The sequence below is a fragment of the Desmodus rotundus genome, chromosome 2 (assembly GCF_022682495.2).
Source record: "Desmodus rotundus isolate HL8 chromosome 2, HLdesRot8A.1, whole genome shotgun sequence".
Classification (NCBI taxonomy): domain Eukaryota; kingdom Metazoa; phylum Chordata; class Mammalia; order Chiroptera; family Phyllostomidae; genus Desmodus; species Desmodus rotundus.
Window position 1 is genome coordinate 44,868,662 of NC_071388.1, and position 135,704 is coordinate 45,004,365.

A 135,704-nucleotide genomic window follows, 5' to 3' on the forward strand; every position below is an offset into this window, starting at 1 on the left:
GAGGTGGAATCTAGCAAAAGATCTTCGTTAGGACAGCTTTTCTGTCTCCTGTCTTCTCTATGTGGCATTTGGAGACGGTACCATTCTGAGTGTCTGGGAATATCATGGCTATTAAAAATGGATGAAGGAGTAGCTCTTGCAAAATATAAGTACCAGCTTTTCATGTAAGTAATATTTCCAAATTGGATGATTTACTACTGAGTCATTGGCTAAACAGGAATTGTTCTCAAAATGTCCCTTCCCTATGCGGTTCTAGGTTAAAGTTGTGCACAGGAGACGTTTGGATGATCAAGAAAATGGAATGAAGCAGAGCCACCACTCTCTGAAGACACAGGTTAGGATGCATGAGTGAGGATGCAGAGGTGCTAAAGGGCTCCAGCCTGGCCTCATCATCCTCTGTTCTTTTTGCTGTAGCTCTCTCCCACGCTTGGCCATGTGGACCTACTGCCACACAAGGCACACTAGGACAACAGCCTTCTCCAGGTTTCCTCACTAACTCCCCTTCCCAGTCCCTCTGGCAGTCGAATGTGTTTGTCCAGTTTTCCCTAAAATCTTCAACTTGTCCTACAGCACCAATGACTGAGGAAGGCCGATTAGTAACTTTTCTTTGATCCTCTGACTTCTTTAGCCTGCATCTTTCTTCCCTAGCTCCTACCACCCATGTAAGATAAATTCTAACTCTGAAGATAAATCCCTTGTACTCTAAGACTCTTAGTGTGTGTGGTTCTGCTTCCCTGATGAAACTCTGATTGACACACCAGACTTTTTTTCTGCTATCAATTTACATCAGGGAAACACATTCCATTGTTTTCCAGCAAACACAGGGTGGGCTGGATAGAAAGTACAGATGGGTGAAATCCAGGAAGAACCCCCCCACAAAACATACATAGTTTAATAACTCACAGAGGCATGTGACTAGTGCTTTTTAATTTACAAAGTACTTTCACAAATATTGCTTGAGCTACTGAAAATATTACCTGGAAAGCATAGGATTGAATGTTCTCAATCCACTTCAATTCAATGCATTTATAATATGCAAACAGCATTGCTGCAAGTGAATGATGGGGTGAGAAACAATCCCTCCTCTAGGGAGCTTACATCGTGCTAGAGGATTAGACAAGATACCATTGATTGCTGCTTGGTCTGGAATTTTTCTACATGATAGCTCAAAGGTGCATGAATGTTCAATGTCTGTTATGGTTAGTAATCAATTATGGGACTGGAATTAGGACCAGATCAGCCTCCACAGTCACGTGCTGTCCTGTTTATTTTGCTGCCTGTATGACTGCCATTTTCTGTTTCTGAGTCTCCACTTGAAACACCCACCGTGACCAGCCTTGTACCCCTTCCCAGCTCCTCCTGGACCGAGAGCATCAGTCATCTGCTCACTCTCTCATTCTCAGCTTCTCCCTCCTCGCGGGGCCCTCTTTCTTCCCAGACTAAGGATGTAACCAAATCTCTTTCACCCTTAGTTTCATTTCCTACATCCCTCCATCTCCCCCAAACACACACTAAAATCTACTTTCTGCCATCACCACACACCTGAATCTGCTTCAGTAACTCAGAAATCTTTAACTATCCCACCCTAATATTAGACATTACTTATAAGAACTAATGACGAGGCCCTGCATATATATTATCTCATTTACTCCTCAAACTAACCTCGTTAAGGTATTTAAATTTTTCATTTTTCCCAAATGAGGAAACTGAGGCTCAGAAAGGCTATATGACCATGACCTGCTCAGAATAACACGGTCATCAACTAGCAGAGCTGCATTGGAATCAAGGTTGGACTTACTGCCAAGTTCAAGTATCTGCCACTCAGCCACAAGGCCATCATTCAGCCCCATTGACCCCTCTTTGCAGGGGCTCTCAGGAGACAAAACTGCAGACCCTATCAACAACAACAAAGCAGTCAAACCTGTTCTGTAGGGGAGGAGGGTGAGCCCTGAGGGCACACATCTACTGGGGCCAGTCCTAGAACTCCTCTCCCTGCTTAGTCTAACTTTGTCAGAAAGGTTGCTGAGCCTTGGTGACTGAAAGACTCCCCGAAGTCCACCAAACCAGAAATGAGGAAGGCCGGGGCAAGCAGGCTTCACTCAATCCACCTCTCCTTATCCTCCCCCCCTGTCTCCTCTCCTCTGGAGAACAGTTTCCGTTCTGCAACTAATACAACTGAGTGGAGAGGGACTGGCTTGGCCAGAGGCAGACAGGATACCCGTTTCTAATTTTGGCTGTGCCAGTGTCCTGGGGTGGGACTTCCAGCACTCACTATGTCCCTGTGTGTGGCTCCCCAGGTGTGCAAAGACATTTTATTGAGAGGCATCTGCACATGGTGACATTGTTGTCACACGTAGTGACCTTCATAAATGGCTTTGGGAGAGTCATTTGGAAAAGGGAATAACTTGGAGTTGGTGTTGTTTTCTCCTCCTTTATTAGTTTCTGCTCTGAATTCCTATCAAAGTTGTGCAATTGCGTGGAAATTTGCTCTGTGCTCCCACGTGATTCCCAAATGCAAACAAGCATTTGTTGTCACTGACCCCAGTGTTGTAATGTACCAGCCTGAGATCTGCTTGTGTAACCCAGCAGAGCTGTTTGTCCTTTGCCAATAGGGCAAATAGTGGGTGGCAGCAGGGATCCAAGCAGGCCCCTGAGGTGCTACAGCAGAGAAAGCACAGACACGGGAAACAGAGAATTAACATCAGCATCCAAAGCAGCTCCCAACTGTTGGTGAAACTACCAGAGGGAGACTGTTAAATCATGAAGTTCATTGCCATCCTTCTCCTTTGCTCCAGACTGCTACCAAGCTTAACCCAGGATTACCACTTGGAGGAAATAGACTGCAATGATGAGGATGTATTTAAGTCTGTGGACTCAGCTCTGAAGAAATATAACAGTGAAAGCAAAAGTGGCAACCAGTTTGTGTTGTACCGCATAACCGAAGTCAACAAGACGGTGAGTGAGCTGTGTTCAACCTTGAGGTCGTTTGGGATTTGTGCTGTCATTTGGAAGCTGAGACAGACACACATATATATGTGCACACACACCAATCATTGAAGAATTGGTAATCAAAGGTGGGAGGTTACAGAATTTACAAAAGGCCAATCCCACCTCTGGGCTAGGGTGGAGGGCAGGGTACCACTGGTCCTCGGCCCCCGAGGCTGGCTTCCTAGGTGATCAGAGGAAAGGTATCCTAGGGTGAAATGAAGGAAAGGTAGATGGAGTCCTTTGAAAGGGACTACACAGAGTGGGAGAGTCCTTGAACTCAGACCTAGCAAGATTTCCTGGGTGACCAGCCTCAGACTAAAATACAAAGACCTCCAGACCTCTAATGAGGAAGTGGTGACTAAGGGGGTGCATCTAACAAATACTATATAAATTTCCTCACACATAAAAAATTTAAAATGCCAAAATCCCCAAAGCAGAAAACAGAATGGCGGTTGGCAGGGGCGATGGGGCGCGAAGTAGGGAGGTGCTGGTCACGGGGACAGACTTTCAGTCACAGGATGAATGACTGCCCCTGGGGGTCTGCCATGCAGCGTGCTGGTTAGAGCTGATGATACTGTGTTGTGTTCCTGAGATTTGCCAAAAGGCTGGACCTTAAGCGTTCTCACCACACACACAAAACAAGTAATTATGCGAGGTGATGATGTGTTAATTAACTTATTTGTGTTAATCATTTCACAATGTATACGTGTATCAAATCATCTCATTTTACATCTTAAATATGTACGATTCATTTGTCAATGATGGCACAATAAAGCTCGGGTAATGAGGGGCGGTGAAGTACATCATAGAGGAGTCACAGGTGAGATTCACATGGTTCTGCTGCATTTGACAAAATATCTGCCAAAGAGTCCCTATTGCTGAGCACATAAAAGGTAATAGTACTGTTCTAGTTGGTTTGGAATATTGTTTTTTATCACTGGTCCATACACTCAGGTTGAAGATAAATCCCGACAGGATGTGTGATTCCAAGAAGTACAAACTTTCGGACTCCGAGGGGTGGGGTCTCTGGGTGGAGTGGAGAGCTACACAGCTGGTTGGGGGAATCTACGCAGCTGTCCCTTGAGCCTTCTCCCAGGAACCCCACTAACCAGTATATCCCTGTGTGGCTCTGGTCTGTTCTGGGACACCTTCCCTCCGATGGAGCCCAGCTCTGTACAGCCCAGTCCTGTGAGCTCCACTCCAGCTCCAGTTCCAGTTTCAGCTCCAGCTCCAATTCTAGCACCAGCTTCCCACAGTCCCAGATGAAGCAGCAAGGTCCTTTAGGTCTATCATGGAAATGTGCATTCTGATGAAATGAGGAGGAATCAGATGAGGCAGAGGATAAGGACAATGATTCCAAAATGGAGAGACCTGTACATAGAGGAGACAGCCCAATTCCAAGTGTTAGCTAAAGCGATGGCAGCAACAGTGAAAGGTGTTCTGCTTCTTCCCTCTGTGTCATGGATCGCTGCCACCCTCATTAAAAACCAACAAGAACCAGATTCTCAAATTGAAAAGTCCAGCAAAGCCTAGCAAATCAGATAAGCAAGTAAAGAATGGTGAACGTGACAAAGCAGACCTAGGTGCACTGGTAGAGCTTCAGAAGGTTAATGACGCTGGAGAAAGAAACATTGGACAGCAGGTCGTGAACCCCATGGAGAAAACTGTACACTTTTATATCACAAATGCATTTGATTGTGACCTTTGTTGCTGGACAAATCAACAGTCCATAACTACAGAGTTCCCTGGAAACATCTGGAGCATCCTGAGGATACGTCACCTGGATGTATCAAAAGCTATTGTGGTTTTATGCTGCTATTTGTGATTTTTTTCTTTATATGAAAACACTCAGAATGGTGTAACTAAAGGGGAAAAATAAAAATGAAGCAACCTTAAGCTTGATTTTTTTTTAAGGCTAATCATTGTCTCATGATAAAGGAAAAATTAAACAAACCAGTCAGAGGACCACTCTTCTCTTCAAGGAAATCCCTGGGAAGAGTTAGTCTGCATAGCCGTGAGGACAAATCCATCCCATACAAGAAAACTTAAGAATGTGCCTGGCATCGTGTATCTCTCTCTGTGGTGGTTCATTCCATAAGATGGATGCATTTCAATACTCTATGTTACTACATAACTCATCTATTTATTATCACATAGAGATATTCCAAAGTTGTTGAGGGAGTGATGCCACAAGAATTAAAAGTACTCAGTCCTGTGGGTGCTCTCTTTTGCAGTGCCCCAGCCATCCCAAGCCTAGTGTTCTTACTCATATACTGTGCCACTCTCCACGAACGTTTTCCAACTCCTTAACTTGTGGCAGTCTGCATTTTCCACCTTCTGTTCTCCATTCCAGAACACAGATGATGCGGAGACCAAATAAACACCCTGATTTTTCTCTGTGGTCTTTTTCCTGAAAGTTGGGGCCTAGGCCTTGGCTATATCCATATAACGATCCTGGACCATGAAAAAGCACCAAAGGATCATATGATGTGCTGTCTAGACTTTGCCAATCAACCTGTTGAACTTTTAGACAAAAGTGGACGTGGAAACGTCCTGCGTCCAGCATTGCTGGGCTGTCATCAACATTCTGGCATCTGTTTTACTGTTATTATATTAGGTAAATAAAGTAAAGGCATTCCACGGGATCCTCATTTTTAGAAAGGAATTTTGGTTCTGTTTTCTGAAGAAATGTAGAAATTCTCAGTTTGGATCTATTTACTAGTTAAGAATTTCAGCTTTCCTCCGATGTCAGTGAGTTATCCATCTTTACCATCAAGCCTGGAATAAAAGATGTTTGCTTGTTTATATATGATCCTCTGAGAATCTTTTATATTTGGAAAATTAAAATCTTTCTTTGGGTCACATTGTTGTTTATTCTGCCATAACAGGTTACGAATTAACTTGTAGATTCAGCGGTTCAATACATGTTTAGTCACTTGCTTATATTCCAGAAGGATTTCTTGTATTGGTGAATATGAAGATGGTATGGAAGGGGGATATTTCTGTTCCTGATGTATCCTATTTTGAAACTAGAAATCTGTTTTGTGGCATGCAAAAGAAAGCAAATTATTTTGGAAAAAAGAAACAATGCCAAAGTTAAAAAAACAAAACACACACTTTTAGTAGTTTGTTTAAATGGATTTCACTGTGTCTCTGTGATAGTTCACTTCAGTGGAAGAAAAAATTCAACCATTTGACGTGATGAGATGAAAGAAAAACGCTCAGTGGGCATTTTTTCTTTTTCTGAAAATAAAACCAGGCCATTCTATTTATAAACCAGTGTAATCATGTGAGGCCTAGTGCCCTCAGCAACATTTAATGGTGTCGTTTTCATTGGCAAATGTGTTCTTTTCCTGTAAAATGTCTGTAGAGTCACTCTTTACCTTGCTATGTATACCAGTACCACCTGTTGCTTCATTGAAATCTGAGACCTGGAAGGAACCTCAGAGATGACCTTGCTTGACTCCATCATCTCCCAGATGCAAATACTCTGAGGCAGGCAGACTGAGAGAGAGCTCTGCCCTGGGACTCAGGAGACCTGGGACCTGGGCTGGCTGGGCCTTTCCAAGGTGGGAGGCTGCCTAAACTATTGTGGCCCATCAACTGGGGCCTCTTTCCTCTCACCTGCAAAGTGAGGGACTGGACAACATCACCTCTCAGGTCCCTTGCTGCTGCAACATACCAGGACCTTGCATGTGAAAGCTCATCTAACTCAGAACCTTTGAACTTTAAAAGTTTAACTTATTCTTTCGTGATATGCTAGAAAAAATAGAAAACAAAACAAAGCAAATAAAAATATTAAAATTACCAATACCTAATCACACCATCCAGTGACAACTTAACATTTTTTTCAAAAATGAAAAAAGTCCTCGTTTTTGTGTGTGTTTGTTTTGTAATTGTAAAAGTAATATATGTTTGTTTTCCAAAAATTCAGACAATACAAGAATGTTAGTTTAAAGAACAGAGTGAGAGACAAACATTTTAATAGCTTTGCTGCATACCTTTCCAGACTTTTAAAATCATATACATACTTTGTTCTGACTCAAATTGTTGGACATCATCCCACAAAGGAAAAGTCACCAGTTTGACTTCAGGTCAGGGCACAAGGCTGGATTGCATGCTAGTCCCTGGTTGGGGTGATTGCCAGAGGCAACCAATGTTGCCTCCTCTCTTTCTCACTCCCCTCCCCTCTTTCTAAATATAAATAAATAAAATATTATAGTAATTAATAAAAAATAAATAAAATCATATATAAATAAATTGGTTTCTACAAAAATAGGCTAATACTAAGGATACTACTTTGTGACTTAAGAACATCTATTTATAAATATATTATGAACATTCTTCTGAGTATTTATAACTTTAAGTATTTTTAATAAATGTTTAGATCTTATTGATTTAAATCAGTATCAACTATTACAACTGCACCAATCCTACTCAAGTCGTTTGCTGTTGGATCACTTGGATGACACCTACATGTCTTTGGTTACTTTTTTTCAGGGTGAAGAGGAGCCATTCTATTCCATCAAGTACCAAATCAAGGAAGGAGACTGTCCTGTTCAAAGTGGCAAATCCTGGCAGGATTGTGACTACAAGGAAGCCGAGCAGGCTGTAAGTGGGATGCTCCAGAGCCTCCAGGTTTCTCTGTCGGCACTGCCAGATTATTTCAGCAGTGCTGGGGATGATAAGTATTGTGAGCCTGTTTGTGTGGGGTGCACATAAACCCTCAAATGTTTAGAAAAGATAAATGCTCGATGTCCGTGTTCTTGCCTAGACAGAAAGGGCATGACAGGCCAGCCATTAAAAGTGAAGAAAGACCTCCATGAGAAGGGGACTTTAACGACCAATTGGGACCCACGGGCCAGGTCCCAGAGAGTGAACTAATTGATATTTGGGCTGAGATCAAAGGCTTGTAGGGGATAGCATGGGTGCTTAGTTTGCACAGACCTGAGTTTGCATCCTGCTCTGCCTCCAACTGGCTGACCACTCTGAACCCATGGGCTCCCTTGTAAAGTGGAGGTAAAATTGACCTCACCTGTTTGTTGGAGGTTGCAAGGAGATCCACTATGAAATGGCCTTATTTTAATAACAATGGCATCTTTTCCAAGTAACATATGTGTGTCACACCACAGCTGGGTGTTTGGCCTTAAGTGAGGGAGGCTGCACACAGTTTCTGCCAGGAAGCAAGCCACTCTTTCCATGGTGCATGGACTCACCTCTTTAATGGCAAAAGACCTGCACCCTTTGTGCACTTGAATGTTGAACCTGAAAAGTAAGTTAAGAGGAGAGTAGAGCTGGCTGGTTCTAGGGCATTGTATTCATCTTGGTGGAAGAGAAGTATCTCCAGACCTCCAAATATAAAGCTACCTAAAACCTCCACGTTGATACTGCCTTTCCTCCTGATGCCTTCTGAATATCAGTGGCTTGTAAATAATAATGATCAGGATGCAAACACATTCATTCTTGTGTCTCCAAAGTCTGTTAGAAAAAAATCTTGACAACTGGCAGATAAAGGAAAGCCATACTGAGCAACAGTACTAGGTGAATTTCTCCATTGAAAGATTAACAGAAATGGTCTCTTTTTAGTTTTTCCTTTTTTTTTTTTTTCAGGCCACAGGAGAATGCACTGCAATTGTGGGGAAACGAGGAGATACGAAATTCGTTGTGGCTACCCAGACCTGCCAGATTACTCCAGGTAGCTGACATATCAGGTGGCCTTGCCCTGGGGGATGAACCATTTCCCTGTGAGGCCACAAGCATAACCTAGACAAAGCCCCTTTCCAAGGGAGCAGAGTGGCTGCAGCAATGCCATTTGCAGCCTTGGTGGGGGTGTAGGAGCTGGAGGTGGGAGAGTCCTGAGTTCAGGGCCAGGCTCCTGCCAATCATCTCCTCAGCACTAACCCAACCCTCTTTCTGGACAGCAGCACTGTATTAGGCCTGTGCAAGAGCCCTGGGAAGGGGCTAGAAAATATACCACTTGGATCCATTGTAGGCAGCATGCTACCGTGAGAAGAGCCAGGCTTTGAGGTCCAATCTGGCCTGAAATATTTCAAAAGCTCTTAACCTTTCCAGTTTCCCTTCTCCTTATCTATGAAAGGGGATTGCTACAGGAGATGCTTGTACACTGAACTAGAGGATAGGCCTGCAGGTACAATCGTAATAATGCAGTAAGGATGATCAGAATAAGAGTAACAATACCTGATGTTTATTGAGCACTTACTGCCAGTCACAGTTCTTATTGCTTCATATGCTGACTTATTTAATTCTCACCAAAGTTTTATGAGGCAAGTGTAAATATTCTCATTTTACAGATGAGGAAACTCAGGCCCAAAATGGTAAAGTATCTCGCCCAAGATCCCACAGCTAGCACTTAGCAGAGTTGGTACATAGACCCTGTAGGGTGGTGGCGCAGAACCTAGGTGCAGAAGAATGGGCACATCTAGGTAATGCCAATCACAAAGCAAACTGAGAACTAGCTTCCTGCAAGAGAGGGTTTCAGCATATGAGGCTCCCGAACAGCGTCATCAGCGTCGCTCTTGACTGTCGGTGGAGGGGCAGTTATTCTGTCCTGGCTTCGTCATCCATGTGCAACCCACAAAACTATATCCCCTGAGCTTCAGTTCTTGCAAGAAGCGGCATTCAGAGAAATACAGTCCAAATAGAAAAGACATCACAAGCAAATGAACAATTTTGGGAGTAGCTTTTTGTTACTCAGTAGAAGACCTCTAGTTCATAAGCAAATTTTCACATTATCCAGAGCACAGCCCTTCTGTACTATGGTGGAAAAAGCTCTTTGCCAAACTTCTAGGTCCACAATTACTCCTAGATCCACCATTGCTTATCTGTAAAGTTGGGTCAAATATGTTTCAGATTTCAAAAAAGGGAGAAAGGACTCTTGGATATGGACAATAGTGTGGGTACTGTGGGTGAGATGGAACTAAACAGAAAAAAATACAATAAAAAATGAAAGTTAAAAATTTCTTTATTTTAATTTTTAAAAATTCCCCTGGAAATGTTGTGTCATTCCGTCACCCAGAAAAACTGTGTCTGCATCAGTCCCTACTGTATTCACCCTCAAAAGGTGGCTCCATCACTTCTCTGACCCCAGTCAGAGCTGCCCTTGAGGTCAACAACCAGCCTCTCTTCTCTTCTCCATCTTCCTTTCACCTCCTGTGATCATCAGTCTTTTGTTCTTCCATCAGCAATTCTCTCACCTTGCCCATGCAATTCCCTTCCAGTTATTTAACTTTGCCTACTAACCTGATGCAGCATAGCTCCTGCAAGGGGGGCAGTGAGGAAAGCTGACTTGTGGAGTGAAAGCCAGGACGCAGTGGCAGGGGCGCTGTGTGGACCTGCTCACAACTGAGGGGCACTGCTGTAGAACGCTGCTGGCCTCCTGATTCTCTTTGGCTGGAACACACTCAGGCCGCCATAGTTGCCAGGTGAAGGAGCTCAGGATGCCCTCACGATTTTCGCCTCTCTATAGCTTGTGCCTCTACTGACCAGTGGGTTAGAGCTATCTGTTATAAACATGACTTGGTAACTTAATACAAAGTCCTGTTTTAATGTTTATTATTTTATTTAAAAACCCTTCAGTGGCACCCCACTCTTACTGCAGACCATTCATTCTTCATTCACATCAGTGGTTCTATGTATACCCTGAGATTATGTGGAGAACATTGTGAGTACCCACATTTCCCTGGAGAGGGCGCCATGGCTTTCATCAGGTCCCCCAAGGAGCCCATGACCCTTGGAACAGGGTGTAACCCCTGGCCTCCAGAGTGAGGCCCAGGCTCAGCAGCAGAGGACTCTCTCTACCAACTGTTCACCCCTCAGTCACCACTCCCTGCTTTCTGCTTTAAGCTCTGGTAAAATGCGTAGACACCCCGTCCCACACGGCTGCCCCTGACCCGTGCTGCTTTCTTGGCAGCCATTTGTACCTTGTTCTCAGGCATCACCCCTCATGTTGCCCAGCTGGCCTTGTCTGCTTTTCACCCTTCTTGGCTCAGGCCCTTTTCTCCTGAGGAAAGTCTGTCCTGAATTCACTGTGGGCCCCTGTCTTCCCAAGCTCTTGCCGAATTATAATGAAATATCCATCTACAGTTCTGTCTTTCCCACGCGACTTTGCCCAACTCCTTCACCACAGTGACAATTACTAACCCATTTACGTGTCCGTGTAGTCTAGCTCAGCACCTGACACATGACAGCAGGTGCAAAACATGGACATGGACATGGTTGTTGAATTGACACAAAACATGTCACACCCTGGATCAGGCTTCAAGGAGCCTTTAACACTGAAAAGTAAATAATAATACATGGGTAAAGGTTTACATTTTTATAAGTTGATAAATTCATGTATTACTTCTATGACTATTACAATGACTTCTAAATACATTTAAAAGAATTATGTACAATAGTATGCATGTAAAATATTCCTAAGTCAATAATAGGTTTTTTTTTCTTCTGGCTGACTGAGGAGCAGGAATATGTTCTCTTTTTCTAATATATACTAGAATTTATTAGGAAGTTTGTTTACTAGGGCCATTGAAGTTCTCTTACTTATTTAGGTCAATGTGTCTGAATACGGGTTTTGCTCATTAATGCTGCCCTTTTGCCTGCCCTTCTTTGTCAAGTCGGGGGCCCTGTGGTGACATCCCAGTATGACTGCTTTGGCTGTGTGCACCCCATCTCACCTGCCAGCCCTGACTTGGAGCCCTTTCTGAGATACGCCATTCAACATTTTAACAACCACACTGAGCGTTCCCACCTCTTTGCCCTGAAAGAAGTAAAACGGGCAGAGAAACAGGTTTGTTCTTTCAGTTTTTCTTTTACACAGAATTGTTAAAATTTGTTAGATCTTTATGTTTAAGTCAAATGATTCGGATACTGCAACACGTAAAGGGGAAAAGTAGTGCTAAAGAGACCCCTTGCTCTGAGATTGCTTTTAATAAATGGGTAGTTAGCATTACATGGTGTTCATAGAAATGGTGAAGTGAAAAGGTCTTTCTGGCTCTAAGGGATTTTTTTCTTTTAAGTATTTATTTATGTATGTATATATTTATTTATTTATTCACCTGAAGACTATCTTATGGATTTCAGAGCAAGGGGGCAAGTGGGGGAAACGGAGAGGGACAGAAACATCAATGTGAGAGAAAAACTTCAGTTGGCTGCCTCTCCCACGTACCCCGACTGAGAACTGAACCCACAACCTATGTGTTTGCCCTGACCGGGAATGGAACTCTTAATCTGCAGTTTATGGGATGACGATCCAAACAACTGAGCCACACCAGCCAAGGCTGGCCTTAAGGTTTTAAGAAATACAGTATCACCTAGCTATGTCAGTCAAATATGGCTCCAAAATATTAAATGGTACCCAAAAAGGCTGCACAGGTTTCTGTGTACCTTCTAAAGTATAGTTTTCATATCATCAGAAAAAAAAATCCAAATACTTGTAAATCTGATCTTTTCATTGACTCTGTTCCCTAAGGTTTTCTGGATCTTTTACATTTTAGTGTGTAATTACAAGGGACTCACTTCGGTCAGTAACATTTCCAGCTTTTAATAGAACTTCCAACCTGCCTTCATGCAAAACACGTGTTCTGCTCAATTATGTTTATATCCAGCTATCTGGGTAGGACTAGGCCAGGATAAAGCGGAAGAGAACTTATTGCCTGACAATCTGGGAACATGAGAACCTACCAGCAAAGACCACTGAAGCTCCAAAGTTTTCTTTAACCATCTAAAAGAGCATTATAAATATTTCACATAATTCAATAGGACATCACTTTTCTGGTGCCTGGCAGAGGAAATATTGTTAGGAATTATTTAAGGAAGTACAGTAATTCCACCTATATATTGCTTTTCATTTTCACACAGCAGAAGTGTGTGTGTGTGCGTGTGTGTGTTGAGGGCTGTGAGAGTCATAAAGGGCTCCATATTTATTCAGTCAGACTTTTGCCTAGTAATAATAGTTTATAGCCCTAACTGGTGGGGCTCAGCAGGTTGAGCATCATCCCACAAACCGAAAGGTCAACAGTGTGATTCTGGTCAGGGCGCATGCCTGGGTTGCCAGCCACGTCCCCAGTTGGGAGTGTACGAAAGGCAACCAATCAGCGTTTCTCTCAAGCCTCAGTGTTTCTCTCCTTCTCTTTCTCCTTCCCTTCCCCTCTCTAAAAATAAGTAAATAAATAAATCATCTTAATAAAAAATAATAGTTTATATTTTTGTGTACTTGTGATATGCCTGGCAGTATTCTAAGCTCCTCATAACACTGAATAATGTTTAAACTCTTCAATAATATTAATATTTATATTCATATTTATATTATAATAGTCAATAATATTTAACTATTCAATTCAAAATTGTTTCAGATGGTGATTGGATGGAACTATAAAGTTACTTACTCAATTGAGCAAACTAATTGTTCCAAGGAGAATTTTCTATTCTTAACTCCAGAATGCAAGGTCCTTCTCAATGGTGTAAGTAGGCCAAAATCTAATCATAAAGTTATTAGCATTTGGTGTTCAGTATTTTTACAGGACTGGGAATACTCAGCCATATAGGAAGGCTTGGTCACTAAAATTTCACGTGACACTCATGAGTTCACAGTCACATTCACCTCGTCATTGGTAAAAAATCCGTACTTCCTGCAAAAAGCACACACAGATACAACCAGGGCCTGAGACAAAATGACGCCACGCCAAGTTTGTCTGTTCATGTGCTCACACTTTCCTGTCGCCCTCTCTTCCCCCTGTGCCCAACATCCTTCAGGTCCTCCTGAGCTCTACGCAGGATAATCCCTCACTTCAGAATTTGTTTTCTTCCCTTCCCTTCTCCCCTCCTTCACCTTTAGTGAACACATCCTGAACCTCTATCACTTTTCAGAATTATATCTTGTTATCAGATCTGAAATTACATTAAAAGAGTAGTTAGTGCCTGTCCAGATGACTAAGGCATGATGACCTTCCCAGGGATATTTGCATTTTAGCAGAAGGCTGTGCTTCAAGCAAGGGATCGCTGCAAGCCCTGCAGTCTATTATTCTACTTCTAAAGTTTGATTATATGGGAAGAAAATGAGAAATCCAGACAGTAAGATATTCATCTCAGCATTATTACTAATAGAAAAATATTGGAAATAATTTTTTTCAACATTCGGGTCTGTTTAAATAAATTACAGTGTATAGATACAGTAGAACATGTGCAGCCATTAAAATTATGTTTACAGATTTTTAGTGACTTAGTAAAATGGTTATAGTATGTTAAGTAAAACACACAAAAAATAGAATTCAACACTATACATACAGATTCATTCAAATATATGACATAAATGTAAATACTAAAAGTGATGCAAGAGGCATTTGAGATCTTGCTCCCCAACAACCATTTTTAGTTTGGCTCAAATAAACTCATAAAAAAAATTTTTAAGTGATGGAAAAAACATGCCAAAATATGAAACATAGTTAACTTTCAGTTGCAAGTATGGGTGCCTTTTTTTGACCCTTTGTACTTTTTGGAACCCATCATTTAATACTTTCCAATGTTTCTAATCAAGCATGTGTGTGTTTCATAACTGGGGAAAAAACTTAAAAGGATACTATTGAGAGAGTGAAAAGACAACCTAGAGAGCGGGAGAAATTATTTACATCATATATATGATAAGGATTTAATATACAGAATATATGAAGAACCCCTACAATGCAACAACGAAAACACAATCAACCTAAATTTCAGATGGGCAAAGGACTTAAAAATAAACATTTCTCTAAAGGAGATACACAACCCTGGCTGGGTGGCTCAGGTGGTTGGAGCGTAGTCCCATAAACCAAAACGTTGCCAGTTTGATCCTGAGTTAGGGCACATACCTAGGTTGCAGGTTTGATCTCTGGTTGGGGCGTCTATGGGAGGAAAACACCAGTGTTTCTCTCCCTGTCCCTCTCTCTCTCTCACTCTCTCTCTCTGTGCCTTCTTCTCTCTCTAAAATCAATAAACAGATCCTTGTGTGAGCATTAAAAAAATAATAAAAATTTCAATAAATATAAATGACCAATAAGCACATGAAAGAATGCTATGAGGGGAGTGCACAGTTTATGTTACATATATTTGACCATAATAAAAATATAGTAAAAAGGAGAGAAAGAGAGAAACCCTCAAAAAAATGTATGCTTTAGCTACTATTTAACTTTGTTTGTTTGAGTCAAGTCTTCTACCAACATCTAAGTTTTTTAGTTAATCATGAGATTATGTAGGCTCAAATATTATGTAATTTGAATCTTTCTGCATGTATTTTGTAAGGCCTCAACTTACTGGTTTTCTCTTTGCAACACAGAGAGATGCAAGGGCTGGTTGCAGTCACAAAGCCAATCAGGTTTTGGGTATCACTTCTCTGAGCTTCCACTTCCTCATTTGGGAACCAGGGAGGAATAACAGCACCTATCTCACAGCTGTGGTTACAATAATGAAAGGACATAAAATGGGAGCGAACTGTTGTGCCTACAGTTGGTACGACTGAAGGCCTTGCTCTTCAGTGCTTGGTCCCTGAACCAGTAGCATTAGCATCACCAGGGAGCTTGTTAGAACAGCAGAGTCTTGAATTCCACCCCAGGCCTACTGGAACTACATATTAACAAGATTCTCAGGGGATTCATTTGCACTTTAAGGTTGAAGAAGCACGGATTCAAGAGGTCTCATAAGCAGTTCTCAGGCCAGGCTGCATATTAGAATCACTTTGCCAGCTTTAAAATAACTATTCCTAGGCCCTTCCCCAGGCAGTGTGACTTAATTGGTCAGGGGTGGGTTTCTGGAGTCAGAATAAAAGCTTCTGTGACTCAACTATGCTGACAGAATTGAGAACATCAGGGCTACTTCTAGCATCCTTCTCCCCATCCAAAATTAAGATATTATAAGTGTGGCATTTCTTGTATCTTTAACAGCTATGACACTTATTATATATATATAATATATATATTCCCTTATTGGAGATAAAAATTAATAGAAAACATCAAGGCAATGCAGAAACTTGGAAAAAAATGATATGGAACCACATACTCAAATACCCAAAGATATCTTAGTGTATTTCCCTCTTATCTTTTTGTTTGGGTGTGGAGGCAGTTGGTGGGATGGGGGAGAAATGATTTTTGGTGATTTTTTTCCTGTTAATAGTTGTAATTATTTCACATGCTATATTTTTTCACCTAAGAATTTTTCTGTCATTAAATCTCTTCATAAACTTTCGTTTTAAATTTATTTTATTTTTTAATATTTTTTAATGTTATTACAGTTGTTCCAATCATGCCCTTTTGTCCCCCTCCTCCTAGCCTCCCCCTACTCTCTCAGGCAATCCCCACACCACTGTCCATGTCCACAGGTCATGCATATATGTTCTTTGGCTAAGCCCTTTGCCTTCTTTCAACCCATCGCTACCATTCTCTTTTCTCTTAAAGCTATCAGTCTGTTCCATGTTTCTATGACTCTGATTCTATTTTGCTTGTTAGTTTATTTTGTCCATTAGATTCCACTTATAAGTGAGATGATATAGTATTTGTCTTTCACTGACTGTCTTATTTCACTTAGCATAATAGTCTTCAGGTCCATCTATACTATCACAAAAGGTAAGAATTTTTTCTTTTTTACTGCTGCATAGTATGCCATTGTGTAAATGTTCCACAGCTTTTTGATCCACTCATCTACTCATGGGCACTTACGCTGTTAGAAGATTTTGGTGATTGTAAAAAACACTACTATGAACATAGGCATGCATATATTCTTTTGAATTGGTGTTTCAGGATTCTTAGGATAGATTCCCAGAAGTGGAATCACTGGGTCAAAAGGCACTTCCATTTTTAATTTTTTTGAGGAACCTCTATACTGTTTTCCACAGTGGCTGCACCAATCTGCATTCCACCAACAGTGCACTAGGTTTCCTTTTTCTCCACATCCTCCCCCAGCACTTGTTGTTTGATGATTTATTGATGATGGCCATTTTGGCAGGTGTGAGGTGATATCTCATTGTGGTTTTTTATTTGCATCTCTCTGATAGCTAATGATGTTGGATATTTTTTCATATGTCTATTGGCTATCTATATGTCCTCCTTAGAGAAGTGTTTATTCAAGTCCTTTGTCTATTTTTTAATTGGGTCATTTGTCATCCTGGTGTTGAGTCATATAAGTCCTTTATAAATTTTGGAAATTAAACCCTTACAGCTGTCTGGTTAAAGGTTCATCATTTTGTTTCTTTTCAAAGAACCAGCTCTTGGATTTATTGATCTTTCTCATTGATCTTTAGTCTCCACATTATTTATTTCCACTCTGATTTTGATTATTCCTTCCTTCTATTCACTATGGGCTTTGTTTGTTGTTGTTTTCCTAGCTCTTTCAGGCATAGGGTTAAATTGTTTATTTTAGATTTTTCTTGCTTCTTGAGGTAGGCCTGTCATGCTATGAACTTCCCTCTCAAGGAATGCAGCTTTCTCTGTGTCCCATAGGTTTTGGGTTATTCTGTGTCTTTTCCATTTATTTCCAGGTAATTTTGTATTTCTTCCTTGATCTCATTGATAACCCATTCATTATTTAATAACATGCTATTTAGCCTCCATGTGTTTGAGTGTTTTGAGTTTTTTTTAATTGAGGTTGATTTCTAGTATCATGCCATTATGATCTGAGAAAGTGCTTGATATGATTTCAGTTTTCTTGAATTTGTTAAGGCTTATTTTCTGTCCTAACATGCGGTCTATCTTTGGGAATGATTCATGTGCAATTTAGAATGTATATTCTGTTGTTTTGGGATGAAATCTTCTGTAATTATCAATGAAATCGATTCGATCTAGGGTGTCATTTAAGGTTGCTGTTTCCTTGCTGATTTTTTGTCTGGAAGATCTTTCTCTTGCTGACAGTGAGGTATTAAAATCCCCTACTATGACTGTATTGCTGTCAATTTCTTTCTCAAAGTCCACCTAGATTTTCTGCTTATATTCAGGTGCTCCTATGTCTGGTATATACGTGTACAAGGGTTATATCCTCTAGTTGGATTGTATTGGTATTATGTAGTGACCTTCTTTGTCTCTTGCTATGGCCTTTGTTTTAAAGTCTATTTTGTCAGATATAAGTACTGCTACACCATTTTTTTTGTCTCTATTTGCATGGCATATTTTTTTCATTCCTTCATTTTAAGTCTGTGTTTATCTTTTGTTCTGAGGTGGGTCTCTTGTAGACAGCATTTATGTGGGTCATGTTTTCTTATCCATTCATCTACCCTATGTCTTTTGATTGGAGCATTTAATCCATTTACATTTAAGGTTATTATTGATAGGTACTCATTTGTTGCCATTTTTTTTCTTGATACCTATGTTCTTTCCTCTCAGTTTCTCCATATTCTTATAGCAATCCCTTTAACATCTCTTGTAATGCTAGTTTGGTAACAATGAACTCCTTTAGTCTTTTTTGTGTGTGTCTAGGAAGCTCTTTCTTTCACCCTCAATTTTAAATGATAGTGTTGCTGGATAGAGTAGTCTTGGTTGCAGGTCCTTGCTGACAGCCTTATGGGGGCTCCCTTGTAGGTAACTAACTGTTTTAACTGTTTTTCTCTTCTTGCCTTTAATATTCTCTCTTTGTCTTTAAGCTTTGCCATTTAAATTATGATGTGTCTTGGTGTGGGTCTTTTTGAGTCTATCTTGATTGGGACTCTTTGTGCTTCCTAAACTTGTATGACTTTTCTTTCACCAGGTAAGGGAAGTTTTCTGTCATTATTTCTTCAAATAGGTATTCTATCCCTTGCTCTCTTTCTTCTCCTTCTGTTTCCCCTATGATATGGATATTGTTATGTTTCATGTTGTCCCAAATTTCCCTTAAACTATCCTCATTCTTTTTAAGTCTTTTCTCTTTTTGTTGCTCTGATTGGGTGTTTTTTATTCCTTGTCTTCCAAATTGCTGATTCGATCCTCTGCTTCTTCTAGCCTGCTTTTAGTTCCTTCTAGTGTATTTTTCATTTTAGATATTGTATTCTTTACTTCCAACTAGTTCTTATTCATAGTTTCTATGTCCTTTTCCATACTGATATAGTTACCACTAAGTTCCTTGTAGTTCTCACTAAGTTCTTTGAGCATTGTTATAACTACTACTTTGAACTCTATGTTTGGTAAATTGCTTGCCTCAATTTCTTTAAGCTCTTTTTCTGGGGATTCCTCCTTTTTTTTCATTTTCATGTTTTTTCTTTGTCTCTCCATTTTAGCTGTCTCTTTATGTTTGTTTCTTGCATCAGATAAATCTGTTTTGACTCCTAGTCTTTGTGAGGTGTACTTATGTGGTATGAATCCTGTGGGACCTAGTGGTATAGCCTCCTTGATCTCAAGAGTTAGATTCTCTAGAAATGGACCTTGTGTGGGTTATGTGGAATCTACTGTTGTAATTGGGTCTTGATAGTTGTTGGCTGGTTTGTTGGTGGGATCTCCCCTCTGCCTGGTTGACTGAGAGGCTCAGCCTTAGCCACATCTTACAAGCTGTTGTACAGGTGCTGATAGAAAAAAACAAAAAACAAAACAACTCTAAAAACAAGCAAAAAAAATCCCCCAGCAACAGAAAAATCAAGAACAAAAGAGCAAAGAGTAAGAAAAGAACAAAGAGATATATAATAGTAAAAGAAAAAAAAAATTCAAGAAGACCAAAGGAAAGAAAAATGATTATGAGTGAAGGAAGAGAAACAATAAGATTAAAGAAAAGAAAGAGCAAAAGAACAAGAAAAAAAATTAAAAAGAAAGATTAAAAACTAAATAAAAGTATAAGAAAAAGATAGAGTAATAAAAGGAATCAATAAGAGATATGAAAGAAAAAAGAAAAAGAAAAAATAGGAGAAAATAAAAAATAATTAAAAAGCTATGAAAAAGAAAAAGTAATGAAAATAGTGAAAAATAACAAAGTGGAATTCGTCTCAGCAGAGTTGAGTACCTGCCTACTGGGATCTGTCTTTGAATACAGCTCCAGTGTTTTCTGAAGCTGGTGTAATGCAGTGTCTGAAGCTGTCCACATTGGGCCCTTGACAACCTGATGGAAGCTACAAAGGATCCACAATTTGTGGCTGCCTCCACCCAGCTTGGCTATGCATGGGAGGGGACAACTTGCCCTGCAAAGCCGGCTATTAACAGCACAGGTCTCCGAGTGGGTCAACAAACAACCCAAGGCATCACAGGATCTGCCTCTTCCTGCTGGCCTGCTGTCAGTCTTAGTAACTGAACCAACTATTTCTGAAAGGGCTTCTGGTGGACTCAGGCAGATGGGACCCCCTGGATCTCCGCTGGGCAGGAGCTGCCATTCAGACTTCAGGAAAGATGTTCCCCTGCCCCAGAACCACACATCTGAGTCTGTCCCAGGTTATTTTCCTTAACTCAGCAGGGTGGAGCTCCTAGTAGGCAAGCAGGTGGGGCCTTTGAAGTCCAGGGTTTAGGTTCATCGGAAACCCTGAGGGTGTTTCTATTGCTGTGAGCGGGAAGCGCAAGTCCAGTTCCTAAGAAAGTGTAAGGAATGGCCACACCCCAAAGCCAGTCTGACATCCCCTGGGTCTGCCTAGGTTGATTTCTACTCAGCAAGACTTAAAATACAGGTTGGGGGAAAAAACAGATGCAGGGTGGGGCAAGCAATATCCCACAGGGCGGAGTAACTGTTCCCCGCCCCCAGGCTGATTCCCAGGGGGAAGAACTTGCTGTTCTCAAGAAAAATGGCTGCTGAAATATCTGGGGATGGCCTGGCACAGGGATCCCAGCAGCGCTCCCCCATGACTCTCCCTAATACCTCCCACTCCAGACTCTCCTCAGGTGACTCCAGTCCACATCACCCTCCCTTCAATGAACCCCAAGGTGAGTGGCTATGAATGAAAAACCTGTGCTTTGGTCCCTTAATAAAACAAAAACAAAAATGTGGCTTTGTCTCCAGCGGGCCCCATCTCTCCCTGGTGGACGGAAACCTGAACACCTTTTACCACTGGATCCTATGTAGGTGGCTGATCCCAGCTCTTGCATGCTGTGCTTCAGAGCCCAGTTTAGGGTCCAGACTTCACTCCTCTCAGGGGGAAGCTGCAATAGCCACACTATCCCTCTGTGACCTGGGCCTGCTGCCTGTGGGAGCAGACAGTCCACTATTGTGACCACACCCTTCTTACGCGTCTCGAGGTGGTTTCTGTCCATCCTTCTTGGTAAACTTTCTTTTAAATAATCGTATAATTATTTAAAAGATACTGTAGATTGTTTTTTGAGTTACTTTCCTAAGACATTTGCGTTCTTTCCATTTTTTATTATAATTAATAACTCATCTAACATTCTTGAAAAAACTATTTCTATATTTGTTATGTTTTCCTGTTTTCATGCATTTCTTCTAGGTATAAAATAATAAGATATTATTTTACCTCCTCTTTTCTGGTGCTTTTTTTTTGTTCCATGTCTCAATGAATCAACCCAAATGTCCAGAGATATCTCATACAAATTTATGTTTTATTCTTGATTTTATTGAGACAGGCTCTCGAGTTTTGTTATTATTAATATTTATCATGGGTTCCAGGTAGACATTTGTATCATTTTAAAGAAGCATCCTCACATTCCTACTTTTAAAGAGGCTTGTTTTGTTCTTAAATAAGAAACGTGTGTTAGCAGACTCATGGACACAGAGAACAGACTGATTGCTGTCAGAGGGGAGGGGGGTTGGGGGGCTGGGTGAAAGAGATGAAGGGATTAAGCAAAACAAACGAACAAACAAAGACTCGTAGACACAGACAGCAGTTACCAGAGGAAAAGGGGGTTGGTGGAAGACAGAAGGTGGTAAAGGGGCATAAGCGGTGACAGAAGGAGACTTGCCTTCAGGTGGTGAACACACAATACAATATACAGATGATGTGTTGTAGAATTGTACACTTGGAAATCACATAATTTCATTAACCAATGCCACCCAACTACATTCAAAAATATTTTTTAAGAAAAAAACTTTGTGTTAGAATTTAGCAAATGCTTTTGATATGTATCATTATATCATGTTTTGTATTTCTAATTTAATCTGTTATGATGTTTTGGCAACTTTGCTAATAGTAATCTCTACATTCTTAAACTCTATTTGTTTAGTGTTAATTATTCCTTAAATATGCATTTGAATTTTATTTCTAGTGTATTTAAGAATTCTACGTCTATGTTTGTAAGTGAAAATGGTTTGATAGTTTTCTGGGTATTTGTATGTGTGTACATTTTGTTTTTTCAAGTTTTGCTATCCAGATTATAGTTTTATAGAATGGATTGGGTGGGAGTTACATGCAGCTGAGTCAGCTCTGACTCCCTGTGACCCTACAGATGAGTGGTGGCCACACTGTCGTGATCTCGACAGCTCTGCCACGTACCTGTAGTCCATTCCTATGACTTCTTTCATGGAGTCATTGAATGTCACGTTTGGTCTTGGTCTTTCCTGCTGCCTTCTATTTTTGAGTTCAGTTGTTTGCCACTGTTTTTTGAGTTGGGTAGTTTGCCACTATTTTCTACATTCAGACACACTTTATGTAGTATGGAACTATATGTTTCTTTAATTTAAAAAATCTATAAAACGTCTGTGTTGTTCGGGGGTGAGAAGTGGAAGAGAAGTTGAGAATAATGACAGCATTCTTCAGTTTTTCAATAATTGGTCCATTTAAGGATTTTATTTTATTTTATATAATTTTATTTTTTCCATGAACACTTATTCCCCTATACCCTCTTCCACCTCCACCCACCCGACCTCTGCTATCACCACACTGTTGTCTTTTTCCACGAGTTTTTTCTCTCTTTTTGTTTTTTTTGCTCAATCTCTCTACCCACTCAACCCCCGCCCCAGAGCTTGTTAGTTCAGTTTGTTCACTGGATTCCACATATGAGAGAAATCATTTGTGGAATCCAAAGAATTATATGAACCATATGGAATCCAATGAATCATATGTATATCTCTGATTGGCTTATTTCTCCTAGCATAATGCTGTCCAGGTCCATTCATGCTGTTGCAAAGGGTAAAATTCTTCTTTTTAAGGCTGAGTAGCATTCCGTTATGTAAAAGTACCATAGCTGTTTTATCCACTCATCTACTGAAGGACACTTGGGCTGCTTCCAAATCTTGGCTATTGTAAATAACACTGCAATGAACATAGGAGTACATATATTTTTTTAAATTAGTGTTTTGGATTTCTTTAGATAAATTCCCAGAAGTGGAATCACTGGGTCGTAAGGCAATTCCATTTTTAATTTTTTTCAGGTAACTCCATACTGCTTTTCATAGTGGCTGCACCAATTTGCATTCCCGCCAACAGTGCATGAGGGTTCCTTTTTCTGCACATTCTTGCCAAACTTGATGTTTGTTGATTTATTGATGATAGCTACTCTGACAGGTGTGAGATGGTATCTCCTTGTTGTTTTAATTTGCATTTCTCTGATGATTAGTGACATTGAACATCTTTTCATATGACTATTGGCCATCTGCATGTCCTCTTTGGAGAAGTGTCTATTCATGTCCTTTACCCATTTTTAATTGGATGTTTGTGGTTTTGATGTTGAGTTTTATAAAATCAGTGTTAGTTATTTATAGTTTTCCAGAAAGCTATCCATTTGGGGGGATTTAAATTAGCATACACTTGTTTATAATTATTCTCTTATATTGTTATACTTCTCTGTAACCTTTGGTTTGTTGACTTTTTTTTCCTTTTGATTTTTTCCTTACCCCAAGAATAATCATGTGGAGTATTTATTAATGCTAGTGCTTTTGGTTTTCCAGTTCATCATTATTGCTTTGTTTCCTCCTTTTTGTTTTGCTTAAAGCTTTTTACCATTCTTTTCCTTTTTCTTACTTCTTGAGATAAACACCTAGATTTGAGATTATTTTATTTGTTTCTTGCTTCTCTCTTTTTATTTTAATTTTCTTTTTGCCTGTCCCTTTTTAAATTATGACAACATATAAAAATGTGATTTAAAGTCTAAGTGCTGCTCGGACAACATTTTCAAAAATTATTTTTTCTATGGTTGTTTTTTTAAAAATATTTTTCCTCATTTAAGGAATACCCTGTTTAGCCAAGTGTGCTTAGGTTTCCAAATAGTTTTTTATTTATTTGTTTAAACTTATTAACTTTTGAAGATTTTATTTCTTTTTGGTTCTGAAGTCTAAGTTACATAGCCAGTATTATTTTTGACTTAAAAATCTATTGAGTTTTCTTGTGACCTGATGGAAAAGCAATCGAAAATATCTGTATCATCCTTATAAAAATATCATTTAAATCATATGTATCTTATGAAAATACCATTTAAATAAATTATTATGTCATTGCAGTCTTCTATGACTTTATTTATTTTTTATCAGTCTGTCTTAGATTTATAGTTACATATTAAATTTCCCCACCACCATTATTTTAATCTATTTTATTCAGATATCTAGTTTCTGCTTTATGTATTTTGACTTCAGGCTTCTAGACTATAACTTTTATAAATATAAAATTGTCTTTTTTACTAACATCATGATTTTGTTATCTTGAATTTTACTTTGTCCAATATTAATAATACTGTAGATGTTTTGTTTATATTTGCCTCATATAGCTTTGCTCATCCATTATGTTTAATCTTCCTTTATCTTTTATATTATAAAATATTATTCTTGAATATATAATACATTAATTTAGTTTTAACTTATCTGAAAGTCTGCCTTTTTTTAAAGTATATTTTATTGATTTTGCTATTAGTTTACCCAATTTTTCCCCCATTATCCCCTATCAGCCCTGCTCCCCACAAGCCTCCAGCATTCCCCCACCCTTAGTTCATGTCCATGGGTTGTACAAATAAGTTCTTTGAGTCTCTGTTTCCTATACCATTCTTAACCTCTCCCCATCTATTTTATGCCTACCAATTATGCTTCTTATTCCCTGTACCTTTCCCCCATTCCTCCCCTCCCCCTCCCCACTGAAAACCCTCCATGTGATGTCCATTTCTCTGATTCTGTTCCTGTTGCTTAGTTTTTGTTTTCATTCTTTTTCTTTTTCTTTTTTTTTTTTAGGTTCAGTTGTTGATAGTTGTAAGTATGTTGTCATTTTACTGTTCAGAGTTTTTAATCTTCTTCTATTTCTTAGATAAATCCCTTTAACATTTCATATAACAAGGGCTTGGTGATGATGAACTCCTTTAACTTGACCTTATCTGCGAAACACTTTATCTGCCCTTCCATTGTAAATGAGACCTTCGCTGAGTAGAGTAATCTTGGATATAGGTCCTTGCCTTTCACGACTTTGAATACTTCTTTCCAGCCCCTTCTTGCCTGCAAGGTTTCTTTTGAGAAATCAGCTGACAGTCTTATGGGAACTCCTTTGTAGGCAACTGTCTCCTTTCCTTGTGCTGCTTTTAAGATTCTCTCTTTATCTTTAATCTTGGGTAACTTAATGATGATGTGCCTTGGTGTGTTTCTCTTTGGATCCAATTTCTTTGGGACTCTCTGGGCTTCCTGGACTTCCTGGAAGTCTATTTCCTTCACCAGATTGGGGAAGTTTTCCTTCATTATTTGTTCAAATAAGTTTTCAGCTTTCTTCTGTTGTTCTTCTCCTTCTGGCACCCCTATAATTCAGATGTTGGAACATTTAAAGTTGTCCCAAAGGTTCTTAAGCCTCTCTTAATTTTTTGAATTCTTGTTTCTTCATTCTGTTCCAGTTGAATGTTTATTTCTTCCTTTTGTTCCAAATCATTGATTTGAGTCCTGGTTTCCTTCCTGTCACTGTTGGTTCCCTGTATATTTTGCTTTATATCACTTTGGGTAGCCTTCATTTGTTCTTTCATTTTGTGATCAAGCGTAATCAGTTCTGTGAGCATTTTGATTACCAGGATTTTGAATTCTCCATCAGATAGATTGACTATCTCCTCATCACTTAGCTCTCCTTCTGAAGTTTCGCTCTGTTCTTTCATTTGGGCCATATTACTTTATCTCGGCGCACCTGTTAAGTTGTAAGGGGGTGAGGCCTTAGGTATTCTCCAGAGCAGGGCAACCCTCCTTGCTGCACTCTGGCGCTGTCTGTGGGGGAGGGGTCAGAGAGGGAACAATGCAGCTAGCTTGCTTGGCTCTAGTCCCACTTTCCAACTATTGTGTGAGACTGGGAGTTTCTCCCGCTGTGGCAACCCCCTGCTGTAGTCCACAGTCAGCTCTGAGTCTCTGTTTCTTGTTCAGTCAGCGGCGCCCGCATGGTCCACTGCCTCAGATGGCTCCTTTCAGCCAGCCCCTCCCATGTGGTCCGAGGCCTTGCCACGGGTTCTCTCTGTAGCCAGTCTTACCTGTCTGGTTGGTCTGATTGACCGTTTTTTTAATTCCTTGGTTGTCGGAGTTCCATGTAGTTTGATTTTCTGGCACTTCTGGTTGTTAATTGATTTTATATTGGTTGTTATCCTCCTTTTGGTTGTGCGAGGAAGCGAAGGGTTTCTACCTACACCTCCGTCCTGGCCAGAATTCCTTTCTAAAAGAAATTTATCTACTCAATGACATGATTATTATTTCTATACTAGGTATTCATCTTATTTCATGTTTCTATGTGTTTCTGCATATGCATTTATTGTTGATGCTAATACCTAATTGTTTCTTATTCTTTGTTTTGCAATTGGACTATGTTTTGTTTTATTTTCTATATTTAGTTGACATCATATGTTTAATTTTATTAGTTGTCTACTTTAAAGTTTCTTAAAAACATTTTAAATTTTGCACTTGTATTCTTTTTAAACATTAGGATATCGGTGAATGTATAGACCGTGCGTACATGGATCCTAAGCGAAGAATTACTTCCTTCTCACAGAACTGTAACCTTTATCGAGGTATGGGATAATGTGTGTTTGTGCTCTACTGGTATCTGTGGATCCCAGACAACTAACTAAATCTTTTCATAGAAATTGTGCTTTGGGTCCCATGATGTGCCCCAAACTCTATATGATCAACAGAGCTTTCTGAGAGCCCTGTACCCCATCTCTGCACAGCTGTGCTATAGCAGATGCAGTTGAGACTGCCCTGAAACTGCCAGAAGGGAATATGGTGAGAGAAGAAAAGGCTTATATTCTGTGGACGAAGCTGGGCTCCCGATACAATGTCATCTGGTCTTCCTTGTGTATAAGATGTCCCTGAGTCAGGTGCTATAAATTGGGGAAACAGTATCTCATGTTTAATCACTCAAAATGAAATCCTTTCAATTAAAGACTATTTTCCCCTGCATGTTATCATGGGGGAAAAGGGAGATAGTGAGAGTTTATGGTCAAGCTGTATTTCTTAGAACAAGTGTTAGCTTTTCTCATGCTTGGAAAATATTTGTATACATTCCACAATGAGGAACATCATTGAAACTGCCTGATCACCAGAATATAAGACTTAAAAATTTTCCACTAGACGGTCATTCATTTTATGTTAAGTATTGCCTTTTACACTTTCTATCAAAAATGCAGACTTAGAAAAAATGCAGCATATTGATTGAATCACAAATTAACACCTACCAATTGAAGGTTTCCCTAAATACACTTGACTCTGAGGAGAGGACAAGAGGAGAGGCAGTGAGGGGAAGGTGAGAAAGACAACCTCCACCCACTCGCTACTGGGCTTTGGGTTGCTGCATGGCCCTCTGCAAATGCATGCTGGGCCATGAGCAGGAGAGGTACTGAGCTAGACTGCACCTTCAGTCACATGCTGACTTAAAACTTGATTCTTTCAGGGGAGGATTTTGTACCACTACCTACCCTAATTTGCCGTGGCTGCCCTAAAGAGATACCTGTTGACAGCCCAGAGCTGGTGGAGCCTCTGAATCATTCCATTGCAAAGCTTAATGCAGAGAATAATGGAACTTTCTATTTCAAGATTGACACTGTGAAGAGAGCAACAACACAGGTCTGTAAATTTTCCTGCAAAAACAGTGATATCATAGTCTGTGTGCAAATTGCATACTGATCTAGGCTCTGGGGTGGGAGACAATATACCTGGTGAAAGGAATTTGAATTTCAAGTCCCAACCTCTCTGCATGCTTGATGTGTGATCTTGGACAAGTCTTGAGAACATTCTTTTCATTTTCTGTCTGTAAAGGACAGGGGTGAGGATCAAGTAAGATAATCTATGTCAATACATTATCTTTCCAAATTCTAAAGAGTTATATAAATTCTAGCAACTATTATATAATTAATAAAATGTAGGGCTATAAAAAGCAGGACTTATTCTCTGCCTTTCCAGTCTCATCTCTTACTATAGCATCATTCAGGGCCTTGGGCTCAGCCACGTCAGTCAATCTGTCATCACCGAGACCCTTCACACTCACACCTCTGTGTCATTTGCCCCCTGGCTGGGTGGCCTTCTGGCCCACAAATGTATTCTCTAAAGAGCTGTCTCTCCTTCCATGCCCTGTTAATGGAGGATAAGAAGAGTCCCAGTCTGGGGGTCCAGAGACCCAGTTCTACCATAGTACCTACCCCTCATGTCCTAGGTAACCCCGGGAAGTCATTCAGACTCACTCAGTCTCTGTGGCACCACGTGTGAATTGAGTGGCTGGATGAGAAAAGTCCAAACTGCTTCCAACTCCAACAGCATATGGCTCATCTATTCATGGACAGATTCCTATTATAAACCTCAAAACTGGCCTCCCTAATGATAAGCTAAAGAAAACTAATCAAAATAGAACCACACTCTTAGAGGTAACCAACATGCTTTATGATCTGAAGAATAAAAAAGCCTCCTCTTAAAATAGTTCATACTTTTGGCTCAGTAATCGAATTTCTAGAAATCTAAAATAGAGTCTTTATAGACAATGACATTTGTTGCAGCACTAACTATAAAGGAAAAACTTATAAACCATCAATTGATTAATAATATAGAAAGAATATCAAGCAGCAGTTATAAAGCATCTTTGTGAGGAGTTCTTGATGTGGTAAATTGCTTGTGTAAAATATGCAATGAAAACAAAAAGGCCATCAATTGAATGTACATTCTGTTGTCAATTGTGTTATAAAAAACTACAGAAAACACTGCTGAAAAGACACAAATGCCTCCAGCTGGCCACAGTGATGGCTTTAAGTAAGGGCACAATGGGCTGTTTAATTTCATCTTCTAATGTCCTGTATTAGTTTTACTACTGGGAAAAAACCCTAAGCAAATCTTATTAAAATAAATCAAGACTGACACTTTGATCTCTCTCCTGCTCAGGCACTTACTCCTGTCCTGGACAACACAACCTTTTCTCCCTCATTTCATGGGCACATGACCCACAGTAGGCTTACTCACAGGGTACACCAGTGATGCTACTCTTGGGTTTGTTGGCTTGTCTTCTCACTTCCTCTTCCTGCTTTCTTGTGAAATTCCCTTATTCTTCATGATGCAGAAATAGTCTAGTACTCTGTCATACATTGTATGTCAGAGGTTTGCTGTCAGGAGAGAAGCACCCACTGTCAAACATGCCTATCTAGTCCTCTTAGTACTTAGAGTTCTCTGTCAATTAGCTAATCAACATTCTAGCATATATGTCTCTTTGTGTGTATGTGTGTTCATGCTGAGGATGCCAGGGGAAAACAACAGGTAATGCTGTGAATTAATTGAAGGGAACTGACATTCCTTCATTTGCCAAATCTGGGATACAGTGAGAATCTCAGACTTTCTTATGAGACAAATCCTTACTGATTTTTGCATTTAAAGAGAGCAATTTGGCCGTTCTGACATGGTCATCCAAGGAAGACCTGGTAGAGCAGCCAAGCTACTGGAAAGCCATTTACTGTGTGATGAGTTTGCCAAAAGCCAATCTCCAAATCATCAATTTGCCAAATTGCTAAAGGTTTATTTTACAGATTTAGTCTTGCCTTGGCTTTCCGTATTTAGTCCTACATGAATGCATGTCCATTTCAAGTTGGTTTCATATTTCATATACCAAATATCTCTTAAATCTTCTGTTTGCACATGTGAAGAATGCAATTTCTGTCCTAGGCCATCTATTTTGCCCTGCCTCTACCGCCACTGTCCCCGCTGTTGCCCATATTGCTTCCTGTCTTTGGTCAGATGAATATAGCTCGAGTGTGTGCACATTCAGAAATTTTTTCTTTTACAAAGTACTGTTAATATCAAAGCTTATGTACATATGATACTTCTGATGCACATCGCCAAACTATTTACAATTATGCCAATTTACATTCACACCACCTGAGAATAAGTCATTGGTCATATGATTGGAGTCCTATTCCTACCAACAGTGATTGAGGCTCAGTGCTTTCCACACACGAACAATTCCAACCATCATTGCTGTTTTTCCCCATTGCCAAAATACTAAAGATTAAAAATCCTATTGCATTGGTTTGCTTAATGTGCATATATTTGATTATTCATGAAGGTAAACATTTTTTCACACTTAATGACGATTTTAATGTCTTTTTTGAAATACCTGTTCATTTCTTCTGTTTATTTTTTAGTGTTCAGCTTTATATACATAAGAATATTAATCCTATACCATATTTTTCCCTGTTGGCTTTTCATTTGTTTTGCTGTGATTTTTGAGAATCAGCTTCATTTTTGTCTGGACAAATTTAGACATTTTTTCTGCCTTTAGATTTCCTTCTTCTGATTATCACCTAAGAAATCCTTCCTCATTCTCGGATCTGATGAATATATATTTATATCTTTTGAGTTTATTTCTTTAACTTAAATTTTTAATGCATTTAGAATTTATTTTTCTATATGGTATTTTCTACTTGAAGAAGGACACTTAAGCAGGAGGATTTAAGCAGGAAGACTTCTGATAAGAATGGTGCCTGATAATAATGGCAGTATGGATGCGATCTTAAGGCCCTAGAACAGAAGACTTATGTTGACTTAATTCCTTCTACTGGACATTGAATAGAGTTGAGGTTGAGGCCATCAGTTGTGCTTTGTGTCACATGCTGTTAAGTTTCTCAGGCAACATTATCTAAATCAACATTATTGTTTTAAAAATTGGATTAAGGTATATTCTGAAATGAGCAAGAAAACTTATGATCACAAACATATAGACTCTAAAACTCTCCTAGAACTTTCTCCCCATTTACACACACACACCTGGAGTTTGGAAAGTTAATTATGAAATTTTAATTAAAAATTTAACCATGATTACCCAGCAAGACAATTCCAGACGGGAGTTTAGGTCTCCTATGACTCTGTTCTCATGCTCCTCTGTTCTTCCCACCAAACTTTCTCCATGCTTTTAAAAAACACAAATAGACAAGGAAGACTCCTGTGGTTCGACATTTCAAATGAGATTACACTGTGACCCTGTAACTTCATTTTTTAAAAATAATGGCCATCTCTCCGGGTCCACAGATATATTGATGCATTCTGTTTAACAGGTCCCCACTTGGGGGCTTGTGAAAGGCAACCGATTGATGTATCTCTCACACATCAATGTTTCTCTCCCTCTCTTTCTCCCTTCCTTCCCCTCTCTAAAAATAAATAAATAAAATCTTTAAAAAAAACAAAATAATCATTTTTATTAAATATATTTTTCAAGTGTAAGATATAAAATATGGCATTTTAAAATGACTTTTTAAAACCTATACTTGTCATTTCCTTGTAGTCAAAGGACTTTAAAAAGCATGAGTTTAATTTTTTAGTAATAAATTGTGCCTCTTCTAGATAAAAAGAAATAAATAAATTCAGCCATAAAATGTTAATTGTGGAGACAGCCCTGTATAATGATTAAAACTATTGTTACAGATCAAAATGGTTTCTAAATATAAAGAAAATTAGGTGAAGCAAACTAGAAAATCAAAATATTGAGTTGGCCAAAACTTTGTACGTTTTTTCCTATTAAATAAAAAACACATTCTTCATTTTCACCAATAACTTTATTGATTTGGATGTTTTGAGTATGTTGTCTATGTCCTGTGTGGTATAACATTGATTGCTCTTAATTAATGTTTTGATTTGATCGCCATCAATTTCAACTGGTCTACTGACTATGGAGCATCATCCAATGAGAAATCTCAAGCACAAAATGTTGTAAACCACTTTTGACATGTTTGATCAATCACAGCACTTTCTCCATACACTGCACAAATCCGTTTTTGCCTTTCAGTTGTATTTTTCCCTTCCAAAATAAAAAAGCATAATATGCCAAAAGTGTTGCTTATTTTCTTCCATCATTAATATTAAAATTGCTACACAAAAATTCACCAGTTTTGATGTCTTTTTTAAATGCATGCTGATGTGACAACTGTCACAATACAATCTAACAAGATTCTTTTGAATGAAGTTAAAGACAACTAATCACTACTAGGGCCATCCTCGGGGGAAAAAAATGAACTAGAGGCCAACTCAATAATTTTCCTAATCACATAATTTCATCCTCATAATTTCTATAGTGGCAATAACTCAGTATTTCTCTGATTGAAGATTTGGCAGGTCAATAAGGCAGACTTAAAGAAAGTGTTTAAGTTTTTTTTCTACTCAGATTTGATTAGAACACTTGAATGACTAATGAATTTTTCAGCTATTGAACAATAAAACTCAGAAAAGTATAAAAACAAAAATTATAGCTTGCTTTTTCTTTTCCCAAGTAGAAACAGAAATGAGACCAACCAACAGCCAAATATTTCACACACTCATACAAACTAAAAGTTTAGTTCTGAGACATTTGTGCTTTTCTGTATAATTCTCAAATGGTCAGTGTGTAATTAAAATTTTAATATTCTCCCCTAAGATCCTTTAGGTTAAAAACAAAATATTAATCATGCAATATTAATTAAGTGACTACTTTGTCCTAACTTATTTTCCAGGTGATAGCTGGAATAAGATATTCTATTGAGTTCATGGCCAGGGAATCCACGTGTTCCAAGGAGAGTGATAAAGAGTTGACCGAAGATTGTGAGATCAATTTACTTGGAGTGCGTAGTAGTGCAACTCTCTACTTATTCCCTGCATATCTACTTGATGTTTTAAATGTGTTTAAGTGATTCATGAATAGCACTGTTCTCTCTTTTGGCTTTTGTTTCCATGGATAGGAAATTCTAAGCTGCACTGCTGACGTTATTGTGGTACGTTGGGAGGATAAAATTTACCCTACTGTCAACTGTCAATCACTAGGAAAGGTATGATTCTAATTACAGTCAGCTTGGGTAAATTTTGATATTCTGAAAAGTGCTATTTTGGGGTTAAAAATTAAGCCATTATTTAAATGAATTGGGAGACTATTTTTTTTTAAGGGGAAGAACACATTTCTGTGCTGAGCTCTCTTTTTTATGGCCAGAAAGGAAAACAGCAGTCTTCTTAATCACTCCCTGCACACTGTCAGTGCCCCATGCTTCAGCAGGCTCTCTCTTAGTGAAGTGCAGCCCCTGCGGAGGAGAGCCGACACTAGCTATGCAGCTTCAAGGTGTGCCTGAGATGCTCTTTTGGCATCTGCCTGCACCCAAGGAACTTGGGAGAAGTGCACATCTCTGACCCTGCTCCACATCTACTGAATCCACATCTGCATTTTAACATGATCCCCAGGGGATGCACACCCACCTTCAAGTGTGAGAAGCATTAGTTTCCAACATCTTTTGTAGTTCTCAAGAGAAGGTTGGGAGGTAAGTAATTCTTTTCCCATTGTGAAGAATGAGACATTAGAAATTACCAAGCTGCTGAGATCCTAGAGTGAATAATACCATTGTCAAGTGCGTCCGCTGACCCAGGCACTGCACTGAGGACATCACACATAGTTTTCTCCTCACCACTCTGTGAGGCCGTTGCTGTTGGTATTCCTTTCTTAGGGATGAGAAAAGTGAAGCTAGTGGCCCTCAGATGCAAGTCTAGGTCAAATCAGAGCCTCCACGTTCACAGGACGCCAATAACTAGGGTCTAGCTTGTTTGACTCTAAAGAACATGGTCTTTGCACCACTGAACACTGCCTCCAGCCATCGAGTTCCCGCTAGCAGTGAAAGTGCAGGAAGAAGTAATCCATATCTCCCATGCAAGTTGCCTCTTCTCCCTTTTTTCTGATTTAGGTTTTTGCCAAGCATAGATATGTATATAGTCTAACACAAACATGATACAAAGCCTGCATTTCAAGCTCATGAACACGTCCTAATGTGTTTCAGACAACAAGGTGATTGTGGATATGTGCTTCATGTATGTTTAATTCTTAAAGCCACTTTGAGTCTTTGTAAATAACAGCAGTAATTGTGCTAATAGAAATAGTATCGATTAATAAATAATGTGCCATGGCTTTACATAGACATAGACCTAGAAGGGATCCTAGAGATTATGTGGTTCAAACCCCCAATTATTCCAAAAGAAGAAAAAACTCTCCATTAGTAGATTATTATTATTAAGAATAATAATCAATATCTACAAAATATAAAATCAATGAAAAGAAAAATATACATTCTTATCTTTTCTGCACTATTAAAATAGCACTTAAGGACTTGCTGCATTGTAAACCAAGATAGCATTGCCAGGTCGGAGTCCCCTCTTACTTCATTGACAGTGTGGCTTCACAATAATGCATTCATCTTAATATTTCCTGTTTAGACTTCAATGCTGAAAAGACCTCCAGGTTTTTCACCTTTCCGATCAGTACAAGTGGAGGAAACAAAGGAAGTAACAACTGTAAGTCCACCCTACACTTCCATGGCACCTGTACAAGATGAAGAGCAGGATTCAGAAAAAGAACAAGGACCCATGCAGGAACGTGGCTGGGGCCATGAAAAGAAAATAAAACATGGCCTTGACCTTCGCTATAAATATAAGCATGACCAAGGCCATGGTCACCAAAGGGAACATGGTCTTGGCCATGGACATCAACAACAACATGGCCATGGTCATGGACAACAAAGGAAACGTGACTATAATCCTGAATACCAAGGGAGGCATGGCCTTGGCCATGGACATAAACATGAGCATGGTCATGGCTATGGTAAACATAAAAATAAAGAAAAAAAAGAATGGGAAGCACAATGATTGGAGAACAATGCATTGGGAAAGTTCTTCTGAAGACAGCACTACATCAGCACAGACACATGAAAAGACAAGAAGGCCAACGCCCTTCCCTCTCCCAGCCCAGCCAGGTGTAGCAGTTACCTTTTCTGGCTTTCAGGACTTAGATCTCATTGCAGCTGCGATGACTACTACACCACCAATTCCCACATCCACTGATGATGCTTGGATCCCTGAAATCCAGATAGAGCCAAATAACCTTTCATTTAACCTGATACCTGATTTTCTAGAAACAAGCTCCCGCAAATGTCCTGGACACCCCTGGAAGCCACTTAATGGAATGAATCCAACTATGGAAACAAGATTTTCGTGATTTCAATCTCTCTGATGCTCTTTATTAATGTATGCAGCCATGGGGGTTTCTTTAACACTTCACCACCCCCCTTCCCCATTGTCCAAATACCCCATTATAACACACCCAAAACCATGAAGCTTCAGAACAGCCTAGAGAGAAGTGGTGAGACACCCGATGGGGACACCATCAGTTCCTATGGACAACATAAAACTGCGTGCAGAATTCTAAACCCTTTCTGAGTCTTCCTCTCAAGTGTTCTTAACTAACACAGAAAACGGGCAACCAAATGTGCCTTGTGGCTTACTGCAGTTTACTTTTCTAATAACAAATGTGTACATTAGAATGATATTGCTCTTCATACAAAGATTCTTCCCATTTTGAATAAACTGTGGTGTCTGATTCCTGAACACCTGTGAAGTAAAGGAAAGTCAAGAGACGGAATGCTGACCTTCTGAATAGGGGCAAAATAATAATAAAAACCAGTAGAAGTCAAGGGGGAACAAGCAAGAAAGGGAGACATAAACTAATTGACTTCCTGTTTCTGAAATGGGCTAGTTATATCAAGTAGGCACTCCCAACTTGACAAAGTTATTTTGATAATTCTCTTTCTGATTGAGAGTGTTTCTCACAAGCCAATAATCTGTTACCTCATTAACTACTCTTTGCAACATGGCTGTCAAATAGAAATTTTCTGTGTGTTTATTTGTTGCTGAGGCTAGTTTGAGTACTCCTTAGTTTTTAGCAGCTGTGCACTGAATGAAAAGAAAGGAAAGCAGAGGAAGTAAGATCGAGGCATGCTTGTGAAGGAAATCTTTTCTAATAATTGCCAAGGGAACACCATGAGATGTGATGCAACGTCTGTTCAGAAATTTTGGCAGGAATTGCCTCTCCACCCACACTCTACCATCACATCTTTTTTTTACAACACTGGAAAGCACTGATTTTTTCAGAAAAGCACAGTGTGTTTAATATCTGTAATGTGAGGGAGGCACGTATTTAATAACCCTTGCTGTTTTGCCTGGGGAAACAAGATTGGGCTTTAATCAACTACAGTTGCCTGTGGATGCATGTGTCACTGCTACTTCAATTTATGGGATGATGATTTCAGCCTCTGAGTTTTTATTTCATTTCAAATGTTATCTGTACTTTTCAATAAAGAACCAGTGATGCCAGGAAAAAGTCTTATTTTGTCAACTCGTGCTTCACTCTTCTCTTAGTGAATGATAACATCAGATTAACAGAATTTTACTATATTTACAGAAGCAACTAAGACATTGCGAGTACAAGGGCCGACCTCAGAAGGCAGGGGCAGAGCCAGCATCTCAGAGTGAGGTCTCCTGACCAGTGGGCAGAATCTCCATGGCTGGCACACTAGCCCCAACAACCAACCTGTCAGCAGCCCTGCGTGGAAGGACAAGAAGGTGGGAAAGAATGCAGTTGAGAAGAATGCCACTTAATCACTCTGTTTCTGGATGAAATAAAGTTTGGTCTTGATGTTCTCACTCCTGATTAATTCACAGTAGTCTGCTTTCAGCCACACCCATCCTAAAGCAAATTTCACCAGCAATTTAAGGAATCCCTCAATTGCCCTTCTTCCTCCCTCTGCTTCCCATCTCAAAGTTAAGAATAATTTGACTTGTTTTACTATTTTTACGATGTAGATAATTACCAAAAAAAGAAAAAAAAATCTTTGTTAATATGATGTCTACGAAGTTTCCATTATTGAAACTATCTAATCTCAAGAAGTTTAAAGAAAACTTAAAATTGTCTTCTCTGGTCCAAATAAAGAATATAGAAATCAAAAGTGATAGAGTTTTTAAATTCCTGTAATAAAACTCACTTACTGAATGCCTACAAAGCCCTTTTAGACAGGGCTAGACAATTTCTGTTCCGTGTGTGACTTGGTCCTCACAACCACTCTAGGTCCCCATGATCACCCTTCTACAATGAGGAAACTGTAGGTCACAGTGCCCTCCTCAAGGTCACGCAGTTGATAGGTGAGAGGGCTGGCATTCCAACTCAGAACCTTGAAACTTCATTGCACCACATTATCATGAGGCATTATTATCAATGTTGTCATTACAAAATAATGCATTTCTGAATCTGAGATGATCAGTATGTCAATACAACAACCCTTAACAAACATCTCATTGTGGCTGGTGCTGTTCTGAGCATGTTCAGGGTAAACTATAACTGAGCCAAACACCAGCATTGGCCATTTACTGTATGCTTAGCACTAGGCACTGAAAAGAAGAGAAATAAGTGTTAAAGACATAAGTCCTTTCCCTCAAGGGACTCACAGTCCCATTGGGAAGTCAGGACTAAAGCAGGAGGACCAGATTGGATCCACACCATGATCATTTGTGGAGCAGTAAGCAGAGCTGATGAGTGTGGAAGTTGTGGAGGGACGAACTTGGAAAGATGAAGTGAAGTCCAATTGGGAATACGGATTTGTAGTAGGCAGTAGAGAGCCTGTTACAGTTCTTGAGCTAAGACATGCTAACAGAGGGTATAAAAGCCATCACTCTGAAGCTGCTGGGGAGCATTGATTAGAGTGAGATGAGACTGGTCTCAAGGCAATGGTCCAGGTACTTTAACAGAAGAACGACCACTCAGAGCCGGTATAGAAAGCCTACAGTTCTCACTTTACTCAACAAGACGAAGTATTCCCACTTTAGACCTTTCCCAGATAAAATAAGCATGAGTTTCCTGTGACCCAGCACCTACCTCTCACTTTAAGTATCTGCATGCTCTTCTCACTCCCAAGCTGAAAGGCACACCGTGTTTCTGACCTTGGCTCTGAAACCACACAGCTTCATCCATTTGTGCTTCTCTTCAGTGCAGAAGTTCCTCTTGTCAGCCCAACCCACATTCCTCATGTTGTGTAGGCCTAGCATCTCTAGCAGGAAGCCCTTCCTGGCTTTTTACCCCTTCTTCCGTTTTCTGCTTCTAAGCCTCATCCCAGTCTGTCCTGTGCTCATGCTTCACCCCATACCCTCCCAAGCCCTTGCTGGTGCTCTGTGGGAGAGGGCAGACCTCCCCAAGGCTCCTAGGGGAAGACTTGAGGGAATCCAGTAGATATGATAATTACCCATTCTTCTAGAAGTTTCAATGTCTCTACCTACCATAAGTTAGATGATTAGAAAGCAAAATATTATCTAAACTCCTTGCAAAAATGCTTTTGTTAAATTATTTACCTTCAGCCTTTATTCTACAAGAATCTCCAGTTGACCACCACATTCTGGGTTTTCAACACCTTAGCTGGCGGTGTTGCCCAGTACTCAAATTGGAGACAGTGCACTAAAGTTGTTGAGAACCTGGGTTGTGCAGTTAGACAGCCTGAATTCAAAAGCTAGAAATTTATGTAGTTTATCAAAATCCCAGTTTCCTAAAATATTAGACTAACAATATGCTCCCATCATAGGTGTCATGTGAGCATTCACTAAGGGCAACTATTGTTTCATTACTAGGACATAAATATATTGCTTTCAGACTTTACTGTGGGGAAAACATTTTGTCTGAAAATGAGATGTGTTTAACACCACCATACATCCCTTTGTGCCTTTGCCACCATACACCCATTTCAAAGGTTGTAAGCAGTTCATATGAAGTGGCTGGTAAAATCTATCTCATTTTCAATTCCATTGTCCTCAACCTTGGCTGCACATTAGAATCACCTAGGAAGCTCAAGACCATGTGAATCCAAATCTTGCGAGGTGTTCTGAGTATCTTATTTTTCAAAAGCTCTCCATTGATTCTAATGCACCTGAAGGGTAGAATAATTGATTTATGCCTATTCTGTTTCCTTTTAATCTTAGTTATTCAGTTTTGCAGGGTTCCACTTATTCTTTTTGAAAATAAGAGGTTTATGAAACTCATAAGGGATAAGTGGATGAAGAGATGGATGGACAGGTGGACAACAGACAGATAACTCATTATAAAGAGGGACCCAAATAAACAGAATTTAGTTATTAAAAAATTGTGTGTTTATTCTTATATATTTAAACATCAGTCACTTTCAAAATACTCTCCATTGATGTAATACACATATCAAGGTGTTTTTTCCACTGATCAAACAGTTTTGAACTTGTCGATTTTGATGCTTTTTAGTGCTTCTGCTGTTTTTTGTTTCACCTCTTCCACATCAGCAAAACATTTCCCTTTGAGGAGTTTTTCATCTGGGGAAACAAAATAAAAGTCAGTCAGGGTGAGATTAGGTGAGTAGAGAGAGTGGGGCAAGGGGGTCATGCCATTTGGGTCAGAAACTGCTGAACACTCAGCATGGTGTGGGCAGGTGCAATTGTAAACCACCTATCATGACATGGGCAAATGCATTGAGTCTTCAAAACAAATTCATTGAAGCCGAACACAGCCTCTCACAACAGCACCAGCTGTTACACAGATACAGACAGATTCCTAGAACACTCACCTAGCAGGGAAAGCCTGTACTACAAGGGCCATGCCCTCCAGAAGATAATTCCAGTTTGGGGGGAATCCCCCCTGATATGTACACTAGCATTGTTACAGTAAGAATGTAGAGTACAAATTGGTATGAATGGCCTTAGAAAGAAATAAAAAGCCCTGATTGGAGTGGCTCAGTGGTTTGGGCATTGTACTGCAAACTGAAATGTCACCAGTTTGATTCCCAGGCAGGGCACAAGCCTGGGTTGTGGGACGGGGCCCTGGTGGGAGGTGCACAGAGGTAACAAATTGATTGATGTTTCTCTCCCACATAGATGCTTCTCTCCCTCTCTGTCTTCCTCCCTCCCCCCTCTCTAAAAATAAGTAAAGAAAAAAATTTTTTTAAAGACAGAGCACTGCTTACTGAGTATGAGGAATGAAGGACAGAAATACACTAAAGATGACAAATGGTTTTTTAGTCTAGGTGCCTAATGGAATGTTAATGCCATTATCACAAATAAGGAAACTGGGAGATGGTCTGAGCTTTCTTATAACTCATAAAAAAACACACTGACCTGAAATATACATACTTTAAGATATTTCAACAGCTGAATAAACAAACCTATGAAATTATTATGCAGATGAGTATAAACTGCTACTATGACCCATCTCAAATTATTTCATTTACTTCAATATCGGTGGCACCTGCCATATTAGCAGGAAGTATCATTAGATACTTATGGCTAAGCTTGTGGAAAACATGTGGAAAAACTATAATTACAGAACTCCTTCCAATGTCAAAAAGAACAGGAAGGAAAAAAATTATTTCCTGAAAGTAATCTTAACTTATATTTCTACTGATGAACTAATCTAGCAAAAGATCTTTGTTAGGACATCTTTTCTGCCTCCTGTCTTCTCTATGGGCCATTTGGAGATGGTACCATTCTGAGTGTGTGGAAATACCACAATTCTCATTCAGTACGTCTGTGGTGGGGCCTGGAATTTGAGTTTCTCAGGAGTTCCCAGGAGATGCAGGTGCTGCTGGTACCAGGACCCTAGTTTAGAACTGCTGGTGTAAGACTTCTCAACCTGCCTATACCTTACAATCACTTGGGCAACTTTTTAAAAATACCTTGCTAGGAGCATCACGCCAGACCTACTAAGTCATGTTTCCAGAGTCCTGCGGGTGATTTTAATGTGCAGGTCGGGGTCTAAACCACTGAAGTGACGAATAGTAGCAAGTACCATTTGTTTGCTTACTTGCTGTGTGCCAGACTCCATGTGAAGATCCCATACACATGATCACATCGGTGAACCCCATTTCACAGGTAGAAAACTGAGGCTCAGGGAAGTGAGATCAGCTGGCCAAGACCACAGAGCAAGTGTTAGTAGGAGAGGAAGGATGGAGCTCGGGTCTCCCTGACTGGAGTCCACACTTACAACCGCAGATGCCTGTGCCACGTGGGCCTCACAGAAACATTTAAACACTGATTTAAATGTGAAAAATGAGCAGAAGTTCTCTAGGCAGACAAGGAGGGAAAGCTTTTCAGGCAAAAATATGGGAACACTTTGTTTCATTGTGCTTGGCTTTATTGAGCTCCACAGGTGTTGTGTTTTATACAAATTGAAGGCAGGAGCCTCCACCAGCAAAAAGATTGCCACCCTCACTTTCTTGTGACACTCGCTTTACTGCTGTAGTCTGGAACCGAACCCGCAATATCTCTGAGGCTGGCCAAAACGGAGCTCCGCATCCCTGGAGGTGCCTAAGTAGAGGCTAGAAGTCTGGGGTATTCTGGGTTGGATTACTGAGCTGGGGAGCAGGGCAGGGCAAGATGACTGCTGTGCCCACCCTCCTCCAAAGTCTAGAATCCAGTAATGAGGCGATCTAGGCCAAGGGGACTAGGAGGTGGACCAAGAGCAAGAGAAAGATAGGAGCAGTGACTTGCTCAGAGTTGCCCTGACTGACGATTAATGAGCACATACCTCTTCCCTGCATTTAGTCTCTCTGATTTACTCTCTGATTAGTATTTACTAATAGTTGGTTCTGAAATCTTTTCCACTCCAAAACAACTCTATGGTAGCTATATGTGCCAGATAAATATTAATAAATAAAAGCCAGAACATAGGACAGGCAAATGCAGGACTGAGATTGAGACTATTCGTATTTAAATATTCGTTTAAATGTTGAAATTTACTATTCATTGTCTTTTATTCTTTCTTTTTATGTACTCTTTTATAGTACATACTAAATGTATAGTGTGGAAAATTTAGAAAATACAAAATAACATAAAGCAGGAAATAAAAACAATTGAAATCTCACCAGCCAAAGGAAACTACTATTGAAATTTTGGTATAACTCTCAAAAAATATTTTCTTCAAATGTGTATGGTATGTGAATTCCAAAACAGGAATCATGCTATTATTATAATAAATAACCTCTATTTTTTATGCAACATATCTTGTGGCCATTTTTAATGTCCTTAGATTTTACTCCCTTAGATCCTTTCCTAAGTATAATGAATGCATGAATACCTTTCTATAATGATATGCTGCTGACAAACCACAGTGGGTAAGAAAATTCAGTGAGTCCAGTATTTTTGTTGCTGTTGTTGCGGCTGATGTTACAAAAGGTGGATCCATAAAATCGTGAAGACCCATCTTTGAGTAGCTCGCTGACTGAGATGACCGCCAACAGTTCTTACTTTCTGAACACGGCATCTCCTCCTTCACAGGGAGTTGCTGCCCCCCAGAGGTGAAGGCCTTCATAGGTAACAACGCCCCTGGGAGAAAGTGATTCCCCCCCCAATGAATACATTTCCATCTTCTTTTCCTTGTGCCGGTTAACATATAATTTCAGTTTGCCCAAGACTTTACTAATTCCTTTTGTTAACTAGCTGTGATTTTCTCCAGTGAATATAGTCTATATACTGAGGGTGTAGAAGCCCAAAAAGGACTCTAGCCTTATTGAAGCCTTTGGCAGTAAAAACTTTGTTCCTGGGGAACTGGTTCATCGGACATGCCACACAAGACAGTCTCCTCCCCTGGGGAGACTTTTGAATTACATAGAATAACTCACCCTTGAAGGAAATTACAAAATAAAGTCAAACAAAGTATCTCGAATTCAATAGGGCTCCTATAATTGGCTTCAAAAGACTACTAAGACTTAATATAAATCTAAGAGAAAGAATCATGAAGATTCTCAAGAAAAATGTGACATTGAGCCTGAAGAAAAATTCTCCAGGTGTGAGGGAAGGGAAATGCCCTGCTTTCACTCTGTAAGTGCCTGGCAGCAAAATTACGCTTTGTTGGCGCGGTGTGTAGAAGTGCATCAAGTAGGTTCAAGTTAGTCTTCAGAAGACAGAGACTTAAGAGGGTTTTTACCTAGAAAAAGCCAACTTCCAAATGGAAAAGCTCAAGTTTAAATGAGTTAAAATAATGTCTGACCAAAATAAAATTACGAACATATATTTTATTACGTAAAGATAACTAAATTATTAATAAAAATTTAAACATGTTTATTGCTTTGTAATATAGATACTCTCAAAAACATTTTTATATAAGAAAAAGGAAAATTTAACTTTTATTAAATGACCTGGTATCCCTCTCATTTATTATAAATTTGAAAACAGAGATAGGCAAATTGATATCAAGCCAATAATTAGTTATAAAAAGAGAAAGGAAAGACAAACAAATGAAGACCTCTTTTAATTGTAAAATGATTCGTTATAAATACAGAACTTCCAATTGAAAGGACTTTGAGAAATCCTTTTAACCAATATTGATAGGGTTTTCATATTATTTTAAAAAAAAACATGAATAAAAAGTAAAATATAAGCCCTGGCTGGTGTGGCTCAGAGGACTGAGTGCTGGCCTGTGAACCAAAGTGTTGCCAGTTCGATTCCCACTTAGGGCACAAGCCTGGGTTGTGGGCCTGGTCCCCAGTAGGGGGTGCACAAGAAGCAATCACACATAGACGTTCCTCTCCCTCTCTTTCTCTTTTCCTTCCCCTCTCTAACATAAATTAATAAGTAAATAAAATCTTTTTAAAGAAAAGTAAAATATAAGCAAAGTTTTTAATACTACTCAAATACTTGATAAATTGTTTCATATATTCTAGATGTGAAATATAGGTACATATCTTCTGGTTTTGCCAAGAAATAAAAATGCAAACATACCATTTTATTTCATGCTAAATTAAAGTTCTAAAATTTGAAACACTTGCTTTTCAAATAATATTGCTTACACTTAATATTTTAAAGCTCATTAACATATACATGGGCATACAACTGGATTGAGTTTCTATTTGAATGACTGGTGTCATTAGAAGCTGATCTCAAAAACCTCAGACAGTATTACAACTTACAAGAAACTGTAGAGTGCCTCTACTTACCCTTAATATGCAAACTTATAAGATGTGGTCTCTCTCCGATAAAGGTTTTAAAACAGTATATATTGACCTTTAATGCCAACTTACTATATTTTTCTAAAATCTCAAATTGTCTTTGGAATTTTGGACTAATAGATTATTGAGATATTAGTTAATAATCAATATTTAACTAGGAACTTTAAAAAATCTTAAAATTCTTCCAAGAACTGTGAAGTATCTAAGATTTTGCTCTGATTTCAAATAACAAGTTAGTCTTCCACAGTTTCATAGACACTGGCATCCTGGGTCACAAGACGCAAGACTCCTGGGTCAGAGACAATGTCATTCACAGTGATCCCAGCAATTTACAGTCCCCAAGCCCCGATGCCCACAAGGTGACACGAAGAAAGTCAGATGCTATCTGCGTTGCATGCACAGTGGATTGCATTGCAGGAGAGGAACCCCGAGTTTAAAGAACAAATATTTTATAATAAGCAGTAAGACCGCCTGAGCCTTGTGCTGGAAGGACATTATTATAATGGACAGTGAGTAAAACTGCCCTTTACTCTGGAGGAGGCGCAACCTCTATCTCCCAGGGCTGTTGTTTCTACAAACCGCTTTGAAAGATAGTCCAGAGCAAAGTTAGTCGTTGCCTCTACTCTTAAGACATGCAGAATCATGCAGAAACTCATGAAGATTTGTCTCCCGATACAGAGAGAAATAAAAAATAATATGCATAGTTCCTACACGATATCTATGCACATTTTAATGCATATGTCCTTATTTCTGCGTGACCACTTTTTCCTTAAGAATACTCAAATTAAGATAAAATAGGCCCTGGTCGGGTGGAGTGTCGTCCTGCTACGCCAAGTCACAGGGCCTGCAAGAACCAACCAATGGAGCCTGAGTGAGAGGAGCGACAAAATGACGTTTCTCTCTCTCTCCCCCCCTTTCTTCCCTAACGCTCCATCAAAAAAATCAGTCAATAAAAAAATTAAGATAAAATAAACACAAACACCAAATTATGATATACAGAGTGGAGCACAAGGTAGGCTTATTGTTGTTTGTATGGAGAATAATTAATAATACAAGAATAAACTCTGTGTTTCACGTACTCACAACTGTAAACCTGCTTTTGTCCCATCCTGTACTTGATAAAGTTGTTTTAAAGCTAGCATTTTAAATATCGTTATTAAAACTTTTATGACTATATAAGTATGTATGTACATATCAAAGCTATATTAAGGTTAATAGAATTTTAAAAATTATATATTATAGAGGAGAGATGACATGTAGTTTGAGAACAGAAAATTGGCCTCTGGGTGTGTCACCTGTTGTCAACGTGAAGCAGGTACAAGTTCTTTGCCTAAATTATATTCTGACATGGTAGCAAATATTGTTGTCACACTTCTGGGTGTGTACTCCCACGTTTCACAGGTGTGCCATATTTGTTCTGATGCTTGTGATGCTTTTGAGGACTTCATGAGTGAACCCAAGTGGGAAAACAATGAGGTTTCCAACTGCTGAAAGAATGACGATTTCCACTGTTACCTCTCTGTGGCTGTTATGTCCATGTTTCATTTTCTGCCACCTTTGGGACTATTTTTACCAACTGTCCAGTCTCTTAGGTCTACTTTTTCATATGTTATTGATTTCTACAATTTGACCACGAATTCAGAAGCTTTGGACAGTTACAGGATGTTGTTTCACTCCAACTGTCTTTGTAGCTCCCCACAGTGGCAAAGACCGGCTCCCTCACCTTCTCCAAGTCGGCACTTGCCAACAAGGAGGGCAGTCCAGGAGCGAACAGACATGATTGGCATAATGTCGTTTTTTCCAGAACTTCTCCACTGGAAAAGCTGCCCTTTCTCGTGAGCCCCTCAATGTTGAAAAGCGTGCAAGACTGAGAGGCAGTACCCCTCCCCTCCTTGGGAACCTACTGAAGAGTTGTTCACATGAGCACACTCTCACGACTGTGAGGCCCTGTTTAGAATGGATGAATACAGGCCTGTGTAGAAAAGTGGACACAATTCCTATCCGCCGAAGACTTGTAGATGACAATTTATCCCCAGGTTTGGAATGGCCCTGACTGTTAACAACAGCTGGCACTCACTTTACAGGATAGTTTGTCAAAAGAATTGTAAGGCCCTACTTACATATCAGTGCCCTCACTGAGTCTTTCATCTTAAATCCATCAGGAGTAATGACTTGTTAAAGTGGAAGTCTTAAAGGAGGATGAGGACGAGAAAGAGGAAAGGAGGTAAAGAAGAAGAAAGGGCCAATTCACTACCAAGAATTTTCTTTAATTGGATTAAGCTGCCTGGAAACAGTGCTCACAGCAAAGAAGCAAGTAGCAGTGGTTACCTCTGGAGAGAGGAGCTGGAGGGAAGGGGGTATGAGGAAGACTTCTTTTTCACCATTGACCCTTTTGTTCTGTTGCATTTTGTACAATGTGTATAAAGTGAATGTAACGCCCTGACAGGTGTGGCTCAGTGGGTTGTGTGTTGCCTCACAAACTGAAAGGTTCCAGTCGATTCCTGGTCAGAGCACATGCCTGGGTTTCAGGCCAGGTCCCCCACTGGGGACGTGCAAGAGGCAATGGACAGATGTGTCTTGTACATCGGTGTTTCTCTCCTTCTCTTTCTCCCTCCCTTCCCCTCTCTCTAAAAATAAGTAAATTTTTAGAAGTGAGTATAATAAAAGAATCCTCTTCCAAATTGAAAAGCTATTCATGGCAGTGTGGTGTGTAACAGCAAAAGATGGGAAGTATCTAAATGTCCATTGAAGGGGATTAGTGAAGTGAACTGTGCCCATTCATGCAGTGGAATGCAGTGCAGACCTAAGAAGAGACCAGGAAGTCTTCCTTGCCCTCATATGGAACTGCTCCTTCCAAAATATATTAAGTAAAAAAGAGAGTGATGTAGAAAAGTAAAGTACATTATCGTTTTCTATAAAAGACATCATTTCCTTGCTTATGCCTTAACAAATACATCCAAAGGATACAGATGAAATTAATATCATCGGTTGGATCTGGAGAGAGTAATTAGGTGGCAGTTAGACAAGAGTAAGAGGATGACTCTTCCTCTTATACCTTTTAAACTTTAAATTTTGTAGATATATTACTTATTCAAAAAATAAAATTTTTCAGAAGAGGAAGATAAGAGTGAAATGTTATCAATTTCAAAAAACTCCATCTGTATGCAGTTTGTGCACTTCTACCAAAGTTCAGCTGGTATCGCAGTAAAATCCATTTAAGCTGTCTCTGAAAATATCCTGCAACTGTGAGCTGTTCTTCAGAGATAAACAAGGAAACCCAGATAATTTTTCATAGATGAAAACTTTTTTCATGCACAAGTATGTGTGTGTGTGTGTATATATATATATCAGAGTGCTCTTCTTCCTATGAGTTTTTTAACTTCTTAAGTTGTGACATAATTTTAGACTTACAGAAGAGTTGCAAAAATAATACAGATAGTTCTTGTATTCCACCTTTCACCCAGCTTCCCTCAATGTTAACATCATACACAATCACAGTACAATCATCAAAACTAAGAAATTAACATTGATACAATACTATTAACTACACACATACTTTATTGATTTCCTGGGGGTTTTTAAATTATATTTCAAAACCTACTTGTTTCAGCTCTGATTGGTGTGGCTCAGTGCCTTGGGTGTCATCCATGAATTGACAGGTGCCTCTTGATTCCAGGTCAGGGCACATGCCTGGGTTGGGGCCAGGTTCCCCCGATCCAGCCCTTGTTGAGAAGCAACCGATAGATGTTTCTCTCACACATTGATGTTTCTCTCCCTTTCTTTCTCCCTCATTCCCCTCCCTCTAAAAATAAAAATAAAAATATTTTTTAAAACCTACTTGTTTAAAAAAGCAAGTCATTAGTAGGAACATAAACACTTTTTTTTGCTATACAGCAAAAATTTTGTATATTTTTCCTTGGACTTTAGCTTTTTGTCACAAATACTTTGCAAATATTCAAAATAGCTATATAATCTTTTGAAGATTTAAAGTTTTTCATGTGTGTGTACAGTAAAGCAGACCCATCTTATATTACAAAAAACGGCACGCTGTAGAAGTGTGCGTTGGCTTCAGAGACGACGTAAGGGCCTGCGGGGGCCGTGATCTCTTTCACCACTTGATAACAATGTTTGGATAATCAAAAATTGACAAATTACCCACTTAATTGAAAAGATTTCAATCCCATTCCTGAGTTTACCGTCCAAAGCAGTGGCTCCCGAAAGATGGTCCTCGGTAAAGCAGCATCAACTTTATTTGGGCAGTTGTTAGAAATGCAAACTTCCTGCAATGTGTTTTTAGCAAGCCCTGGTTGATTCTATAAGCTGAACAGTAAGGGTCTCTGATTAAAAGAATTGTTTTGATGACTCAAGTGAGGGGGGCTGAGGAGTGAGGAACTAATAGAAAAAGGGAAATTCCAAAAGAGACATTCAAATTGCCTGTTTGTTAAGAGAAAGGTCTTGTTTCAGACTACCTGTTGTTTCTTAGAAATTACATTGTACTTTGTTTCTCCTAGATGCAGCTTACTTTTGCATATATCAGAATTTGGCCTTGGCTACATTTGACCTGAGTGAGTTGGTTTCAGAGACTACAAAATGATTAATGTAGAACTTCTGCACTGATAACCTCTATGCTAGAAACCAATCAAGAAATGAGTATAAGCAATCCTGGTAGGCTTTGCTCAGTTCTGCTATGCCTCAATTTCAGTCTAGTTAAATTAAGACCAGTCCCTCAACAACACAGTGCAAACTTTAGTTTTGACAGTGTCTTTCCTGTGAGTCATGACATTGTACAATCTCCACTGTCTTCAAAGCACCAGAAAAATAACCTGTGCACGATGATCAGTGGCCAATCACATGAATTCTTTCAGTTTCTGTGCATCTGGTGTTCAGTTTCTGCAGCCTAGCAGAGTACGTAGTTGATTTCTTTGTCTCCCAGTGCTAAACTCACATGACATTTTACAAAATGGATGATGAAAGAGGGAATGGTCCAGTAAAGGGGAAAGTGCCACAAAGAAAGGTAAAGTGATATTGCTAGAAGTGAAATTCGATGTGATGGATATTGATTAAGCTGCAATTCTGGAGGCTCTAGGTGTGCAGCCAGAGGACTTCGGTGAGAGAAAGTGGTGTGACACCAAAGGTGAAGATGTCCCAGGGGATGCGATGCCTGCAAAAACCTTTGTGACATTAAGTCACAAAGGATAAAATCTTGTAAGCAAATATAAGTGGTCAAAGTATACTCCCCTGGGACCCATTATATGAGTGGATTTTTAGACATTCAGGGAATTAGAGCCTGAAACAATGTCTAATGAGTTCGAAATGTTAGTTCAAAGATTGTAGTTGTGTCTTGAGTAAATGACCTTTATCCTCTAAAGTTTAATTTTTTTGTTGGTTGCCATGCTTAGTATATTACTGGTCAGGTAATAATATTTAAATTATTGTCTCTTTTTTCCTGAAAGATAAAAATACATGTGTAATTTCTTTCTTAAGCGAGAAAAGGATTTTGGGCTCTTCTCCGATGTTTACAGTGTTAAAAGGAAGGTGGGGGAGGAGAAGGAGAGGACGGGGGAAGGGAGAGAAAGGGGTACAAGGAGCAACTGCTGGGGAAGAGGAGGAGGAGCTCTCTTCACCCACCCACCCATCGCCCCTCCAAATTGCTCTTTGCATAGTGTCTTATTCTTGTCTTAGGGATTTGATTCTTCCATCTTTGTTATTTTAAATGTCCTTATTACATGTTCTCTTTCAGATAGTCTTTCTATTATGTGAAGCTCATGGCCATTGAGACCTGCTGCTTGTTGTAAGTACTGACCCTCATGCGTGGTGAATTGTTTCTGTGTAGGTTTTGGCTATGAGCTCATCTGTAGCAGGGCCTGCTTTTTCCTGAGAGAAACCATTGAGCCCTGGGTGAAAAAGAGTCCTCCTGGCGTAATGGGAATAAAAACTGTATACTACTCTGACTTACCATGAAATGGAATTAGAATAAAATGTACTAACAAACTGAAAAAAGAACTTACATATTGACAGTTTCCTTATAAGTATATTGCAGGCACCAGCTGTTCCAGTTCCTGCTTGTACAAAAAATGGCCCTGGTCAGTTCCAGGAGGCTGACATTAAAGATCCATATTGGGCCCAGCAAGGACACTGCACGTCCACAGCCTCTCCCTCTGATCTCTTTGTTCTGCTTTCCCTTTCTCTCCTTATAAAAACCCCTGCCTGCACTGAGATGTTAAGATGGGCTTTGAGACAAGAGTCCCCCATCTTCCAGGTTGCTAGCACCTGAACAAAACCTCCTTCCTTTTCTCACCAGCACTTGTCCCATGAGTTTGGCTTTCATTGCAACACGCAGCCAAAGCTTGGTTTCAGTTACACTGGTAGATCCCTTCTCTGTTGACTTCTGCTGAGAGTCTCTGGATATCATGTGCTTGGACACATTTGTATGTTAAGTTCTAAGTTTGGGGTTCAGGGAACTTCACTGTAAAATTAATCCAAACCCCAAACCTATATGAAGAACTGGACTCTAAAATGTCAATAATGGGGGAAAATGGGTGAGGGCTGTATGCAGGAATTTGGTGCAGGAAATCTTTGCAACTTTTCTGCAAACCTAAAATTATTCCAAAATAAAAAATTGATTTAAGAAAAATGAACACCCTAGCCTACTGAAACCAATTAAAACCTTAAGTAGTCATAGAGTCAGCTTGTATGCTTACTGGTCCTGTTTTTATTTCTGGCTTAATTTTGGATATCTGAAATACCATTTTTTTCCTATAAGTTTAGCTAGGAATTAAAATAGTTTTTATTATGATTTATCTAGCATTCCTGGGAGTTACTGCAGATGGACTGCCAGATCATATCAGTCTACTACACATAGAAACTTAATTCCCCATTTTCTCTTTAATCCACACAAATCAAGCTTTCATCTCTACAACTGAAACTGCTCCAACCAACCTCACTAATAACATTCATCCTGCAGCCCCAGTGGTCAATTCTTGGTAGTCATATACTCAGTCTTTCATTAGTATTTGAATAGTTGAGCGCACATTCCTTGAACTCCCTTATTCTCTTGGTTTGTCATAAGCTCCTCTTTTTTCTCCTCTTTTCATTGGCCTCTTCTCAGACTTCTTCATGGATTTGCTCCTTTGCCAACCTTTAAACGTTAAATGCCTCTGGACCCAGTTTTCTACCAGGCTCTTATAATTCTACACGCACTCCCTAGATGATACCATTAAGTTCAATGATTTTAAATTACTACATATGCCGTGACTCTTAAATTGAGATCTTACTCTCTGATTTCTTCCCCCTGCCCTCCAGGGCCACACACACACATATTCAGCTGTCTCCTCAACATCCCTATTTGACCTTAATATGACCCAAACGGAACTCTTCATGTGGTGCCAACAGTAACAGAATAGATTGTCCAGTATATGCCTGTGGTAGACCTTGGCCGGGCCTGGGGATGTAGCAGAAAATGAACAGAAATGTAAATCACTCTGGAATAGCAAAATCCTCTTTAGGCAGAACTTTGAGTGTGAACGTGGCCCTTCCCCAAGTCCAACAGTACAAGATGGTAAAACCATAGTTCTCTCTGTTGACCACCAAATTTTAAGTACAGCTTCATGAGGGGCTTCAATTCAGAAACCTACTATCTTACTATCCTTGGAGAAAAAAATCTTGAGACTAGACACATTGAAGGAGAGAAAGATGCCTGACTACATGGAGAAGGGAAGGAATTCCTGAAGTCTGCTTTTTCTTTTTTTCTCGTTTAATTTCACATATGTTCTCATTATTTTGGGCTGGGAAAGAAAAGGGTCATGAATGTTTAGAACTGCTCTATGCCATTGTCTTTCAGACGGATTTGGCATCCAGATTCTAATTTTCTTTAAGTTGAGTATCTGAATCAGAATTAGAGATGGTCAACTGCTGCTGGGAGCTGTTTTCTGCCTTTTTCCAGCCTCCTGCTAGGAAAAAGGCAGAAAACAGAATGTACTTGACCTCCTAGGGCTCAGGTCCAAGAGCTCCCATCCAGGAACCTAAGGATTCTCCATGTAGATAATGTGTTTGGGGAGGGAGAAAGGGCACAGCAGTTTCCCAAGGGAATGGGATTGGCACAGGTCTGGGGCTGGTATTAGGAGGTGGGAGGTCGGCCGCACGTGCACAGGGAGGACTTGAGAAGACATTGTCCTCTCATCTATATCCTGGGATCCTGTGAAGGGCCTTTCCATAAAGACAGGGCCAGGGTTGGCTCCTTGGCCTCTAGTGGGCCTCTTTAATAGCAGATATAAACCCTACAAATTTATGAGCATCTGTAGACATTGTTGTCACTCTTCTTTACTCCTCTGTGTTTGAGACCCAGGGCAATTGCTTTTCATCATACATGATTCTGAGACAGGTTAGTAAGAAGCTAAGAAAATTCCTTGACAAGTGGAATGGGGAAACTGAGACAGATAATAAACTGCAAGGTCTTATTTTCCCCAACCAAGGATATTTAGGAGCAAATGGTACACTTTCCAGGCTGTGCCAGGGTTGACCTGCCTTGGTCCCAGTTCCTCTTTGGTGACGTTCTTTGATGAGAAACTGATCAGAAGAGGACCCTGACCCTATATGTTCATTTTAATGAATCAATATATTAAAGGACACACCTGGAAAGTGGATGAATATCCTATTGAAATCTTCCCCAAGACTTGCCCTAAAATTCCCACCTTTATAAAGCAGATAAAAGCCCTTACAAAAAAGGAACCACTGTGCGCTCTCCCTGGAACATGCCCACACCTCCATCCCTTCTTTCCTGAGGAGTGTATCTTTGCTTTGTTTCTCCTAAGCAATAAAGGTTCCCATGAGACTTGAAACCAGGAGAGCAGTGGGCGGCAGCAGCTCATCCCAGGCCAACCCACCCTGGACCTGCCTCCAAAGGGCCTCCTTTTGCCTCTGTAACTTGTCCTGAGTTCACACAGCCCAGATGGCTCAGTTCTTCTGCCTCTGTGCTTATCTTTCTAAAGGCCCTTGGCAGGCCCACCTAGGTTCAACTCTTCTTCCTATTTCCCAAGGGCCAAGGTGGCTTTACATAGGCTCACTCCTGTTACTGTGATCTTACCTCTTGTATCTTAAGCCCTTCCTTTGTTTCACTGTCCCTAGCTTTAATGAGCCTACCCTCAAAATCACCTGGACTCATGTTGTAAAATCTTTCCTGCACAGTTAAGAACCCACACATCCAGACTGTGTTGGGGCAGACCCACCTCAGCTCTGACCCATTTCCAGTGACAATTTTTATTGACCTCTTCACAGTCAAGGAATTTCCATTCTTGTATAGAACACTAGATTTTCTGGTCACTCTAAGACTTAATTAACTGGCCTGTGGGATTTCCTCACCCTTGGGTTTACTTTCCCTCCTATACTTCCTGGGAGTATAATCTCAACCTAATATCACTAATAATCTCAACCTGAAATATCACTTTTCCTTTTGAATACCTGAGTTTTCTCTGAAGCCACAGGATTCCAATCCAAGCTGGGCAGAGAGCTGGCAAGTGCTCTGCCCCTCTGACATGCAGCAGCGTCTGGAGGTGCTCGAGTAGAAAAGTGTGTTTGCTCCTCTCTGCTCTGGCAAGATCTAATTGCTTTTTCAATATATTTTCTACCAGTGTTTCCATTTTATTCTCACATGCCCGTGTCCAAAGGAACATGGTGCTATCAATTCCTGAGTCTTTGTCTTACAGTATAAATGAGGTTGTTTATCAGCTTTACCCACTCCCAGTTTAGGACTAAACTTTATTTCATCTGCTAATTTTGTCATCATTTCCCCATTTGCTTTCCAATTTAGGAAGCTTTCTGAGCTATTTTCTGTTTTCCCATTTTCTTCGGTGTTGGAGTCTTTTTAACAAGATTTTATCATTCTTTTAGTGAGCTTTCAAGAGAGGGCAGAGGTTAAATATCAATATTCTAATTTTAACCAAAAATCAAGACTTTAATATATAGGAGCAAAAATCCCCATTTGAAGGAGGGCAGAGTGGAGCAAAAATAGGGTCATTAAAGGCCCTCAAGGAGCCTAAAGAATCCACTTAGAGCCACAAACTATTCAGAGTTCCCTGGGAAGCTTTGAAACTTCAGTTCCCACACATTAGCCTAAGGGGTAGCCCAGAGGACGTCTCACCTCTGTTTGTTCAATCAAAGCACTCAAAATAAATCATTTAATCTCTATATAATCCAACCCCCCCACATTTTTTTTACCTGTAAGCAGTGCGAAAAAGAAGAGTGACCAAAGTTAGAAAATACATGTCTCCCCCCAAATTTAGTAATTATGCCTCAATCTGTACCGTTGACGTCTTTCCCTCAGTGATACCCACTGTCCACAAGTATACATACCTCTATCCTATTAACTGATATAGAAATGAGTATACTGACACTACGTTTTATTTTGGCAACCTCATTTAAATCATGTGACAGATTTTTCTTTTCATTATTTACTTTGATAAATCTAACAGATTCAGCAGCTAACCCCAATTAGAGATAGATAGGAAAGACAGAAAGCTTCCCATTGAAGGCCCCAAAGGATCTTCTGCCTTTTGCTTCTTCTGGTGTGTTTGGGAGCTCAGTCCAGAGCATCTGGGAGGAATTTGACAACTGAGTTTACCACAGTGCCACCTAGTCCAAGAACCAGGTTTTGAAGTGTATTTAGAATTAAATCTAATAGAATCGCCATTTTATTTTACTTGCCTACCTGGCATAAAGATAGCTAGTCACAGGGTCTGAAGTTGTTTGTTTGTTTTTTTCTTTTTTAATTCTCACCTAAGGATATGTTTATTGATTTTAGAGAGAGAGGAAGGGGGAGGGGAGGGAAAGAGTCATGGATGTGAGAGAGAAACATCAATCAGTTGCCTCCCATATATACCCCAACTGGGGATCAGATCTGCAACCTAGGTATGTGCCCTGACAGAAAATTGAAACCACAGCCTTTTGGTGTATGGGACGGTGCTCCAACCAACTGAACAACCCAACTAGGGCAGGATCTGAGGTTTTTTCAATCAACTAATAGAGAGATACCAGGTTATAGAGAAAATGGTAAGTCCTAACAGGAATAAAGAGGCCAGACTGATTCAACTACAATTTAAGTGAACAAATTTCCATTTTCTTCTATAAATGTATTCTGTAGATTGAAGAAACACTGCAAAATTGTATTTGCATTGCAATAGAAGGGAGATTAGTAAACATGCATGAATAGCCCAAGAAAAACAGTAAGGAGCACTGAACATCTCAGGAAAATTTTTGGTGTTTCTTATTGAACCTAACCAGAGACAGAGACTTATAAGTCACAATTAAATAAAATCTTTTCTCTACCAGTCTAGTTTCCTTATTCCTAATATCACCAGATTATCCTACGCGTACTGTGGAGGACAATGACCTAATACTTTGAAATTTCCAAGTACTTGACATACAGGTTTCTTGCCCCCAAAGCCAATTAAATGACATTGTAACATATATCATTTCTTTTATTTAGATCAAATGTAAGTGTAAAATTTTTAAATTACTTTTCATAAGGATCTTAAAGGGAAAGAGAAATAAAAGCCTTCAGCATGGGGACATTACTCCTTGACTGTCTTCTCCCTTTGGGGAAGACTCAAAAGTCTTCCCAGACAGACACCTCAGAGAGCACCAGCCAGCTGTGCACCGCCTCAGCCTTTCAACAGGATAGCAGAGTGGCAGTTCTAGGAGGTGTTTTGTTGTTGAAGTCTTATTGATATAATCAGAGATAACTTTCACCAGGAGCAACTGGCAAGTCACAGACTTGTAGCCTGTCATTCAGAATCTGAAACTGAAAACAAGACCTAATTTGCCTCTGCCATATTCTGGCAGTGTTTCTGCCAAATCTGACTACAGATTTTGGTAGGCCTTCAATCTGTCTGTACCAGCATATCCCAAACAGTCAGAAATTTCAGGTGGCATATATTGACACAGTATTTATTTTGAGAGTTAAGCAATTATTTTAATCGGTATTAGAAAAATACAACAAATTAAACTTGATTTCACTCAAGTGAAGTAAATGCGAATTGACAAAAAGAAAATTAGGTAAATAATTCAGATGGTGCTCAAGGGCAAAAATCACGAAACCTGGATAATTGAAGAATGGCTGGATTTATGCCAAGGAAATAAGGTCTGTAACTTTTGCTTTACTTCTGTCTACTGCACCCCAGTCTCAAATGCAAGGACTGGGCTTAAGGACTACCACGCAGCCCATGTTGGGGAAATTCACTATACAAAGTTCACACATAATATCAGCAGAAGGAATAACACTTTGGCAACTAATGGGGCAGTGAACAGGAGGAAATGTCCTGCTACACAGAGCTTTGTTCCTTAATGTGGTACGGATAGGAGAAATTTTATTTTTAAGATTTACTCAGTTTTAGAGAAAGGGGAAGGGAGGGAGGAAGAGAGGGAAAGAAACGTCAGTGAGATACATAGATCAGTTGCCTCTTGCACGTCCCCAGCTGGGGACCTGGCCCAAAACCCAGGCACAGTGTCCTGACTGGGAATTGAACCAGTGATCTTTCAGTTTGCAGGCCAGTGCTCAATCCAGTAAGCCACACCAGCCAGGGCTGAAATTTTATTTTTTAAATGTCATGTCCTCTATTGTTTTTAAAGTATTGCTCGTACAATTAAAAATAAGATAAAAATTTACAAGTAGAACTGCAATTTGTTTCACAGTTCAGACAGTTTAAAATAGCTCCTTGTTAAAAGTATCTTTATGAGTCATCACCATTTCAGTAAATAAATGAAGGTCCACAAGTCCAGGGAATACAAATGGTCATATATGCTGTAGGGACCATCAGGATGTGTCTTTTCTGGCTATGAATAGCAAGGAGTAATAACTCCCATAAAGAAATTAAAATAGAAAATCAACATTATAAATCACTGTAGGAAATATATAATATCCTTTCATTCTTCTAGTTATTCACCTGTTCATTCAAAAATATTTGAGTGCTTATTATGTGTGTAAAGAATTGCCACCAGCGATGGGAAAATCTTCTCATCAGTTAATGTGACCTAAGGATAAAAGCAAAAAAAAAAATCATTTTTCTGTTTTTGGATCAAAATTCACAACTTAGATGTTTATGTGGATCAGCTCTATTCTGTTCTAATAATTTCCTTACTGTGTCCCTCAGTCTTTCTTATTATCTTATTATTTTATACACTATTTAGGAAAATTGATCAGGCATTGTGGCAGGCAGAATAATGCCCCCCCACCCCCCACCCCCGCCAAAATGTCCACATTCCAATCCCCCAAACCTTTAAATAAACTATCTTACCGTGTCAAAGAGATTTTGCAGATGTGATTAAGTTCAAGATCTGGGGTGGAGAGATTATCTGGGCTGTCCAGGCCCCGCGTAACCAGGAAATCCTACTAAGAGGAAAGGAGGAGGGTCAGAGTGGGGAAAGATGTGACTGTAATGGAAGCAGGGTGATATAGCCAGGAGCCAGGGGACATGGGCAGCCTGTAGAAGCTGGGAAAACCAAGGAACAGACAAATTCTTCTCTAGAGCCTCCAGAAGCAACACGGCTCTACTGACCCCTTGATTTTAGTATTGCAAGACCCATTCGGGATTGACCTCCAGAACTGTAAGAGTTTTGTTTTGTTTGAAGCCATTAAGTATGTGGTCATTAGTTACAGCAACAATAAAAACTAATATAAGCACGAAAGCACTGGGTCATGTTGTGGGAGATTCAAAGATGAATAAAACACAATCCCTCCTCTCAAGATGCTTATAATTTCAAAGAGATGAAACCCATGTACTAAACTATCAGCTAGAACATAATGGCTATTGTAAGAAAGGTACAACAGAATGGCTATGGGAACCCAAGGAAAGAATTAACTTCGTTTTTAGGGTAATTAAGAAGGGCATAGCAAAAGACAGACTTCTGAGCTTATCCTAAGAAAATAAGCAAATTTTAAGAGATAAAAGGGGTGGAGAAAGTGGCATAACCTTTACAAATTGAATGACATAATACATTATTTTAAAATAAACTTATTGTTAGTTTTTTGATAACAGAACACTCCTATGATAAAAAAAATAGCCATGCCTTAACACACCTTTTAGATTTTGCAAGACAGGGTTAGATCTGCTTACCTGAAGAATGACATCATTAGTCTCCCAGAGCTGCCATGACAGCATATCACAGACTGGGTGCCTTAGACAGCAGATATCTATCTTCTCACAGTTCAAGAGGCTGGAAGTGTAAGATCGAGGTGTCTACAGGTTTGGTTTCTCCCAAGGTCTCTCTCCTATGCTTGCAGATAAATGCCTTCTTGCTGTGTTCTCACATGGCCTTTCCTCTGGGCTTGCACACCCCTAATGCTCTCTTACTCGTAAGGACACCGGTTCTATTGTATTAGAACCCTACCTTTATGACTTCATTTAACTTTAATTACCTCTTTAAAGGTCCGACCTCCAACCACAGTCATGCTCGGGTTAGAGCAACTATTCTCTTTATTTTTTAATTACACTTTTAATTTTTATTTTGAGATCCTTATAGATTCACATGCAGTTGTAAAATCATGCGTGTACTTTTTCCCCAGTTTCCCTTGATGGTAAGTAACATCTTGGAAAACTACAGTACATCACAACCTGGATATTGACAGTGGCACGGTCAAGATACGAACACTTCCATCACCACAAAGCTCTCTCGCGCGCCCCTTGTAGCCACCCTCACTTCTCCCTTGACCCTACCCCTCAACTCCTGGCAACCACTAACCTGTTCTCCATGACCAATTTTGTCTTTTCAAGAATGTTCGTATAAATGGAACCATACAGTATGTAACCTTTTGAAACTGGATTTTTTTTTTCACACAGCGTAATAGTCTAGTGATACATCCAGGTTGTGTGTGTATCACTAAGCAGACCCTTCCTTTTTATTTAGTATTCCATGGTATAGAGGTAGTACAGCTTAACCATTCACTCACTGAAAGACATCTGGGTTTTTTTCCCAGCTTTTGGCTATTGTGCATAAAGCTGCTATAACCATTCATGCACAAGTCTTTGTGTGAACATAAGTCTTCATTTCTCTGATAAATGCCCAGGGGTAAAGTTGCTACATCATATGGTATTTGCATGTTTAGTTTTTAAGAAACTGCCAAACTGTTTTCTAGCGTGGCTGTACCACTTTACATTCCCACGAGCAATGTATGAGTGATGTAGTTTTTCCTCATCCTTGCCAGGATTTGATGTTGTCAGTATTTTTTATTTTAGCCATTCTAATAGATGTATATAGTGATATCTCATTGTAGTTTTTATTTGCATTTCTCAAATGGCTAATGATATTAAACACCTTTTCATTTGTTTATTTGCCATCTGTATATCCTCTCATGTGAAATTTCTTTTCATGTATTCTGCTCATGCTCTAGTAGGATTGTTTGGTTTTTATGGAAGGAGAATATCTGTTTCTAGAGTGTAGCACACTAACTATTAGGAGTTAAGTGATGCTACGTCTGTGACTTTCAGAAAGTTCAGAAAAAAGTCATAGATAAGTATGAGAGAGAACAAATGTGGTCAACTGTTAACAGTTGGTAAGTGTGACAAACAGTGTTCATTGCTTTATTGCTGCAATTTTCTTTAAGTTTACAATATTTCAAAATAAAAAGGTGGCCCCACCTCAGATCAGATCTGCTGAATCTGGGTAGGAGGACAGAGTCCACATGTATCTGCATTTTAACTAGATTGTTCCACTGATTTTTATACACACCAGTCATAGATGTACTGAGTTGAAGTACAATAATGCATTTTCTATTTTCTTCTTTATAAGGAAAGAACTAGAATAATCTCTATATCTTGGTTGCACAGTAAAGTTTAATAAGCTTGGATTCATAGATTTAAACCCAATCCTTCCTTATACAGCTCAAGAGACCCTTCCATGTTTCTCAATTTTCTTCCTTTTCTTCAACTCTGTTATTATTTTCATGTAAATGGCTTTAGCAGTTATTGTAAAAATGTGGCAGTGAGCCTTGGTGGGTGTGGCTCAGTGGATTGAGCGCTGGCCTGTGAACCGAAAGGTCATCCTTTGGATACCCAGTCAGGCAGGACACATACCTGGGTTGTAGGCCAGGCTCCCAGTCAGGGGTGTGCAAGAGGCAATTGATTGATAAGTTTCTCTCAGACATCATGTTCCTCTCCCTCTCTTTTTCCCTCCCTTCCCCTCTCTAAAAGTAAATAAATAAAATCTTTTAAAAAATATGGCAGTGAATTTCATCCTCCAGTGAATGGATGTTGCCCACATTCAAGCACAATCTAGCCTCTAATTTCCTCTGGCAACTGAACAATAAAGAGGTTTCTATCCAGCTCAAGGTAATTCTTTTTAAACTCTTAAATTATAGATGGAGGGACAGCATGTATTATTATTGTGTTTACTAAATAATAAATGATATTAGTGAGTAATAAATGAGTTAAAGATCCAAAACACAACCTTAACATACTTTTCGTATCAATAGCTTATCAAGACACTGCTTTAAATGCACAGCTATCACAAAATCAACTGCTGGACTTACAATACTCCCTGAATGATGAGAATACATGGTATTTCCTATAGGAAGATGTCACTACGAACAGAAAGCATATTCTTTTAAGGTTTTGTTATTCCCTTTCTACCTTGTATGACAAATTTGTACTAATTCCTCGAGTTCCCTGGTGAACATTGGCTTACAATTGCTAGATGGATTTACAATTGTCAGCTGAGGCTACTGAAGAGCAAAGCTAAACTAGGTAGCTCACATGGGGAAAGATTCTGATTTTTAGCATCATTTGCAGTATAAATGGCCTCACATGCTCCAGGTTAGCAAAGAAGCATTTGCTGTTGACTTGGAGAAGTTTATCTAATTTTAGATCTCAAATAAATAGAAAAAATTTTCTCAACCATAAAAGTGTGCTTCTATACGGACATGCAAAACTTGTGTTTTACATCTTTAACTCATTTCTTACTTACTAATGGTATTTAGTAAGCACATGCAAATATGGTGAGCACAGCATTCTTTAAAATACATTGCAGGGGCCCTGAGTGGTGTGGCTCAATCGGTTGGACATCATCCCACAAAGCAAAAGGTTGCCAGTTTGATTCCTGGTCAGGGCACACACCTGGCTTGTGGGTTTGGCCTGTGAACGGGGTGCATACAAGAGGCAACTGATAGATGTTTCTCTCACATCAATGTTTCTGTCCCTCTCGTCCTCCCTCCCCTCACTCTAAAAATAAGATGTCTTTTAAAACAGAAAGAAATACATTGTAGGGTTGCAGGTAATGGGGGTCTGGATTTTGACTCTGGATTTTGACTTAATTTTGGATTATGGAGCTTTCTTACCTTAAAACCCCTCCAGCAATTATGACCTAAACCAGACTTCAGCCCTTGATTATTTCCTTTTAAGAGACTGGAAATTCTGCACAGCATGTAGCAGTAGCGCTAAACCTAAAGAAAATGCTCATCCTGACCAGTGTGGCTCAGATGGTTGGCCGTCGTTTCACAAAAGTGAACAGTCACCAGTTCGATTCCTGGTCGGGGCACATGCCTGGGTTGTGGGATCAGTCCCAGGTTGGGATGCATATGAGAGGCAGCTGATCCCTCCTTTTCCCTCTCTCTAAAAATAAATTTTAAAATCTTAAAAAAAATAAAAAAACAGTCAACAATTAGGTATTAATTGATCGATTTCATCCTAAAGACTCAAGTGTGCCTAAACAGTCACTTTTCCGATTTAGTATTTTCTCTAGTTTCTTAGATTCCCAAGAGATTTTTAGTAGATTTAAGATGTGACAGTAAGGTCCTCTGACTTCCATTCTCAGAAAATGTCTGACATTACCTCAAATCAGGATTTGAACATTACAGGTGGATGGATAGGAACATCACTAGATTAGAGCCAAGTCCACTTTTTTACCTCAGTATAGTTTTTGTCAGTTACTGGTACGATAATAATTTTCAAGTAAATAAATAAATGAGTTAAAATACATGTGATATTTAGAACCAAATATATCAAATATGATGTACAAATAAAGAAGATTAAGAATCAGTCTTTCCAATTCTCAGACTTTAGGTTGGGCTTCTGAATTAGTAAGAAAATATTTTCCTGAGTATTCGTGATATCTTGCAGCATGGGTAGGATTGTATTTTAAAGTTAAATGAGTAAATATCGATACATTGTGGGTTTTTTTGTTTGTTTTTACCAACAGGCCTGGGTTAGGGCTACAGTTGAAAACTTTTCAATCATGCAGTTTACTCAAACACTGGGTGTTGTGTTGCTCTCAATTTCAATAAATGAACATTCATTACATATAAGTAATTAAATACTCTGGTTTCTCTTCAGATCGTACAAATCTTTCGCCTTTTACATATAAGCAATTAAAACTTTTTCCCTTTTTCTTGTACTTTTAAAAGTATTTTTGTTTTGTTTTTTTTAAAGATTTTTAATTTTATTTTTAGAGAGATGGCAAGGGAGGGAGAAAGAGAGGGAGCGAAAGATCAATGTGGTCGCCTCTCACGCACCCCCAACTGGAGAACCTGGCCTGCAACCCAGGCATGTGCCCTGACTGGGAATCGAACCTGCGACCCTTTGGTTCACAGGCCAGCGCTCAAAACACTGAACCACATCAGCCAGGGCTAAAATGATTTTATTTATTTATTTTTAGAGAGAGAGGAAGGGAGGGCAACGTGGGAGAGAAACCTCCTTGAGCAAGAACTACATGAATCAGTTGCCTCTCAAACGCCCCCAAGTGGGGACCTGGCTTGCAACCTAGGCATGTGCCCTGACTGGGAATAGAACTGACGGACATTTCAGTTTGCATGCCAGCACCCAAACCACACCAGCCAGGGCTCTTTCTCTTTTTAAGTGACCAACATAGACCAGAATAAAAACCTGTCTAGTCCCAAAATAGCATGGGGCTGTATTTGTCAGAAGAATCCATTTAAATTCCTGCATTACACGGAAAATTACTCCTCCTTAACTATTATACGTTTGCAAAAGTTTGCAATGATTTTATCAGGCATTCCTAACACCTGTTAAAATTATTAGCAGTTTTTAAAGAGAGCTAAAGACCAGAGGCAGCATGGGAAGAATAGGGTTGGCTATTCCAGAGCCATTTGCAAGCACCACCACACGTTTTCTCTTGCCTGCTCAATGTAGGGTAAACTAGGTTTTCTGAACATGCGGAGTGGCCTGTAATTTTCACTAACAAGAGTTTCACACTTTTAAGGTCTGAAGGGTTGCTTCAACGCTCAAGCTAAAGGCCAGGCAACTCTTAATCGTCAAATTCAACAGTCTTTTCCCACCGCTATTTAATCGAGCGGAATAACCCGATCCCCCACCAGGGCACAACGTAGAGGTGGCTGCCTCTCTGACAACCAGCGCCCGCGGCTAACGGCGAGATCCGCCCACTTGCCCCAGGCACAGCCCGACCACCGGCAGCCCTGCTCCTCTGGCTTCCGCCTCTCCGTCCGGCCCGAATCCCCCGGCTGCCTCTGCTTCAGGGACGCGGAAACCCCGTAGGAGAGGGGAGGGAGGAGAACACGGCTTGGCTACCGCTTGCTGCAATATTCTTCCGCCGCCGCGCAAAGAATCCCAAACTCCCCTCAGCGTCCTGGGATTTCCAGCGACCCTGTAGTATCTTGAAATAACCAGCTTGGGTTTTCCCACCGACTTGCTTACGACAGTTTCCGAGGTAAGGGCCCCAGGATCACAATTTTGTGGCTAACCGAAAGAGCACAAGAAAATTCCTCCGCAGAAAACGGGTTCCGGCCGCGAGCCTATAAAAAACGGGTGGCGCGGTCCCGCTGTCTTTTCAGTCGGGCGCTGAGTGGTTTTCCGGAACATGTCTGGTGGCTCCGCGGATTATAACAGGTATGGTGCTTTTTTTTTTTTTCCTTCTTAGTGCTCATTTGTGGTGAAGGTCCTGTGGAGCCATTGGAGGTTGTAGGAGCTGGCATGGAGGCAGGGAACTCTGAGTTCATAGGCGTTTCCTCCGAGAACGGTACTCTTGTGTCCTTCTAGAAGCCTCCATGATGGGTAGGGCCCCGGGCGGCGGGGAGACAAGACAAGGGTACGAAAATGAAGTGGTGTGCTGTTTTCTCCCGAAGATGTTTTTAAGTCTCGGCCGTGTCCCATTCCCAGCCACATGGAGCTAACATTTAGTTAAAGCAGTGGCGCAGTCCGCATTCGGTGTAGTGTAACCAGGCCCGAAGCTGCATTTGCGGCCAACGGCGCGAGTTGGAGTGATAATCTTTAGGTGGGTTGGGGGAGGGTGACAGCGGCGCCTACTCGCCACGGCTGCGAGGTGCCCTGGGACCTGCCCGGCCGCGGGGCCTCGGTGAACCGTTGGCATAGCCCTCGCCGGGCCTCTGCCCGCGTCAATCACCCAGCTTGCGCATTGTAAGGGGCGGAGCTCGGCGTGTGGAGCTCTCGCGAGAGGGCCAGCCGACGCGACGGGAGCGCCGGGTTTGGGGGAAGGGTCGGCGGCCGAGGTGCACACCGAGTTCTCAACCTTTTGGTAGGCGCACGGTACGTACATTGTGAGCTCTGCTCCACCATTTTGCTTTTCTCTTTTAGTAGGAAGCGTACACGTGCTGGGGAGGGTAACCCGACGTGACGGGTTGTAAAGGGCCATCCTAAGGGTCTGAGGCTTGGGGAAGGGATGATCTCTTAACTGCAGTCTTCCTGTCTGCAGAGAACATGGCGGCCCAGAGGGAATGGAGCCCGATGGTGTCATCGAGGTAAGAAATGGGTGTGGATTTTGAAACTCGGGAGAGGTGAGTTTGTACATCCTATTTATTACTTTTTTTTTTTTTTTTTTAACTTATAGAGCAACTGGAATGAGATTGTTGATAACTTTGACGATATGAATTTAAAGGAGTCTCTTCTTCGGGGCATCTATGCTTACGGTTTTGAGAAGCCTTCAGCTATTCAGCAGAGAGCTATTATTCCTTGTATTAAAGGTAAAAGAACTCGTTGACACTTTTTAAAAAGTGAAATTACTGTGTTTACATAGACCTGGACCATAAAAGGGAAATGACTTATGGGGGACTAGTACCTACTTGTATTCCTTAAAGTGAAATGATGGCAATCATCTTTCGGGACTGACCTGAAATGAAGAGAATACTCATTGCTGATCACTTGATTATTTGGGCATAATTCATGTTCCAAATGGAACACATAGTGTAAACTAGAAGTGGCGGTTTGGTGTGGGATCAGTAAATATGTATCCTACTTTTTTTAGGGTATGATGTGATTGCTCAAGCTCAGTCAGGTACTGGCAAGACAGCCACATTTGCTATTTCCATCCTGCAACAGTTGGAGATTGAGTTCAAGGAGACCCAAGCACTAGTATTGGCCCCCACCAGAGAACTGGCACAACAGGTATTGATAGTGTAGTTCAAAAAAAAAAAAAAAAAAAAATGCTTGCGTGTTGCATAGGTTGCAGGTTTCACAACAGAAGAATTTAAAACAGTATAAATTGGTCCTGTTAGAGCCCTCCTATTGACTGTCCATGCATGCAGGGAGTTTTTGTTTAAAGTTAAATAGGACCTGGGCGTGCAAGTTAGGTTTGCAGAGTTACGGAGAAACCGAAGCTTTCTGTTCAGGGTGGACTAGATTAGATCCAGTCTCATTTTGAAGTTTGCAGTTGTGCAACATAAAAACTGCAGTGATGTGTTACCATTAGTTTGTGATGCATCTGTTGCATGATAATACTTTCAAAGGTCACTGCTCATACAGGCTTTGACGTACACATTGCTGATAAAACTATAGGCTTTATTGAGGTCAAGATTATATGTCATTGCCCTGTGGGGAAAATTATAAAGTATCAACAGTTTGTGTTAGCTGTAATTGCAGTGCTTGATCCCACTCTATCTTCTACACAATGAAGAATAAAGGATATATTTTTAGTTCTTAAATTCTAGTTGGTACCTGGGACACTAGGATCCCATGTTTGACAGGGCACAAGAAGACATTTTAAAGGGAATTTTATCTTGAAGTAGTGAGTCTGCATTTTAAGCTTGGAAGTATTTAAGTGCTGTGCATGCATAAAAGCTGTTTGCAGACCAGATATTTGCCATTGTGCTTTGGAAGTTTAGTCACAGCCTGTAATTCTGTTGAATAATGATTGAAGCTATTGTCTTTTAGATCCAAAAGGTAATTCTGGCACTTGGAGACTACATGGGAGCCACTTGTCATGCCTGCATTGGTGGAACCAATGTTCGCAATGAAATGCAAAAACTGCAGGCTGAAGCACCACATATTGTTGTTGGTACACCAGGGAGAGTGTTTGATATGTTAAACAGAAGGTATCTTTGTAAGTATTGATGTCAGTTGAGTACAATTTACTATTATAAATAAAAAAATAGTATTTCTGAGAATCCAGAGATGATAGTATGACTTATTTCTTAACAGCTCCAAAATGGATCAAAATGTTTGTTTTGGATGAAGCAGATGAAATGCTGAGCCGGGGATTTAAGGATCAAATCTATGAGATTTTCCAAAAATTAAATACAAGTATTCAGGTGAGGTTTGTTTCACCCCATCTTACAGCTAGAGATTAGGTTTAATGCAGGTACTGTTACAATACAACTGAAGTGTTTTATTGTCGTTCCCCCTGCTTAAAACAATTGATGCATAACTATCTCTGTCTAGCACAACCCCACAGCAAGACAGAGACGCTTGGTCTCAAACATTTGTTCTTTGTTTTTTAGTATGGTGAAAGTTGTGCTAATTGTTTATATGACAATATCTTTTTTAAAGGTCGTGTTGCTTTCTGCTACGATGCCAACTGATGTGTTGGAAGTGACCAAAAAATTCATGAGAGATCCAATTCGAATTCTGGTGAAAAAGGAAGAATTGACCCTTGAAGGAATTAAACAGTTTTATATTAATGTTGAAAGAGAGGTAATTTGTCTGATTACGAAACATAAAAAATGTAGCCAGCTTTTTAACCTTCTTGTATAAGCACTGTGCTAAAATTGCAGAAACTAGGATTACATCTTGGTTTTTGAAATAATGCTAGCAGAGTACACACAAGAAGAAAAATAACTGCACTAGATTGTAAAGACTGGGGTGGACCTCTTTCTTAATGTCCAGTGTCCTTTGTCTTAAGATTTGGTGCAACATGTCTTTAGACTAGCCTAACTGAATTTCTGATGATTGTAAGTTGAAACTAAATTGTTTAATGACTTAGCTTTCTTTTTGAAATACTGTAGGAATGGAAGTTGGATACACTTTGTGATTTGTATGAGACACTGACAATTACACAGGCTGTCATTTTTCTCAACACAAGACGCAAGGTGGACTGGCTCACTGAGAAAATGCATGCCAGGGACTTCACAGTTTCTGCTCTGGTAAGAGGTGTTCTAATCTAGTTATGGTAACTTAACAGTGTTATTTCATCATAGCAGGATTCAAACTACAATATAGCTGTTAAGTGCTGTGTTGTCGTTCCCCCTGCTCAAAATAAAGTTGTTTCTTCACTATACCTGTCTGCTATACTCCTTGTAGCAGCCAGGGACGCTTGGTCTCATACATATCATTAAAATTAAAACGTGATTTGACTGGTGGTTCTTGAATTAAGGTCTGTTAATTTGCAGCATGGTGACATGGACCAGAAGGAAAGAGATGTCATCATGAGAGAATTCCGATCAGGGTCAAGCCGTGTTCTGATCACTACTGACTTGTTGGTAAGTAAGTCTTCCTGTTCTTTGTAATCTACCAAAAGTGTTTTTTAGGGGAAGGTTTTTTTTAATAACCTTTACCAACTTGGGCTATTTGGGAGAATAAATGAAGACCACACTCCACAGTGGGCTGTATTGCTAAACATATAGTTCACTACTATTTTGTGGCCTACATTACATAGGTGTCTAGTTTTTTTTTAATTAGAATTTGATCACACCGTTGTATTTCAGGCTCGTGGGATTGATGTGCAACAAGTGTCATTGGTTATAAACTATGATCTACCTACCAATCGTGAAAACTACATTCACAGGTGAGTAGATGGCACCTTGATTGTTAGTGTATTGGGAAGATGAATTCATGCATTGCTTTTCTACTGACTGATTTGTTGGAAAGGTAATGTCAAATCAGGAAATTGGTTAATACAGTAATTTGATAAGATGTAATTAAAATTGTACTTGGGAAGATTGGTCATGCACAGTGGGAAAACAGTTTTGTAAACATTGCCCAAATTGTGGGCTTTCACACATGTATGAGTTAGTGTTTTTGATCTGTTGGTGTTAGTTTATTTTTGAGCTTTATTTTTAGTGATGCTCGTGTGTCCATGTGCTTTCTTGGTGATTACTTTGTAGTTGGGATTTTCTTGGTGTCATCTGGTAGCATTTTGAGCAGTCCCTGGTTTAGTTTTAGTGGCTTTATCCCTAAATAAATTGAATTGTACTTTGTTATATGATGTAAAAAAAGACTTTTTAAAAAATACAGGAGTCGATAGCAGCAGTTGATGACGAGATGGCACTCAGAAACGGCGTTGACGTAATTTAGGACGTGGAATCATAAGCGAAACAGCACACTGTTTGAATAAAGAGTCGGTATTTATATTTTTCTTTTGTCATGATTATTTGATATTTTAAGTTGTTCCAGCCAAGGCATTTTTGTATATTAGCCTGTTAGGTGGTTTGTATTGTCTGGTTTCTATCAGGAAGGTGGAAAGTAGTTTCGGAGGTAAACACGTTTGAGTAATTTGAGTTACAACGTGTGAAACTGAGCAAAAAAGCAGTGATGAGTTTGGGTTACCATACCAAATACTTGTTTTCCCACTGGAAAAAGTTGTTTAGGTTAAACAGTAGTTAACCTTGCAGCATTTGTATTTACAGTTTACAGTTCCAGAAGTGCGTCGATATGGATTACATAACTGTTCTTTTTGTTTTATCCCTGGTGTGTTTACATCTGTCCCAGGCTGACTTCTGCTCTTGGCTGGCCCACTTTGGTATGGGCTTTTTAATTACACTACCCCAAACACAATACTGTCATCTGCTTTAAACATAGTAATGCTCAAGACACCTGATAAAATCTCATTTTGCAGCCAGACAAGCCTTGAATCCTTTTGGCACTAACTGCAAAGGAAAATTTCTTTTCTCTAGATAATGATTAGCAGATAGTGCTCCAATTAGAAGCACGAACTGTAACCTTGATAAGTAAACAGCAGCTGATGGTTAACAAGTGGATCATCATGTTCAGTAGTTCAAGCATTGTTAGAAGTAACATTCTAATTGCTGGTTTCTTTTCTTACACAGAATTGGCAGAGGGGGTCGATTTGGGAGGAAAGGTGTGGCTATAAACTTTGTTACTGAAGAAGACAAGAGGATTCTTCGTGACATTGAGACTTTCTACAATACTACAGTGGAGGAAATGCCAATGAATGTGGCTGACCTTATTTAATTCCTGAGATGAGATAGTTTTGAATGCAGTGCTCGCTGTTGCTGAATAGGCGATCACAACGTGCATTGTGCTTCTTTCTTTGGGAATATTTGAATCTTGTCTCAATGCTCATAACGGATCAGAAATACAGATTTTGATAGCAAAGCGACTTAAGTCGTGAGCTCTTGTGAGGAAAGTCATTGGCTTTATCCTCTTTAGAGTTAGACTGTTGGGGTTGGGTATAAAAGATGGGGTCTGTAAAATCTTTCTTTCTTAGAAATTTATTTCCTAGTTCTGTAGAAATGGTTGTATTAGATGTTCTCTATCATTTAATAATATACTTGTGGACTAAAAGATATAAGTGCTGTATAAAATCAGCCAATTATGTTAAACTAGCTTATCTGCCTTTACTGTATTTTGTCATTAGCCTGAATAGAAGGCCTTTAAAATTGATTTTTTTTTTTTAAGAAAGCATTTGAATGCATTTTGTTGGTATTTATTCAATAAAGTATTTAATTAGTGCTAAGTGTGAACTGGACCCTGTTGCTAAGCCCCAGCAAGCAATCATATCCTAGATAGGGTTAAACCCCCAGTAAAATTGCCATATTGCACATGTCTTAATGAAGTTTGAATGTTAAATAAATTGTATATTCACTTTAAAGGTGCTTTGGTCATTTCTTTTTTAAAGATTTTATTTAGAGAGGGAAACTGTGTGGTTGCCTGTCATATGCCCCCAACTGGGGACCTGGCCCACAACCCAGGCATATGCCCTGACTGAGAATCAGATCAGTGACCCTTTGGGTTGTAGACCAGCACTCAATCCACTGAGCCACACCAGTCAGGGCCTTCACCTTTTTTTATTTTTTTTTTAAAAAAGGAACATGGTGTTAACAATTCTGAGTTAACTGCTGCATCACAGTAGCACAGAGGCTAATCAATTGCAGATGTTCATCAGCACCATCTGCTAAGCATTTATCTACTTCCTACAAGAAAAAAGAAAGGTTAGTAAATCTCCTTTACAGGTATAAATATTTTGCTGAAACATGCAAAAGTGCCTACTTACAGCAAGTTTTTCTGTAATAATGGACTTCTGTTTATCAGAAAGGTCATCATTTTCTACAACTACATCATGGAATTGATTTACAAGCTGAGTTGCTGCATGACCCTCATTTATTAAGTCCTGTAACAAAAAGACATTTGATGTCAACATTTAATTTTTTTCTCTCCAAAGTGGGTAAAGTAACTAACTTTACCTTACCTTTACTACAGCTTCTAGTTTGTCAAAAGAGCCACTCTGACAAGCAGCAAATACTCCATCAATCGTCTCAGCTGGTATCACCTGAAAAGGTATTTTCAGGGTGAAGACAGTTTTGGCATTACTTTGCAAAGCCTATGCCCACTCCTTTCTGTTCCATGCTTGGTTAGTTCATTGGGTCCTATTATATAGGGTATAAAGCTGTTATCCTGATACTGAATCTATAGCATTGAGACGGCAAGGACCTGGAAAAAGGGCCAGCTCTAAGCCTCTGGGCTCAAGTGTGGGCTTCAGAGAGGTAATCCAGAGTCCAGTCACTATGCAATAAGAGTGATGTATTTTTTGCTTTTAAGTTTGGGGCCTCTGGCTTTAACTCTACACATCAGAGTGGTGGTTAAAATCAAACAAGTAATTTGAAAAGTAATCTCAAAGGGTGTGCCCTTTCTCCATGAAGGGGGGCACTAATAACGATGCGTTTAAAACATCCCTAATACCAAGAAAAAGTAAACTAATGCTGTTTCTCATTATGGTGTGAAAATGCTAAGGCCTAACAGGAGTATCTAAAGAAGTGTGACTCCATTTTCTTTTAATACAATAGGGCTATCTTAAATTGCTATCTTAAATCCTTAACTGCCGCATGCCTGAAGCACTCTGTACTCCCAGATGGTCACTTAGCTAGCATAGTACTTGGCACGTGCTACAGACTAAATGTGACCCCCCTCCACAATTTGTTAGAAAATCCCTAAAGTGATGGTATTTGGAGGTAATTGGGTCATGAGGGTGGGGCACTCATGAATGGAATTAGTGTCCTTATGAAAGGAAGGGCCTGGAGAGCTCCCTTCTGCCCCAGGAAGATGCAGGCCATGAACTAGGGGTCCACTAACTAGAAAGGTCCTCACAACACTGAAATCTGTGGGTACCTTGATCTTGGACTTCCCAGCCTCCAGAACTATTAAATGAATTTGTAAGCTGCACAGCCTGATATTTTGTTAGAGCAGTCTGAATGGACTAAGCACATCAGCATTCTGTATGTATATACTTGGATGAAAATTTTCTAAAAGCCACCTAAAAATCCTCCTAAAAGAATTTCAAAATAACTAGTGCTCTTACCCCAGCAATGTCTGTGATCACCTTCTCTGTGACCTCCTTCCCACCTGTTAATCGAGTAGCACTTTGAAGAAATGTAATGGCCTTTCTCAAGTCTCCTTCTGATACTTTAACAAGACAAGACACTCCCTGAAGGGAAAAAAGACGTTTTGTGTTGTTTTTTTAATCTTTGATGACCAACTAAGGCTTTTTGATTTTAATCAAGTGAAAATCACTGTATTTTATCCTAGAGTTACCAGGAGAAAATAATTTATTTCCATTTCTGAGGGAATAGTATCAGTCTCATAGCAGCAGAATTCATGGAAACAGCCTCAGTCCGATGAAAGGATAGAGATCTCTTGTCTTTGAAAGAAATTGCAGATAGGGATGTTCCATACTTCTCATCCTATTTTCTTGGTTACATGAAGCGAAGTTCAAATTATGGTTCAATTCTGTTATAATAAGTAAAAAGCCTGTATGTTCTTTCACTACTAGAATTTCATCATACCAAATCAGATTTTGGAAGTGGAGTTATTAGCTAGGAGACTAAAATCTTGTCATGCAGAGATTTGTTGTTGCAGAATTTGCATTATATGTATGAAATCTCCAGTTTTGGGTCTCTAAAATGCTGATAGATAATAAACTTGTAATGGCAATAAAAAAGACAAGCTGTAATTTCTAGATATTCCAACTGTTGTTCACTTAGCTTAACTTTGCCTGAAGAATTGGCATCAGAAATTGAAGCAACACATGTGACTCCTTTTCAGGGCCTCCTCATATGCATTCATCAAAGGAATTAATAATTACAATAACTGATAATTAGTAATTACCTCACTGCTAATTTTGACATGTTCTTTATCAGCAATGTCTAGTAATCGCTGCTGTTGAATTTTATCTGACAGAGGTTTGAAGCGGAATTTAGAACATCTAGAGGTCAGAGGTTCAATTATCCTGTAAAATAATTGGAAAAAGCAAATCAGTGTCTAAAGAAGGATTTCCCCCAAAGAACTCATTTATTTTTGTCAAGATTGGATGGAGAACATAGTAATGTAGCTGTGAAACATTTTTTTCTTTCCCTAACTGGGGGTTATCAAAATAAGACTGCCTAGCATCTGTCTTCAGGGCAATATACATACCGACTGACATAGTTACAGATGAGACAGAATCGGGTGGTTTTAGACTCTTTCTCCATGGTACGTCTTAAAGCTGCCTGAGCAGCTGAGGTCATAGAATCTGCTTCATCCAGAATCACAATCTTAAAAGGAGGACATGGCTTCCCACTGATTCAGAGAAACATAGAAGTTATCATTCACATGTCATCCAATCTAATTTTAGAACATACTCATCATCTCAAAAAGAACCCCCATGCCCATTTGCCATTCCTCTCCCAACTCTCCCATGTTTTGACCCTTAATGAATGCTGTTATGAACATTTGTGTACATGTTTTGAACAGACATGGTTTCATTTCTTGTGGATTTATGTTTCGGGGTAGAATTGGGTCATGTGGTAACTCTTGTGTTTAACTTTTTAGCCAAACTTTTCAAAGTGGCTGCATCATTTTATGTTCCAACCAGTATTGTATAAGGATTCCAGTTTCTCCACCTCCTTGCCAATACTTAGTATATACTACATTTTTTATTACAGCCATCATAGTGAGTGTAAAGTATCTCATAGTGGTTTTGATTTGCATTTCTCTAGTGGCTAATGATGTCGATGAGCATGTTTGCATGTATAAATTAGCCTTTTGGGTATCTTCTTTGGAGTAATGTCTAGTCACATACTTTGCCCATTTTAAAATTGGGTTGTCTTTTTATTATTGAATTATAAAAGCTCTTTATATATTCTTGATCTAAGTGCCTTATCAGATATGTTTTATATGCATTGTAAATTTAAGGTACATATCAAAAATTAGTCATTCACTTTCTACACATTCTTAATGTGTGCTCTGATATATTTAAATATATAAGAATTTGCCAAAAATTTAATATTTGGGTCTCTAAAATGCTGATAGATAATAACAAAATTTAATATTGGAACTTTGCCACCTAAGGAGTATAAGTAGTTGACTAGACGTCCCTGTTTAACTCAGGGCAGTCCTATTTAATTATTAATAATACCTCCTCTTTCTAAAACCATCTCAGCTGAGACAAGAAATTACACGGTCACCCTAATTATGAAATATACATTGAAGCTTAACATATCTGGTTATTTTTTTAATAATGCAATAGCAAAAGTCAGGATTTTTGTTATACATGTACCATCAAACTATCAAATTTGATTAATAAATATTTCTTAGGCAAAATATCAGTGGAAAACCCTAGATAGCTAAACAAAATTAATTATAATAGAAAGGTCATTTCTGGCTTTAAATTAACTTAGATAAAAATATGATCTACTGTGAAAAAGGACTTATAAATTTGGCAGAAATATGCATTTTAAACAAATACAAGGGGGGGACCCGAAAAAACTGGAATTATCTTCTGGAAGGTGGGTCCCTTGTAGTACAGGCTTTCCCCGCTAGGTGAGTGTTTTTGTATCAGTGTACCAGCTGGCATTGTGAGAGGCTATGTTGGGGTTCAGTGACTTTTTTTGAAGACTCTTTCAACACACTTGCCCACTTCATGATGGGTGACTTCTGAGTGCATCTGCCCACAATGTATGCTAAGTGTTCAGCAGTTTTTGACCAAAAATGACATGAACCCTGTTCCCTACCCTCCCTATTCACCCAATATTGCCCCAAGCGACCTTTTCTTTTGTTTCCCCAGACGAAAAAAGTCCTCAATGGGAAATGTTTTGCTGATGTGGAAGAGGTGAAACAAAAAACGGCAGAAGCACTAAAAGGTATCAAAATTGATGAGTTCAAAAACTGTTTTGAGCAGTGGAAAAAAATGTCTCAACAGGTATATTGCATCAGTGGAGAGTTCTCTGAAGGTGATGAAGTTTAAACATGTAAGAATAAATACACATTTTTTTATAAATTCCATTTTAGGAAGGTCTCCCCTCATACAATGACATGGTATAGAAAAGGGAAGGTGAGCGTACTTACTCTGAACGACTTCCTGAAACAGTTAGTTGAGCAAAATTCTTCACTTTCTCTCTAATTACTTGTATTCCACGTTCATCAGATGCATTTAACTCAAGAACTCTTAATCGAAAAAGTTCATGGCTATGTCAAAATGAAGAAAATATGAAACATCATAGAGCATATAAGTAACTGAGGTTTAACCACATTTTAACATTTGCATGTCCTGCAGTAGTTTAAAATCCACTCACTGAACAATATAAGGTACACAGTCACTTCTGTATTTTCTCTTTTGCAGAAACAAGCAGTTAACATTTGCTTTTGTCCATGCTTTAAAAAAATAGATATATGATATCACATAATGTTTAAAATGTTAAATCAATTTTCCATTTAGTATTGCATCAAAACTATCTTTCCATGTCATCAGAATCTCCAGAAATACCATTTTAATAGCTATGTGACATTCCATCCTATGTACCATCATTTAATTTATTTAACACCCTTCTATTTTTAGACATTTAGATAGTTTAAGTATGTTACAATTTTAAATAATGCTGCAATGTAGCATATTTTGAATTATTTCCATATGGTAGCTTGTTACAAGGAAAATTACTAGGTTAAAAACCTGAATAGTTTTTTAAGGCGAATTTTTAAGAAAATCATTAAAAGTAGCCCATTAAAGGAAAATCTGAGAAATCAAAAAATAATTAAAACTGTCATATCCAAAGCACTATTTTGAAAACTCCCAGTCATTTTTCTAAATATTTATAAGTATTTTTAATAAGAAAACAAGATTTAGATTTTATTTTTCCTAAATAGCATGCTATCCCAACTATTTTTTCTATGGGTATAAACGTTTAGGAAGCTTTTTGCATATATTTTCTATTTTATTTGGGTTTTTAAAAGCTTTATTTATTTTTAGACAGAAGAGAAGGGAAGGAGAGAGCAAGAGAAACACCAATTTTTTCCTCTCATGTGCCTCCAACTGGGGACCTGGCCCAACAACGTGTGCCCTGACTGGGAATCAAACCAGTGATCCTTTAGTTCGCAGGCTGGCACTCAATCCACTGAGCCACACCAGCCAGGGCTCTTTGCATATATTTTCTATTTTAAAACCATGTATAGTATTAAATGTGAAATTTATATTTAAAATACATTCTTTTAGTTCTAAAAGGATACTTTAAAAATTACGTAATTTAGACTGACTTACTCTAGAATAACTAATAGTGAACTACTTAACAATTTCATTATAGCTACATTCCTAAGATTGGTTCAGTGCAGGTCTAACTGAGGAGTTGTAGAATAATCAGAAAAACTTTTATAATTTCCCTTAGGAAACAAAAATTGTCAAATAAATACAATACTAGTTTCACAACAGTTTTGCCTTTTGTCTTCACATCTGATGGTGGCAGAGGCATCTAATTTTCATATGTAGGATTTCAGAAGTACCCTTTGGTCAAAAAGCCTGATATAAAAATTCTAGATAAATTCAAGATACTTTTGCTATACTGGAGCATGCTGCATGGGTATCAGACCTGGGCTGATATCTTTCTAGGTAAAGGGCTTGTAGATGATAGTTGGCTAAACCAAGACAGAATCTAGGGAGAGGACTCTAGGAAAGTGACCCACAGGTGCTATATCTGGAATCATACTGCATCAGCTACCACACACACGGCTTACACTCAGGATATCTGAGGCCAAGGAGCTGGCCTAGCCACTCCAGAGAGAGGGCCTAGAAAGGCCAGAGCAAGAAGGAACTGAAGAAGAGGTGGTTTAGGTCAGCAGCATAAAACACAACAGATTTGATCACATGACACAGATATGAACACAATCATTAAGAGTGTGATGAAACTCTCAACATGACTGGGGATAGGTTCGGTTCTCTAGGCCCAAGCTCATAATGAAAAAAAAAGTGGTAAAAAAATATAACGAGGCTCCCTGTATGCAGTACATTTAAGCATTTGAGTAAGGTTCAGAATGAAGGTTACGAAAAATGTAGGCAAGCTAATTTATTGGAGGGGAGGAACTGGAAATTGGCGCACTGGATTAATAAAAAATTCAGAAACAAAAACCCAACAATTTCACAGAGAAACCAAATGGAAATTTTTGGAGAAAGAAAAGCAGTACCAGAGATTTTCAGTGTCAAGTCTAAAATAAGAGTGAGATTTCCACTTACCCAAAGAGTTCCCTAGCTGCTGCCAAAATAGTGGATGTTTTTCCAGTTCCAGGTGGTCCGTAAAACAAGAGATTAGGAAGCTGTAGAAGTTAAATTTTATTTTTTTTTAAATTGTACACTGGCACAAATAAATGAAAATGATGACTGAAAATGTCTGGAACAGTGCAATAATTACCCAAATAGAGAAGGCACATATATCTTAATACAAAGATTTCTTAATATAATTGGTAACATAGTAATAACAGTTCTAAATCCTGCTTTTTCACATAGTACTGACTTTTATCCCAACAGGTCTTTCTAATATCTTAAGCTGAATCATATTTATGATTATGATATCTAATATACTTAGGTGGAATTTTCAAAGCAGAAATTTTTTAATTTCTGAATGGAATCTCAGGCTTCTGTCAGTTTCCTACCACACCTCTTTGCTCAGGATTGGGCAAGATTTTACATTTTGTAAAGATGTCAGTTGTTTCAAGAAGAAATAGAACAAAGGATAATTGGATTTGGCCAATATTGAGGAAAAAGGAGTGAAAATACACAGTAGGGCTTATTGGATGAGCTGAAGTTGCAAGAATAGAAACATTATAAGAACTAATAAGCATCTTTTAAATGCCAGGTAGTAGTCCATTATGATCATGTACCCTGTAGGATGCATGCATATGTCAGGGAGAATTCATTAGAGAAAGGAAGGGTAAAATGAAATAACTCGTTATCTTCTTTTATACCTTAAGTCTAGCTAGCTTGGCTCCTTATCAAGCAGACAACTGATCTGTGTTACAGATTAATAAATGTACTAAATTCTAATGAGCTCACTTACAAAACTTTACATTCTTCAGTATGTCCTTTCATGTATGGAAATAATTGCACATGGAAAACTAGGCAGTAGTTTATTTGCTTCCACTCTTGCCTAATCCCCACCCTCTACCCCTACTCATCCACTCATTCTTCACCCAAATCAATGTGGCTCTCTGCTTGCTACTTAAAACTATTCACTGGCTTCATACTCCATGTGGAAAAACAAAAACAGACAAATTAACCTGCTTACTATAACCTACAAGGAGCTCTGCTTGATCTGCTTGATCTCACTACTTCTCTTACCTTCTAGGCGCCAATTTACAATGACCTCCAATAGCTAAGCACTATATGGCCGGTACATATGCTATCCCCCACAAGCGAGGGTCTGACTCCTTTTTCTGTCTGGCCAACTCCTCGTGCATTACAAGTCAGAAGCCTTCCCTGACCCCCCAATCTAAAGTGGGTCTCCTCATCAGTCTTTGTTGCACTGGAGGCAATTAGCAATTATTTATTATTTATTTAACTGTTGGGTTTCATTGTAAAATACATTGTCTACCTTATTAGATTATAAACTTAAGAAAATCAAGACTATATTTGTTCTTTCACATCTGTATTCTCAGCATCTCATGCAGTACTCAATATATGCCAAATAAACATAAATATACTAATTAGAGGATTGTTACTGCTACATTAGTAACAAATAGCTTAAGATAAAAACTATGAGATTCACTAAAAACAAAATACAAAAAAACACCCCTAGGCTCCTTTTTTTTTAAGGTTATAACTATTATTTGGACGCATGCATACCTCAAATTTAAAATGCTTCGTCCAGGTAACTATCATATATAATTTAAATTCTTTAAAACATGGTAAACTTATTAAACTTTATTTATACTAAATAAGTCTGGTATACATGCTGCATTCAAGAACTGTATGTGGATCACTATGTGGTTTTGTATTTGTATTTATTAGGAAATACAAATACAAAACCACAATGAAATGTCGCCTTACACACATCAGAATGGCTATTATCAAAAAGACAAGAAATAACAAGTGTTGGAGAGGCTGTAGAGAAAAGGGACCCTTGTACACTGCTGGTAGGTATGTAAATTGGTGCAGCCACTATGAAACACAGTGTAGAGGTTCCTTAAAAAATTAAGAATAGAACTACCATATAATCCAGCAATGCCTCTTCTGGGTATTTAACTGAAAAAATATGAAAATACTAATTTGTAAAGATATGTGTACCCCTATGTTCACTGCAGCATTATTTACAATAGCCAAGACATGAAAACAAACTAAGGGTCCATCAAGGTATGATTGAATAAAGATGTGGTATATATGTACAATGGAATACTTCAGCCATAAAAAAAAAAAAGATGAAATACTGCTATTTGCGACAACATAGATGGATCTTGCAAGTATTACACTAAGTGAAATAAGCCAGATGGAAAGGGACAAAAACCACATATTTTCTCTCATGTGGAGTATAAAATAAAGAAAAACAGACTCACAGATACAGACAACAGAATGTTGATTGCCAGACAGGATGGGTTTTGGCAGAGAAGACAAATTGGGTAAAGGGTGTCAAACATATGGTAATGGAAGGAAAATGGACCGAGTGGTGGGTTTGCAATAAACTACACAAACATTGAATTATAATGTCGTACACCTGAAATTTCTATGTTATTAATCAATATTACCTTAAAAAATTTAATTAAAATTTAATCAACACACACATAATGGAATTTTATTCAGCCATAAAGTACTAGGAAGTTGTGCCGTTTGTGACAACCTGGATGAACCTTGATGGCATCGTGCCATGTGAAATAAGTCAGACAGAGAAAGACAAATACTGCATGATCTCACTTTATGTGGAATCAAAAAATACTAATTAAAACAAAAAAGGTAGGGGACTGGGGGAGGGAAACTAGAAGAAGGTGGTCAGAAGGTACAAACTTCCAGTTATAAAATAAATAAGCACTAAGGATGTAATGAACAACATGATAATTAGCACCACTGTATGATATATATGAAAGTTGTTAAGAGTGTTCTTCTAAGGGTGAACTCTTTTCTTTTATTGTATCTGCACAAAATGGTGAGTATTAACCAAACTTAAATCATTTCACAATGTATACGTGAAATCATTATGCTGTATATGTTAAACTTATAGAGTGATATATGTTAATTATATTTCAATAAACCTGGGGGGGAGAAAAAGAATTCTAAGCAAAGTATCAGTTCTTAAAATTGATTTTTGAAAAAAGAATTATGAATTCTTCCTTAAAACTTTTTAAAGTAAATGAAGGAATTATTTCCCTTTACTCTAGAATTTAAAAAAATTACTTCATCTTTAAGTTTTACCAAATTTAGTCTAAAAGGAAACACAAACTATTAAACAAGTGTTTAAAATTATTAATTCAGCCTTGTAAATTAGATGGTATAAAGTTAAGAGTTAAATTGTAATCCCACCAGATTTGCTTAGAGTTGAGAATACTAGCAATTAAAATACACCTTGTCCTGAAATCTGGGAAAATATCACCAAGCAATTAGAATTGTACACTATTAAATAATTAAAAGATAAATACCTGGATCAAATCAAACAAATACTGGGAAATAAAAAGATTTTAAATAGTTTTAGAAATATAACTTTTTTCAAAATATGTACTGTTGTACTATAACTCCAAGAAGAGAACAATGGCAGCAAAAACCAAAAGAACCTGTAATTCAAAGCAGCCAGGTTAAGAGAAAGGAAATCTTGGGAATAAAGCAAAAACCAAATACCACTTTTGGTTTTTTTGTTTGTTTAGATTTTATTTATTTTCAGAGAGAGGGTGAGGGAGGGAGAAAAAGAAGGAGAGAAACATCAATGTGTGTGAGCAACATCAATTGGTTACTTTTGCATGCCCCCAGCTGGGGACCTGGCCCACAACCCAAGCATGTGCCCTGACTGGGAGTTGAACTGACAACCTTTAGGTTCATAGGCTGGTCCTCACCCCACTGAGCCACACCAACCAGGGCCAAATACCACTTTCATCTGCGACTTTTTCTCTTCCTTCACTGAATCCTTAAAGCACTTTATCATATACAATTTTAAGCTGTTAATTCTTTATAAGGGCTTATTTTGTCTCTGAATATTTTAAAATGCAAGTCACTCAAAGAAATATTATCCCACCCATCAAAGCAGGAGACCCAATGCTAAAACCAGAATTAAATGCTCAATTATTTTGTATTGTAGTTCAAACCAAATCCTAAAATTAGGTGAGAAATTATACTTTTTTAAAATTAAAAAAAAATTTTTTTAACTTTTCAATTACAGTTGACTTCAGTAATATTTCATATTAGTTTCAGGTGTACAGCGCAGCAGTTAGACATTTATATAATTTACGAAGTGATCCTCCCCCTATAAGCCTAGTACCCATCTGGTACCATACAATATTGACTATATTCCCTATGCCATACTTTACATCCCTGTGACAATTTTGTAACTACCAGAGAAATTACACTTTCAGAGAATCTCTTACTTTTCTTCATAGCATTTATCATTATCTAGAATTCTCTTATTTGGCATACATGTTTATACTGTCATTCCCCAACAAAATAAAAGCTCATAAGCAAAGGGACCCAGTCTGTCTTGCTCAATGTTCTATACCTGAGCACTATAAATAATGCCATAGGATAGAATAGGAGATACTCAACAAATATTTGTTGAACTAATCATCCATTGTACAAATAGTCACCAAGGGCCTCCTGTATACATAGCATAGTATTTAAAGGGGGCAGGAAGTTATAAAGGAAGGAAAAGGGTGAGTAAATTAAGTCTTAAATCTCCCAATGACATTAAATATTATCCGCTACTCACATCAGCTCCTTCTAAAGACTTTTTCAGCACTGCAACCACTTCTTCCTGGAAAGCAACTTCATCCACACATTTTGGGCGACTGGAAAAAACAAACAAACAAAAAAAGAGGTTATTTAGTGTATTATAGTAGCTACAGAAAGTTTCCAAGTATTCTTTTTACCAAATACTGATAATTTTCATATGTTGGTAATAAGAAACTTTCATAATTGGGAAGTAGGTAGAAACCCCATTTGTATTTACCTTAAGCAAATACATACTAAAGAAGTAATTTTTCACTTTCCCAGACACATAGTTTGCATCTGTTATGCTCACAAAAATTAAGCAAAAGGATTTTATTACATCACAAATGCTATTTGGCTAAAAATTTAAAGTGAACACTTGCCTAGAAGTAGAATTATATTTTGACAAGATCACGCAGCTAAACTGAAAAGGGAGAAAGAACTATTTGGTAACCTGAGGATAGACAGCTATTTTGGTCAATACAATTACATAGTTATTACATTGTCAATTGGTTAATACCAATTACTTCCATTACTTAACAGCACAAAAAATGCATATCTATTCACTTTGTTGAGGGCTAACAAAATAAGTTTAACCGATATGAAATATAACATACAATTTTCATCTTAAATCATTAACTAGTGATTTTAAGAGAAGCTAAAAGTTAAACTCCCAACCCTAAAATTAGGCTTTGTGCTTAGTTAACTAATCAAAGACTCTTTCTGAGTCATATTTTTCTAATTAATTGGGTCAGTGCCAGACAAGAATTTCATGTCACATGTTTTCTAGGAAAATCAGTGTATGTTATAAACCAGCTTCATATTCAAATACCTGCAGAGGCCAGGAAGATAACAAGAGTGAAGAAGGCAGAGTGTAAGGCAAAATAGGGAACATGGAGAATTGATAAACTTGTGACCTTTCCAAAATGAGCAGTATTCAAGTCCAACTGTTATCAGGTGAGAATTTGCATCTAATGTTGCCTAATCTCCTGAGAAGCTGAAAACATAGATTTTTCCCCCCTTGTATATGTTTTTAATTAAAAAAAAATCTACACCTTTATGTGAAACTTGCCATTTTTAAAAGAATCGTTGGTGCCAAAACATGAGGCTCTTGTTGGCCTATAAGTAATCTACAAACCCCTGGTGATTACTGGGGCTGCACCTGGGGTTACAACTACTATTTATCATAGTACCACTTAGCTGATTGAAATTTAAGTGCCACTTTAACTGTTGGGTTGGGTTTTTTTTTTTAGACTTTATTTATTTTTAGAGAGAGGGGAAAGGAGAGAGGGAGAGGTAGATCAGTTGGTTGCTTCTTGTACGCCCCCAACTGGGGCCCTGGCCCGCAACCCAGGCATGTGCCCTGACTGGGAATCGAACCAGTGACCTTTCGGTTTGCAGGCAGGTGCTCAATCCACTGAGCCACACCAGCCAAGGCTCAAGTGTTGGTTTTACCAAAAATTCATAAAAAACAAAAACTCAACAATTTCCACATATCAGTAATGAAAGGGGAACAGATTATTTGGACTTAAATAGAACTCCTAACCAAGAGCCAGCTTATACAAATTTCGTTTTCTTTAATGCTGAATCCCAGCTGCTAAAACCGTAGACCTGAGTTAAATATATTTTCTAAGATTTTATTTATTTTTTAGAGAGGGAACAGGAAGGAGAAAGAGAGGGTGAGAAACATTGATGTGTAAGAGAATAATCAATTGATCGGTTGCACACGCCCCATCCGGGCATGGGGCTGGCAACCCAGGCATGTGCCCTGACCAGGAATTGAACTGGCAACCTTTCGCTTTGTGGGACAATGCCCAACCAACTGAGCCACACTGGTCAGGACTAGACCTGAGTTATAGATTCTAAGGTACCTTTTAGTTCCAAGGTTCTATGACATATAAAATTGAGAGATTTTCAAGGACAACATCTAAAAGAGCAAATCATCTGCCCTTAAGTTAAAAAAAAAAAAGCGATCAAAGCTGGTTAGAGATGTAATTTATTAACTATTTCAACAAAAACACAAGAGTTCTTACTATTTTTCCACCCATGGAACAGGTTTGGCTTTCTTGTTTTCGCCACTGCTTCCAGCAGTGGCAGCTGTCCCTCGATCCTTGGGCAACGGTGGTTTAGTACTGATAGATGTGCCTTTTAGAAATGCCTGCATGATTACTTCACCCTGCTCAGGTGCAAGACAGGAAAAAAGCTCTTTTGAAACCGTTATGAGGAAGTACAGCCAGAAAGCACTCTCACCCTTGTGCAAAGATATTCAATAATTACTTAATAAAGGGCATCACCCCATGACCCATGGCTGACCTACCACCCTCTCACTGCATTGTACTGAAGGCTGCAGGGACATAAAAAAGGCCAAAGGGCTTAAGGAACTTAGAAGCTATTCTCAATGAGGGAGTTACAGGATAAAGATAAATCTTATTTCAGAACATTTTTTTTAAAGTTCCAAACTTTTTGATAAATATGCTATTGATGGCCAAACTCTACATTGGCCTCTATACAGTCTCTTCCATTTTGGTCACGGGCTTAGCGCTAGCTCAGACTCTGGCATGGACTCAGCCGTTTGCAGTGCTGGGACCACAAATGAGAACCTCCGCTTTTGGGGAGTGAGAGAGGGGCTAGAGCTTCACTCAAGGGCCCGTTTTACTGGCAGAGCCCATTACTGAGCTCATTACATACAGAGCCAGTATGGTTGGGGAATTCTGTTGTTAAAATGGAAACAGCGGTTTTTGCTCATTTGAAGAAATCAAAACACTGCAGGAAAGGCTGAATTTTAAAATTTCACACAAACTCTCACCCAGAAGATAACCACTATTAACATCCAAGTAAAGAGAAGGCTGTATTCAGGGACAGAAAAGCATCATTAGCTTGTCTGAAAATTCTCAGCCTCAGTAGCAAATCTCTTTTTGTCACTGCTATGTCCCCAAGGCCCACTGCACTGACTGGTACATGAGAGATGCTCCACAGTATTTGACGACTGAATTGCCATTTATGAGACACAGGTTCCCCTTCTGTAAAAAGAGCTAAGGCCTATTCCATAAGGCGACTGAGTTAAATAAAAGAATTGTGCAAACACAGTTCTGTACTTGGCTTATGGGTATATACTCAATAGACAAAATAAACGGTTAACATCTGTAAACGGCGACGGTTTTTAACGTGGTGGATTACTCCATTCCTGCCACAGGCTGCTAAATAGAATACAGCCCAGAACGTGGCTCCGAAGGACGCTGCATTGTGTCCCCGTTTCCCAAAGGGGTAGGCGGCAGCCAGGCCAGAGCGCTGGTCCAGCCTCGTACGTAGCGCGCTACGACGTAGGTGGAAGACAACACAGGGGCATCACCGGCGCAGAAGTAGAGGAAGGCAAAGGGGACCGTTGCAATTTCTACGGCTGGTCACCTGTGATCCCCGGCTCCCCGCGCGTGTTCCCGGGCTCTGCCTAGGCCTTTCAGCCGGTCTCCGGAGCGAGGACGCCGCCGGCTCGCTCCTGGGGCTTCCGGGACTGTGAAAGGCCGAGGTAGTATCGAAGTCTTAGCTCCGTCCCCCAATCTGAAAATATCAGGCTCAGGGAGCCCTTGAGTGTCAGTGGCCTGACACGTTGACAGAGCCGCTGCAGTGAACAGGCCGCCTAGGTTCCCGCCTTCGAACAGCAGGCGAAGGGCAGGGCGGGAATTCGCGGATTCCGGAGTAAGCGTCACTTCCGGCTCGCTGCGCGCTCCCGCCCGGGGTTAGGCAGCCTGCTACTCCGGTACAGTTTTGCTTAAAGACGCGAGAAGACACACAGGGTTTTAGGGTCGCATAGATTGGGACGATGATGACTGAGGAGGTGTAAAGATAGCTCCACCCTGTCCTCTTGCATTGTTCCCCCTGGAGACTGCAGTGCTAGGGCATCTGACCGCGACCGACCCGCGGAGACGCGGACGCCGCGGGTTCAGCACGTACGGTGAACGTGGGCGGGGAGGGATCCGCGACCGTTTACCGGCGGTGACGGTTGGGGAGGGGTGTGCGGGCTTAAGAAACCGAAGGTCTCCAAAGGCCCACTCGCTTTTGGGGTTCTTATATAAACTGTGCCTCTCTGTGAACTTAATACCAGTGAGGCGTCTGGCTGACATTTCCGAGGCGACGCAAATCGGCTTTCAACCTGCTTCTCGCCAAGGAAGGTGATTGGGGAGGGTGGAGTCGATCTTTCGCCAGAAGAGGGCACTCCGAGGATCCCTATTCTCTCTTTGCCTTCGTTGTCGCGGAGTAAATCGAGCGCGCTTTTAAGGGCAGAAACGTCTGAAGAAATGCCTTTCTTACCCTGTTTGAGTGCATATATGGCTTATACCTCCTTTGGTGTCTGCTCATGGGTGAGGGGATGGACCTTGACATGCAGCTACGGTCATCAAATCCCAGAGCCCAGCCCTGCCCAGAAATCTGGTGGTGCAGATGCTCAGTAAAAAAGGACTGATGATGTTTAATCCCACCAGGGTCCAAGTACTGCGGGCTCCAGATTTCTGTTGCACTTACATCACAGTACCACAATTTCTGCCCAATCTTGCCTCCCTGACCCCTCTCAGGTGTTGGTTCCAAAATTACCACCCAATAAAAATGCTGCATGAAAATCTCAGAATCTGTTTCATAAGGAATTCAACTAATAACGGTTGGTGCAAGAAGTGGTACTAGAAAAAGACTAAGATGAAGTTTTGAAGTTGAGTCACCTACCGGTCTGCTGGTAATGAGAACCCTGTCACTGGTGGTAGTGGGGCACTGATAGCCCCTGGAGCCCTATGGCAACTGTTCAGACTTTCACCGGTGGCAAATGAGAATGGGATGCTTGTGGAAGGGAGTGCACCAACGCATGCAATATCTCAGGGCTTTTGGGAAATAGTAATTATAAGAACATTGGAATTGGATGACCATTTGGGGGAGGGCTCATTAATTCAGAATGAAAGAAAAACATTAAAGAAAGACAATGAAAGACTGAAGGTGATTAGTTGACAGTATCAGACCAAGTGTGGAAGCCAGAGGGTCTCTGGCAGCATATAAAATAATGCACACATCCTGTAGCCAGAGGGCAAAAAAATAAAATAAATAAATAAATAAATAAATAAATAAAATCTTTGGGACAGACCCAAAAAATTAGTTATAGGAGTAACAGAGTTCCAGAGAAGGTTAAATTCTCAGCCCCTTCAAGTCTGCTACACCAAGGTCAAGGCCCTGACTGGTGGGGGAAAATAGTAAAAGGGATTCTGATATTTAAAATGGGATCATCTGGGTCAATGAATTTGAAAATCTTAAATTTCCATGTTTCCCTGAACCCTGATGAACTACAGAAGAAACCTTTTCTGTTAAAGGCTGATGATGGTCTCTTGGGGATGTATGTATAAGCTGGGTGATATAGAGGTTTTTGCCTTCCAAAACAATACATATCTCCCCTTATCCCCAACTTTCCACTTCTGACCACCAAAGCAATAGCCAAAATGAAGTCACAATGTGGCCCAGCTGGAGAAATGCTGGGCCGGCTAAAGGTAGAAAAGGATTAAATGCTCAAGACTGGGCAACATGGACTAGCAAAGCAGGAGAGCATGTGCAGGACTGTTCTGGATGAAGGGGTACAGAACATTTCCAATATAAAATTGGAAAAGGGAGAATAGACCTATGACACCAGATTCAATAGCTTGGCAAAGATCCCAGGTGATAGTATTTGGTTGGCCCTTGGAAGCTTGGAAAAAGCAATGACCCACGTTAAGTAAAGTAGAAATGCCAGAACTATGGTGGCAAACACTGGAGGAAGAAATCAAAAGACTCAGGGAAGTGGGATATACTATGTAAGGCTCAAAAACCATTAGCCCACTCTGTCCTTAGGATACAGTGTTCTTGTCCAAAATGAGAGACACTGTGCTGATGAAGCATCTCCAGCATAGTTAAGAAACTCAGTGTGGGATTATCCTCTCTAGGCCAAGGCTGCTGGTGGGAGATGCTGGGACTGGGACAGTGCAGAGTTTTCTGATAGCAATGAAGACATCAGAATTCTGAAATAACAGAGGCCAGATGGCAATGCTAAACTCTCGAAAGCAAGGTAGGTACAATTGTCATCATGTGTGACAAGGTCAGAGGTAGTCAGGGAGGTCTGACAGAGAGCTAGGAAAGTGATTGATACAACACAGCATCCCGAGGGATGTGATAGATAGGCACCAAACAAGTGTATTGCTCAATCTATGCAACCAAAATAAATCAAAGATGGATGATCAGGAGGCTCTCTGCAGTCACAATAATATAAAGTCATGAGCACTATCTAAGTTTCCAGACCCGAGCCAGTTCTCCAACACAAATTTCATTGGGTGATGAAGAAGCTTAGGTCCTCAGGAAAAATGACCCTGCAAACACCATGGCAAACGTATAAGGTAATGATTTCCCAGTCTTTACCAAAAGATAACGTATTCATTGAGGGAAAGAGAAATAGAAAATCTTTTAAGGTCTATTGGATACAAGGTCTGAGTTGGGATATCCAGAGACCCAAAGCACACCCCCTGTTGGAGTGCGTGGATAAGGTGTCAGCTAGTAAATGGAGTTCTGGTCCAGATCTGGCTCATGGTAGATCAACTGGCTCCACAGCTCACCTGCTGGTTACTTCCCCAGTTCCTAAAAGAATAGTTGGAATGGGCCGTACTTAGATATTGAGCCTACGTTCGTTCTTTGGCACGCAGGGCAAGGGCTATCATAATGGAGAAAGCCAAGTCAAAACACATAAAACCACCCTACCGTCCACAGCCAAGATGGTAAATCAAGAATAATACCATATGAAGGGGTATGGCAAATATTAGTATCACCCTTAAATATCTAAAGTAGGAAGGAATGGTGGTCCCCATCATATATGCCTATTTCATTCATCAGTATGGCCTGGACAAAAACTAGATGTACCCTGGAGGATAACAGTGGGTTATCATAAACTAAGTGGTAGCCACTCCATTGCAGCTGTGAACCAGATATGGTATCTTTGCTAGATCAGATTAAAATGGCCTTGGATACATAGTATCTGGCAATCAATCTGATAAATGTATTTTTTTCCATCTTTCTTAGGAAGGAGGGCCAAAGTAGTTGGCATTCTCATAGGACAGGACCAGTATACATTCACTGGTGTCCCTGAACTGTGTTAAATCTGCTCTCTGCTCTAATAGAATCTTAAAGACCCGGATCATCTAGACATTCTGCAGAAGACCACATGGTCTACTATATTAATGATCAGATGAGAAAGAAGTAGCAAATACATTGGAGGACTAGGTAAAGACACATGCATTCCAGAGGGCGGGAAACAAAGGCTAAATGAAGATTCAGGGGATTACAACATCAATGAAGTTTTTAGGGGTCCAGTGGTTTGGGGCAAGCTGGGATGTGTCCTCCCATTCCCAGTAAATTAAGACAAATTCCTGTTTCACATCTCACCCTGGCAGGCCTTTTGGATTGTGGGGGAAGCATATTCCATATTTAGAAATACTGTTCTCACTTGTTTACTTAGTGACAAGAAAAACTGCCATCAGAAAAGGGTTCTGTAGCTGACCCAGGCTGAGGTGCCAGCATCCCTGATGCTTGGGCAATAAAACCAGTGAGCTCTACAACCAGGGGGACTCCATGGTACTAGAGTTGTCTGTGGTGAGAAAAGATGTCACGTGGGGAAACAGAATCACAACACAAACCCCTATGGTAATGACACCAATCTATGCCACCTGCAGCAGAGAATCCTTCAGGAAAGATATCCCCATGCTCTACGGGGCTCTCTGCTAGCACGTAACCATGAAATATTAAGTGACCAAGTGTCCAGATTTTCCCTTCAGGACCTGGACCAGGGTCTGTCAAGTTCACCAAACCTTCAGGTTTTTACAAAGCTGTAATCAAGGCCTCCATGGGGGCTGTGATATTATATCTGCAGATCCACCGGGGACAGAGTCACTGTGGTTAGAGCCAGAATCCAGTTCCTTGCAGATTCCTTTCCCGAGATCTAGATTGTTGGTGGGGCAGATTAGGCAGAAATTAGCCCTGTGGTTTCATGCCCACCAGAGAGCAGTTGTTTAGGTGGCCGTGGCACAGTGGCTAAGCAAGTCCTTGAGGTTCTCGAGATCCAAGCCCAAGCCCAAGCCCAGCTCTGTCTCTTTGGACAAATTACCTACCCTCAGTGTGCCTTAAATTCTTAATCTGGTATTTTACAAAATAGAGGTGACAGCTGTTACATAAGTCTCCCTGTGATGATTCAATGAGTTGGAGTTCCTCGCACAGTGCCTGGCTCACAGACTTTCACTCCTGTCAGCTCAGCGGTAGCGTCCAAGGTTCGTCCAAAGGCAGAGGAGAAAGCCCCACCCAGGTGCAGGCCCTCAGGCAGTGAACCAGAGGCTTCTTTAAGGCAGCTCCAGCTCCCAAGTCAAAATGACCCTATGAATATACTAGAAATTGCCCTAAAATTTGCTTATATAATGTTTACCTATCTTTTCCTTTAGATGAAAGAAAAATCTGGAGGGAACCAAAACAAAAATATAGTTCAACCATTTAAAATCTGTGTAGGAAGAAGCTGCCTCTAAACTAGCAGGATCTAGAATGGCTCCAGTCCACCATCTAGTGGACAGGAAGGGAAAAAAAATTTACAGAAAAATAATTGATCTCAGGATTTTGTTGTCCAACAAGTGTTTTCTAACTAGTGTAATTTAAACCCCCTACTGAGTTCACTTATTAATAGATTCACTTAACTTTTGTAAAGCCAAACAACAACCCAATCTAAGCATTAAGCACTAAAACTAAGATCCCTAAAACATTTATATTTACAAACGATGAATTTCGAAGATGGTCGGTGGAAGGAAGAGAGAATGCTCTTAGGTTCTTATCACCATGAATTTTTCTGGCCCGACTTCCCCATTTATTTTATCAATCTCTATGTATCAGTTTTGCATTTATTTGGTACATAGACTAGAAGTAGCCTTGAGCCTCTGAGGGTTGTATCTTTCCCAAAATATTGGGTGAAATGAGTGGGGAAATAAAATCACCCCACTCATTTTTCAAAAATGTATACCAACTTAAAATGTCGGTGTAGCCAAGATGAATATTTGATACTCCTGTGTGAGAATTAGGGTTTTGTTTTTGTTTTGTTTTGTTTTGTTTTTGGTGTATGTATGCACATCTTTCCTGTTTTTATTTCTGAGGTTATTTTGTTACATGTCTGTAAGGTTATTTAGATCTGTCTAAGGGCTGGCTGACCCTTTTGAGTTAGTTTTCTCCCCTTGAAAATGAAACACTTTGACTAAGGGATGTTCTTTAAGGTTGCCTAATTCTAAGAATTCCTCTGCTAGGAGCAGTGGGGTTTATAGGGGTGCAAAAAGTCTGTTCCTGCCGCTGAGTAGCCCAGGGTCTGATGGAAAAGACAGGGCTGCGGGCACACAGAGTGGGATGTCGTTATTACAGAGCAAGTGCTCTTGAAGTCACATTGCGGCAGGCCTCTGAGTCACCTCCCACCACCTCCCACCCAACACCTCTCTCCACTCGTCCTTGCCTTCTTTCTCTGTTCTTCCTTTCCTGTATCCCCCCAATTCCCCTTCCGATTCTCCTTTTTCTTTCTCCCCCTGCCTGGGCTTGAAGGGTGCTTTTCCAACTGTGAGTTTTATTCCACTAGTAGGCCAGAAACTCGATTTAGTAGATCTGGGGCAGCATTTAAAAAATGAAATAACACAATGCAAACTACTAAAGGGCATCACTCATAGCGACAGTAATATTATGTAAAACTTGTTTTAATGTGTGTCTGCATGTGTGTGTACACTGGGCCAAGATGTATTTTAAGACATTAGGAAAACCCTGCTCTTCCACCCTCCCCCGCAGCACCAGGAGCTGAGGAGAACAGGTGCGCTGGCAGTCCCAGCAGGGAGGTGGCCGCTGAGTCTTGGCAGTGCTGGGAGGATCCTTCCTCTTTCCAGGCTCAGGCAAATCTTTACCTAGAGGTGGTGAATGGCTCAGATGGCCCTGAAATAAAGCAGTCAATCAACCAAGTGTGTGAGAGCCCCTCTGACGTGCCATTTCTGGAGTTTTTTTCATCTTGTTCCTGGCTTTTTCATTGGTCCAGCTGTTCCTTCCCACTTCCCACTCTGCTGTTTGATTCCTGTTTCTTAAACGTTGTAGGGAATGAGGATGGTTGAGACCAGCCAGTTGTGCCATGCAGGTGACGTCAGCTGCAGAGGAGGCATCGGAGAGTTGCTGCAGGGTCTCAGGGAAGTTCTGCAGAGTGGCTTTGTTGGGCTCCTGGCATAACCAGTCATGACCTCCTCCATTCAGCAACTGCTGAAAGGTTGTGGGGATGTCTTTCCCAAAGTGGGGAACCTGCTTTAGATCCAACCCAGGCTTGCGAATCAACAGACTGGGGTTTTTTTAAACACACAGAGCCCTATGCTGCATGTACAGCATGGCCATGTCTACCCAGCCAGAGAGTATAATCTATGGTGGCATATTTTCACACTTTTTATAATACACACTTATACAGTCAGTCTTGATATAGGTTTCTTAGCAGACTTCTCTGCTTTGGTCTCTCCGATTACCAATCACAATACATGCATTTCTCAGTGAGGATATGTAAGACCTGGAGCTGGGCAGAAGAGCCTTCAGGGTTCCGACTCTTAGCATAGCCAGGACGCACATCACTGGGATCCTCTGAGACACATTTTCCACTGATTAGCCTGCCACTTCTAAGGAAACACAGCTCAGAGCTTTCTCATTTCCTGAATCACTGAAAATGACCACACACGATGGTGCTGGCAGAGTGCAAAGTACCCAAACCTCCTGGCCTCACAGGAAGGCCCTCTCCACAAATGTCACATCACAGGTGGGTGACCAGAGGAGACAGTTCAATAAATACCAGCCATCGTGGCTGATGTTCTCAGGGACTGCTCCCAGGTGCTCGGGAATGGTTCGCCCTGCCCTTCCACCTGGCCCAGTATGCCTTGTATCTTCTTCAGGGCCTCACACACAGTTGTCACTCAGGAAATAGTTGCCAAATGAACTGTGGTTACAGTACATTTGTAAAGCCCTTTGAAAATAAAATTAACTAACTAAATAAATAAATAGTAACTCTTGTGTGGGTAAAACTTTTGTCATCTTTCCATTTGTTTGATGAGAAAGAATACAGAACAATGAGATCAAAGTCTAAAACTTTCGGAAGAATTATTAATATTCTCGATGGTTTTAAGATACTGCCCATTGTGCCCTAGAAATAACACGCTGCGGGCGAAGTGGTTGGACTAACGCCAGCCTTGAGTCTCTAAAATTTGGTGGTGTTTTGAATGCGTTCTAAACACTAGCTGTGGATTATGCAATATTTAGAGAAAATAGAAATCATCCAAGTCAGCATGTTCCAGATGTGTCTTTCAGAAGCAGCAAGAGAATACAAACGATGAGCAATTTTATCCCCCAAGTTGCAATTTGGGAGAAAAGAAAACATCCTGGCTCAAAGAAGTTTTATAGGAAGAAAACCTGCATACTTTTATTAACTACTTTACTTCTCAAACTCTTTAACTGCAGAACTCTTTTGTTTGCGGAGTGCTACATGCCATGTGTATTAGTTAGCGGCTGCAACAAAGAGACCCAACAATAGAATGACCTAAGTTCATTTCTCATGTAATAGTTCAGGGCAAGTTGCAAGATTGCTCTATCCAAGTTAGTCAAGATTCCCAGTTCAGTATGGTTTTTCTGCCACCCCGAGCACATCATCTGTCTATATGGTCAAAGCTGGGTCACAAGCCTATTGGTAATCATATGTATTATATACTTGAGAGCTGCTGAGAGTAGATAGTGTTCTCACCGCCCCCCCACACACACACCACAACACAGAGTTACTATGTCAGGTGATGGAGCTGTTATTTATCTTTTTTTAAAAAAATTTATTTGTTTTTCGAGAGGGGAAGGGAAGGAAAAAGAGAGGGAAACATTGATCATTTGCCTCTCGCATGCCTCCAGTGGGGGACCTGGTCTGCAGCCCAGGCATGTGCCTTGACAAGGAAGTAAACCAGTGACCTTTCATTTGGCAGGCCAGCACTCAACCCGCTCAGCCACGCCGGTCAGGGCAGAGGTGTTATTTATCTTAATTGTAATAATCAGTTCACAATACGTATGTATATGAAATCATTGCATTTTACACTTTAAATATATACAATTATATTTGGCAATCATTCCTCAATAAACTTGGAAAAAATATGTAGTTCTACCAACCCCCACCCCCACCCCCAGAAAACCTTTCCCTCCCAAAGGGCATCACAGACATATCTGCATTCCAGTTCACAGGTAGAGAAGAAATTGAAGGATCACATGTGCAATATTTTAAGATTCGGTCTAGAATTAGCACACATCACCTTCTGCCAAATTTTATTGGTGAAAACTTTGTCATATTGTAACTCCTAGCTTCAAGAAGATGTAGAAATTATAGACCCTAATAATGGAGGCCATTTGTAATCCATCAGTCCATTAATATGTATCAGAGTACCCAACCAGCTTGCAGTAAAGCAGGGACTAGAATCTAGGTCTTCCAGCTGCTGGTCCAGAGTTCCCATTGCCACCCTAGCATTTCTGTTCTCAGCCAGCATACAGGGAGTCTTCCTGTACGCCTAGTTCCATATCAGAGTATGAGGATGGAAGAAAGTTTTATAAAACAGTCTCTTAATTACATGTTTGCTCTAGGTTGAGGCTTTATATGTGGATAAACTTTCAGATATGACTTTAATAGTCTAACTTTGCATCATGCTGCTTTCATTGGTCAAGAGGATGGATACTCCTGATGAGGAATAAACACATACCATGGTCAGAGTAGAGAATCCTGAAATAAACCCCAGTGCATTTGAAAAGTGTATGAAAAAGACATTTAAAATTGAAACCAAAAGATAAATATGTGTGAAAATGGGTCTTAAGTTCACTAAATATATAGGAAAAAAATAAAACTGGATTTTATTTCATTCTTTAAAACGTGAGAAATTGCTCATGCAAGACTGAAAGGCTGAAGACCAGATTTTCTTTTTCCTCCCCTCCCCTCCCCTCCCCTCCTGTCCCTTCCCTTTCCTTTTCTCTTCTTTTTCCTCCTCTTCCCTCTCTCTCTTTCTTTGGGTAATCCAGGGCAATTTCTATTAATTTTGTAAATTCTTATACTGCAGTAAGCTGAAATGTACTTAAAGGGAAGCCATAACACTTTTTAACTACAGTTTAATGTATTTAGAAGTCCCTAGTACCTATTAAAGGTACCTGGTACCTAGTACCTGTATTAGTAGCCCCCAAATGCCCTGCCCTACTGCTCTTACACAGCGTACTCAGCACAAACCTCTTCTCAGAGAAGGGCTTGGTTCTTGATCAGGGTGGTCAGTGACGTTGAAGCCACACTCTTCTATTGCCTGGTAGAGCATGATGTACCTGGAAGCCTTCCTGATCCTTGGGACCACACATTTCTCTCTGAATCCATTCCTGTCCAGTTGCTCCTTGCCTTCTGTGGTCAGAATGCAGCTAATGAATGGGAGGGTGTAACTGTAGTAGCTGTGGCAGTCTTCTTCACACCGGTGAGGCAGCCAGCCCCTTGCAGTGAAGAAGTCTTCCAGGTGCTTGTGCCACTGGCCCATCAGTCCAGATATGCCAGGCTGCAATAAGGAGATACTTGCTCTCTGCTCCCAGCCTGCTTTACCTTGCTGGATGCTGTGCATGGTGTAATTACATGTGACTCTGTTTGTGGTGGTTATTCCAACATGGAGATCAGACCTCCCATCATACTACCGAAGAACATCCCTTGGATTGGCCTGAAGAGGCATGAACATTTTTCTTGATGCCCATTGGTAAATGGATTGTAGATGCCAACAGTTCCTCTAGCTTCCTTGAGCCTATGTCCTGCTGGCAGAAGGAGCAGCATTGCAACACACTGAAGCTGCAGATGTTATTTCCTAGAGTGGTTGCATTAAATTCCAGATTTTCTTTCAGTTGAAGCACAAAAACCCATATGACCTTACAGACAGGAAATCTGCCACTTAGGTACTAGCAGATAGTGGACCTATCAAGGACCGCCAAATGTACTTGAAAGTCAATTAGAAATCTTCCCTCTCTTCCAAAAATTCCACCCTACTAGAATTAGAGAATTCCACCCTAAAAGAATACTCACCAAAGGCTGTTGAAGGACTTCCTCTTCCCAGACTATAAAACTCACTCTCCTTTTAACCCCCTTCCAGTCTCTACTGATGGCTTTTGATTAATCCATCAGTAGAAAAAGGCTATTTTGAATAAATAGCCTTTGATTAACTCTATTAGGTGGTCTTTGTCCTTTTGATAAAATAATTACAGGTTGGTCAAATAGCGAATTGAAAGAAAAAAGAATAATGAACATTCCAGAAGAAAACATAGTTTAAAGGATAACTTTGGAATGGGAGGAATTCTACAGGTAAAACACAAAATCCAGAAACCAAAAGGAAAATAGGAAAAAAAATTAGGCTAAACAGGAAGCAAAAAATTTTTGTATTAAACATTTTTAGAGGCAACAGATAAATTTTCCAAACATATAACAAAGGATTGATTTCCTTGAGATTATAAATATAAATACAAATAATAAATATATGAAAAGAAGCTTATCTTCACACATAATCAGAGAGTTACAAATTAAAATGAGATACTTAAAAATCTCTTAGAATGTCAAATAGTTAAATGTTTGACAGTATGCAATATTGGTGAGGGTATAAGGGAAGGGGAGTGGTACTCTCATACCATGTTGGGAGTACATGGTATGAGAGTAGTAAATCACTACTGAATTATTGAAAATTAATTTACCACAACTATCAAAATTTAAGATGGGCATACACCTTGATCTTGCAATTCTACCTCTAGGAATTTATTTTATGAGCAAAGATATATATGAACAGGGCTATTCAGGTTTTTATGTGTGGGTGTTTGTTGGGAGATAGTTTTCATTTTGGGGCAATAAACACTCAGGAGTGTGACTGCTGTTCACTTTTTAAAGAAACTGCTAAACTACTTCCCAGAGTGACTGTACCATTTGTCATTCCCACTGGCAAATTAAAAAAATTTTCATTGTGTCATTTCCCAAATTTTGTATTCTCAATGATTTTTTGATCCTAAAAACGTTGTGCTATTTTCCCTACCTTAAAAAAAGCATTCAAAGTCTATAGTTTACGTTAGGGTTCGTCCTTAGTGTTATACATTCTATAGGTTTTGACAAATGTATAATTACATGTGTTCACCACTGTATTGTTCCCTACTGTTTTCATTTTAGCCGTTCTAATAGGTGTGTAGTGGCATCTCGTTTGTGGTTTTAATTTGCATTACCCTAATGGCTAATGATGTTTAGCATCTTCTCATGTGCTTTTTTCATGAAACATCTTTCATGCCTGTTGCCCATTTTCTAACAGGATTTTTCTTTTTTACTGTTCAGTTTTGAGAGTTACAATTAGTCTAAAGCATGAGTGACAAAACTGATACTTAAATTAGTAGCAGAGGTTTCTTTGAACGAAGTGCAGTTGTAGCCAAGTCTTTGGGAGACACAAAAGAATATTTTCCTTTCTTGACATTCCTAGGGATTTGGGGATGGAGTGGAAGGCCACAGGGTATGCTCACTCTGCTGTCTTGCTCCAATCTTCTGTATTAGCTTTTAAAAATAGTGACTATGCTTATTATTCAGTTAAGAGTATGTTTTAAAAATCACAATAAGGAAAACATAGCAATACTTAACCATACTTAATGGAAACTTAGGCATGTGACCTGCTCCTTCAATTATCCAATCCACCTGCTCATGGGGATTGAAGTGTAGTCACAATACCCGGGAGGAAATGATCACAGTTTTTGATTATTTTGTTTTAGTAACAGTCTGTGCTGGGAAAAAGACTAGTCTCAAGGCATTTCTGGCCGAATGTTTATCAGTTAGTCTGGAAACCAGTGTGCAGCAGAATTGCTACTTCCTGCATGATGGCCTTTGTGGTAGGTGGCAGACTTCCCTGAGGCCTCAAAATGGCAGGCTTCCACAGTGTCACTGGCTGACAGCCAGACCCGGCCAGTCTTGGTGTGATTTTAGGGCTAAAGTCATTCCACCTTGTGCAAGAGTTAAAGCCTGCAATAATGAGCTGCAGTTCCTAATGTTGGCCAAAAATACTTTTTATGCCAACTTCAAAGCTACCCTAAAATACATGCATGAATCTTAGGGTCCCAGAGTGCATCTGAAGAGGTGAAGAACATGAGGTATTACAGAGCACACGGATTTTGTAGTCAGATGGATCTGGGTTCAAATCTTGGATCTGTGCCTTGGACGAGTCACTTAACCTCACCGAACTCCAGATACTTTATTTGTAAAATGGGAAACAATCATAGCTATCTCCAAAAAAGATTATAACCATTCACTTTTTCATTGATTCAACATTTATATTTGCCTACCTTGTACGAGATCTTATTCTGGGTGCTAGGGGACACAATATTGAACGTATACCAGCTCTTTGAAGTTTACATGCCAGTAAGGGGAGAAAGGTAGTAACACAGACCAAAAAATAAATAAGAAAATGCCACAATAAAAGTGAAATAGTGATGAAACAGAGTTTCTGCAGTTTCTCTGTGTTCTCTCCTTGGTCCAACCTATCTGGTAAACTGTGTAGAACTTCATTTTTTCACAGGCCCCTTATCTAAGCCAGTGGGCCCTTGGAAAGGGTCACATGACTAACTTCAATGGCCCAATGGTGATGGAAGGACACTTGACTTTGGATGGTGAACATATAATACATTATACAAATAATGTATCATAGAACTGTACACATGAAACCTATATTATTTTATTAACCAATATTACCCTAGTAAATTCAATTAAAAAAATTTTAATAGCCTAATGTGACCTCTCTGGAAATATTTGCATACAGCACATCATGAAATGACATTGCTTCATTCAACGTTTTGTTATAATGTTGATGAGATGCTGTAGGAACTTAACTCTTGTTTATACCAGTCAGACATGATAAAATTGGTTTTGTTTTATGTCACTTCACTTAAAGTTGCAGAAACTATTGATAACGTTAAGCGAGGACTTACTGTATTAGCAGAAGGCCGAGGCCTTAGGTCTTTCTTTTACTTTACTTTGCTGGTGGACTCTGTGTGGCCAGTGGAGGTGGTATTTGGGGGCAAGCAGACACTTACTTGCCCAGCCTATGCCTGAGAATATTCTATTTCTGAATGTCTTTTAAAAGTTATTGCTGGGATCATGATTTAATGAAGCAGAATTTGTGGTTTGCAAGAACCAGCTTTGATCCTGCCCTTCAATAATATAACATGGGTTTGCCAAGAAAGAGTCCAAGGTGATGAATGTTGCTATTTCAAGCCTAAGCCTTCTAGAAACACTGATGTGAGTGTCAGCCTGTGGTCCTCTGGGCCTTTCCAGCCCAGAGCTGGGTTCCCCGATAGGTGGTTAGGCACAAGCTTAAGGTACTGGTAAAAAAAAGAACTCACATACTTATGAAAACAGCTTTCAAAGCCTTATTTAGAATTTTGGCAGAAAAATCTTGGAAGATGGTATTCTAATATCACATTTTATGTCAGTTTTCTGTTATATTGAATGTGAGTTACCGAGGGGTGTGGGCTCTATAATCTTTTGGGATTCCGGGCCTCTAAAGTTCATAATCCGACCCTGTCTCATACCACCCAGAGCCTTCTCCTCACCTCAGTTCTCAGAATTAACACACGAAGTCTCTCACAAATCTGGGGTCCAGACCAGAGGGCGGGAGATGTGATCTATTTCTTACTCTGTGAAATGCCCCTCTGACTGTGCCCTCTTCTGCAGTGCCAGTGGATGAGCCACGCAATTCACACCTCGTCATGCACAATGACCAGGAGTGCGATGGTGACAATGGGTGCCTCTGGCTTTTAGGGCAAATCTGTGGGGACAAGGAGGTCCCCTGGACCACTGGGTGATTTATTTTACATGAGGAAGTTTTTCCCGCAATGCAGAAGTATATTGTTTTTCTGCTTCTGGCCTTGATTCTTACCCCATCTTCTATTGCTCTTATAGGAAACAAAGATAAGGGCCAAGGCCTGGGAACATGAGTGTTTGACTGAAGTTCCACTTGGCCTTCTCAACCCAAGCTGGGTTGCCCCAGTTCCCTGGAGAGGAGACCTGGGAGAGCTGCCAGGGGCACAGTGCCTGCCCATTGGTCTCTGGCCCTGACCACTTTGGCCAATGGGAAGGGACAACTCTGAGGTGGGGACTGCCTGCCCCCATGAGTACCAGGCTGCAGAGGCTGGACCATCTCCTCCTCACTTCCATCCTGACTGCAGTCTGTGGGTCTGATCCCACACCTGAAGGTAAGAGCAATTTGATTACAGTTCGAGGCTGGAGGTGGGGGCAGCTGCCATGCAGTGGGGCCTCTGGCTGGGGTGTGCCACACTCTCCTGTTATAGCAGGTTGGTGATGGATACAGCAAAACTCTAGCCAGGGCAGCTTCCTCAATTCTCTCACAGCTCCAAGAGAAAAGGGGCTGTTCCTCTGGTCAAAATACTTGGGACCATCTTGAATTTTGCTTAGTTCACTAGGTGGCAAGGTGCCTACCCAGAGAAAAACAGTCAGTGAGGTGGGGGGTTGGCCCAGTGATTGAGTTCAATTAAGTAAGAGGAGAAGGGGATCAACCTCTTCTCACAGAAAGAAGCACAGGAAGAGGCAGTGTGGGAAAAGCCTGAGCTCCCACTTCAGACTCAGTTTGAAATCCAGCTCTACCACGTGATTCTACTCAGCAAATATCATTCTATGGGCCAGACACTGGGTGGGGCTCATGAGATACAAAGATGAATGAAACATGGTCATTGCCTATAGATTTGGGGCAATCTGTAGACATGGGAATATCTATGGAGAGGTAGGGATGTCTCACAAGGTAATCGAGAGGTTCAAATGAGACAAAGTGAGCAAAGGATCTGGCATATACTGGGAGCTTACGAAAAATTTTATTTTTAGAAGACATCTTTCTGACAGAAACAACTGGATCTGCCTGGCCTTTGCCCAGCTCAGTTCTGCTTGCCCCAGTGAGCACAGAGTTTGAGGCATCCCGGTTGTTTTCACCTGTAGACGCAGAGGTCAGAGTGGGAGGCGTTTTAGAGATCAGGCCAGTCCTTGTGTCGGAGGATGTGAGTCCCTGGTCTGGGGAGGTTCTGGTTTTCAGATCCAGCCTTGCAAGGGGTACAGCCATCTCACTCCTGGTGACTCCTTTATTAGAGGTAAGGCTGGCTCCTCCTGACAAGGTTGGGGAGCAGGGGAGCCCTTCACACTGGCTGAATATGCCCAAAGGAGCACGAGGGTACCCACTTTGTTGCAGAGGCAGAACAGCAGAAAGGGAGCTCTGCAGCTGCACTGGCAGTCCTTGTGGCTGCCCTCCCTTAGTTCTCGAGAAGTCATAATGAAAGACAGAGGACTTGCATCTTGTCCTTTCTGAGGTTGCTGCAGGGACGAACTTTCCATCTACTCCTGTCAAGCCAGAAGACTAGCAGCCCCACACACTTAGCTGAGGTCAGGAAGTAGAAGCTCTGCAGACAAGAAGCTTTCAATCAAGAATTCCTTCATGTGCAGAGAGACAGATCCTAAAAATGTGCTGGAGGGATGCTCTGCTTTACCTCTTCTTTGAGAATATGAGCGTGTGTGTATGTGTGTGTGTGTGTGTGTGTGTGTGTGTGTGTGTGATCTTTGGGCATTGGGATGCTGACAGCTCTCACAAGATTGAGTTAAAGCTTTCAGGTAATCCTCCTGGGAGCTGAGTTGATTCCTGCTTCTGCCATTGAAATCGCCAGTATTCTACCACTTTTGACCTTTAAAAATGGCAAGTTCCTGTAATTCCAACCGAGAGTTGTATGATTTCAAGCCAGCATCCTGGTCTCTTCGAGTCTCAGATTCTCCTATATAGTGGACAAAACCGCTGGGCTATGGGGAGGATGACATGAAATAAGAATTGAAAGTGCCTCATGCAATTTATACTCCAAAGTACTCTTTGCAATTTCAACGTGTTCTCATGGTCCTCATCTTACATGACCTCATTTAGCCGATTAAGAAGCTGAGTCCAAGAAGCCTTTTTAGAGGCAGTGTACTCTGATAGAAAGCTCATTGGTTCAAAAGCCTGACGGGAATCTCACAGGGATCGTCTCCTTAATCTTTCAGTTTCCTCATTTCTAAAGGTGGTGTTATTTTCACTGCTTCATGGAATTCTTGTAAAGATTAAAGTAAATAATAAATACTACAATAATGTGTAAAACCTTCTCATGTGGGAGCTCGTTTCCTGGAGGATCTAAGAAATGCATTCCTTTCCTTCCCCTTCGCCTCCCATTTATAAAAGCAGGGCAGAGGTGAAACGGTTTCCCTTCTGTCTCCCAGGGACTTGGTGAACTGTGCTTTAATGCCCTTTCCTGCTGGAAGAGTTGGCACTGGGTGACTTCTTTTCCCCATACTGCTCTGTCCCCTGCCAGTCCCGAAGGAGACCTCCTCCTTGTATTTCACAAGATTCTGCTGTTGTTACTGAAACTCCAGCAGGTCAAAGTGGAATTTCTCATATATTTTAACATATGAAAATAAGAGCTCATAATATGGCCCCTGAGGAGCCAGAGGACATCGCGATCATCCCTTTGTGTAACTTTAAAAGCGAACAGATCCTGTGTGTGGTGTGCCACGAACACCAGTGCAGGAGAAAGAACTCAGCCTTCAAATTTCAAACGGCACCTCTGCACGCTTTCACTTGTTATCCTTGGGCAGGAGTCACCGAACTTCTCTGGTTCTCAGATTCCTCTTGTGGGAATTGAATCCTGCCTTCTGGAGCTGTGGGGATGAGATGAGATTAAAGAGGTGGACTATATAGGTGGCCCATAAATGCATGTAGGTGTTTGCTTCCCTGCTCTTCACTTACATATGTGGAACACTTTATAAATTTAGAAAATAATTTTTTATACTTTTAGTCAATTGGTTTGTACAGTAATAATGTGAAATAAACTACATAAAGATCAGTATCATTAATAATCACTTTTTCAGGCAAAGAGCATGATGCCCGAGAGGTGGGGTGGTAAGTTGCCCAGTGAGTGAATGCTGGAGCCTAGACTAGGAGCCAGGTCACTTGCACCATGGTCTGGAGGTTTGTTCATGCTGTTGCCTCTGTCCCCTCCTGTGCAGTGGACGAGGAAAAGGTGGCTGTATGACCCTGATGCTGTTTTCCTCCTCTGGACTATGCCTAAGAGTCCATTATTGGTTCGGAAGACCAGAATTTGATTTCCAGCTCCTCCATGTGTAGTTCTGGGATCTCAGACAAGTCACTTAACCTCCTTGAAGCTCACTCTCCTCATCTCTAAAATGGATATAACCAGAGCTAACATTTATTCAACACTGACATGTGCGAGACACTGTTCTAAGTACATTATATGGGTTATGCCACATAATCCTCCAACTAGTAAGGGCCAAAGCATGTTACAAGTAAGAACAAGTCATTTCCACCCAAGCACTGAGATAGGGAGCATACGCTCCCTATGTCTGCTTCATGCTGTTTCTCAAAATGGGTGTGAGAATTAAGTGAGCTATTAAATGAGGTAAAGACTTTCCGCAAAACAAAAAATTGTAAGTGAAACTTGGCATTGAGCTTCACAATCCATGTAAAAGGTTTCTCTTTTTTTGACAGCTTATTGTACTTTAATGTATAACACACAGGTATAAGACAACTGTATTTTATAGCATTATAAAAAAGAGATCAGTCATCAAGGGATCCTGAGTGAATAGCATCTTCACAACTTCCATGCTTATCATATTTGCTTTCTCTATGTAATTTAATAAAATCACCAATTTGAAGAATGGTAATTGCAGCCTCTATTGCAAATTTCAAGCCCTTAATTTTAACTATGGTTGGTTCAAACAACCCTGCTTGTTTGTTGTCTTGAGGTTTACCATTGACCAGATCAAGACCAACCCATTTTAGGTTTTTATGTTCTGGGTTAACTTAAGCCTCATTATGAAAAGCTCTTAACTTTGCAGCCAGATCAGGGGAGCCTTGGGCAGCATTAACTACCAGTGTCCTAGAAATAACAAGAGATTATGCAAACTTGTAATAGCAAGCTGTTCCCGAGACCCCACGCTGGTTGTGTAGTCTTTGAGGTATATGGAAAGGGCTACTTCTACAGCACCCCAACCTGGAACCACAGATTTTGACTTCAAAACTCTCTTCCCCACACAAAAAAAGCATCATGTAAAGAGCATTCCATCTTATCACACATGAAATCATTTGCCCCACATAAGGTAACTGATGTAGATGTAATGAGCCTTAGTGCTATTAAATAAATAAAGTGACATTCTTAAATCAATATTTTATAAAGTAAGGCTACACAGAAATTCATTGTGAGCACTCTGATTAGATTCTGCTTACATAAGGACACTTGGGCATGGGAGCAATGTCTGGACTATGCATGCAGAAGAGATGAAATGGTTATTCCATCTCAATTTACAATGGCCCAATGTTACTTTAGTCTATCCGTATAACTGCTCATATCATTGAAAAGACTATAGCAGCAAATAAATGGAAAGCAAAAGGTTTCTTTATGCCTTGACTGGTGCGGCTCAGTTGGTTGTGTGTCATCCCGCAAACCAAAAGGTAGCCGGCTTGCTTCCCAGTCAGGGCACATGCCTGGGTTTCAGGTTTGGTCCCCAGTTCAGGGTGCATGCAAGAAGCAGCAAATCGGTGTTTCTCTCTCACATCAATGTTTCTCTCCTTCTCTTTCTCCCTTCCTTCCCTTCTCTCTAGAATCAATATAAGAAAAAAAGTTTCTTAAAGGTTTCTTTATATGCACAATTTAGTCTTATGTCACACAATTTCATTTAATAATTTTTCCCCTATTGAAACAGAAGTTTTGGAAAGTCTAAGTGTAACAAGTATTATATCTAAACAAAGACTATAGATCATTTTAGAATAGTTTTTTGAAACCTAGGCACCTCTGCACTGACTGTCAATTGTTATCAATTGCTAATTTTTCCATCCAGAACTAGGTTAGAAGACAATCTTGTTCTCCAGTCTGTTCTTAGCTTCAGAGACTTCCTAGTATTATGTACCCATCATCCCCTCCCGCTTCTTTTAGTACCTCCACCCGATGCCACTGTCAGGGAACTCCGCTGTCCCTACTAGTGGAAAAATCTGTCCATCACACTGAAGTGTTGAGACAGAATGCCATCTCTTGAGCTGTGAGGATGTACTCCCTTCAACAGTTTTGGGGTAAGCCCTGCATTGCCTATGCTCTTTGGGGCCTGCCGTAGCTGCCTCCACCAGTTCTCATATTCTGGATTCTCTCTCATGTTTGTCTGTGGGGGAAAAACACAGCCTCATAGATTCTGCCTTCCTCATTTCTGGAGAAAACAAGCACAGAGCCTCCCAGAGGTCTTGTCGGGAGTTTTAGTGCTGACCCCATAACAAGAAAGAATGGAAGTGACAAATGGTGAGAAAGTTTAAAGACATATGAAGTCTTTAAAGTCTCAGAACAAGTATTCTTCCAAAATACAAAAGGGCCTGGCTGGTGTGGCTCAGTGGATGGAGTGATGGACTGCAAACCAAAGGGTCTCTGGTTCGATCCCTAGTCAGGGCACATGCCTGGATTGCGGGCTAGGTCCCTGGTGGGGGGTGCACTAGAGGCAACCACACGTTGATATTTCTCTCCCTCTTTCTCTCCCTCCTTTTCCCTCTCTAAAAATAAATAAAAATAAAATCTTTTTTTTAATTGAGAAAAGGGTTTGGTTGGTCTCTCCTCCTTGGCTTCTCATTCAACTCACCTCTTTCTTCTCTTGGGACAATTCAAGCCTAAGTTGTCTCATTTTGTTCCTAGCAGCTACTGAAAACACCCTCCTGAGTCCTCTACATCCAGTAGAGGGCGACAAAGGTACACGTAGAGGGTAAGAGTGAGCCTTGCCTGGAGACTCATCACCACCAAGGGGCAGCATCTGTGCCTGTCAGCACCTGTTGCTGTGTTGCCTCTGTTTATGTCCTCCTCTCCAACTGCCCATCTTCTCAATTCTCGCTCTACTTATAAGATTATATTTGAACTTGATGTTTGATAAGTGATGCATCAGATCACTAGAGAGGATTAATTTAAAGATGCCTTTAGCCCTAGCTGCATGGTTCAGTGGGTTGGAGTCACCAAAAAGTTTGCTGGGTCGATTCCTGGTTAGGATATGTATGGGAGGTGGCTGATTGATGTTTCCTTCTCTCTTCCTCTCTCTCTCTCTCAAATCAATAAACATCCTTGGGAATAATCATAGCATGTGTAACAAAGGCCTGCTATAAAGAATAAAGAACTCATACAAATTAATTCAAAAAGCACATTGTGTCTCTAATTACATAAGTGACAAAAATACTAACAGGTAACATGAATAAAGAAATTAAATTAGAATAGAAAATTAAATTAGAAAACAGACGTTTAATAAAATGCACAGCTTACTAATGATCAAAGTAGTGAGGACCATGTCTTTTGTTCACTCAACTATCAACAACAAAAAATGTTTTTAGTGATAATATCCAAAGCTGGTGATAGTAGTTAAAATAGGCTCTTTTATACATATACTGACATGCTACCGGGTTAAAATATAACAAACTAGAGTTTGGGAAAATGCATCAAGAGCCTTGAAAACGTTCATAGTAATTTTACTTCTGGAAATATGCCATAACAGAATAAGAATTTGGGGATAAACTATATGCCTGAGGATATTTGTTACAGATTTTAAAATAATATTTTAAAATGGAAATGAGCCAAAAGTTCAACAAAATGGAAATGGTTACATATTTTTTTGGTGTATCCATTTGATGGACCAGCACACACACATTTAAAGTGATGATTGTGAAAACTAGAAAAAGAAAAGGCAAAATAGGGGAATGAAATATCTATGTAAAGTATGTTTGCACTGTTTAAAAATAAACAGAAAAATTCTTGGGATTGAGGATTGTTTTGTTTTCCATAGCATCCACATATGTTTATATTACTAGTTTTAATGAATACACACACGTGTGTGTGTGTATATATGTATATATGTGTGTGCATACATATATATATGAAAGATGAGTATACATGTGAAACACGAGGTGGTTTTGTCACATAGAACCCCAGGCAATGGGGCTTAGGAGTGGATTCCAGACACCATGCACATCTTTGGAGGTAAGATCACTCATCAGGGTCTTTCCTGCATCCCTCACAGAGGAGCTGTCTCCTGAAGCCAACCCAATTCTGGAGAATTCATGTAATCTATGAGAGATAAGCAAACTGATGGAAAATAGTGAGTGTTTACAGTAAATAAAATACATATGGACTGTGTTTTGTTTAGAATCAGGTTCTTGGGATTAACCACCTTTCAAACTCGACAAAGGGTCTTATTGATGCCTGTGGTCCAGAGTCCTAGGACTTGTTTCCCTCTCTTTGGAGCCTTCAATGACCTGGCGTACTTTAGGGGTAGAGAGACTAAGACTCTGGCAATCAGATGTGGGGGATGAGATCACCCCGATACCAGAGGCAGAAGCTAGGAGGGTACCAGAGTCCCTGGGCATGCAAAGGACAATCTTCCGGGGTGGGGGGTGCTATGGAGGAATGATTCTGAAACAGGAGGCCATTGGCCACCTGTGCTGCTTGAGCTTTTTGCTTGGGCTCCCATCATACATATTTCAAATATATTCCACCCTCTGTCCCTCTTTTCCTCTTCTTTTCTCCTTCCTTTTCTTTCTCCTTCCCTTCCCCCACACTTGTGGTTTAATTGGGGAAATGGGCGAACTAATCAGGAATTACAGTACAGTGCAAGAAGTGCAGTGCTGGAGATAAGCGAGCGCACTGGGGAGTGCAGAGGAGAAACAGCCAACCCAGCTGGGGTAGAGAGAACGGGGAGGTGTTCCTGTGTCTTAAAGGCTGCGCAGGGATCAGGCACGTGAAGAGGTGCAGCTAAGGGTGGCCCAGGCAAATGGTTAGTGGATATTCTCCAGAACAATGTGTCTCTGGTTGTCTGACTAACCCAAGGCAAGGCCGTGTGTGTGCGCACGTTGTGCATGCATGTGCGCATGAGTGTGTGTGCAAGCATGTGTGTGCATGCGAGTGCAGGCATGTGTAGGTGCATGTGCGTAATATATCAAATGGCCTAATATCACCCAGGAGAAAGGGGGGAGGAAAAAGGGGTATGGGAGAAAAAGGAAGAAGAACAGGTGTAAAAAATAAAGGAAAGGAAAGTGAAGAAGAAAATGAAAGGAGCCAAGAGAGAAGAGTTGGTTTGACTTGAATGGAATGATCTGAGTCAACATTCTGGGAGAACTCAAGGGAAAGATTCCTTGACAAGGTGACTCTTGGAGCATTCCCTGTGCCTGGGCCTGCGCTCAGACATGAGGAGATTGGTGGAGTGGTGTTGTGCCATCACTGAACTCACAAGCCTGTTGAGGAAAGGAGATTGCACACAAGGAATATGCTAAATATTGCAAATGGCAGGCAGAAAGAGGTTGAGGTGAGTTGAAATAGGAAAATCTTCCTGGAAGAGGTGAGGAATTGGAAGAGCAGGTCTCAGAAATGAACCTGGCTGAGATGGTGAGAGTCTGGCGTAGGTCCTAATGCATGTGCTGTGTGGGGTCTGTTCTTTCATGTCTGACCTGATTCCAGGCCTCAGGATGCTGTTGCTACAAGCTGTGCTACTGCTGTTAGTCCTGCCCAGTCACGGTCAGGATACCACCACCAAAGAGTCTGGAGACCTGCCTGCCCCGCCCAGCGGGGTCTGCAGTGGTTGGATGGCGGGCATCCCAGGGCATCCCGGACACAATGGGACCCCAGGCCGTGATGGCAGAGATGGCACCCCTGGCGAGAAGGGTGAGAAAGGAGATGAAGGTAAGAACAAGTTTTGGGCTTTCTCCATCAGACTTTTCCTGGGTAGAGGAGGGCTCCTAGTACGATACAAGGGTATTAGTTATTGACTAAGGCTTAGGCACAAGGATGAAGTAAAGTTTCTTTATGTGACTCATAAGCAATGTAAAGTCAATTTTGGTTGGCTTTCCAGTGGTAAAAATAGGTGGTACCTGTAAAAACAAGTATCCTCGATGCTGCTCTAGCCACACCTCCTTCCCTGTCCCCTTTTCCACTCCCACCTTCATCCATCCATCTCTATTCCCAGCGAGTTCATATTCCTATTTCTATTCATTTCTCCTTAATTCCCACTCCATCCATACCTGGATGGAGTGGGAATTAAGGAGAAATGAATAGATATTTAACCACACGTCATGTACACCTCCTGCAGGTCACAGTCCTGCTCCTGGAAAACTCCTCATCTTGCTAAGAAGATAAGTCTAGTACACAAGACTCTTGTGAGAGATTACTGTAAGGAAGTCTGCTCAAAATATGCCAAATTGAATGTGGACAAATGCCAAAGTATGGAACACAGAAATAAATGTCCTCAGTGCACACTTGGATTAACAATGAAGGCTTTAAGAAGGAGGAAAGGTTTAAGCTAGGTCTTGAAAGATAAGTGGACAGAATAAAGGAGGGAGGGTATCCTACACAAATGGGATAGAAGACAAAAGGTATGGTTGGTTGAGCCAGCACATAAGGATTTGACAGGTGGAGGATCGATGATGCAGACTTGTAGGACGTAGGGTTGGAAAGAGTTTACGGGAGTCTGCTGGGGTGATGTGGAAATAGGAGGTATAACTAACTCCCCTTTGGGAATGCCCTCTGGTTCTTTGCTCTGTAAGTGAAGCAGGTTGTGCGTATGGGCTATCGGGACAGTGTTTTAGTTGGAATCAACTTAGGTAGGAGTTCTATTTCTTGTGGTCACTGAGGTCTTCTCATTCTTTAGGTCTTGTTGGTCCTAAGGGTGACCCTGGTAAAACTGGAGTGACTGGGTTTGAAGGTCCACGAGGCTTTCCAGGAGTCCAAGGCAGGAAAGGAGAACCTGGAGAAAGTGCTTATGTCTACCGCTCAGCATTCAGTGTAGGATTGGAGACTCGAGTCACCGTCCCCAGTGTTCCCATTCGCTTTACCAAAATCTTCTACAATCAACAAAACCACTATGATGGCACCACTGGCAAATTCCACTGCAACATTCCTGGGCTCTACTACTTCTCCTACCACATTACCGTCTACCTGAAGGATGTGAAGGTCAGCCTCTACAAGAACGATAAAGCTGTGCTCTTTACCTTTGACCAATACCAGGACAAGGACTTGGACCAAGCCTCCAGCTCTGTGCTCCTGCATCTGGAGATGGGTGACCAAGTCTGGCTGCAGGTATATGGGGAAGGAGAGCATAATGGGCTCTATGCAGATAATGTCAATGACTCCACCTTCACAGGCTTCCTTCTCTACCACGACACCAACTGATGACGACTCGGCCAGAGACTCCCCTGGGCCAAACAACCCAGAAGCCAAAGAACAGTCCACAGGTTTTCAGTTTGGTTAGGAGGCTGATGTTATTATTTAGTCAGAGAGTTCTGAACATTATTCATGTATTTACTCATTCATTCATCAAGTACTTAAAAAAAATCATATACTATATTCTCAGTCCTAAAGAAGATGTGTTGTTCCCTTTCCTCCAGGATCTGGTATGTAGTGGCAATAAAAGGATAATAGCATGTACAGGAGAGCTTCACATACATGACAAGATAACTGACTATAGGAAAGCATTTGACAGTGCTGTTCCGTGTCCACTCTTTCTCCTCATGTTCATGCCAGTCCTGTGAGGCACACAGAAAAGATCTTACTCTCCTCTTTTTACACTTGGGGTCCCGGGGCTTAGAGAGTTAGGTGAATGCCTATGGTCACTATTAAGTAGTGGAACTAGGAGTCACACTCAGGGCCATGGAACTTTTCCATTACACAGTGTCCTGTTTTAGGAATACTTGGTCTCTTTGGGACGTCATTTGGGGGTGTCGTCTCTCATCCATCTCACCTGAGGGCCTCTGAATTGTACTTCATCATGAGTTAAGTGTTTTCCCAGTAGAGTTCCCTCAGGGCAGGTGGTTCTATGACCAGGTCCCATTTCCGTTGGACCACTAAGTGGCCCCTTCACCTCTCTTTCCTCATGCTCTTCTCTCTAACCCAGAAAGCTCCCTTCAGTTTCCACATGTTGAAATCCTCCCTGTTCCTCAAAGCCACCTGGTCAGGAAGCTTCTCTGAAAGTTCTGCAAACCTTCCTCACATACTGCGCCCACGTGCTTCTTCAGGTGTTGTTCTGAATGAGAACCGTGGGCATGGGCGTCATCTTCCCCAAGGCCAAAGACAACTTCCAGCAGGACCATGTTTCCTCCATATCTGAGTGCCCTGCAGACCCTTGATCAATGCCTCACGAAGACCAATCTCCTGAACTCACATCTACCCAGAACTAACTCCATTTCAGTCTCTTCCTGTTGTATAACTGACCTTTATCTACAAAAACACTGTTATTTTAGAAAGCCCCCGAGTTAAGCACTTAATCCTTGTTCTACTGTACAGTTTGAATAATTTTCACTGAGGTTAGGAATGATTGTGCTTTTTAGAACACTTGAAGGATTTTTCCTCAAGGAGGTAGCTTGAGCCTGCAGCACAAAATCCACAAAGGAATTTGCAAACCATTCTTATCTTGAGTACCAGCCGAGCCTGGGGAGACGGGGGCTTTCTGAATCTATTCTTGTTGTTTAAGAATTATCAACAAAAAAAAAAGGAAAGAAAATAATAACGGCCTGATATGATACGATAATCAGTTGCTTGATTGTGGTGATTATTTCACAATGTACATCTATATCAAGTCAGTAAAATTGTATACCTTAAATATAAAATATATATCATTGTAATTGCAAAATATTCCTTAAAGAGGAAAAAAGAATTACGAGTAGTTGATAGGGGTAAGCGTCCTCTCAGGAGACAATAACTTGACTAATGCTCTTCAAATGGTTCAGCAAAAGCAGAGGTAACAGCATTCTGTATAAATATAGAAATGGAAAACCTATTTTTTTGCCTACAGTTTTAAATTTTGAATGATTCCCTTTTATATATGCATTGCTATTCATTGATTATTATTTTACATATAAAACTTTGTCTTTTAAAATGATTTTGTATTATTATTTTCTACAAGTAAAGCTACTGTCCAGCATTAAAAGCAGAAGCACTCACATCACATGGCTTTTGTTTTCAGTTTTGGAGAAAGACTTGGGGTTTAGGGAGGGATGAAGAGTAAACCTTGTGTTGGCCAGGCCTCTATGACAGGACACCCAACTCAAACTAACAAACAAAACACACTTTTCCCTGCATAATAGAAAATACCAGAGCTGATCCATCAACCAGAGGCTCAGATAATATCATTTAAAGACCCTTTTCCGTCTGCCCTTCCACTCTGCCATCAACAGTAGGTCACACTCAGGCTCTACACAATATAGTTCTAGGCTGTTCTTCATGACGTCAGAAAGACAGTAGCCTGCCAGCTGTCATACCCTCTCACCACATCGTCTAGCCAAAAGGACATTCTCTTTTCTGGTAGTTCTTAAGAGGAGAGAAGAGTGTTTTCTCTACTGGAAGCCCCAGCATGTATTTCCTTGCGTCTCATTGGCTCTGGCTGAGTCGTATCCCCATCTCTGACCAATCGCCTCAGTCAGGAGGATAAGCTGTACTAATTGATTTAAGTTGACCATGGCTCAATCCCGGGAAGGCGTATTTTCCCTAAAGCAAAATCTGGATACAGTTACCAGAAGTGGGAGAAAAGAGGATGAATGTAAAAACATTTGTTCACGACAAACTGTCAATGTTATGTTTGCGTTTTCTCAGGTTTCTCAGAGAGATTGCTATTGATTTTCTCTAAAATTTCATCAAATAGCTAACGTGTGACCATGCTCAGAGTTCTGCAGCTGGCTAGGGCGGGATCCTCACAGCATCAAACACGATGTCACACTCACTCCGAGCTCTCTGGGGGAGGATCATTTCTTTGTGGAAACAGAGAGGGTCTGTCCATAGCACCTCCTGGGACACTGGGGCCCAGAGGTTTGGATTAATGGTCCCATGATGTTCAGGTGTAACTGTGGACTTTTCTATTTCTCTTCCATTCTGTCAGCTTTTGTTTCCTGTGTTTGGAACTGTCTGTCCTGTTAGGTACATACACACTTAGTATCGCATCTTCTTGGTGAATTGACCCTTTGTCATCATAAAATGTCTGTCTTTATCTCTGGTAGTTTTCCCTGTTCTGAAGTCTACCTTGTCTGAAATTAATATAGGCGGTCTAGCTTTCTTGATTATTTGCACAGCGTGTGTTTTTTCCATCATGTTACTTTTTCAAAAATAGTTAATCTTTATTGTATTTTTTTCCATTACCAATCAGTTCCTTTATGCCCCTCTCACCCCAGCAATCACCACACTGTTGTCCATATCCACCATCATGTTACTTTAGATCTATCTATATTATGATATTTAAAACACATTTTCTGCCCTGGCTGGTGTGGCTCGGTGGATGGAGTGCTGACCTGCGAACCAAAGAGTCACCGGCTTGATACCCAGTCAGGGCACATGCTTGGGTTGCAGGCCAGGTCCCTAGTAGGGGACGTGTGAGAGGCAACCACACATTGATGTTTCTCTTCCTCTCTTTCTCCCTCCCTTCCCCTCTCTAAAAATAAATAAATAAAGTCTTTAAAAAACACATTTTCTTATAGACTGCATGTGATTGTGTCTTGTTTTTTATCCAGTCTGAAAGTCTTTTTCTTTTAATTAGTGCTCAGACGGTTTATATTTAATATAATTGTCGCTCTGGTTGGATTTAAACCTATTGTTTTATTTGTTTTCCATATAGCCCCAGGTGTTTCATTCTTTTTACTGACTTCTTTTAGATTATTTTAATATTTCACAGTATTTCATCTTGATTTATTTGTTAGCTTTTTGACTGCATATCTTTTATGTATGTTTTAGTAGTTGCTCTAAGGATAAGGTATATACCTAACTTTTCACAGTACACATAGAACTAATATTTTACCACTTTAAGTGAAATATAGATGCCTACAACCACATAGGTTCTTCATTCTCTTCCTTTTATGCTATGGTTGTCATTTACATTACATCTAGATACATTGGAACATTACAAACAATGTTTTAATTTTGTCTTTCAACAGTCATATATACTTTAAAGAATTTAAGAAGAAAAAAATACTCTTTATCCAAATATTCATCATTTTTCTTGTTCTTTCTTCATTCCTTAAGTTCTATATTTTCCTCTGGTATAATTTCCCCTCATCCAGAAAATCTTTCTTTAGCATTTATTTCTTTTAAAAAATTTTGCTGGTGATACATTCTCTTTGTTTCCTTCCATCTCAGAAAGTTTTTATTTTGTCTGTATTTCTGAAGGATATTTTTGCTGGATATAGAATTCTGGCAGTTCTTTCCTTTCAGTTATTTATTTATTCTCCTGCATTTTGAAGATATTATTTCACTGTCTTCTGGGTGCCATGGTTTCTGATAAGAAATCTGCAGGCATAGTTTCCTTTATGTGTAATTTATTTTTCTTCCAGCTGCTTTAAGATGTTTTCTTTACCTTTGGTTTTCAACAGTTTGATTATGATCTGTCTGGGTATAATTTTTTTTAGCTTAACCTGATTGGGATTTATTGAGTTTCTTGAATCTGTAAACATATATCTTCTACCAAATTTGGAAAGTTTTCTGACATTCTTCAAATATATTTCTGAATCAATCTGTTTCTTTTCTTCTCTGGAGAGTCCAATGATATGAATGTATGACTGTTAAATTGACAAGCCCCTAAGGTTTTGTTAGTTTTTCTCAATCTTTTTCTTTCCGTTCTTTTTCTTATGTAATTTCTATTGATCTATCTTGAAGTTATCTTTCCTCTGTCATCTCCATTCTTCTGAGGAGCTCATCTGGTGAACTGTTAACTTCAGATATTTTATCTTACAGTTTAAAAATTGCCATTTAACTCCTACTTTAAAACTTATTTTACTCTGCTGAGAACTTTATCCTTCCATTTATTTCAAGAATATTCATCATTACCTCCTGGTTGTAATAGATGTTTTAAAGTTTGTGTCTGGCAATCCCAACTGGAGTAATACTGAGGTTGGCATCTGTTAATTTTCTCTTCTCCTGCACGTTGGTCAGACTTTCCCCGTTCTTTGTGCATTAAGTAATTCTGGATAGTATCCAGAATACTTTGAACATTATGTTATGAGATTCCAGTTTCTGTTAAAATCCTCTGCAGAATGTTGAATTTCTTGTTTGCTTGTGTTAGCAGGTATTAATTGGCTTAGGTTTAGAGTACAAGTTGTATCTCACCTTCTGTGATTCTAATGTTGATTCAGTTTTCAAGCACTTGTTATGCTATTTGCATCTGTCACACGTGCCACTCAGAGTTCAGCCTGGGACTTTATGTAGGGTCCCAACCAGAGCTAAAAGATGTCCTTTCCTCTCTGACATTTCCCTCTATTCTCCACCCCCTAGGGGACCTCCCTTTCCTGGTTCTTATGGCTAAAAAGCTAGGGTTCTCTCTGAGTTTTAGTTTCCTGCACTATTCGTCTGTTCTGTGTGAAAGGGGCTGCGTTTGGGAATAAGGCAGCAAGAAAAAAGCAAGAGAAAAAGTGGCAGAGAGTAGCTCACATTCTTTGAACAGCACAGCCTGCTTTCCGTAGAGAGATGGATTTTCTTTGGGAATTTTAGATCCCATGGTGCCTCTGCTGTTATGACAATGCAGCCTAGTGGCTGGGCTGGTCTCAGGGCAGAGCTCGGAGAGGAAAGAGAAAACAAAGCGTGTAGAATAGTATCTGTGGTTTCTCTTGCACTCTCTGTTGTGCAGGGGTTGCTTTTTCCTGATATTCTGGTCACCAAGAGGTGATTTCTTTTGGTATTTTTTTGATAGTGCCTTATAGACCATTCCAGGTCAGATCCATGAGATAAAAAAGAAGAAAAAGTCCATAAAACTCACTCAGGCTGTGTGTTGTTAATCAAGTTTTGACTTTAGCCCTCAATCCACCTGGTATTGTTTACTTTTCAGATGTTTTGTGTACTTGGCATGGGGTTTTTTGCATTTTATCCAGTTTTTGGTTGTAGTAACTTGAAAAGGTAGACTACAGTTGACTTAATTTATCTTGGCTGGAAGCGAACATCCTATGTCCCATAAGACTCCCAGAGGGGGAAAAAAAGAGGAGGGATTAAGGAACAGCAGGAGTCACAAGAAGGCATAAAATGTACCCTGAAATTGATGGAAATCAAAGAAAATAAGTCCAAAAATGGGATCCCATTGTTGCAGAGCCAAAACTCCTTGACTAAGGGAGGCTGGGGCCAGGTAAGACCTTACTCGTTACTTCAGCCTTTGATTTTTCCTGTGCCTGGAAGAAATGATAGAAATATATCACATACTGTGCAAAGACTAAAGCAATAGGCATGGCCACACACAGAGGGATCAAAGTGGAAATATTTATCTCCAAATTCAGAGAGATGGGGGGTGAGGCAGAGAGGAGAGAGGGGAGAGACAGACAGACAGACAGACAGACACGCAAAGAGAGAGAATGAACTTTGGTTCCAAGAAGCTTTGCACTGTTTTGTTCCAGTCCTTAACACTCAGCTGTACTCCTGCCCATGGGTCTCATAAGACATCAGTTCCTAGATTTTTGTACCATTTCCACATTTTTTTCTTTTTCCAATTGGTGCTGAGCCTTCATATCTGAAGAAAGTGGAGGTGTGCAAAGGGGATGGACATTGGGGAGCCTGCCCCACCCCAAACGAGCAGCCACTCTTCAGTCCAACTCAATGATAGCTGCTATTGTGGAGTCCTATCAGATTTCAAGAGAAATCAGAAATGTGGATTTTTTTGTGAAATCTCCTGATTACATGTTAATAATGCATGTAGGAATTTCTGAATGTTGTAAGGACTAAATGTTTTGTGCCCTCTAAGAGCAGCTGTCAAGGATGAGAGCCTCAATACAGGCCAACCCAGCTAACCCCCTCAGAGCTTCCTTTCCCATTACAGATCCCAGCACCTAGCACTTCCCATAGGCATGTTCCTTTCCCACGTCCCAATATCTAGCTATTCCGTCAACTTTGACAGACAAAAACATTGAAAATGAAGACACTTGTCATTCTGAAATTGGAGTGCATGTATAAAAACAAACCTCTTTTGCTGTTGGGAAGTCCTTTCCATTTTTTTTTTTTACTAAAGATTGAACTACTTTACTTTAACCTTTAGTAAAAATTTATAAAATTTTATAACATTAGAATTAACAAAGAAAACCAGATTTTACTGGTCATCAGCATGAGCAAATATTGACTCACTTAGTGGTGAGCCGACTGCTTCATTTGTTTTCATTTTAGAAAGTGCTGTTTGCTTTGGTTCAAGAAAATGCTGAACTTTACTTTCTCAAATTTTCCAAAGTAAAACTTTAGTAAATAATGTTCCGCCACGTCATCAAGCATTTTGATTTTTCTCTTCTCGCCTACTGTTTCCTGTCTTCCAATTTCACCCTGGCCTTGGGCCTTTTGGTAAGAGTAACTTGACGAAGAATATCCTCCTCACTTCACAAAATAATAGCATTTCCACTTTTAACTTAAGCTGCCTTGAGTTGATTTCTATTACTCACATCTAAAGAATACAAGGGGTAAGGAATTAGTCTGTGGCTGTGCCCAGCAGCCAGGCTGAGGTCTAGTTACAGAGAATACTTGGTAATGGGGTAATGAAATTAAGTCGTTAGACCCTATGAAATCAAACCTAGAATTCTAGTTTCATTTCTGTTTGTTTGATTAGCAACTAACCTCCTAGCTTGGAAATTTCTTGGGGGCAGCATTTTTTCATTTTTGAATTCTTTATAGAGGTCATTCATTCAGGAAATGTTTATTATCTGTTATGTGCCAGGTATATAATAATTACAAATAATAATAATTGTGCGCTGGCCAGGTGGCTCAGTTAGTTGGAGTATCATACCATATACAACAAGTTTGCGGGTTAGATTCCCAAGCAGGGCACATATCTAGGTTGCCAGTTCAAGTCTCATTTGTGGCACATACGGGAAGCAACTGATAGAAGTTTGTCTCTCACATTGGTATTTCTCTCTCTTCTCTTTCTCTCTCCCCACCATCCTCTCTCTCTAAAATCAGTGAATATATACTCAGGTGAGGATTAAAAAAATATAGCACTAATAATATAAACCATCCTTTTGAAGTACTTGCTTAGAATGTATTCTTTTATTTAATCTGTATGACACCCTATAAATTAAATATTACAGACCCTATTGTCAGGTAAGAAACTGGTGCTTAGAGAAGCTAAGCTGTGGCCCAAAGCCACAACTAATAAGTTGTAGAGCAAGGATTCATACTCAGATGTGCCTGACTCCAAAGCTCATGCTTATGTAAAGAACGAACCCCAATGTCACTGACCTTTTCTTTTTCTGAGTATCAAGACATTTGGGGGGTAGGTATTTATACAACCTGTAGCCCTAATGCAATCCTGTAAACACTAGTAGCGGGAAAACTTGCCTTTGTAAAATGAGTCATTAAATTTGCCACATGCGGGAAACCTGGTTGTTAAAAGGAAATATGATGAAATGTCTCACTCATCATTCATGTGAATACGCTCCTGGGCAGGCACTGAGGTTCTTTGTCAGTGTAATGTAAGAAATAAAAGGAACTTGCAAAGTAGCTTATTTGTGTTAGCTGAAAGATGTTGAGTCAATGTGCAGCCACTTCTTATTAGATTATTTTATGAATTAGAAATTGAAAGATAGTTATAAAATAGTCATAGGGATATAAAGCACAGCATACAATAACTATGTGTGGTGCCAGGTAGGCACAGGAAATACTGGGAGGAACACTTTGTAAAGTGTATGACTATCTAATCGTTATGCATACCTGAAACTAATACAAATAGTATTGAATGTAAATTGTAGTTGAAAAATAAAATAAAACAAATCAGAATAACAACAAAAACAAATTGAATGCTATTTCCTTAACATGGTAAAGATTGACACATTCTAAAAATGTTGAGGGTAGTAATATATAGTGAAACACAAAACATGTCCTTGTTAAAAATAAGTACGAAACAACTACAATTGTTTTCACCATTCTTAATGCTTTGGGACTTCTGTTGCTTTATCTTCTAATCTCCGAGCTCACTCTATTTTATTCATGGTCTTATAGTCTTCTGGAGAGCAGGCACTCATGGAAAGGATTTTTAAAAAATTTTTGCCTGGTTTATATTTTTTCTCTTGGACTGAGTTCCTGGCTGCTCTTTGGCATGTTGTAACTGTTTCTCTTTTTGTTTTTCTGTAGCACACTGGACTGATTCTAGCTTGCTTGTGCTCAGTGTGAGCAGCTCTTCTTAGACCTTCAGTTCTCCGAGACAGTGAGGATCAATTCTCCATGACTTCCACCCCTGGTACTCGCATGTCTCACTTCCAGGTGACAAGGTAGAGCTAAATTTCTGCTTCTATCCATTCTTCTGAGACTGAGGGCAGAAAAAAGTGGGAGCAGACTTTGTTGCATCATTTGGGCTTTACTCTCTCTTCCAAAATAATAGTAAATATGCAGTACCAGGAATTAATTCATCATGTTAGTCATGCATCTTGCTTTCATGATGGAATGCCCCAGATTCCTGGGGCTTTTCCTGTGTCTACTCATCTTGAGATTGAGGCGTGATGAGTATTTCCTTAGGCTGTTTACTAATCTCTTGAGTCTGTTCTTCCCAGATTGGGAAGTATTTGTAAGAATGATACAGATAGACCGTCTATTCAGACCACTGGCTGAGGGTGGGAAACAGGAGAGGTCGCTTGGGAGATCATGAATGGCCCAGGGCCACTCTAGGCAGGTCCAGGTCCTGCCAACTGGGGCCATATTGCCTGGGGTAAATAAGTACGTGCTGGAGAAAGCCCTCTTGACCCCTTCTGGTACCAGATTGGGGGTGGGACCAGGGGAAGGCAGGCACATGCACAACAGAAGTTAAAATGGCAGCAGGGGAAGGCACTGGTCAGTCTAGCCAGGAGAAGTAGGGGATTGGGTGGGAGGTAGACCCACCCAAAGCACAAGAGGGTTTGGGAAATTGTTTATTCTGGGAAAAGCACCTGGTCTATCCTGCAGCCAAAACTAATATCAACCCAGGGGAACAAAGAAACTCTCTCTTATTCTTGGCTCTCTGCTTGGGACTGGCACTCAGATGGTACACTGGCTTGTCCTTTCCATGGGCCATGTGACCTTAGCAGTCACATGGCCTATGGCCTCCAGGAAGTAGTCTCTCTCTTGTTGACCTAGTGAAGTATTCACCAGTGCCTTTGTGTGCTCTCTAACTTGGGAGCACAGGACCTTACAGCCCTAGAAGCCACATGGCCAAGGGTGGTACCAGTTCTACACACAGCCTCCAGAGGGGAGCCTGAAGCTAGACAACAGCTGGGCACAAGATATGCTACCTGGATGACCGCTTAGTAGCTGCCTCGGGCTCCAAAGGACAGTACTTTAAAATGGAACGGACAATTATGTTTCGGTCTTCCTGAGGACAGTTGGGTTTTGTCTGGGTTTTGCAGAGGAGATAAGCTTTGAGATGGGGAGTTCCCCATTCTCCCAGATGTTCAGCATTGAAATAAAAACCTTTTTCCTTTTTCACCAGCCTCTGCCTCTAATTTGCCTTTTGGTGGCAGTGGGCAGCTGAACTTCACTTTTGTTTGGTGAGAACTCTAAGGAATTTGTCCAACCCCTTCTTTCCTTAGTACAGTCTTGAGAGATCAGAGGAATTTGTCCAACCCCACTGGTACTGAGCTAGGAGGCTGTAGTGGGATTGGAAACAATAATTCGATCTGCCGGAATCTCTTGTTTCTTTCCTCAATAGCCATGTTTTGAAGTTTGTGACTTGTAGTTATACCCTTTTCTTATTCTGTTCCTACTGGTGAATTTTTAGAGGTGTAGGTTTTTTCTGTTGCTACGTGTTGCACACTCTGTGGATTTGGACGAATGTTAAAGACGTGTGTCCTTTATCACTGTATCATGTAGAGTGTTTTTACTTCCCTAGAAACCCTCTGCACTCCACTTACTCCCCCCCCACCCCAACCCCTGCTGACCACTGATCTTTTTACTGTCTTTACAGTTTTGCCTTTTCCAAAATGTCATGAGGTTGGAATCACACAGTATGTAGCCTGTTTTTATTGGCGTCTTTTATTTAGTAATATGCATTTATGATTCCTCCGTGTCCTTTCATGACTTGCTAGCTAATTTCCTTTTAGTGCTGTATGCTATTCCACTGTCTGGATGCAACACAGTTTATTCATTCATCTACTGATTAGAGGACATCTTGATTGCTTCCAAGTTTTAGAAATTATAAATAAAGCTGCTATGAACTTCTGTGTGTTTCCCTCACTTTTTAAAAATTCGGCTGTTTGTCTTATTATTGAGTTGTAAGAGTTCTTTATGTATTACAAATACAAGTCATTTATCAGATATATGTATCATAAGTATCTTCTCCCAATCTCTAATTTCCCATGTTCTTTTCTTAGTTGTGTCTTTCGATGAGAAAAACTTAAATTTTGAGGGAATTCAGTTTATTATTTTTTCTTTTAGAGGTTATAGTTCAGAGTTTAGAGTATATAGTTTATTTATATATTTTGGATCATTTTAAGAAATCTTGACTTTTATACCCATGTTGAAAAAACTCTCCCATTTTCTATTTTTAATAGCCTTATTGAGTTATGATTTATGTACTACACAATTTACTGATTTGTAGTGTACAGTTCAATAATATTTTGGTATTTACAGGGTTCTGCAACCATCACTGCAATCTAATTTTAGAATATAAGACTTTTTTTGGTGTGGTGCAGAATTTTAGTAATTAGTTTACGAGTACCATGAGATGAAAAACATTGATAATCACTGATCTAAGCTTTTTCTTTAAGTAAATAGAACAAGCTCTCTTTCTTCGCCATCATGGTGCCTGCCGTTAATTTTCCTTCGCCCTGTCTTCTCATGACACTTTTGAGACCAAGAGCTTCCCTGGCCCAGAAACAAGCAGAACTGGCCCATTCCCCAATGGAGTTGGATGAAAACTGGTAATAAAATCAGATACAACTCTAAGAGGAGACATTGAAAAGGAACCAAGGGGAATCTATAAAGAATTGCACATAAGAGATGGCTCACATTTATGCTGTATACAGGTTACCTGCATGCTATCACATCACTGAAATGCTCACTACTGTCTGGACAGTTGGGTATTTTTATTGGGAAATTATTAGAAGAATGATTTTCTCTCTGCCTATTTTTTTCTGCACTAGTAGGTTGTTTCAGTAATAAATATGTGAGAACTTTAAAAAAAACAAAAAGGCAAATTGAATGCAAAGTCAATATTAGGAAAGAAATAATAAAAATAACAGTGAATTATTAACAAAATAGAAAATGGATAAACAATAAAGAAAATGAATTTGACCAAAAGTGGCTTTGTTAAAAATAAAAAAATAAAACACACAAACCTGTAGCTAGACTGATCAGCAACAGCAAAAAAAAGCATACACAAATTGCCAGTATTAGGAGTGATAACACTACAGATTCTTCGATCTTTAAAAAATAGAAATATAATTGGATTAATTGTTTTTTTGTTTGTTTTGGTGCTAAGTTAAAAAATGGGCAAAGGACCTGAATAGATGCTTCTCCAAAGAGGACATACAGATGGCCAATAGACATATGAGAAGATGCTCAACATCACTAATAATCAGAGAGATGCGAGTTAAAACCACAATGAACTACCACCTCACACCTGTCAGAATGACCATCATCAATAAATCAACAAACAACAAGTGCTGGTGAGGATGTGGAGAAAGGGGAAACCTTCTGCAGTTCTGTAATATGTGATCCTGGGGAATGTTCCATGTGTGTTTGAAAAATGTGTGTATTCTGCAGTGTGGGGATCTATTAAGTCAATTTCATCTGATGTGACACTTAAGCCCATTATTTTATTATTTTTTTGTATAGACGGTTTATCCATTGATGTGAATGGGTTAGTAAAATTCCCTACTATTATTGCATTATTGTGGATTTCTCCTTTTATGGCCATTAATAATTGTGTTATATATTTAGGTGCTCCTATGTTGGGTGCATAGACATTTACAATTGTTATATCCTCCTCTTGGATTAACTTCTTTAAAATTATGTAATCCTCCCTTTTTATTTTTTACATTTTTTAAAGTCTATTTTATGTCTGTAATGTTGCTATGCTAGCTCTTTTTTTCCATTTCTATTTCCGTGGAATATCTTTTTCCATCCTTTCCCTTTCAGTCTGTATGTGTCTTTCAGTTCACAGTGAGTCTCTTGGAAGCAGCATAGAGATGGGTCATGATTTTTAATCCATTCAGCCACCCCAGGTCTTTTAATTGGAGTATTTAATCCACTTACATTAATTATTGATAAGTATGTGCCTATTGTCATTTTGTTAATTGTTAGGTTGTTTTATAGTTGTCCTCTTATTCCTTTTTTCTTCTTTGATCGCTTCCCTTACGGTTTACAGTTTCATTAATGTGTTTGTTTAGTGTAGTGTTTTCTTTTTGTTCTTTGTGTATCTTTTCTAGGTTTTTGATTTTACCATTAGGTTTATGTGTATCATTATTTATCTATAGCAGTCTATTTTAAGCTGATAGATGTTTCAGTTCAGATATATTGTATAAGGGCTACATTTTTTACTACCCCCTCCATGATTTATGTTATGATGCTATATTTTACATATTTTGTGTTGTGTCAGATGAGTTAGATACCTTTTCTCTGTTAACCTTCATAGGTAGCTTTTTTATTTTATTATTTTTTTTATTTTAAGAAGAGAGAGGATGGGAAGGAAAAAGAGAGAGAGAAACATCAATGTGTGGTTGCCCCTCATGGGCCCCCAGTGGGGGACCTGGCCCACAGCCCAGGCATGTGCCCTGACTGGGAATCAAACTGATGACCCTTTGGTTCACAGGCCGTGCTCAATCCACTGAGCTACCCTAGCCATGGCAATAGGAGCTTTTTAAATACCTATTTTGCTGTATTTATTAAATATATGGCTTTACCTGTGAGGTTTCTCATATTTTCTTATTACTGGCTATGGCCTTTCCTTTTCTACTTAAAGAAGACCCTTTAATATTCCTTGCAAAGCTGGTTGAATGGTGATAAAGTCTTTTAGTTTTTATTTGTCCAGGAAACTCATTATCTCTCCTTCAATTCTGAATGATAACTTTGCTGGGTAAATTATTCTAGGTTGTAGGTGTCTTTGTTTTAGCATTTTTGAAGATGTTCTGCCATTCTTTTCTGGCTTATAAAGTTGCTGGTGAGAAATTAGCTGATTGCCTTTGTATGTAAGTCATTTGTCACTTGTTTCCTTCAAGACTGTCTCTTTATCTTTAACTTTTGCCATTTCAACTACAATATGTCTTGGTGTGGGTGTCTTTGGCCTCATCTTGTCTGGAGCACTCTGTGCTTTCAAGTTCTGGATGTCCATTTATTTCCTTTTCCAGGTTAGGAAAGTTTTCAGCCATTATTTCTTTAAATAAAGTCTCTGTTTCTTTCCTTGTTCTCCTTCTGGGATCCCTATAATGTGAATGTTTGAGTCTTGATGTTATCCCAGAGGTCCCTTAAACTATCTTCGTTTTTCAAAGTTCTTTTTTATTTCTGCTGTTCTGATTGGTTGATTTCCACTAGTCTGTTTTGCAGGTCACTGATTCATTTTTCTGTTAGCTAATCTGCTGTTGATTCCTTCTAATGTGTTTTTTTCATTTCAGTTATTGTATTCTTCAGGTCTGCTTGGTTCTTTCTTAAAAACTTTCTAGCTCTTCGTTGAAATTTTGCTCAAGTTCCTCTATTGCACCCTCAAGTTTGGTGAGTATCCTTATGACTGTTTCTTTGAATTCTTTATCAAGCAAATTACTTATTTTCATTTCCTTAGGGTTTTTTTTCTGGGAGTTTTTCTTGTTTCTTCATTAGAGAGTTGTTCTGTCATTTTATTTTGTTTGACTTTCTGTGTTTGTTTATAAGAGTTAGACAAAATACCTGTCTCTTCTAGTCTTGGAAAAGTGGCCTTATTTAGAAGCATGTTCCGTGTAGACTGTCTGTGCCAGGTGGTTTGGGGAGGCCACTAAAAGCTGAGCAGAAACCTAAGGTATCCAGGGCACTGGCTTATAAAGCCAGGGCAGTGCTAGATGGGGATGCCAGGTGTGTAGTGCCCTATTGATTCTTCTTGCTCCTTGTGTTTGGGCCACAATGGGCTCGGGTGGTATGTCCGGGAACACACTGCAGCTACCTTTCAGGCAGGCCAGAGCACCTGGATAGAGCCCCTGCCCATTCTCTAAAGGTGGAGAGAGACATAAACAATGACACTCATTGGCCCCTCTAATCCCAGAGAGTTCCTGCAGTCCCCAGAGAGCTCATGCAGCTCTCCAGTCTTCTGGTCCTGTGTAGAAGAGACCTGTGTGTCCTCGAGGTAGAAGGCCTGGGCTGTTGTGGGGCTCACCTCATTTGTTTCCCTTTTATCAGGGATCACAGGCCTGTACTGCACGTTGCCTGCTCTCTGAAAATTATCTTTCCTATATTTCCTCCAGTTTTCTAGTTGCTTATGGTGAAAGGATAATTCCAGACTCTATTACTCTGTCACAGCTGCAAATGCAACCCCAGAGTTTCGATAATGTTGGAGAATTATCAGTTATACTTGTAGCTTACAAATTTCTTTTTGCCTTCAGTTCTATGAATAAGTAGCTTTTAAAAGGTTAATAGTGCTATTATTGTATATTTAGTATTTCTTTGTCAATGAAGTCTCAAGGCACTTGCTTTTGTGTGAGTTGTTGGCCATTTATCAGTGGCAGAAATATTTAACAATATTTTTAATTTTTTTTCTGATTACAAAGATAATGCATTTTCATTGCAGAAAAATGGAGAATACAAGACAGTTTTTAAAAATTCAGTCATAATTCCAGTTCTGAGGGATTATTACAGAAAACATTTTGGTTTATTTCCATTAGTTCTTTCATGTGTAGATATAAATTGACAGTGATCTCTTAAACTATAATAGTGGGGGACAAAGTAGGGCATCACAGATAATCATCAAACTATAATTTAAACAAAAATTGTCAGAATGCTTTAAAACACAGTTGTAGATAAAATAATTTAATTCAGTGAATTTAGACAACCTACACAATATATTTGTATATCAAATCATTATGTTGTATACCTGAAACTAATATATTATCATGTCAACTTTAACTCAATTTAAAAAGGTATTAGAGAAATGAATGTAGTCTTTGTTATAGTACAAAGGTTGATCAATCTTTTCTCAGTATAAGTTGAGTCTTCATTGGTTTACTTGCTCAAAAACTGAAAGGATTGTGAGCTTTCTTTGTTCTCAACAGGTTTAACTAAGTGTGATGAAAAGACAGGTGATTCTTTTTATCCTAATCCCATCCCTAAAAATAGAAGGTCATCATCTCTCATAACAAAAGGAATGTGCATTAAAATAAAAAATGAAACAACATAAGTTTGTGTTCTCAATATTTTGGGGTTTATGACATTCTGTTGAGTTCTGGAAATTTTGACAGCACTCATGAAGGACGTACTAAAGAAGTCAGTGCCTGACTGTGTTAAAGCACTCTTAACTAATATACTAATTATTTGATTACCTTTCACACTGTTTTACAGTTTCAGAAATCTGAGTTCCATGACTTTGCTCTCATGTGATTTCCAGTAAGTGGATCTTAGAGTGAAATGTTTGGGGGTAGCATTTTAGAAAATATGTAAATTTTACAGCAGGGAAAGAGGTGTTTGAATGAAGGAAGAAATTTACAGCACAAGGGGTCAGATTAAGAATGAAATTATTTCGCCCTGGCTGGTAGCTCAAGTTGGTTAGAACATCCTCCTGATACACAAGGTTGTGGGTTTGATCTCTGGTCAGGGCACATATAAGAAACAACCAATTACTGTATCAATAAGCAGAACAACAAGTTGGTGTTTCTCTCTCTCTCTCTCAAATCAATTAAAAACAGAAAAGAATGGTATTATTCCTACAAGGGAATACCTATGCTGGGGTTAACTTTTTGGGATCTCTCTTCCAGACTTTGGCAAAAGTCATATTTTGAGCATTTCTCTAGCCTCACTCTTCCCACATCATTTCCTTCAATTTCCTCAGCCACTTAGTACAGTTTTTAGTGGTGGTATTGTGGACAAGAAAGGGACAGGACAACCAAATAAGGTAAGGCTCAGTTTTGGGTAAATAAGGTAACTTGCTGGTTTGGGGTTCAGAAGTGTTTGACAGGCAAGATGTGGTTGGTGACAAAGCTGGGAGAAGCTGCAGAGCTACTCCACTCCCAAGAGGGCCACCTGGAGTGACCTAAGACACAGTGTTTGTTTTCCCAGTATCCTCTTCTAGAGTAAACAGCCTTTAAAAGGGATATGAGGAATAGGAAACTTTGGTTGCACGATATATTTGTTTAAAAATTGGGATCACTTCTCTTCCCAGGAAACACCGAATGGCGGATGACGCTGGTGCTGCGGGAGGGCCCTGGGCCCTGGAGTGGGAGGTCGCGGGGGCATTTTGGCCCAGGTCACAGCCGGGGTTGGGGTCAGGGTGGAGGTCAAGGCTGTGGAGCTCTTGGAGGCAAAGTGGAGGATAAGGAGTGGATCCCCATTGCCAGGTTGGGCCGCCTGGTCAAGGACATGAAAATCTTTTCTCTGCCCATCACGGAATCTGCTGACATCATTGACTTTTTCTTGGGGGCATCACTCAAGGGGGAGGTTTTGAAGATTATGCCCGTGCAAAAGCAGACACGTGAAGGCTAGATGACCAGGTTCAAGGCATTTGTCACCACTGGGGACTACAATGGACACGTTGGTCTGGGTGTTAAGTGCTCAAAGGAAGTAGCCACTGCCATCCTGTGGGGCCATCATCCTGGCCAAGCACTCTATTGTCCCTGGGCAGCGAGGCTACTGGGGGAACGAAATCAGTCAGCCCCATACCTTTTAGGGTGACCGGGCGCTGTGGATCTGTGCTGGTGTGCTTAATCCCTGCACCCAGGGGCGCTGGCATCGCCTCGGCCCTGGTGCCCCCAAAGCTGTTGATGGTGGCTGGTATCCACGACTGCTACACCTCAGCCAGGGGCTGCACCGCTACCTCGGGCAACTTCGTCAAGGCCACCTTGGATGCCGTCTCTAAGACCTACAGCTATCTCACCCCCGACCTCTGGGAAGAGACCGCGTTCACCAAGTCTCCCTATCAGGAATTCATGGGCCATCTTGTAAAGACCCACCCCAGGCTCCAGCTGTGGCCTACATAATTTTTTTACATAAGGAAAATAAAGTGAATTAAGCCTACTTTAAAAAAAAATGGGATCATACAGAACATCCAGTGTTTGCCCTGCCTTTTCAAATAACTTGAACGTTTTCTATGTTATATGATATAGTTTATGTGATTTTGGGGTGGATACATAATGTTCCATATATAGATGATTCTCAGGCAGTCTGGGTTGCTGTAACAGAATACTGTAGACTAGGTGATGAAAACAATAGAAATTGATTTCTCATGGTTCTGGGGGCTGGGAAATCTGAGATCAGAGTGCCATGATGGTAAGGCCTGAGGAAGGCTGTTTTCCTGATTCGCAGATGGCTGTCTTCTAGCTGGGTCCTCACATGGTGGGAGAAGGGAGAGGAAGAGGGGGAGGGAGAGGGAAAGGAAGAGAATGGGAGGTGGGGTGGGGGGGGGAGAGAGAGAGAGAAAGAGACGATCTCTCTTGTGTCTCTTCTTATAAGAGCGCTAATCCCTTCCAAAGGCTCCACCTCCAAACACATCACATTGGGCTTCAATGTATGAATTTTGGGGGGACACAAACATTCAGTCTGTAGCAGGATGTCACAGAGACTTATCTGGATAATGTTTATACCTAGAAGTGAAACATGTTGGCAGATGTGTAGATAAATAGGGCAAATTTTCTGATTATTTTGAGGAACCATGTTAGAGCTGAAAAAACTTGGAAAGTTCCACTCTGAGATAGTTGGTTCAGTATGAATTACAGCCAAAAAATAGAGACGAGGAAAATGTCTCACAGACACATGGATATATTTTCAACAATGTCATTAACAAAGTGAAATTTATAAAATTCAGGCTTATGAAAGCTTAACTGTTTTCTATAATCTGAGCGTGTAGCAAACTTCCTTAATATTCCACGGGTGCACGCAGACAGCTGTTGACTGGCTGCGGTCTGGCAGAGGGTGAGCCAGTGTTCAGTTAGGAGTAGAAAGAGCAGCTCTTTCTCAAATGCACACTATCTTTTCAATTTATTGGAAACAAGACATTATCTGGTTCATAGTCTTGCTTACTCATCAGACACATTTATTTTCATAAATATAAATAAGTTTGAGTCCTAAAGACAAAGGCCTTTACTATCTTCCTCACTCAAAAACTATAGCCGCAGAAAAGGAAGCATGAATTTTGGTATTCAAATGAAGAAGAAGTTCTACTGAGTTGCTTTCCCACCCTGGAAAAGTTTCTGTCATCAGAGAGTGATTTCATGACGACGATTCTGTGAGGAATGATACAATGCTGTGAGTGTCTGCAAGCCAAACTCCCTTCGCAAGTGAGTGTTTGCTCTGAAAACTGGAAACTGGACATGGTCCGTGCAATAGCACACTCCCCATCTCCAGGAATAAACGGAAGGAGCGCTGAGTGCAACTCAGGTGTAAGAGAGATTGAAGATATTTCTGAGCTGTAACCTGATCAAATATGAGATAAAATATGCCATGATTTCTTAGATATAACAAAAGGAGCTACCTTTACACCCCATCTTTTCCTCTTGTAGTGCAGTCTCATAAAAAATAAATTTTTTGAGAGCTGTCTTTAAAATGTGGAGGGCATAACAGTTCTCACAGTGAACGTGAGAACTGAGATGTGAATCTATTGCTTCCTTTACTGTTCTTTAGTTATATTTCTTGGATGTGAGCTTCTCACCTGGCTCAGTATATCCATTATATAAAAATGAGTATTTTTTATCTAATATAGCCGCCGATGTCAGCCAACTACTTTATGTAGACTCAAACTTCTTAAGGGTAATTTGTCAAAGGTAATTTTAATAGATTTAGCTAATGCCTTAAGCTTTGGAACTCACCGGTATTTACACGTTTCTCTATATTTTCTTGCCCTGTAGTTAGGTCTGGTCAATGGAATGTGAGTAGTAATGGGTGTCATTTCCAAGCTAAAGTGCTTACATGTCTGATGTGCCTTCCCACACTGTATTCTCCTTCCATAGTGACTTTAGAGGCTAAATGTTCATCATGGAAGATGGTACAGTCATTGGGTGAAAGGAGCCAGTATCCTGAGTCAACCTTTGCAGGAGAGGCTCCCTAGGGGGCTTCCCAAATTACATCAGGCTATGACATGAGGAAGAAATAAACCTTTATTTGTCATGATTTATTGTGTTGTAGAAATTTTGGGGTCATTTATTACTGCTGCTAGCATTTCTTATTCCTTTAGAAACCAACTTCCCTCCTCTACTGTGAACTCTCAAGTAAACTCGACACTCCATCCATGATTTCTCAATCACGCACAGCACCTTCCCGGGTACAGCCTTGGGAAGAAATATTTAATTGTCAAAGAATATACTTGTTATCAAGCTTTTTGTTCAAACTATTAGTTTCAACTTTCTCGTAAATTTGGTGAGAGGATTTATTCTGCTAAAAAAGTGGTCTTTAAAATACCCCATGTATTATTTTAGGGATATAATATAATAACAATTTTCATTTTTATATAATTAAATAAATATATCAGTTTCATTGTGTTAGGAAATGAGTACTGTGACTTTCAGGTGTCTCCTAGATACATTGAGAAACCTTGTATTCTTCTTAGGACTGGAGGCATATGTAATAACTAAATGGCCTTGAAAGCTGATATAGTGGTATTGTTTCCATTCATTCATCTATCCATTCAACAAAAAGGTATCGGCCACATCTAGGCAGGATCTGTGCTGTATAATTTGCTAAACACTAGCCACATGTGGTTTATAAAATCAAAATTTAAATTTATGTGAATAAAATTTTAAAAATTCAGTTCTTTAGGCACACTAACCACATTTCAAATGCTCAATAGCGACATGTAAATACCTTATTGGACAAAACAGAAAAACCTTACCATTATCTAGGAAGTTCTACTGAACTGCACTTTAGAAGGAAGATTGACATATAAACTCAAATTTTTCCTTTAACTTAATAATTGTTTCCATAAAAACTAATAAAATATGGTTAAGAGGGAGAGATGCTTTAGGCTGCCAGAGAGGCCAGGAATTCTGTGTGTTGGGGATCACATTTCAACTTGGTATTAAAATATAAAAAGGAATTTGCTAAACTGAGGTGCAAGGGAGGACATTCCAGTAAGAACGAAAAGAAGATACAAAGTTAGAAAAGCATAAATAGCCCTGGCTGAGTGGCTAAGTTGGTTGGAGTATCGTCCCATGCACCCAAAGGTTGTGGGTTCAACCCCGGGACTGGGTATATGTCTAGATTTCGGGTTCGATCCTTGCTCGGGGCACATGTGGGAGGGAACCAGTCAATGTTTCTCTCTCTCTCACCCTTCCTCTCTCTAAAACCATTAAAACATGTCCTCGGATGAGGATGTTTTTTAAAAATCTGAAAAAAATATTTTTATTTTTTAAAAGATTCTATTCATTTATTTTTAGAGAGGGTAAGGGAGGAGAAAGAGAGGGAAGCATCAATGTGTGGCTGCGTCTCACACGCCCCCTACTAGGGACCTGGCCCACAACCCAGGCATGTGTGCTAGACTGGGACCTGAACCGGCAACCCTTTGGTTTGCATGCCAGCACTCAATCTACTGAGCCACACCAGCCAGGGCTAAAAACCTAAAAAATTTAAAATGTTGCATTAAATTATTATTTTTTGAAAAAGCATAAATAGGCTGATAAGGCAAGGTAAGTAGTTTAATGCGACTGAGAGAAGAAACATGTAAGATAAAAGACCACAGATGAGGTTGAGGGTGTTAAGAGCAGGCAAAGAAGAAACTGCAGGGCAGAGATTTTGAACTTAATCTTTTGGTAAGGGAAAGCCAACACAATCTTTTTTTAAGCAGGAGGATGATACAATCAGATTGGCATTGTACTAAGGTCACTTGCTGGCCTTATCAATTTTCGAAGACCAAATTGGAGGGTATTTCTTATGGGTCCCAGGAAGTGAGGACAAAAGCAGTAGTAACTGAGTTGAAGAGGAAGACTTAATCCTAGAGATATTTCTATATTAGAATTATAAAGTTAGGATATACTTTTGGATGAACTTTTTCTGTTTATTCAATTAAAGTGTTGGTATAAGCCAGGTGAAAGAAATATGAATATTTATTAGGTGCAGGCAGGTGTCTCAGCCTCTACTCACAGAGAATAAACAGACATAGGGTTTGGTACCATCTCTGGCACCATCTCTATCCTATCAGACTCAGGCAGCACTCTTGAGAAAGTGATGTATATACCAGTTGATTCAGGAAAATCCTCTGTAACTGACCTAACATTTGGACACTTGAAGTTACAAGAAGGCTACTTCCTCCTAGGAAGTCTATTTTATTCAAGGGACTCTTTCAATGTTACCTCTGTATTGAGAATTACTGCCTTTTAATGCATTTGTTTCATCATCTTAAATTTCCACAGTGTACTCTGAATTATTTTAACACAGGCCTATTTGTTGGGGAATGATGTTATGAGTAGTGTAAGGGTGAGGTATTTGGAATTTATGTAAGTATGAGCCTTTAAAAAATGTCTTCTAAGGCTGATGAGTTCCTGTTGGTGTAGAGCTTTCAAGAATTAATCATAGTTGATAAGAGCCTCGTTCCTCAATTATAATGAGATTTCTAACTCACTTTTCTGTCTAGCCAAGTAAATTTTCAAGTCAATTATGGCTTCTCAGAAAGGGGCAGGAAGTGTTCGGCATAGAGTTAGTTGACCTAATTAATCAGAGGCACCATTTCCCTTTGATAGTTTAGCATTGAGCTGGTTTCCTCTTCTATTAAAAGTAAACATCCTTTTCTTATCCCTCTTTTCCCTGAAAGTCAGCACTTTCCTAATGATTTCCTATTTCTGAGCAAAGTCTTCCTGAGTTCGAACACAAAATCAAGCAGGAGAAATTAGTAAGGCCTGTGATGATGAGTGAATTTGAAGTCCTGGGGTATTTCTGGGCTACTGGAAGTTGAAAAATTAGGAGAAGGTGGGATGTCTGGGGCCCTCAGCCTGCTCTTCATTCTCTCCCCACAGGAATATTGGTAGTGATGGCAGACACTGAGGGACCAAAGGCACTCCATGGAAGTTTCTACGTATAGCCCTGCAAAAACACAGCATGTAAACCCCTCTTCTTAAGTAGAAAAGGATTATGATTGTAAATAAACATTTCTCATTTAAGAATGTCAGGCAGCTTCTAACTAGTACAGTGAATGTCTTCCAGATTGAAGGCTAGAAATTGCTTTAAAAGAATACATTTTTTGTTGCCCCTTTTATGCCACTGGAATTTTTCCTACACCACTGACAATCTTATTAGGGGAAGAGCCTTTTCCGAAGTGATCATAAAGTTGATAGCTTATGTTCCTTCATAAGAAGTCTGAGATCAGTGCCAGTATGGTGAGGTTCTGCTGACGACTCTCTGTCAGGTTACAGACTGCTAACTTCTTACTGCGTCCTCTCATGGCAGAACAAGTGAGCTAGCTCTCTGGCCTCTTCCTTTAAAAAAAAGTATTAATTATTTTTATTTTAAAACTTTTTGACATTCAATATTATTTCATATTAGTTTCAGGTGTACAGCATAGTGGTTAGACACTTATGTAATTTTTGAAATGATCCCCTGATGAGTCCAGTACCCACTGGGCACCACACACAGTTATTACAGTATCCTTGACTGTATTCCCTGTGCTATACTTCACATCCCTATGACTGTTTCGTAACTACCAATTTGTACTTCTCAATCCCTTCACTTTTTTCAGCCGGCCCCCCAACTCCCCTCCCACCAGGCAACCCTCGGTTTGTTCTCTGTAGCTGTAAGTCTTTTTGTTTTGTTTGTTCATTTATTTTTGTCCTTTAGAGTCCACATATAAATGAAATCATAGGGTATTTGTCTTTCTTTGACTTACTTTTTTCACTTAGCATAATACCCTCCAGATCCATCCATGTTTTTACAAATGATAAGATTCCATTCTTTTTCATTAGATATGTGAAACTACTCTTTTTCATTACATACATGTACCACTTCTTTTTTATCCAGTTGTCTACGATGGGCACTTAGGTTGCTTCCATATCTTGGCTACTTGTAAATACGCTGCAATGAACATAGGGGTGCATGTATATTTTTTTAAATCAGTATTTTGAATTTCTTCATATAAATACACAGAAGTGGAATTGCTGGATCATAATGTAGTTCTGCTTTTAATTTTTTGAGGACTCTCCATACTGTTTTCCACTGTGGCTGCACCAATTTGCAACCCCACCAGCAGTGCACTAGAGTTCCCTCTTCTTTACATCCTCACCAGCGCTTGTTGTTTGTTAACGTATTGATGATGGTCATTCTGACAGGTGTGAGGTGATATTTCATTGTTGTTTTAATTTGCATTTTTCTGATGATTGGATGTATCATTAGTGAGTATCTTCTCCCAATCAGTAGGTCATCTTTGAGTCATGTAGATGGTTTCCTTTGTTGTGCAAAAATGTTTTAGTTTAATGTAGTCTAATTTTTTTCTTCTGTTTCCCTTGTCTGAGGCACTTTATCAGAAAAAATACTACTAAGAGCAATGTCAGAGAGTTTACTGTCTGTTTTCTTCTAGAGTTTTTATGGTTTTAGGTCTTACATTTAGGTCTTTAAACCATTTTGAATTTGTTTTTATATATGGTGTAAGAAGGTGGTCTAGTTTCACTTTTTTATATGTATCTATCCAGTTTTGTCAACGCTTTATTCAACAATTTATTGAATTGACTGTCTTTACCCCATTGTATATTTTGCTTCTTTGTCATCATATTAATTGATCACATAGGCATGGGTTTACTTCTGGGCTCTGTATTTTGCTCCATTGATCTATGTGTCTGTTTTTATTCTGGCCTCTTCTTATAAGGGCACTAATGTCATTCATGAAGGCTCCACCTTCGTTCACGACCTAATTACCCTCCAAAGGCCCCACTCCCAATATCATCACCTTGAGGATTAGAATTCAATATATAAATTTGGGGGGGAGACACAAAATTCAGTTCAATCTATATATATTTCACTGAAAGATATACATAAGTATATTAGTTTGCTAGGGCTGTCCTAATAAATATCAGAATTAGTGCCTTAAACAACAGAAATCTATTTCTCAGTTTTGGAAGCTACAAGCCTGAGATCAAGCTGTCACAGGGTTGGTTTATTCTGAGGCCAACCCTGAAGGCCATCTTCTCCCATGTCTTCACCTGGTCTTCCCTCTGTGTCCCAATGTCCCCTTTTCATAAGGACACCAGTCATATTGTACTAGGGCCCACCCTAATGACCTTAATTGTTTAAGCTTAATTACCCTTAAAGATCCTATCTCCAAATGCAATCACATTCTGATACACTGGGGGTCAGGGCTTGAACATATAAATATGGTGGGGGAAGAATGATACAATTCAGTCCATAACATATACTACTGTATGCCTCCTAAATATACTATTTTTTATACAAGGAATGGTGACCATCTTTACTTCTATGGGGCCAGAGTTGGGGGGTGAGAATTGTTGGACCTGGAAAGAGGTAAGGGGAAAGACATACTTTGCATCCTTTTGAGCCTTTTGAAGTATCCCATGCGGGTAGTTCCTGTTCAAAAATTTAATTAAGGCCCTGACTGGTGTGGCTCAGTTGGTTGGGTGTTGTTCTGCAAGGTGAGGGGTTGCTGATTGATTCCTGGATTCCTGGATTCCTGGATTCCTGGTGAGGGCATGTGCCTGGGTTGTGGGTTCGGTTCCCCCAGTGGGGGGTGTGTGAGAAGCAGCTGATTGATGTTTTTCTCCCTCTCTTTCTCCTTCCCTTACCATCTTTCTAAAAATAAATTTTTAAAAAATCTTTTAAAAAATTAATTAGGTAAAAACAAGGGAAGAATTGGAGTGTTACAATCTTTCCTTTTTGTCTGCATTTTAAACATTCTTTCTTCTCTTTGCAGACGATGAATGGTGTATGCACAGAGAGCCTGAGAGGTCTGGTCTG

The 135,704-nt window shown here is 39.9% G+C and overlaps 5 protein-coding genes, 6 non-coding genes and 2 pseudogenes across 15 annotated transcripts; 9 read left to right on the forward strand and 4 right to left on the reverse strand.

The window, feature by feature from the left end:
• The first annotated feature begins 2,566 nt into the window (after positions 1-2,566).
• LOC112305188 (kininogen-1) lies at positions 2,567-36,749 on the forward strand. 3 transcript variants are annotated; one of them, XM_024560903.4, is made up of 11 exons: positions 2,568-2,955; positions 7,489-7,599; positions 8,599-8,683; positions 11,622-11,794; positions 13,359-13,466; positions 26,714-26,798; positions 27,680-27,852; positions 32,742-32,849; positions 32,967-33,053; positions 34,477-34,554; positions 36,497-36,749. In XM_024560903.4, exons 1-11 carry the CDS (start codon positions 2,761-2,763, stop codon positions 36,575-36,577), a joined length of 1,284 nt encoding a protein of 427 aa, XP_024416671.2. In that variant the 5' UTR covers positions 2,568-2,760; the 3' UTR covers positions 36,578-36,749. The 3 variants fall into 3 exon arrangements, with proteins under 3 accessions (XP_024416680.2, XP_024416671.2, XP_053774175.1); XM_024560912.4 differs by lacking the exon at positions 13,359-13,466 and having other exon boundaries at positions 2,567-2,955; XM_053918200.2 differs by lacking the exon at positions 34,477-34,554 and having other exon boundaries at positions 2,569-2,955.
• Positions 36,750-51,899: 15,150 nt separating this feature from the next.
• Positions 51,900-53,571, reverse strand: MSANTD5 (Myb/SANT DNA binding domain containing 5). Its single transcript, XM_045199638.2, is given in 6 exon segments — positions 51,900-51,988; positions 52,181-52,306; positions 52,309-52,350; positions 52,353-52,391; positions 53,311-53,391; positions 53,496-53,571. Coding segments are annotated over 6 exon segments (453 nt in total).
• A 10,156-nt stretch (positions 53,572-63,727) lies between these two features.
• Positions 63,728-70,055, forward strand: EIF4A2 (eukaryotic translation initiation factor 4A2). Of its 2 annotated transcripts, none has more exons than XM_024564527.4 (11): positions 63,728-63,883; positions 64,707-64,752; positions 64,842-64,974; positions 65,256-65,395; positions 66,161-66,329; positions 66,428-66,537; positions 66,776-66,919; positions 67,231-67,368; positions 67,615-67,704; positions 67,930-68,009; positions 69,271-70,055. In XM_024564527.4, the coding sequence occupies exons 1-11, from the start codon at positions 63,855-63,857 to the stop codon at positions 69,413-69,415; spliced, it is 1,224 nt and encodes a 407-aa protein (XP_024420295.2). In that variant the 5' UTR covers positions 63,728-63,854; the 3' UTR covers positions 69,416-70,055. The 2 variants fall into 2 exon arrangements, with proteins under 2 accessions (XP_024420295.2, XP_053774176.1); XM_053918201.2 differs by lacking the exon at positions 69,271-70,055 and adding an exon at positions 68,459-69,230.
• LOC112309606 (small nucleolar RNA SNORD2) lies at positions 65,086-65,154 on the forward strand. Its single transcript, XR_002975280.1, has one exon. It is a non-coding gene; the product is annotated as a small nucleolar RNA SNORD2 (small nucleolar RNA).
• On the forward strand, positions 66,582-66,708 carry LOC112309826 (small nucleolar RNA SNORA63). The gene has a single exon (XR_002975310.1). It is a non-coding gene; the product is annotated as a small nucleolar RNA SNORA63 (small nucleolar RNA).
• Positions 66,966-67,143, forward strand: LOC112309583 (small nucleolar RNA SNORA81). The gene has a single exon (XR_002975276.1). It is a non-coding gene; the product is annotated as a small nucleolar RNA SNORA81 (small nucleolar RNA).
• LOC112309819 (small nucleolar RNA SNORA63) lies at positions 67,420-67,552 on the forward strand. The gene has a single exon (XR_002975309.2). It is a non-coding gene; the product is annotated as a small nucleolar RNA SNORA63 (small nucleolar RNA).
• On the forward strand, positions 67,733-67,874 carry LOC112309859 (small nucleolar RNA SNORA4). Its single transcript, XR_002975315.2, has one exon. It is a non-coding gene; the product is annotated as a small nucleolar RNA SNORA4 (small nucleolar RNA).
• Positions 70,056-70,237: 182 nt separating the features above from the next.
• Positions 70,238-85,270, reverse strand: RFC4 (replication factor C subunit 4). Of its 2 annotated transcripts, XM_024564537.3 has the most exons (11): positions 84,999-85,270; positions 83,627-83,769; positions 81,595-81,673; positions 76,935-77,014; positions 74,783-74,902; positions 72,872-73,015; positions 72,566-72,686; positions 71,760-71,885; positions 70,653-70,733; positions 70,458-70,574; positions 70,238-70,377 (listed from the first exon to the last, which is right to left on the reverse strand). In XM_024564537.3, exons 2-11 carry the CDS (start codon positions 83,755-83,757, stop codon positions 70,282-70,284), a joined length of 1,095 nt encoding a protein of 364 aa, XP_024420305.1. In that variant the 5' UTR covers positions 83,758-83,769; positions 84,999-85,270; the 3' UTR covers positions 70,238-70,281. The 2 variants fall into 2 exon arrangements, with proteins under 2 accessions (XP_024420305.1, XP_053774177.1); XM_053918202.1 differs by lacking the exon at positions 84,999-85,270 and having other exon boundaries at positions 83,627-83,772.
• A 9,627-nt stretch (positions 85,271-94,897) lies between these two features.
• On the reverse strand, positions 94,898-96,342 carry LOC112305335 (MKRN2 opposite strand protein-like; annotated as a pseudogene).
• A 3,460-nt stretch (positions 96,343-99,802) lies between these two features.
• ADIPOQ (adiponectin, C1Q and collagen domain containing) lies at positions 99,803-111,701 on the forward strand. The gene is made up of 3 exons (XM_024560923.3): positions 99,803-99,911; positions 108,222-108,443; positions 109,408-111,701. Exons 1-3 carry the CDS (start codon positions 99,827-99,829, stop codon positions 109,926-109,928), a joined length of 828 nt encoding a protein of 275 aa, XP_024416691.1. The 5' UTR covers positions 99,803-99,826; the 3' UTR covers positions 109,929-111,701.
• LOC112309872 (small nucleolar RNA SNORA20) lies at positions 104,005-104,139 on the reverse strand. Its single transcript, XR_002975318.2, has one exon. It is a non-coding gene; the product is annotated as a small nucleolar RNA SNORA20 (small nucleolar RNA).
• Positions 111,702-127,000: 15,299 nt separating the features above from the next.
• LOC112309513 (small ribosomal subunit protein uS5 pseudogene) lies at positions 127,001-127,804 on the forward strand (annotated as a pseudogene).
• The last annotated feature ends 7,900 nt before the right edge of the window (positions 127,805-135,704 follow it).

Bases quoted from the DNA above. Each gene is read 5' to 3' on its own strand.
- LOC112305188 (XM_024560903.4), top strand. From the start codon at position 2,761: ATGAAGTTCATTGCCATCCTTCTCCTTTGCTCCAGACTGCTACCAAGC. The intron at 7,600-8,598 runs GTAAGTGGGATG...TTTTTTTTTCAG, and splicing joins ACAAGGAAGCCGAGCAGGCT to GCCACAGGAGAATGCACTGC. The intron at 26,799-27,679 runs GTATGGGATAAT...TGATTCTTTCAG, and splicing joins GAACTGTAACCTTTATCGAG to GGGAGGATTTTGTACCACTA.
- EIF4A2 (XM_024564527.4), top strand. From the start codon at position 63,855: ATGTCTGGTGGCTCCGCGGATTATAACAG. The intron at 66,538-66,775 runs GTGAGGTTTGTT...TCTTTTTTAAAG, and splicing joins AATTAAATACAAGTATTCAG to GTCGTGTTGCTTTCTGCTAC. The intron at 66,920-67,230 runs GTAATTTGTCTG...GAAATACTGTAG, and splicing joins ATATTAATGTTGAAAGAGAG to GAATGGAAGTTGGATACACT.
- RFC4 (XM_024564537.3), bottom strand. From the start codon at position 83,757: ATGCAGGCATTTCTAAAAGGCACATCTATCAGTACTAAACCACCGTTG. The intron at 81,674-83,626 runs GTAAGAACTCTT...TGTTTTTTCCAG, and splicing joins GTTCCATGGGTGGAAAAATA to TCGCCCAAAATGTGTGGATG. The intron at 70,378-70,457 runs GTAAGTAGGCAC...TTTTTCTTGTAG, and splicing joins TTATTACAGAAAAACTTGCT to GAAGTAGATAAATGCTTAGC.
- ADIPOQ (XM_024560923.3), top strand. From the start codon at position 99,827: ATGAGTACCAGGCTGCAGAGGCTGGACCATCTCCTCCTCACTTCCATC. The intron at 99,912-108,221 runs GTAAGAGCAATT...ACCTGATTCCAG, and splicing joins GTCTGATCCCACACCTGAAG to GCCTCAGGATGCTGTTGCTA. The intron at 108,444-109,407 runs GTAAGAACAAGT...CTCATTCTTTAG, and splicing joins GGGTGAGAAAGGAGATGAAG to GTCTTGTTGGTCCTAAGGGT.